Source organism: Trachypithecus francoisi, unplaced genomic scaffold (assembly GCF_009764315.1).
Source record: "Trachypithecus francoisi isolate TF-2019V2 unplaced genomic scaffold, Tfra_2.0 Lachesis_group11, whole genome shotgun sequence".
Lineage (NCBI taxonomy): Eukaryota > Metazoa > Chordata > Mammalia > Primates > Cercopithecidae > Trachypithecus > Trachypithecus francoisi.
In genome coordinates this window covers 45,137,135-45,281,313 of record NW_022681456.1, presented here as the reverse complement: position 1 = coordinate 45,281,313, position 144,179 = coordinate 45,137,135, and the positions used below count along the sequence as shown (strand labels likewise).

The window sequence follows — 144,179 nt, the reverse complement described above, 5'->3', positions numbered from 1 at the left end:
ATTGAGACATGACAGATGAAAAAGAAAAAAAGAAAATAAAAATCACTGGCAATTCCACCATCTAGACACGTCTCTTTTTATTTAGAATAGACTCTTATTGTTAAAAAGGATAACAATTGAAAAGTCAGTGTAACAATATTTGAAAATATTAACAACATATGAAGTGAAAAATAATCTGATTAAACAACAACAACAACAACAACAACAACAACAACAAAACAGTTCTGGCCAGGTATGGGGGCTTTGGGAAGCTGAGACAGGGCAGATGACTTGAGGTCAGGAAATCGAGATCAGCCTGGCCAACATGGTGAAATTCCATCTCTACTAAGAACACAAAAATTAGCCGGGTGTGGTGGTACACACCTGTAATCTCAGCTACTTGAGAGGCTGAGGCAGGAGAATTGCTTGAACGCAGGAGGCCGAGGTTGCAATGAGCCGAGATCGAGATCGTACCACTGCACTTCAGCATGGGTGAGAGAGCAAGACTCAGTCTCAGAAACAAAACAAAACAAAACAAAACAAAACAAAACAAAACAAAACAAACAAGCAAGCAAATAAAAACAGTTCTGGATCAAGTACACACACCTCTTTCTATTCCTCCGACTTAATACAACAATCTTCTGCTCTCTCTGGTCAAAGGACCAGGAAAAGGATAATCTAGCAAAATAGAAAACTTTTTGACAATTACCACCCTGTTCTAACCGAATGTCACAGAAAAAAGCACTGATCTGTCTTCATCCCAGTGAGAAAGGCCCATCAGGGAATTCAGATATCCACTCCTATCCATGTGTAATGAAGTGTCCCAACCTCTCCAGTAGGGTAGCGTTAGAGAAGGCTGAGTCAGGATTTGTGACTTTTAATTTCTCCCTGGTGATTATCAGACACTAATCCCCCATAGATTCAGTGGAGGCATGTGAGGATGCTGGACTACCATCGCTATCCAGTCATAAAAAATCACTCTCTCTTCCTACAGGTGTCAGAGAAGACTAAGTGGGAAGCCAGAACTTTTGCCACGATTTGGGAGCACGAGCCCTTCCCGACTGCAGTGTCAGTAGAAGTTATGTGGGAAGCATTAATGAAGTGCTGTTCCCACTCCAGGCAGGATGGTGTCACCAGATGGCTAGTGAGGAGCATGAAATACCATCTCTGCTCAGCAGTAACAAAGTACTCCTCCCAGTTGGGGTGCCAAAGAAGGACAAGTGGAGAACTGGGACTTTCACTCCCACATATCAAAGGTTTGCTAAAACAGAGATTTAAATAAGGTCCAGAGTCGCAAACACAATACACAAAATGTGCAAAGCACAATAAAAAAAAAATCACAGAAAAATCTTACCTTGAGTGAGAGAAAACAATAGATAGATGAAAATGCCAGGATGACACAAGTGTTGGGATTAACTGATAAAGATTTTAAAACAGCCATCCTAAAAATGCCTTTGTAGGCAATTAGAAATAGGTTTGAAACAAAAACCAAAAGTAGTCCTCAGCTAAGAAATATTAGACACTAAATGAAAAATTTAGAATTAAAAATACAATAACTGAAATAAGAAACTCAATGAAGAGGCTCAACAGCAGAATGGAGAGGACAGAGAAAAGAATCCATGAATCTCAAGATATAATAGTAGAAATTACCCAATCTGAACCGTAACAAATGTAGACTTAAAAAAGAAAATAACAGAAACCTAGAGACCTGTGGGACTCTAACAAAAGATCTAACATTTGTGCCATTGGAGTGTTAGAAGGAGAGGAGAAAGGGGATAGGACTGAAAAAGGTATTTGAAGAATTAATGGCTCAACATTTCCCAAATTTGGAAAAAGACATAAACCTACAGATTCAAGAAGCTTGAGTCAACCAAACAGGCTAAACCCAAAACATTGCACAGATGTGGCTCAGCCTTAATTATAAAAGCCCTTTTTCTTTTGTTGAATGACTTTAGCAGAGATTTCTAACTTTGACTAAATTGTGATACATATACAAGTAAACGTTATCTAGCTAGTCTGGTGGATTAAAGATGTGTCTAAATCTCTCATTTTCTTCATTAAAGAGTGGAGTCTACTTTGCCTCCATTTAATTAAGGCCTATGGCTGCTTTTTCTAGAAAATGCAACGGATGTGACACTGTGTCAATTCCATGTTAATTCCAGATCTAGCCTTTAAGAGTAGCAGCTTTCAGTTCCTCTCAACTGGAATACTAGCTATTGGAACACTCTCTGGGAACCCAGTCATCACACTATGAGAAGCTCAAGCCCCACGGAGAGGACAGAGCTCTTAGCCAATGACCTGCATATTCTGCCAGCCATAGGAGTGGCCCCCTTGGATTTTCTAACCGAGTTGAATTTCTGATGACTGAATCCCCAGTCAATGTGATGTGGTACAGCAGAACTGCCAAGCTGAGCCAGTCAACATACAATAATAAGACATAATAAAGGAATTATTCTAATGCAAAGCTTTGAGGTCCCCTACTATTAGAATAAAAAACTATTTCAAACAGATTTTGATGACCTGGGAAAATGTTGATTTTAATGTTAAAACAGATGACAAAAGTAACAACCTGTGACTGATATTGTTTAAAAATGTGGTAAATGCAGTATAATTTAGCACTTCATTTATACATGTAGGACCTCAAATAATTGTGTCATGTTTTCATAATTGTATGATTAGAAGAATATACAATATGTTACCAGTAGTTGAATAATTTATTTCCTCAAATTTCTTTATTTTTCACAAATAACAGGTAATGCCACTTGCAGAGAAAACATTTTAAATATTTGACCTATCATTAACAATACACAGAGGCCGGGCGCGGTGGCTCAAGCCTGTAATCCCAGCACTTTGGGAGGCCGAGACGGGCGGATCACGAGGTCAGGAGATCGAGACCATCCTGGCTAACACGGTGAAACCCCGTCTCTACTAAAAAAAATACAAAAACTAGCCGGCGAGATGGCGGGCGCCTGTAGTCCCAGCTACTCGGGAGGCTGAGGCAGGAGAATGGCGTAAACCCGGGAGGCGGAGCTTGCAGTGAGCTGAGATCCGGCCACTGCACTCCAGTCCGGGCAACAGAGCGAGACTCCGCCTCAAAAAAAAAAAAAAAAAAAAAAAAAAAAAAAAAAAAAAAAAAAAAAATACACAGAATAATCTGATAGTTTAAATATAAGCAGTAAATATAAAAATAATTAACTCTCAGTTTGGAAGATAAATTTAGAATATTGAATTATATAATGCGGTAATGTAATTTTTATTGATGAATAACAACTATTAGACAAGTCAATAACATGGGAAAATGTTGATTTTAATGTTAAGTTAAAACAGATGCCAAAAGTAAAAACATGTGATTGACATTGTTTAAAAACATGTGGTAAATGCAATATAATTTAGCACTTCATTTATACATGTAGGACCTCAAATAATTGTGTCATGTTTTCATAATTGTATGATTAGAAGAATATACAATATGTTACCAGTAGTTGAATAATTTATTTCCTCAAATTTCTTTATTTTTCACAAATAACAGGTAATGCCACTTGCAGAGAAAACATTTTAAATATTTGACCTATCATTAACAATACACAGAGGCCGGGCGCGGTGGCTCAAGCCTGTAATCCCAGCACTTTGGGAGGCCGAGACGGGCGGATCACGAGGTCAGGAGATCGAGACCATCCTGGCTAACACGGTGAAACCCCGTCTCTACTAAAAAAAATACAAAAACTAGCCGGGCGAGATGGCGGGCGCCTGTAGTCCCAGCTACTCGGGAGGCTGAGGCAGGAGAATGGCGTAAACCCGGGAGGCGGAGCTTGCAGTGAGCTGAGATCCGGCCACTGCACTCCAGTCCGGGCAACAGAGCGAGACTCCGCCTCAAAAAAAAAAAAAAAAAAAAAAAAAAAAAAAAAAAAAAATACACAGAATAAATCTGATAGTTTAAATATAAGCAGTAAATATAAAAATAATTAACTCTCAGTTTGGAAGATAAATTTAGAATATTGAATTATATAATGCGGTAATGTAATTTTTATTGATGAATAACAACTATTAGACAAGTCAATAACATGGGAAAATGTTGATTTTAATGTTAAGTTAAAACAGATGCCAAAAGTAAAAACATGTGATTGACATTGTTTAAAAACATGTGGTAAATGCAATATAATTTAGCACTTCATTTATACATGTAGGACCTCAAATAATCATCTCATGTTTTCATAATTATAAAGTTGTACACAACAATAATTCTAATTAAGTTTTGCTATATTATAATTCTAATTTAGTTTTGCTATAGTAACCAAGTAATTTTTAAATATTGGAAGTACCAATCAATATTTGTTCTTAGTGCCAAATCATATTTCTTGTTTTAATCCATGATTAAATGACTTCTGTTTTTAAGTTAAAATTGTTTTAGAAATTGATGTTTTAAATAAAATTGGTTTTTATTATCCCTGTTACGGACTCAGAATTTCCAAGAGATGTATTGGATGGAATAATAGATAGAGACTCAGAAGGGACTATAGTGTTTATCTAGTTAACTTCTTAACCATGGAGATAATAATTTAATCTACAAAATTAATCAAATCCAGATTCGATTAATTCCAGATAGCAGAAGAGATTAAATTTGATCATTGAAGTTGGATCATGGAACAGTATCTGGCCTTCTCAAAATCGTGAAGTGGTGGTAGGGAGTTGGTTGGGGGGACTTGAGATTAGAGGCAGATAATCCCACTACAGAGGAGTTTCAGTTCAGAGACAAAGTAAAACATTGAAAAAATAGCAAGATGGATAGTTTTCCTTACAAAGTAGGTTATCATTAGGAAAACCACTCTATCTACTTTTAGAGGAGATTTTTGAACATTACATCACTTTATACAACATAACCAAATTAAATGTATAGGTTTTAAGGGGTGAGAACTCTAAGTATTTTTCACATATACCACATTGTCTTCTTGAATACTCCAGGGATTTTTCTAGCATTAAAATAAAATTCATTAATTCTCTGTTATAAACCCATAATTTACAAGGCACAAGATTTTTATTGAATGGTGAGAATATTCTGGCTCTCAACAACTACTTCTTCTAGGAAAGACTAACAATTATTTACTCATTTATTCAACAAATATTTTTTACTGAGCACTTTCGTGTTATAGTCACTTTAATAGGTTCTGAGGATACACCAGTAAATAAAGCAGGCCAAGTCCCTACTCTCATAGAATTTATATTCTAGAAAGAAAAAAAGATAAAAATACAAATAAATACAGTTATTCACCACCTAACGATATTTTGGTCAATATACAATGATATAAAATGTGGTCCCACAAGATTACAATACCATATCTCTACTGTGCCATTTCTGTTTAGATATTTTATTTTTAGTTTCATTTTTATTTTATTATTATTATTATTATTTTTGAGACAGAGTCTTGCTCTGTCACCCAGGCTTGAGTGCAGTGGCACAATCTTGGCTCATGCAAGCTCTGCCTCCCGGATTCATGCCATTCTCCTGCCTCAGCCTCCCGAGGAGCTGGGACTACAGGCACCCATCACCTCGCCAGGCTAATTTTTTTTGGTATTTTTAGTAGAGACGGGGTTTCACCATGTTAACCAGGATGGTCTCGATCTCCTGACCTCGTGATCTGCCCGCCTTGGCCTCCCAAAGTGCTGGGATTACAGGCATGAGCCACCGTGCCCGACCCTTAGATATTTTAAATTACACAAATACGTACCACTGGGTTACAACTGCCTACAGTATTTAGTAAGTAACATGACATACATGTTTGTAGCCTAGGAGCAATAGGCTATACCATATAGCCTAGGTGTGTAGAAGGCTGTACCACATAGATTTGAGTAAGTACACTCTATGATGTTCACACAATGATGAAATTGCCTGACAACACATTTTTCAGAACGTATCCCCATCATTAAGTCATGCATGACTGTATATAAAAAAGTATCAGACAGAGATAAATGCTGAAAACAAAAATAAAGGGGCTATTTTAAATAGAATTATTTAAAATAATCTTTATAAGATTATTTACATTTGAGCAAAAGCCAAAATGAAAGGAAAAAACATATAATGAATAAATAACTAAGGGGCTATTACATTTTTTTGGAGAAGGAAAGTGATAAGACCTGTTGTTTATATTAGGGACATGCTTTTCATGTAAGGATAAATAAATATTGAAGAGTTATAAGTTAGGATGTTATTACAAGACATGAGTAAGTGCTGATATTGCTTACATCTAGGTCAATGGAAGAAGAAACAGATATAATGGGCTTTGCATAGGTAAAATTGGTTAACTTTTCATGCTAATGAGGTTAACTTTTCATGCTAATGAGTTAAATGTTAATTCATCATTCCCATTTTCATCATCATTAATATCATGAGCAGCATAATTTTAATAGGTAGTTATCATTATGCTAGGCACTGCACATGTGGTATTTCATCTAATCCAAAACTGATTACTGAAGAATAGCTATTTTTAAAATTATTTTTATTTTTAAAATAAGGAACCTGAGATTTAGAAAAATGTAGAAACTCTCTGTGAGTCACACAACCAACAAGTGATATGCTGCGATTCAATCTCCAGAGTCTACACCCCTAACATTTTGCATTGCTGCTCCCTCTACTATGCCAAATTCTTACCATTCTAAGTATTCCTCAGACTCATAAGGAACACTAAAATTCACTTTTTATCTGTGTCTTTCTGCCTTAAAAATATTTCATAGATAATATCTTGTTCTATGAATCAATTCTGTGAGCTTGGATATTTTTACTAAAATAATGTAAGTAATATATATTTCTTGTTATGATTATTATATGAAGCCTAATTTAATTTTTAATGTTTATAAAGTGTTCTATTTGGGAGAGTTCTATTTTTCTTCTTAATACTTATTTCATGTTCTCTAAGCTTCTACAATATCTTCTGCTTAGTTATTAACTTTTGTATTTTTCACTATCTTTCATATTTCTTCATATCATTCATATTTCTTCTTATATCTCTGTTATTTTCTTTTTCATTGTTTCCTTGAGTAGATCTTGCATTGCCTAACTTGAGTTTATGCGACATTAGTTATATTATTTACTTTATCTAAGGTCTATTTGTAATTTTCTCTGGTGGAATTAAGCCCATTTAACTTTTGTTTAACAACCACTAAGTCTTTCACTTTTATTTTATTTTTTATTTTTTTAAGACAGAATCTTGCTCTGTCACCCAGGCTGGAGTGCAGTGGTGCAATCTCGGCTACTGCAACCTCTGCCTCCTGGGTTCAAGCAATTCTCCTGCCTCAGCCTCCCAGGTAGCTGGGATTGCAAGTGCCCACCACTATACCCGGCTAATTTTCTGTATTTTTAGTAGAGACAGGGTTGGACCATATTGGCCAGACTGGTCTCCAACTCCTGACCTCAAGTAATCCACCTGCCTCGGCATCCCAAAGTTCTAGGATTACAGGCATGAGCCACTACACCCGGCCTCACTTTTAATTTTTTATAAATGGTTTATATTTTCTAAAATTGTCATCCATATGGTTGAGGGAATCTACTTTATTGATAATTTATCTTTATGATTTTGTATGATTAAGTTAAGCCTTAATTTGACCAAAATCTAATTATTATTATATAGCTCCCAGGCATGAATGAGTGTATTAATGCCTTTATAATCTCCTCTCTCTCCACCCTCTGCTTCTTCCTTTTTCTCTGTGTCTCATTGTTTCATTTGGAGCAAGGATACTTTCTTCAATGGAATATATATAATAATGTAAACTAAAAATAAAATCCTAAACCCCCAACAAATGAATGTATCCCCTATTGGCCAAGGAGAACCCAGAAAAATATTAAAAGCAGAGTTCCTGGCCATGACAGGACAGGATGTCAGTCATGGCTTATACCACCTCACTTTTGTAATTTAGATACAACAACTGACCAGCATTAATGTTAAAATAAAGATCATAAGACTGACAGAACAGACTCTCCCATAGTAAGATACTAAATCATTAATAACACCCAAGGCCATGCCAGGTAAGATTTAAGTCACACACCCCTACACTTAAAGAAGAAACTATGTTCTAACTGCTAAGAGGTTTTTCAATAAGCAATATTAAAAGAATTGTAGCTCGCCACCAGACACTGAACGAACTCTCCTGTTCCACATACCATAACTACAGCATTAATTGGACAAAAGACTGATTTCAGTTATTTTCTCCTGTTAAGACCACCAACGACGGACTGGTTCTAGCCAGTTTACAGAGGCCGTGCACAGTTTACAGAGGCTGTGCTTTTGTGTCTCTGCTTTACATTTTGATGTCTTGGGCCTAACTGTACTACCTTTAAATATTGAGTCTCCACCCCAAGGTGAACACGAGTCATATCTTACATGCGTGTTTGTTTAATATGCATGCATCAGGACTACCTTCATGAATATTCATAGCCTCTCCTGTACTACTATAACCCATTGAATATGTATATATAGCCAACCCATTCAGCATAAAGCTCCTACCTAAACCCTTCTCGTGCTAAGTGTCTGTCTCTGGTCTTTGCCAGAAGCTGTGCTTCTCAGCATGCAGGATGGTGACCTTGCAGGCTGTAACACTTTATAAGACATAAAGCTCTTCATTTCTAAATTTACATTGTGTAATTTTTTTTTTAAGTTAACAATAATAATAGCATTGAAGCAATTTCAAGAAGTCATGTAAGCTCACAGGAATACTTTTTGGATATACAAATCACATGATCATTTATTTTGACATTAACATTTCCAAAGATTTACATTCTGTAGCCAATCTCTGTAAGTTAGTTTAGTGCCAATTCTCTTTCAATAGATAAAAATCTTTGTAAGGTTTAGCAAATTTCTCACATGAGATGAATTAATTTTCTTGTACTTGCTAGTTGATATATACCTCACTTAATAAAATATTATGTTATTCCCAAGTTACTTACAAACAAATTCAATCAAAATTAAGATATTCTCACTGACAAAAAACAGACAATGAGAAATAAGTTACTACTAAGAAAAATTCACCCAACTCAGTAAAATATTATTTAAAGGTGTAGTATAATTTTATAAATCATAAACAAGTGTTTTGTGATAAAAATTATCATTTTTAATGCCCTATCCCATCACTCTTCTTCAACACAATATTAGAAGTCCTGGCCAGAGCAATTAGGCAAGGGAAAGAAAATACAGGGCATCTAAATAGGAAGAGAGGAAGTCAAACTATCACTGTTTGCAGATGATATGATTCTATATTTAGAAAACCCCACAGTCTTGGCCCAAAAGCTCCTTCAGATGATAAACAACTTCAGCAAAGGTTCAGGATACAAAATCAATGTACAAAAATCACTAAAATTTCTATACACCAAAAACAGTCAAGCCAAGAGCCAAATCAGGAACACAATCCCATTCACAATTGCCACAAACAGAATAAAATACCTAGGAATACAGATAACCAGCCATATGAAAGACCTCTACAATGAGCATTACAAAACACTGCTCAAAAAATCAGAGATGACACTAACAAATGGAAAAAAATTCCATGCTCATGAATAGGAAGTGTCAATATTGTTAAAATGGCTATACTGCTCAAAGCAATTTATAGATTCAATACTATTCCTATCAAACTGCCACCTATGTTTTTTACCGAAGGAGAAGAAAACTACTTCAAAATTGATATGGAACCCAAAAGAGCCCGAATAGCCAAGGCAATACTAAGCAAAAAGAACAAAGCAAGAGGCATTACACTATCCGACTTCAAACAATACTACAAGGCTACAGTAACCAAAACAGCATGGTACTGATATAAAAACAGGCACATAGACCAATGGAACAGAATACAGAACCCAGAAATAAGCTTGCACATCTAAAGCCATCTGATATTCAACAAAGCTAACAGCAAAGAAGCAATGGGGAAAGGACTCTCTGTTCAATAAATAGTGCTGGGGTAACTGGATTGCTACATGTAGAATATTGAAACTGGACTCCTTCCTTACACCATATACACAAACTCACTCAAGAGGGATCAAAGACATAAATGTAAAACCTGAAACTATAAAAACTCTGGAAGACAACTTAGGAAATACTATTCTGGACTGTGGGGGTTTTCTAGATATAGAATCATGTCATCTTCAAAGAGGGATAGTTTGATTTCCTCTCTTCCTATTCGGATGCCCTTTATTTCTTTCTCTTGCCTACTTGCTCTGGCCAGCACTTCTAATACCAATGCTATTCTTATATTTCCTAGGAACTGGAAAATATTTCATGACAAAAGATGCCAAAAGAAATTATAACAAAAGCAAAAATTGACAAATGGGACCTAATTAAGCTAAAGAGATTCTGCACAGTAAAAGAGACTATCAACCCAGTAAACAGGCAACCTACAGAATGGGAGAAAATATTTGCAAACTATGCATCTGACGAAAGGTATAATACCCTACATCTATAAGGAACTTAAACAAATGTACAGGCAAAAAACAAGCAATCCCATTAAAAAGTTGGCAAAGGACATGAACAGACACTTTTCAAAAGAAGACATACATGCCACCAACAAACATGAAAAAAAGCTCAATATCACTGATTATTAGAGAAATGGAAATCAAAACTACAATGAGATACCATCTCGCACAAGGCAGAATGGCCATTATTAAAGTAAAAAATAACAGATACTATCCAGGTGGCAGAGAAAAGGGAACACTTATACACCATTGTTAGGAGTGTAAATTAGTTCAGCCATTGTGAAAAGCAGTGGTGATTCCTCAAAGAACTAAAAACAGAACTATCATTCTATCCAGCAATCCCATTATTGGTTATACACACAAAGGAATATATATTGTTCTGTCGTAAAGACACATGCACATGTATGTTCACTGCAGCACTATTCACAATAGTACAGACAAGGAATCAACATAAATGCCCATCAATGGTAGACTGGATAAAGAAAAAGTGGTCTATACACACCATAGAATACTATGCAGCCATAAAAACTGTGATACTGTCCTTTGCAGGAACATGGATGGAGCTAGAAGCCATTATCCTGAACAAACTAAAGCAGGAACAGAAAACCAAATACTGCATGTTCTCATTTATAAGAGGGAGCTAGATGGTGAGAACACATGGACACAAAGAGGGGAACAACAGACACTGGGGCCTACCTGAGGGTGAAGGGAGGGAGTAGGGAGAGGAGTAGAAAAGGAACTAATGGGTACTATGCTTAATACCAGTGTGATAAAATAATCTGTACAACAAACCCCCATGACATGAGTTTACATGTGTAAGAAACCTGCACATGTACCCCTGAATCTAAAATAAAACTTTAAAGAAAATTAAAAATTTTTTTTCTAATTTTTCATGTTTCCATTTATTGTATGTTTATTTTTCTTTTCCTTTGAAAATAATCATAGTGGTAATAATTTTAAAGATTTCAAATAAAACAGCATTCTAGGGTACTTCACACTGGAAGAAGAAACCCTGTAAGATATGAATATTTCTTTGACTATTTTATAAGACATTAGATTATCTTTCCTCATAAATTTTATTCTACATCACAATGAAGTGTACATTTAAAAACCCAAAGCCATATCTCCCAATTTTTGTCTATTAGTTTTCAATTTGCATTTGGTTCATATTTTTAAAAGTTTTGATCTAGGTTAGTCTGAGGCAATGTTACATATTGTTTGTTTTCTTGTCATTTTCAAGTTGAATTTTTTTTCTTAAGATAGCGTATATATCTTCAAGTGTTTCTGAGAACAGAAATATCTGTTCAAATAATTTGGTGGTCCCTAATCTGTGAGTTATGGTACTTTCATTAAAACAGTAAAGATTTTAAGAGAAAGTTCTCCAAAAACAATTGTTTCTATCAAAGTTTACAAAAAATTACTCTAAAAATTCTCAGAGTAGGCCAAGAAAATGTCAAAACAAGTTTTAATTTTGACCATGCATCTAAACTACTAAAATCTGCATGAATCAACTCATGTGCCAAATAAAGTTCAAATATTTTCAGATATTATTTCCTGGTTCTCTTTTTTCAAACCTAATAGTTTACAGAAAGATATTTTTTCAAATCTACTTTATCTTTCAATTATGGAAGAAAGTAAAATTCTTGTCATCTGGCATAATTTTTTGCTTTAAAGACATAACTGGCTATTAATTTTATATGTGGTAAAACAGTATATTTGAAGCATAGCATATGAAAAAATTCAGTTCAAGTGACTGCGTTGATGCAACTCTGCTAGATAGAAAATGATATAAACTTGGAAAGCAATTTTCTTACTCCTAGGTTTGTTTTTTCTACTATATAATCAGGTGAATTAGAAAACTGTATACAGGAAATGAAATTATCATTCACCTTTTGTTGAGGGCATATTTTGTTGCAGACCTTGACCTCACAACAATATTTTCATTATATCATTTAATCATCACAAGGATTCCATAAGATAGGTTGCTGTCATTATCCCGGTCTTGAGAGGAGATAGCTGAGGCTTCAAAAGATTAAGTTCCCAGTGCCCAAGAGACAGAGCTGATAGCTAATTGCCTAGATATGTTGGAAGTCAGAGCTCTAATTAGAGTAGTTTATAGACAACACTTTTTTCTCCCTCTTGCTTTTCTTTTTAAATTCAAAATGGTTGGATTTATCATTTCAATCATACTTAGTTTTTTGCCTTTGCTTACCTTGTTTTGTCTTCTTTTTGATGCCAAAAGGGTGAGGGCTCAGTATTTAACTTTTCTCTGTTTGGTTGTTTTGGTCAATTTTTATTTTGAGATAAAAATTGGCTCATGCAGAAAATTCATCCAACACATTTAGAAAAAATTAAGCCATGTTTTACATGGTCGAAATGAGCTTTAATATTCTCTACCAACTCTATAAATTCCTCAAATCACACTTTTTTTCTCTTATTTATTTTTCTCTTCCAATTCAAACTTTTAGAGAGAATAGGCTATACCCATTCTTTCCAATGTTCGTGCATTCATTCATTCACTGCTACTAACCAACTACTATCCGGCTTCAGCTTCTAATACACTGAAACTTTTGTCACCACCAACAGTCTTAGAACAGCCAAATCCAGCTAGACCATCACTGTCATTCACTTTTTTTCTTTGTGACCTTTGACATGGTTAAACATTCTAATCTTTGAAACACCCAAATCCTGCTTATCTTCATTTTCCTTTACAACATTTTCCCCACATTGCTATTAGAAAGAGCTTTCTAAAATAGACATATAACTAACATTTTAAAATCATTCAGCTGCTCCTCATAGTTTTCAGAATAAAGATTTCATTCTTTTGAAGTCTGTGATATCATTCTTTCCTGGATTTTCTTCCACGAAGTTCTCCTGTGTTCATTGTGGTCTTCCCATTTGCTTATTCCGTGACTATTCATGTTTCACACAGTAGCATCCTAAGCTTTTATTCTTTGTTCTATTCTACACTCTCCTTGTGGTAACTCATCCCTATCCATACATTTTATTAAAGTGAATGAGTCAGTAACTACCATATCTGTGTCTTTAATGCAGATCTACCTGCTGACCTCAAAATGATTAGTGGATTTCTCCATTTCAAACTCATCTTAAGCTCAGTATTTTCAAACCAGAATTTAGCTCTTCTAAATCTTATCTTCCTCTGAATTAACTATCTTGATGAATGACTCTACATAAACATGGCTATTCAACTCACATATAGGAAATCCCTAGAGGATTTTCTTATCTTTATATATACCCTATGCATTCATGCTAGTTTTCATGTTTTAAAAAATCTCCAAATTTAATATATTTTACAGCTGCTTTAAACTGTCTATCACTACTAATACTATCCTAATTCAGAATTACCAGGGTTTATAAAATTCTTTAAAACCAGTAGAATATTTTTGAAAACAAAATGGCCCAAAGAAACCCATGTATAATCGATAAAAGCACATTTGTTCTGATCAAGCAGAAGTGAAAGAAAGTTCAAAGTTCTATTTATTTTACATTCCTCTTGCCTCCTATTGGGACTTCTGAGATACCCCTGAGGAGTTTTGGGATCCAGAAACAATATCTTTAAATTTTTCTAAATAAGAATATATTATTTTGTATAATAATAATAATTATTATTATTTTCCTAAGTGACAGAAGCCAGACCGCAAAGACTACAAAGTCTATGATTCCTTTATATGACACTCTAGGGAAGCAAAACTATAGGAATGAACACCAGATGATTAGTTTCCAGGCATTAGACAAGAAGAGACTACTTGACTACAAAAAAGCCACACAACAGAATTCTTAGGGTGATAGAATTGTTGTGTATGGTATTATGGCAGTGGATACCACTTTTCTTATTGTCAGAGAAAGAATTTACAAATAAGCAAGGGGAAGACTAGAATGAATCTTGTAGTACTAGAGTAGAGTTGGAGGTAATAGTATGAACTCATGTTAATGTTAATACACAGATAGATACAGAGTAAGTATATAGATATGTATGTATAAGCAGTTAGTATACAAATACTTACTTCCAAGTTCTGTCTGCTGAGAGAACCTAGGGAGCAGTGATATCCTGGTATCAATGAGCACATCTAATCTAGATCTTATTTTTAAATACCATTCTCCAAAAAATGGTACCTAGGCTCCTTGGAGAAATGGTTGATACCAGAGCTGAGCAGGAAAAATACAAGATGATCCTAGAGCACAGTGTAGAACCAGACAGTAAGGAAATGATAAAAGGAAAGAATGAAAAGAAAAAGACAAGAATATAGAGATAGAGGTGTATCAAAAGGACACAAGAACCTATCTGAAAGAGTTCCCAATGGCCAAAGCTGAAAACATTTGAACACAATAAATAACAACACTATTGGCTTATAACCCAAAGAGAAAATAAGTGTCTATTTCTTCTCTTGCCCTTATTAACGTATATATTCAATCATTCACTTTTATCAGTATGAATAAGACTAAGGGAAGAAATAAATTTTCCTAATAGAGGAATTCCAAATAGTGGATATGGAAGAAATGAGAGACAGAAAATTACCACTAAAACATCATATTAATACTTAATAAAAACAATATCCACTGATGAATGCTATACTTGGTGGGTAAAACTTTAAAGAGAAACAGGATATTTGCACAACCTCAAAGAATTTCTCCAAAAAAATAATAATTACTGTGGTAATTATTAACTACCTAAAAACTAATTGATATCTCTTCCTCTAGGAGGGGGAGCTTACTTGTCCTTCCCTTGGGTTTGGGCTGTCAAAGTGATCTACTTCTAATAAACAGAGTATAATAGCAGAATATAATAACGGAGATATTACTTTGACCAGGTGATCAAATTTAATATCATCAGTTATGTCATGTTGGTATCATGTATGTCCTGACATGATAAGAAGGGCACTTCACATATGTAGTATTTCCACAGTTTAACCATTTAAAAAAAATCTCAAGTCTAACAATAAACAGATATTAATGTAACCCAAATTGAGAGACATTGTATACAATTCCTGACGAATGCATGTAATCCCAGCATTTTGGGAGGATGAAGCAAGAGGAACACTTGAGTCCAGCAGTTTGAGACCAACCTGGACAACATAGTGAGATTCATCTCTACAAAAAAATAAAAATAAAAAATCAGCCGTGTGTGGTGGCATGCATCTATAGTGCCAGCTATTCTGAAGGCTGAGGTGAGAGGATCACTTGAGCTCCAGAAGGAGGTCGACACTGCAGTGAGCCATGATTATACCAATGTGCTCCAGTCTGGGTGACAGAGCAAGAGCCTGTCTCAAGAAAAAAAAAAAAAAGAAAAAAATTCCTGACCAGTATATTTTAAAAGTGTCAAGGCAATGAGAAATAAGAAAAACCTAAGAAGCTGTCACAGATTGAAGGGGACTAAGGAAACACGAGGACTAATGAAGTATCAGGGGTTGGATCCTAGACCAAAAGAGAAACATCGGTGGAAAAATTGATGAAATATACATAAAAGTCTGTGTTAGCCTGTCTTAGTTAACGGGTAGTGCACCAAAGTTAATCTCTTCATTTTGATAAATGTTTCACAGTTCTGTAGGATGTTAATATTAGGGGAAGCTGAGCAAAGGGTATATGGAAACTCTTTATTCTATCTTTGTAAGTCTTCATAATTTAAAGAACTGAAAAATAAAAAGTTAAAAAATACCCCAAAACATTGATTTAAATTATTGCTTCCTAGTTTACAGTAATAACCTCTTTATTATATCTGCTTATCTTCATTTTTCCTTACAATCCATTCTCCACTTTATCACCAGAAAGATTTTTCTAAAATGAACAAATGATCATCTTTTAAATAACATTCAGTTGCTCCTCATAGCTTTCAAAATAAAGGTCAAAATTTTTAGTTTATCCTTTTCTGTAGCATAACTCCTTTTCTTTAAAGTATCACTATTATTCCCAAGCACACACTTTGCTATAGTCTTTAGGAATTATTAGCAGTTCCCCAAATATATCAGGATGCTCCATAGCTTTGTATTACCTACCACACATGCTGTTTCTTTTAAGGAGAATGTCCATCTCCTTTTATTCTTTCATTGCTTGTTCTTGGAAACTGCACAGACTTGACTGCTTCTTGGAAGGGTTTTCTTATATCAGTCTAAATAGTTTGTTCCCTTATCTGTACTCCCTTTGCAGAGAGTTCAAAGTTGTATCATAAAATGTTTGCACTCTACTGTAATTATTCATTTACTTTTCTGTCTCTCTCCCTGAAGTCAAGGACCACGTATTTTTTAAAGCCAGTTTTATTGAGTTATAATTTATATACCGTAAAATTCACCATTTTGTGCATTCAGTTTTACGAATTTAGACAAAAGTATATTGTGCTGTAACCACCACTATAATCAAGATATAGAACAGCTCCACCATCCTCCAAAATGTTCTCATGCTGCTTTGTAGTCAACTCCTTTCCTCACTCCTTTAACTACTGATTTTTATTTGGTGTCTACAGTATTGACCTTTTAGGATGTCATACATAGGTAGCCTTTTGAGTGGAGCTTCTTTTGCTCAATATAATGCATTTGAGATTCATCCATGTTGATTGGCACATCAATAGTTTGTTATTTTGGGGTTTTTTTTGAGACAAAGTCTTGCTCTGTCACCCAGGCTGGATTGCAGTGGTACAATCTCAGCTCACTGCAACCTCCAACTCCTGGCCTCAAGTGATTCTCCTGCTTCAGCCTCCCAAGTAGCTGGGATTACAGGCACCCACCACCATGCCCGGCTAATTTTTTTTATTTTTAGTAGAGACGAGGTTTCATGATGTTGGACCAGGCTGGCGTCAGGTGATCCGCCTGCCTCGGCCTCCCAAAGTGCTGTGATTACAGGTGTGAACCACCACACCTGGCCACTTTGTTACTTTTATTGCTGAATAACATTTCATCATATTAATGTATAATAGTTGTTTATTCACTCATCAGTAGAAGAACATTTGGGTTGTTTTCAATTTTTGGCAATTATAAATATAACTGCTATAAACATTTATGTATTGACTATTGTGTGAATATAAGGTTTTACTTCTCTTGGGTAAATAGCTAACAGAAGGATTTCTGGGTCACATAGGAAGTTTGTTATTTTTATAAGAAATTGCCAAACTGTCAAAGTGCTTATAACTTTCTTTTTTTTGCATTCTGCTCAGCACTATATTGCTCTGCATCCTCCCCATCCCTTCATATTGCCAATCTTTTAAATTTGCATTTCCCTAATAACTAATATTAAACATATTTTCATGTGTTTATTTGGCATATGTACATCTTTTTGGTTGTCTATTCAAAGCTTTAGCTATTAAATATTGACTTATTTTCTTATGATTGAGTCTTGAGAGTTCTTTACATATTCTGCAAAAATTTACACTATCGGATGTGTACTTTAAAAATATTTTCTCAATATTGGATGTATTCACCTATATAGCAAACCTTCACATGTAACCTTGAACCCAAAATAAAAGTTAAAAATAAATAAAATCACATAAATTCTTAATAATAGAGCTATATCATATTTATATGTTGAAATGTGCAGCTGGCTATTTGAAAACATTTTTATCTAAGACTACTAAATTATACCAGAAAAAACTCTTGATAAAATAAAGATGCAAAAATAGAATACAAACTGTATATGCACTGTGAAAGCAATTTTGTTTTTAAAAATAGATATATAAATACATATATAGAAAAAAGGCTGGAAAGAAAGTTAATAGTGTTTATCTTGAGTGATATTTTATCTTGAATTGCAGGTGATTTTTCTTCTCTGTTATACTTATCTGTTTTGCCCAAATCTCCTTCAGCACAGGTGTGTTTGTTTTGTCGACATAAAAAAAAAAAGCAATAAAACAAAAATAGCTTCAGTGGTTCAAATGTCTAAATTCTTCCCCATCTGGGTCTGTGTTGGGCTACCCTGTGTACCCACCAAGCCTGGCACTGGAAATGAATCCAAAGGTCCAAAACCAAGGAATATCAATCTACAAGAGACAGTCTAGAATGGGAAGTGTCACGGGATTGAGTATCACTCAAATGTCAGAAAAAAAAACTTTGAGGAAAGTTGATAATTAAAAATCAGTGATGAATATAGATGTCCAAATCTGAACGGTTAAAAATGTAGCTTTAAATAGCAGACAGGGATAAGAGTCAGAACCAGTCAAATAAAGGATGAGAATAGGAGCAATTTAGGAAGAAATTGGTGGGAGCCTTGAGGATTGCCACGAATTCTCCAAGTGGGCCTGGGGCTAATTTTTACTTTGGTTGCTAGTTCTTGGGAGGTGAGGTTGACTTAAACACAGTGCTAAGTATCACGGAGAGAGAGAAAACAGTTTTCAAAATACCCAGTTTCACTTTACCAAGTTTAATGTACTTTGGCAAACACCTATATTACAAGTCCTTTCTATCACATCCTCATTTATCAAGATTCTTGAAGGTCTAGCTCAAGTTTGACCTTCCCTCTGAAACCTTCCCCAGGCCCAGTTGGATACGATTTCTCACCACCTCCATTAAAGTCCTGCAGATTTTATTTATGCTATTTGTAAGGAACACAAGTTTGTCAGCACTATGAAATATCAAACCGTCTTTTCAGGTTTGATGACTTACAGAAGCTTGACTTGACATATATTAGGCTGCTTTATGTGACACACTGTGTAACTTTTAGTGAACTAGCTAAATGACAAAGTGCTACAGATATACACACAATTATTAAGAGGAAAATGATAAGGATGGGTGTCACCAATTGCAAATATACTCCTCTTGGAAGCTATATTTTATCTTAGTAGCTAATCCTTTCACATATCAACTAGGTCCTCTCCTGCTTGCTTTTGATTCATAAATTATTTTGTAAAAACTGGCATGCTTCCCACTGTCAAAGTTTACACATTAAATTATAACCTAGAACATTTCCTTTACTTAGACAGGTAAAATTTAATTTAGGCCTCTAGGCCACTGACGTTTCCCAGTTAATCATGTAACAGTAATGCTGTTGAGGTGAGGGCAGAGGAGAGACAGGATAGGTTGTCATACTTTCATTTTAAAGAAATAGATATATCAACAAATTATGGTAATTGTTGCTTTTTTCTCACCCTGTATGTTTTTAAATTAATGGAATGACTCTAATATTTTTGATTCCTAGAATTTTTTTCTTCTGGCATTTGATGGCCTTTTGATGAAGTGGTACCACTTCTGATTATGTTGTGTTGTCTTGATTAACTTGCAAATTGACTTTTCATTCTTTTCTATTTCTAATCAACTGTGTACTCTGAAATGAAATTTTGAACACCTCCCATAACAAATGCTTTAATTATTTTAATATTTTTTTTACTTGACTTTCATTAGGAAGTCCTACAGACACCTTAAACTTAAATAAATTAGAATCATTAGATTTTCTTCATTCTGCTTCTTCTCCCATAAAATCTCTTTTCTAGAGTCTGGGATTTATTCCAGTTCTCTCTTTCTCACCTCCCACACACAATCAACCACCACATCTTCTCATGCCAAACCAAAAAATAATTACAAATAAAATACAAATTGCAGAGATTTTAGATAGTCAATATATAATACCTCCTTTTCCTTTTCAGTGTAGAATACATTGAGAAATAGAATGTCAGAAAGAGACTATAGTGTTATCTTAATTGCCACAGAACTCTTAAAGTAGTGTGAGGGCTAAATGGACCAATTAGAATGTCTTGGTAGCTCATGTCCCCTCTCAGACCTCCCATCTATGTCTGAGGAAAGTTCTCCTGTGAGTAAACTTGGTATTCAATAGTTAACCTAAGCTCTTTGCTTCCCTGTCTGTCTGGTGGAGAAAGGAGAAAAGATTAAAATCCTCAGTGATCATGGATGATTGACATAATATATGAACAAATGACTTTCACTCACCAATAGAATGTTACATATTCTTCATGGGGAAGAGTGAATAAGAGGTCAGGCAAGAGACCAGGAGTGCATGCTAGGGAAGTCTGTCAGCTAGAAACAGGAAAAAATGAAAATACCTTAACTTTTCTGTAATGAGAGATTGGAGGAAAACAGGGAGAGTATGGAGTGATGGTAAAAAAGAGTGGAGATTATGTCAAGAAGAAAATTATTAAACAGAGTGCTAACGCCACCCTTACACATGACACTCTGGCTAGAATTTTTGGAGATCATGATCTTTTTTTAAATTTTAATAGCTTTTGAGAAACACACTGTGTTTGGCTGCATGGATAAATTCTTTAGCCATGTTTTCTGAGATTTTGGCGCACCCATCACTTGAGGAGTGTACACCGCATTCAGTGTCTAGTCTTTCATCCCTCACCCCCCTCACCCTTTCCCCCAAGTCCCCAAAGTCCATTGTATCATTCTTATGCCTTTGTGTCCTCATACCTTAGCTCCCACATATAAATGAGAAAGTATGATGTTTGGTTTTCCATTTCTGAGTTACTTAACTAAGAATAATGGTCTCCAACTCCATCCAGGTTGCTGAAAATGACATTATTTTGTTCCTTTTTATGTTGAGTAGTATCCCATGGTGTGTGTGTGTGTGTGTGTGTGTGTATCACATTTCATTTATCTACTCATTGATTGATGGGCATTTGGGTTGGTTCCATATTTTTGCAATTGTGAATTATGCTGCTATAAACATACATGTGTAAGTGCCATTTTCATATAATTACTTTTTTTCCTGTGGTGCATACCCAATAGTGGGATTGCTGGATCAAATGGTAGATATTCTTTTAGTTCACTAAGGAGTCTCCAAACTGTTCTCTATAGTAGTTGTACTAGTCTACATTACCATCAACATTGTAAAAGTGTTCCATTTTCACTATGTTCCCATCCACATCTACACCTATTTTTTTTCAATTTTAATTATAGCCATTCTTTCAGGAGTAAAGTGGTATCTTATGGCTTTGATTTGCATTTCCGTGAAAATTAGTCATGTTGAGCATTTTTAAATGTTTGTTGGCCGTTTGTATATCTTCTTTTGAGAACTGTCTATCCATGTCCTTAGCTCATTTTCTGATGGGATTATGAATTAAAAACAAAAATTATATGATCATCTCAATAGATGCAGGAAAAGCACTTGAGAAAATCCAACATCTCTTATGATTAAAACCCTCAGCAAAATAGGCATAGAAGGGACATGCCTTGGCTGGGCACAGTGGCTCCTGCCTGTAATCCCAGCACTTTGGGAGGCCGAGGCGGGCAGATTACGAGGTCAAGAAATCGAGACCATCGGGTGAACATGGTGAAACCCCGTCTCTACTAAAAAAAAAAAAAAAAAAATTATCCAGGTGTGGTGGCAGGCACCTGTAGTCCCAATTATTCAGGAGGCTGAAGCAGGAGAATGGCATGAGGTGGAGCTTGCAGTGAGTGGAGATGCACCACTGCACTCCAGCCTGGGCAACAGAGTGAGACTCCATCTCAAAAAATAAAAAATAAAAAAAAAAAGAAGGGACATACCTTAAGGTAATAAAAGTCATGTATGACAAACCCACAGCCAACATTATACCAAAAGGGAAAAAGTTGAAAGCATTTCCCCTGAGAATGGGAACAACACGAAGATGCCCACTTTTACCACTTCTATTCAACACAGTACTGAAAGTCCTAGCCAGAGAAATCAGACAAGAGAAAGATATCAAAGGCATCCAAATCAGTAAAGAGGAAGTCAAACTGTTATTGTCCATCACTGGTATGATCATATACCTAGAAAACCCTAAAGACTCATCCAAAAAGTTCCTAGATTGGATAAATAAATTCAGTAAAGTTTCAGGATACAAAATCAATGTACACATATCAGTGGCACTGTTATATACCAACAACAACCAAGCTGAGAATTAAATCAAGAACTTACCCCCTTTTATAATAGCTGGAAAAAAAAAAGATATTTAGGAGCAAACCTAACCAAGGAGGTGAAAGACCTCTACAACAAAAACTACAAAACCCTGCTGAAAGAAATCATAGATGACACAAACAAATGGAAACACATGTCATGCTCATGTATTGAGTGGAATCAATATTGTGAAAATGACAATATTGCCAAAAGCAGTCTATAAATTCAATACAATTCTCATAAAAATACCACCATCATTCATCACAAAACTAGAAAAAAAAATCTTAAAACCCAGAGAATTATAAATCATGCTGCTATAAAGACGCATGTGCACGTATGTTTATTGCGGCACTATTCACAACAGCAAAGACTTGGAACCAACCCAAATGTCCATCAATGACAGTCTGGATTAAGAAAATGTGGCACATATACACCATGGAATACTATGCAGCCATAGTATGGCATGCCACCACACTCAGCTAATTTTTGTGTTTTTAGTAGAGATGGGGTTTCACCATGTTGATCAGGCTGGTCTCAAACTCCTGACCTCGTGATCCACCTGCCTTGGACTCCCAAAATGCTGAGATTACAGGTGTGAGCCACTGCACCTGGCAAATATCTGCCAATTCTTAAGTAAAACATATCATGTTGACTTTTACATATCCAAATGGGATGTTTTAAGTTGGTCTTCCAGTGTCTGTTCATTTTCATTTTCTATGTTTATTTTTCAGCTATACCACCCATCCCATACAGCTTTCATTTTGGGTATCCATATCAGAGTATAGATGCTCCTTGACTTATGATGCAGTTATATTCTGATAAACTCATTGTAAGTCAAAAATATATAAGATGAAAATGCATTGAATACACCTAACCTAGCAAACATCATAATTTAGCTTACCCTACCTTAAATGTATTCAGAACACTTATATTGGCCTACATTTGGGCAAAATCATATAACATCAAGCCTATTTTCTAATAAAGTGTTGAATATCTCCTGTAATTTATTGAATAGTTTACTGAAAGTGAAAAACACAATGGTTGTATAAGTATTAGAAGTCTAGGTTCTACTGAATATGTATTGCTTTTGAACCACCATAAAGTAAAAAAAAAAAAAAAAAAAAGAGATCATTTAATTCAGGGACTGTCTGTAGTTCATTAAGAAGGTTAATGTATCTAAATGCAATCTATCCACGCTTATCTTTATGGGACTTGGTTATCTTTGTTTTTCATATGACGAGGTATGATTGGCCAGTATCCTGTAAAGCTGAAAAAGCCCACTATCTCTTGAAATAAAATACTTGGCTTTTGTACAATGTAAATTGATTAAACTGTTGCATTTTTTTCTATGTATTTTCTTATAAACTTGCTTTGTTAAAAATGTTTAATTTTTTCACATTTTCCTTGTATTTTTCATTTTGATTTTTCTTTTACAAGGCTTCTTTTTATTGACAGTATATTTACTTAACTCTTTTTGTTGATCAGCACAAGTCATTTTGGGCAATTGCCTATTATAGAGGGCAGCTAAGCACACTCTTAACATTAATACAAAAATATGTGGCCATGAATATTTGATGTAAATTTGAAACTCTTCATGCTTGTCAATGAAAATCTGTCTTTTTAATCGAACTACTTTTCTTCTTGGTTAATAGAATCATAATAGTAAACTCCTTTCATTTTTTTTTCAGTCTCTCCTTGAATTGAATGTTGTTACCTTATTATTCTTTATCTCATGGTTTTTTTTTGTTCCTTAAATGTCAGAATATACCTTTAATTCAAATTCCCTGGTGTGTCTTGCCTGATTGCCCTAGTCAGAACTTCCAACACCATGTTGAATAGGAGTGGTGAGAGAGGGCATCCCTGTCTTGTGCCAGTTTTCAAAGGGAATTTTTCCAGTTTTTGCCCATTCAGTATGATATTAGCTGTGGGTTTGTCATAAATAGCTCTTATTATTTTGAGGTACGTTCCATCATTACCGAATTTATTGAGCGTTTTTAGCATGAAGGGCTGTTGAATTTTGTTAAAAGCCTTTTCTGCATCTATTGAGATAATCATGTGGTTCTTGTCTTTGGTTCTGTTTATATGCTGGATTATGTTTATTGATTTGCGAATGTTGAACCAGCCTTGCATCCCAGGGATGAAGCCCACTTGATCATTGTGGATAAGCTTTTTGATGTGCTGCTGAATCCGGTTTGTCAGTATTTTATTGAGGATTTTTTCAGTTAGGAAAAGAAGAAGTCAAATTGTCCCTGTTTGCAGATGACATGATTGTATATTTAGAAAACCCCATTGTCTCAGCCCAAAATCTCCTTAAGCTGATAAGCAACTTCAGCAAAGTCTCAGGATACAAAATTAATGTGCAAAAATCACAAGCATGCTTATACACCAGTAACAGACAAACAGAGAGCCAAATCATGAATGAACTTCCATTCACAATTGCTTCAAAGAGAATAAAATATCTAGGAATCCAACTTACAAGGGATGTCAAGGACCTCTTCAAGGAGAACTACAAACCACTGCTCAGTGAAATAAAAGAGGACACTAACAAATGGAAGAACATACCATGCTCATGGATAGGAAGAATCAATATTGTGAAAATGGCCATACTGCCCAAGGTTATTTATAGATTCAACGCCATCCCCATTAAGCTACCAATGAGTTTCTTCACAGAATTGGAAAAAACGGCTTTAAAGTTCATATGGAACCAAAAAAGAGCCCGCATTGCCAAGACAATCCTAAGTCAAAAGGACAAAGCTGGAGGTGTCACACTACCTGACTTCAAACTATACTACAAGGCTACAGTAACCAAAACAGCATGGTACTGGTACCAAAACAGAGATATAGACCAATGGAACAGAACAGAGTCTTCAGAAATAATACCACACATCTAGAGCCATCTGATCTTTGACAAACCTGAGAGAAACAAGAAATGGGGAAAGGATTCCCTATTTAATAAATGGTGCTGGGAAAATTAGCTAGCCATAAGTAGAAAGCTGAAACTGGATCCTTTCCTTGTTCCTTATACGAAAATTAATTCAAGATGGATTAGAGACTTAAATGTTAGACCTAATACCATAAAAACCCTAGAAGAAAACCTAGGTAGTACCATTCAGGACATAGGCATGGGCAAGGACTTCATGTCTAAAACACCAAAAGCAACGGCAGCAAAAGCCAAAATTGACAAATGGGATCTAATTAAACTAAAGAGCTTCTGCACAGCAAAAGAAACTACCATCAGAGTGAACAGGCAACCTACAGAATGGGAGAACATTTTTGCAATCTACACATCTGACAAAGGGCAAATATCCAGAATCTACAAAGAACTCAAACAAATATACAAGAAAAAAACAAACACCCCATCAAAAAGTGGGCAAAGGTTATCAACAGACATTTCTCAAAAGAAGACATTCATACAGCCAATAGACACATGAAAAAATGCTCATCATCACTCGCCATCAGAGAAATGCAAATCAAAACCACAATGAGATACCATCTCACACCAGCTAGAATGGCAATCATTAAAAAGTCAGGAAACAACAGGTGTTAGAGAGGATGTGGAGAAATGGGAACACTTTTACATTGTTGGTTGGATTGTAAACTAGTTCAACCATTATGGAAAACAGTATGGCGATTCCTCAAGGATCTAGAACTAGATGTACCATAAGACCCAGCCATCCCACTACTGGGTATATACCCAAAGGATTATAAATCATGCTGCTATAAAGACACATGCACACGTATGTTTATTGTGGCACTATTCACAATAGCAAAGACTTGGAATCAACCCAAATGTCCATCTGTGACAGACTGGATTAAGAAAATGTGGCACATATACACCATGGAATACTATGCAGCCATAAAAAAGGATGAGTTTGCGTCCTTTGTAGGGACATGGATGCAGCTGGAAACCATCATTCTTAGCAAACTATCACAAGAACAGAAAACCAAACACCGCATGTTCTCACTTATAGGTGGGAACTGAACAATGAGATCACTTGGACTCGGGAAGGGGAACATCACACACCGGGGCCTATCATGGGGTTGGGGGGATTGCATTGGGAGTTATACATGATATAAATGATGAATTGATGGGTGCTGACGAGTTGATGGGTGCAGCACACCAACATGGCACAAGTATACATATGTAACAAACCTGCGCATTATGCACATGTATCCTAGAACTTAAAGTATAATAAAAAAATAAATTATTTTAAAAAAAAATTCCCTGGTGTGGTTGGCAGCCTCTAACAGAACTCTCAATGATTTCTGCTTCCTGGAGTTCCCCTTCTTTTGAGTGTGGATTGAATTTAGTGACTCACTTCTAATTAACAGAATGTGGCAGAAGTGATGGGATGTCACTTACAAGATTAGGATACAAAGACATCATGGCTTCTGTTCTGGCACCCTCTCACTTTCTCACTTGCTCACTCTAAGAAAAGCCAACTAGCATGGAGATTTTTTTCATAGCTTCCCTAAGAAGATAATCATTTAACAAGGGACAGGGGGAGGTTTCCAGCCAACAGCCAGTAAAGAGCTGAGGTCAACAGTTCAATACCCCATGAAAAACTCAGTCCTATCCACAACCGTGTCAGGGAGCTAGGAAACATTTCCCCTCTCAGTTGAGCCTTCAAATGAGACCATTGTCTCAGCTGACGCCATAGCTACAACCTCATGTAAGTGTACTTGCATTCCTGATCCACAGAGTGAGATAATAAATGGAATGAGATAATAAATGTGTGAGTTTTTTGAGACAATTTTGAAATAAGATATTATGAATCAATAGACAACTAAAACACTTTGCCACATATATTTTCTGATATTCCTGTATAAGGGAAGTTTTACAAGTATATTTTTATGATTGTTTCACCTTACAAATGGGAAAGATTTGAAAATTACAAGATGTTAGAATATAAGTTCAGAAGATACCATGTTGAGTAAAAGATGTAGATATGATTGTGCATTGTCCAGCAAATAATTGCTGAAAATTTCTAATTCCTTATGAAAACATTGAACCAACAAGATGTAGACTTCCCACACCTAATGAGCTAAATATGGAAATGCATGAGTCCATAGGAAATCAGCTCTCATTTCTTATGAAGCAACCCTGAGAAATGTGAAGCAAAGAAAATATGATGGTTGTTTCTACCAACGTAAGCTTGAAGAGGGGAGAAGGTACTCTAATACTGAAACCTAGTCATAGGTCAAGGCTGCAGAATTTGCCCCATTTCCATTTTGCTGATTCATAACAGCTTATCAGATATGACTATGCCACTTGATATTGTCATAGACCAAACCCAACAGTGGTACAGCCACATTCCAAGAAGAATTTATCATCATCCCCTTCTACCCCCACAAACACATGTGCTGACCACGTGGTCATCCCACTGCAGCAATATGTACTGGGGCAATGGCTCAGCTCACAATTCTACCCTATAACTATGTCTGTGCCACTACCTTCTGCCTCAGAGAAACTCTTTCCAGGGTGATTAACCAAGGATAAAGATGTCTGATTTAAGTTGGACCAACCCAATTCTCTTTCTTGGAAATTTGAAAGTAGAAGAGAGCCACATAGAGAATGAAGGTTATTGAAGCTGGAATAGCTAATGTTGATACTTCAGAGACCATCTAAGAGCTTCTTTCTGATGTCAAAGACTCAGAACAGTCTTTGTCCCTAGCCTTTGTCAAAGCAGGATGATGGCTCTAAGCTTTTCACTTCTTAGTAATGTGTTGTCTTAGTAATCTAATCTTAGTAAGTGTTATCTTAGTAATCTAATTAATATAACTTGCTTACATTAGAGTAATTTTTGGTTGTTTAACAGGTAGGCCAGATCTTGTTATGGGAAGTCAGGGACCCCAATTGGAGGGACCAGATGAAGCCATGGCAGAAGAACACAAATTGTGAAGATTTCATGGACATATATTGATTCCCCAGATTAATACTTTTATAATTTCTTATGCCTGTCTTTACTGCAATCTCTGAACGTAAAGTGGGAAGATTTCATGGATACTTATCATTTCCCCAATCAATACCCTTGTGATTTCCTATGCCTGTCTTTACTTCAATCTCTTAATCCTATCATCTTCGTAAGCTGAGGAGGATATATGTCACCTCAGGACCCTATGATGATTGTGTTAACTGCACACATTGCTTGTAGAGCATGTGTCTTTGAACAATATGAAATCTGGGCACCTTGAAAAAAGAACAGGATGACAGCAATGTTCAGGGAACAAGGGAGATAACTTTAAACTCTGACTGCCTGTGAGCTGGGCAGAATAGAGCCATATTTCTCTTCTTTCAAAAGCAAATAGGAGAACTACCACTGAATTCTTTTTCTCAGCAAGGAACATCTCTGAGGAAGAGAATGAGTCCTTGAGGGGCAGCCTCTAAAATTGCCGCTTTGGGGACGACTGTCTTTTACAGCTGTAGACAAAGGGATGAAATAAGCCCTGGTCTCCTGTAGCACTCCCGAGCTTATTAGGATGAGGAAATTCCCACCTAATAAATTTTGGTCACACTGGTTGTCTACTCTCAAACCCTGTCTTCTGATAAGATGTTATCAATGACAATGCGTGCCCAAAACTTCATTAGCAATTTTAATTTTGCCCCATCCTGTGGTCCTGTGATCTTGCCCTGCCTCCACATGCTTTGTGATATTTTATTACCTTGTGAAGCATGTGATCTCTGTGACACACACCCTATTCATACACTCCCTCCCCTTTTGAAAATCACTAATAAAAACTTGCTGGTTTTGTGGCTCAGGGAACATCATGGAACCTGCCTACATGTGATGTCTCCCCCAGACATCCAGCTTTAAAATTTCTCTTTCTTTGTACTCTTTCCCTTATTTTTCAGACCAGCCAACACATAGGAAAATAGAAAAGAACCCATGTTAAATATCAGGGGTGGGGTTTCCCTGATAAGACCTACTATTATTTATCCACTACATCCCTATTCAATAGGCTTCTGCTTGAAGATCCTGGCTGACACAAGACTCCAATTTAGTTTTCCCACACAGACAAGGTAATATAATAAAGACAAGTGAATTGATTTTATTGTTAAATCAGTCATGAATTTTGATGAGCTTCAATCTTGACAGCAAATGTAGAATTTAAGATGTGGAAAAATATTCTTAGAAGGCAAGGTCGTCAGATCTGGTGTCCATTCTAAATCCCAGTGGAACTCTGTGACTGCTTAATGCATAAGACACAGTTGGGTTCAAATCTTCATAATGTTCCACACTGACTTCCTGACTGTCTCAGGTAGCTATTTTATGGTCTCTTAAGAGGTAAACTGTATCACCAATTGTTGTTTAAACCTGTGGACTTTGCATCAGAAAAGTTATCTTATCATTCTAATAAATTTGTGGCCATTTAGAAGAGCAAAACAGTATTTTAGTAAAGTGTTACCTTCAACAAGTATGTTATTGTAATTTAGTCATTGGGAAGATTAATTCATCATCTTTAGAAAATGTTGCAGCCTAACACAATGATTAAAATCATGAGATTTAGTAATTTCAAACCTTAACTCTCCCAGAGTTTGGCTGTTCCTTCATTCTAGAGGCATGTGTTCAGGTCATCATAGCAGGTTGCCATATCAGTGTTGTGCTCTTAGCCTCACAGGAGTTTTGTTTTATGGATGAATATTTACTTATGTCTGTTTGGCTAACTTTGCTTTGTGGCTAAGCAGTTCTTTCTTACTAGTTGTGAAACTAGGTTGGGTTACATTAAAATGACATGGCCACTTCATTTCTCCTTCCACTTTTGCCACTACGTGGAAGGGGAAACAACACTTATTCCCCATTTACTGTATACCAGAAACTGGGGATAAGTTGTTAACAGAAACATTATGGTTCCTGACTTCACAGAGCTCATGGTCTAAGGAATCTAAAATGGTGACCCACATTACTCCTGAAACTCTTTCAAATCGCAAAAGATCCTATCTCCAAGTAAAGAATTTTTAGGAGTACTCCTTACTTTCTTCCCAAACAGCATCTCACTCTTGATTAGGGGATCTATATGCCAAAGCTGAGCCCCTTCCTTCTATTTTGAAGAAGTATTATTGTAATTGGTAAATATGTTTTAGATTCTCTGGTAAGGGATATTGGTGATTTACTAATTCACTTATGAATGAAGATTCCTTTATTATTTTCTGTTGCTTTTATTACTTTGGTTAGTGTGCTATGAAAACACGCAGTCATGTCATCATCTTTCCTAGAAGTCTAATTTGATTCAAGTTTGCACATTTAAAAAGCCAATGACAAACTCTACCACCTAATCTTTGTCATCTATCCGGGACACTATTTCAATTGTTGTTCAGAAACGATCCATACAAATTCAGAAGCAGATTTAAAATGTTATAGGTAAGCTTATTTTTTTAATAAAATTTAAAAAAATGAAAAGGTACTCATGGGATTTACACCCAAATACATGATAAACATATGTTTATAAAATATTAGATAATGACAAAAATAAACAATTAAAAATACTATTGTTAATCCTGTCATACAAAAATAACCAATATTAACACTTTGATGTATATTTCTGAAATTTTTAATAGACATGCACACACATAAAGACATATACATTCTTGCTCTCTCTTTTTAATTTAAATAATTAAAAGTCTTTAATACTGTAAAACTACTTTACAACCTGCTTTAATCATAGAACTTTGTATCATAAACATATTTATATTTCTAAAAGTATAGATCTACAGCATCATTTTAATGGCTGCATCATACTCCATTTAATGTTGTAATGTATTTAGTCATTTCTGCTTACATTTAGTTTACCTTCAGTTTTTGGTTCTTAGGAGCTCTCAGGTAATCCCTAGTCCCTTGCAAGACTTGATCTCTGTTATGAATTTTTCATCTATTTATGCTTTTAAAATATTTAATAGAAACTCATTTTGCTCATGAGTATTTGATTAAGCATACAGACAATCAGAAATAATTACACAACAGTATTGTGTCATGAAGTAATATTGGTTTTGTACTTTTCTTTTTCTTGTCCTTGTGTAGCAAACACTGGTAATCTGGATTTTGCAGTTTTCTCTGGTGCTTTCCACTGGTTTCAAACTGCTCTCCTTCCAAATTTAGTAATGTTTATTCCAGAATGAATGTATTAAATCTGAACTGTTTAGCAAGAGTAGCCAACCCCCAAAGTTAGAATAAAGGGAAAGGCAAAACATGCCACCCATTAAGAAGCCAAGGCATTACCAGGGTAATTCTATCATCTATCTCTTTCTCACACAATGTGAGATTTGGCATTCTCATCTACTCCTTTCCCGGGCTGCAGGCAGGAGAAGAAAAGAAGATGGAGATTCTCCTCACCATCTCCCATACTCATGCAAACACACACAAAGGCAAAAGTATTGATAATTTATTATAGAACCACATCGAGTACTTGTTCCTACTGCCTCGTTACTTTCATTATGGTCTTCTCAATTTAGGAAAACAGAGGAGGTCTCATAAACTCTCTTTGATAAAGCAGATAATAATATATTTTTTTAAATTTTTACATAGTGCCAAAATTGATCTGTCTTTTGTATATGTTAACTGATTTAACAATTATATTGACTCTATGAGGAAGTTATTATAATTATTTGCAGTTTATAGAGGAGGAATTGAGGCACAGAGAAAATTAGCAACTAAGGTCATATGGCTAATGAATGGCAGAACAGTATTTAAATCTTGAAAATCTGAAATCTGATTTAGAGCTAGACCTTCCAGCCAATTTTTTTATGCCTTTGTCTAATTTTATCAAGTCAATTAAATGAAATGAATACTTGGCAGCCCCTGTGTCTAAATTTGTGACAGAATTTATCTACTTACCTTGTATTACGATTGTTAGACTTAGACAAAATAAGGAAAATCTGTTGCCGTTAGCCCACGTAGACACTATTCCAACTCCATACCCTCAAATTAAATTGTGAATGCTACAATGCATGGCAGGAACCAAGAGAATCCTTCTAGACCTTGATCTTTCTCTTTTATAATAAAACTCTTAGCTGGTGATCCTGTTGCTGCCAATTCCATTTCACACTGTGGTAGATCTTCCACAGCTGCTATTTTTATCTCACTGAAGTAAATGTTGTCATTACCTCCACCACATCTTGCCACAGATTCCATGCTCCAGGCACCAGGCGGGCGCGATGAATCTAGAATCTGACTTCCACACTTCCTGAGGCAAAGTTTTCTTTTTCTTTGGAGCTAGGGTTCTATGTTGGGCCCAATTATCTGCCCTTAAGTGTTCATGACACTCTTCCCTTGGAGAGAGTTTCACCTTCAGCCATGAGAAACTTCATCTTCATTTCTCTTAGTTTTAGTCCCTAAGAGTTAACCCCATTTCCTCTCTCAAATCCCACCATTAGCCTTTTCTCATTTACTTTGATATTTGCATTTACTAATGATCTATTATTGTAATCACACTACGTAACAAACTCAAATCTCAGTGGCTTATCATCATGTAGACAGTTGGCCCTCTGTATCTGTGGGTTCTACACCCAAAGATTAAATCATTAATCAAAAATATAGTGTTCACAGGATGCAGAACCTGTGAATTTTGAGGGTTGACAGAGGGCTGACTTTTATCTCTTGGTTCTGCAGGGCCAACTGTGGGACTTGAGCATCTGTGGCTTTTGGTATCCATGGAGGGTCCTGGAACCAATCCCTCATGGATATCAAGGGAGAAATATTCAAATATATATATATGTCACACTCATGGGTTTGTGGGTGAGCTGAACCTTGTCTCAGTTTATTTGGGCTTGGCTGGATGGTATAGTTTGATTTCAAGTATACACTACATGTCTCATATTTGGACCATGGTCATCTTGGGGACATTCTGTTGTTATGACAATAACAGGGTTGCAAGTATAGAAGCTGGCAGTAGTTAATTTTATCTGTCAACTAAACTAAACTAAGGGATGTCCATATAGCTGGTAAAATATTACTTTTTGGTATGCCTGTGAGAATGTTTCTGGAAGAGATTAGTATTTGGATCAATAGAATGGGTAAAGAAGGTCCACCCTAGCCAATATGAGTGAGCAGCATCCAATCAATTGAGAACCCTAATAGAAAAAAAAAAAAAAAAAAAAAAAAAGGAGGAGGAAGGGCAAATGTGCTCACCGTCTTTTTGAGCTGGGGTATTTGCCTCTTCTTCAGCTGGGGTATTTGCCTTTCCTAGTATGTGGACATCTGAGCTCCTGGTTCTCAGGTAATCTAGAACATACACAGGCATCTCTCTCTTGCCCCTCCCATTTCTCAGATCTTGGCCTCAGACTGGGGGTTACACCACCAGCTTTCCTGGTTCTCCAGCTTGTAGACAGCAGATGGCAAGAATTCTTGACTTTGAGATTATGTGAGGCAATTCCCATGAGAAATATCCTTTGATATATCTATATAAATCCTATTGGTTCTACTTCTCTAGATAACCCTGACCAAATGCAAAGCCAAACCACACAAGCTCATTTAAAATTTCTGCTCACATTATGTCCACTGGCCAAAGCAAGTTGCTTGCTTGACTCAGTTGTATATCAATAAAGCAAGAAAATATATTCTACTTGCTCTAATGGAGGTACTCCCATATCATGTGGCAAAGGTTACGGATGGTTCTATCACAGGGAAGAAATAAAGAACTGGGAAAAATAATTCAATGTATTACTAAAATAAATGGAATTAATGTGTTCTAAAATTCTAAGATTACCAGATAAGTTTAAAAGATGGTATTTTTGTACTAGATGAGTCCAAGATAGATGTAGTAACATCTAGAATAGTCAAGAAAAGAATAGTAAAAATATGCATAAGGCATTAAAGGTCAAAAACAAAGCTTCTCTAAAAATCTATGAATCTTTAAATCTTAAAACCTTTAACTTTAAACCTTAAACTCTATGTATAAATTTGAGGTAAGACAGAGCGTACAGTCAAGAGAGAGGTGATCTGGTATCCCGGTGACTGCAAGGATAGATTTATTAAGTTAAATCTAATATGGTATCTGTATTATGCAACTCCACTTTAGGCCTCCAGGTTTGAGCATAATTACCTAAAATCTTGTTGGCAGAACTTTTTTTTTTTTTTTTTTTACCTTTTAAAGGAGAGAATCCTCTTTCAAAAGAAAACTAAACATAATTTTTTAATGATGTAAGAAGATCCATGTGCTTAGACAAGCTTGAGCATGAATATTTTGCCCTAGTAATTCAAGCAATTCCTTTTGTGCCATTCAGAAAAAGGTCACACATAGCTAACAAGATAAGCCTGCACATATCAAACAGTGAATATTTGTGCTCTGCCACATTTATGTTGGCACTTCTCTCGGCCTTACGAGTCAAATGGCAAAGGAATAAAATAGCTGCCTATGTGTTCTGCTATTTATTACAGATTTTCCATCTGTATTTAATATTCACTGGAGTCAGGTCAGCAAAGAGGTCAAAGATCAGCAAGAACACATCATATTAGCTAAGACTCAGGATGCTGATTAAGAACCAAGAGTAACAAAATTTTGGCTACGTTCAATCAGAAGTCATAATCAGAAAGTATTTTTAAAAATAAATTTTATTGTGTATATTTGAGGTTTACAACTATTATGGGATACATATAGGTAGTAAAATGGCTACCACTGCAGTGAAGCAGATTAACATATCTATAATCTCACATAGCGAAGTTTCTTTTATGGCAAGAGCAACTAAAATCTAATTATTTAACAAAAATCCTTAATATTTAAGTTTAGTATCTTTGGTTCTTACGTTGTACATTAGATTTCTAAACATGTTCACCATAAAAATCTACTATGTGTTTTTGTTTAAAGAATGACTAAAAACAGAGCCCTCTTTAAGAATATCATTGCAGTTGAAAAGTAAAGAATGGTTTAAACATAATGAATATTAGACCATAAGCTGCTTTGTATCTTTAAAGAAATATACTAAGGTAACTTTGGACTGGCTAAAACAGCACAAGATGATCTAGTACAGCAGTTTGCTACCTGTTAGTAATGATATTTTAATGACACTATAGCTCATTTAATCCGTCTGGTTCCTTCCAGCCAAGAATGCACCTCAGTTATCTCTCATACATACGTGTTCGATCAAATCAAACACATTTCTGACTCTCAAACATATTAGGACATACATTATTGTATATTAGTAGCTTGTGCCAAAATTTCACAAACTCTTTTTCCAACTGTAGCTTTTTATCAAGGAACTGAATTCCACCTTTGAGAGTAAACTGTTTGCTTTCTCCTTTCTTGCTTTTAGATAGTAGAACATCATGGAATTATGAATTTAAGATTTCTAATCTTATCTTGACTTTATCTCCATGGAAAACCTATCACTCGTATTTTGTAAATTTTCCTTCTGATTTTCCATGTTCAATTATTCCCTCCAATCCAATCCAAACCTATTACTTTCCTTAACCTCAGCCTGACCTCATCCTAAACTCAGCAGATAACAATGCCTCTTCTTATCAGAGAAAGCAGTAACTCCTTCATCTTCCTCACTCTCCTACTCTAGGCTTACTCGTATACCACTTTCACTCTTAGAGCAAGAAAGACTTTCTTTCTGTTCACTGGATCATGCACTGGACAATCAACCATTTAAAATGTCCTCTTTCATTTATTTAAATGAAGAAATCTCTGACAATACCTGGAATTTAACTTTTCTTGCTCCTAAAACTACTCTGTCTTCTGAATTGTCCATGTCAATGATGTTGCCTAGGCTTCTAGCTGAAAATCTGGGCCTTCCTGACTTCTATGTTGCATAACTTGCCCCCTGTTATTCCATCCTCCTCCCATCCTAGAGGGATGATATAAACTCACTGATCTAGTAACTAAACACTATGAGTTCTAGCTAAGAAATGCTTTTCAATTTTATCCATTTCTTCATTTCCACTGTCACTGTTTTTTTCCAGATTGTTTATAGTTGCTCATTTGAGCTTCAGCGAGTATTTCCTAACTGGATATTCTTCATTAGTGTCTCTTTTTAGTCTATATGACTTTCTTCATGGCAATGTAAGTTCACTTTGAAGAAAGGAAGAAGAAGAGAGAGGGAAAGGGGAGAGAGAGCACACATGCATGAGAGAGAGAGAGAGAGAGAGAGAGAGAGAGAGAGAGAGAGAGAGAATCACATTCTTCTACTTAAAAAGTTTTTCTGGTATGTTGACTTCAGGAAAACACGTACTTGTTTTGGCTTACTCCTGATTGTCTCTCACACTCTCTAGTGAATTTCTCATTATGCTGTCATTATACTATTCCCTGATATGTACCCTAGTGCTCTTCTCAAGAAAAGTCTTAGCGTTTTTTGGCTAAGCCAGGCTGGTTGACAAATTTATAGCCTCTGATATGTTCCCTCTGCCGCTACAACCTGCACTTTTTCACCAGACATATCCTGCTCAGCTTTTCCATTTCCAGCTGTATTCATCCATTCTCACACTGCTGTAAAGACATAATTATGAGACTGGGTAATTTATAAGGAAAAGAAGTTTAATTGACTCACAGTTCCACATGGTTGGGGAGACCTCAGGAAACTTACAGTCATCGTGGAAGGAAAAGGTGAAAGCAAAGATCTTTTTCACATGGTGGCAGGAGACAGCGTGTGTGAGACTGCAAGAAAAATTGCCATATAAAAAACCATCAGATTTTGTGAGAATTCACTCAGTATCATTAAAACAGCATGGGGGAACCACCCCCATAATCCAATCACTTCCCACCAGGTCTCTCCCTCAACATGTGGGCATTACAATTCAAGATGAGATTTGAGTGGAAACACAAAGCCTAGCCACATCACCAGCTCAACTGCTGCATTCTTAGGGAAGCATTTTCTAACATCTTCAGGCAGCATTTTGAAACCCTTTATGCTCTCACACCACATATTCATATCTCTATGGTACTTAATTTTGAATTGCAATGTATCTGTTTCAATAATCAGGTGTTTTTTTATAGCATCCTGTTTACATCTGTGCCTTAAAGTTTGTTAAGCCATACTGTAATCACTTTTTTATATTCTAAATCTCCTCTAGAATGTGAGAAACTTTAGGTAGGATCTGTATCTGTCTTCTTTATTTCTTTATCCCCAGAAACTATCATAAATTTAGTACATAGCAAATATTCTTAAGTATTTGTGGAATAAAAGAATCCATTCATTTCTCTCCATTCTTTTCTACAGAGAGAACGGGTCTTTTCTCCCTAGTTTTTGCTTTTTCTTAGTATCAATGCCTGTCGCATAAGATGCATTCATACGTGTTTATTGAATGAATTATCTGTGGTTGCATTCCAAATTTATTTCTTTGAACTGATTTTTGAGGAAGAATAATAATTAAGATTAAAGACATGAAAAAATTTTCGTTGACGTGACTTGGTCAACTCTACATTCTTTGCACATCTGAATTTTTCTGAGTCTCTTCTTCAGGACAATCTTTGAATTTCAGAGTCATTGAGATGACTAAATCAGTAATTGTGAGATCATTACTCCCCATTAGATTTTTAAACTTATTTTAAGTACAATAACTTCTACAGGCACTTAATTTTGGAAGTAATGCGCGGCAAGAATTTAATAATCAGTGAAAAGAGAGGACAATGTTCTGATTCACTAATACCATCCCCTTTTAACAATTATTTTGGTTCCTAGAGGTCTCCTCTTTATAGTTTGACCTATGAGTTGTGTAAACTTGGCAGAATAACAAGGGACTGATGCACATACAACATCAAGTGAAATCATCTCATGGGAAAAACATGATATCTTGTTGTATAGCTTATGGAATTCTGTAAAAAGTACAATTTGTTCTTTGTCATAATTTCAATTTTTTTTTCTTCTTATGTAGGTTGATTTCTCCAAAATAAAATAAAAAGATTTTCTTTATACCTTGTAGATTGTCAGGTTAATTATTTCTAACAATCAACACATATTTATTGAATATTTACCATGCACCTATTACTGCAGAAGACTCAAAAGCAATGCCATATAAATCCAACTTTCTGACCTCCTTCAGGAGCTGATAGTTTTGTTAGAGACACAATATCTTGCTCCCTTCGTCCTTCCCACCCTCCCTTCCTTCCTTCCTTCCTTCCTTCCTTCCTTCCTTCCCTCCTTCCTCCCTTTCTTTCTTCCTTCCTTCCTTCTTTCCCTCCTCCTTCTCTTTCTCCTCTTCCTTTTTCCTAATTAGAGGATTCTGTTTGTGTTTTAGTATATATTTATATTTAGAAGATTGAGTATAATATTTACTTTAACTCCTTCAATCTTTATCTAACACTCAGTTATTTTTGAGTTCTGCAGAAGGAAATGAATCATCATCTGGAAAAACTGATTTCCTTCCCACGATCCTAGAGACAAGTCAAAATGACCAGTCCCAATAAAAAATTGACTATTTTTCCATCTATCATTAAATTATGATCTAAAATTGGGAGATAAAAGTATGATACATAAATATAAATTTAAAAAGTGTATATTCATTTTGCATGGAACTACTTAGATTTGCAACTCAATCTTTAGAATTAAAAATGGTTTAAGAAAAGTTTAGGCCTTCTCAGAAAGAGTGTCAGTAATTTTGGCCTTAGGGTGAATTGATCTAATCACAATTACTTCCTCTTATTTACCACTACTAACAGCACTGCATAACATACTGATGTACTACACCGGTTGAGAGGTATGTGGCAACTTTGTTACTGGTGATACTACTACTACTACTAGTAATAATTATACTTTAAAAATTAGAGATAATTCATTTTTTAGGCCAATATCCCTTTTCATCTTCTGCATCCTGAAGTAGTTTCTCGAGGGAAGAGGAAAGAGTTGTAGCTCTCATGCTTGGAATGCCCATGGGAATGTGAGGCAGATTCAAATTTCAGTTGTTACATGTGTCACAGCTAAAAATGGTGCAAGTCATAAGTGAATATCCTGAGACTTTGAAAAGAAAGTATGAGAGTAATTTTGGAGAATGGGATAGTTCCTAAATGAGGCAAACATGGGAGAAGAGAGCAAATAGAGAGTATAAGGGTTGATGCCTTGATAAAGAGATCAAAAGCAAAGAGAGGAGTATCAAAAGAAGAGTTAGAAAACCATTGAAACAAACAGTCTACTTAATAATTTTAATTGAAGCAGGACTTGCCATTTTTTGGAAGATGACTTTTGACTACTGCTTCATTTTCTTTCATGATATTAATTTTTTTTACTTGGATACATTTTGATCACTTTTTTTTTCAAAAAATTTTCTAGGTTTCAACATGCACGTACCAGGTTGTAGGTAGTAAGTAGAATGGGTAGAGAAATCTCTGGCATTTCCGGACAAGAGATTTGCAGAGCAGATCAGTAAGGTTCTGGAGCAAGGCTATGCCTTCTGTGGCATTGAAAGCAGAGCCTGCTGGACACTTAGAAAGCAACTCTTGGCATGCTGCTGGGCTCTAGTAGAGACTGCGCTGGACCGTGGGATATCAGGTCATGATGCAACTTGTTATGATCTGACCCACTGAGTCATGAGGTTGGGCAGGTGCAGTAGTGATCCATTAGACTATGGAAATAGTTCTTTTGAGGTCAGGCCTGGCCAAACAATTGACCAAGACCTGCATGTCACCTATGTCACAGCAAGGAGACCTTTGTGCTTTTCTGAATTTCATAACAATGTTTTTAGAATTTTAGCATTATGATGGCTTTTCATTTTGATACATAGATAAATATAAGGTCAAGAATATGTCCTGCAAGACCTATTATAATAAGATTAAAAAAACAGTAATGGTTGGCAGATTATCAAATGCCTTTTTGACCTGTGTGAAGATGACTCAAGTTTTTCCTTTTGACCCAATATTAAGGAAATTATATTAATAGATTTCTCAAAATTAAATCTTTCTATTATCCCTGAAATGAATTCCCCTTTATTATACAATATTATTCCTTTAATAGGCAGGTGAGTTCTATTTGCTCATATGTTTTTTAAAAGTTTTGGAGTGATATTGTGTTTGAACTGTAGTTTTCTTTTTTCATACTCTTTGTTATGCAGATTTTAGAATTTTCTTTCTTTCTCTATCATCTGAAATATTTTAAATAGTGTCAAACCTCTGTTCATTAAAGCTTTGATAGAATTTGCTGGAGATGAGTTGAAATATTTGCATTTTGACTATTTATAAACTTTCTGAATGCATTAAGCAGATCCTTTCACTGTAATGAATACTTTCATTAGAAACACAATTAGTTTTTTTAGGAATTTAAACAAAATTGAATAAAATCTTTACTTTCAGAAAAGACCTACATTTATAATAATGGCATAATAACGGACATTGAATAAAATACATCCTACTAAATTGGAAAAAAGTCTTAAAAATCAGAACTCCAACACTATGTATAATTCCTAGAACAAAACTATGAGACAGATGAGTCTAGAGCTTCAGAACTACATGTAGTTTTCAGCATGGTGGTTACATAGACTTGTCCAAGACTATAAATAAATTATCATCACTGAAATTTTCTAAATATTAGGAGGCAATAATATATACTTGCTGTATGCTGTAAGTATTTTGTTCTTTTCTCTGACAGAGATACTATGAATAAAGGAGTTCTGGTCAGGATCAGATAAACCTATCTTCAGATTTCTCTGTTAGCCTGTGTTTACCACTAAACTTTGAGAATTAGCTTTGAAATATAGAAAAGTATTATAACTAAAGTGGAAAGAGTAATTTAGTATAGAAATAAAAAGTTTAATACTTATGCCTCTACTTTGTAAATGTGTGTTCTTGAACATTCCATTCACTGGTTTTCTCATAAAAATGGGAAAGTACTAGCTAAACATACATTATAGTTTTTGTGAGGATTGTGTGAAATAGATATGAAAAAAATTCTATTATGATGCTTTTTTCACCTTCATCTATTTATTAATTTAAACAATAATATTTAGATTAATAAAACAATAATTCTTAGAGTAATTTAATTAAAACAATAGATAAAACAATAAAACATTTACTAAAATCTGTGACATTTTACTTAGCTATGATTAGAAGAGAAAAATGAAAAGCAAAAAGGGAAAAAACGAAGACTCAGAAAAGAAACAAGATATGCTATCTTTACCCCTCTCAGAAGAGACCGAGGCTGAAGTGGGCTCACCTGTTGTGTCTGGACACAAATTATATTTATATTGTATATTTTGTGTGCCTGAACCTTGCACACATCAGTATGTATACTGACGCATCTCTTGTATAACCTTAACTTCACTGGTTATAAAATTCTTTTTCTAAACATTTTTTTCCTTTAAACAAAGAATTCACAAGTGTATTCACCAGTGCTCTTCCCTCCCATTTCTTTTCTTCCTTTAAAAATTTGTTTTTATTTTTGAGATAAATTGTACATTAGACATATAAATCATTAAAGAATAATAATAATGTGAATATTAAGAAATAAGACACTGTTAATAGTATGGAAATTCTGATGTGCTCCTCCCAATCGTACTTTCCTCTCTCACTTGCCAGAGGTAACCAACAGAAGAATTCTGTTACTTCCTTGTTTGTTTTGTTGTTGTTTTTTTAAACAGGTTTATAGCAGTTAATGTAATCTCAAAACAATACGTTATTGAAATTGGGCTACTTTAAACTTTATATTAAAATTGTAATGCATACATTTATATTTTATCTTTTATCTTGCTCAATTCTATAGATTTTTAAAGTCATTCATGTGACAGCAACAAAAAAGCAAGCCAGGTAAAAAATAGGCAAAGAACTTAATGAGCTATTTCTTCAGGGAAGGTATACAAATGATCAACAAGCATAAGAAAAGATGTTCAACATCTCTAATCATCAGGGGAATGCAAAGCAAAGACACAATGAGATATCACCTCATGCCTATCAGGATGGCTACTATCAAAAAAAAAAGAAAGAAAATAACAAGTGTTGTCATACAAATTAAAGAAATCAGATGATTTGTGCACTGTTGGTGGGAATGTAAAAAATTAGGCAACTGCTATAGGAAACAGTATGGCAGTTCCTCAAAAAATTAAAAATATGATTATCATATGATCCAGCAATTCCACTTCTGGGAATATACCCAAAATAATTCAAACCGAGTTCTTGAAGAGATATTTGGACACCCATGTTCATAGCAGCATTATTCATAATAGCCAAAAGATGGAAGCAGCCCAAGTGCCCATCAATGGATAAACAGATTTGAAAAATGTGGCATATACATACAATGGAATATTATTCAGCTTTTTTTAAAGAAAGGAAATTCTGAAACATGCTTCATGAACCTTGAGTATATTATGCTGAGTGAAATAAGCCAGTCACCAAAACACAAATACTGTATGATTTTACTCATATGAGATACCTAAAGTAGTCAAATTCATACAAATAGAAAGTAGAAAGGTGATTGTCAGGCACTGGGGGGAAGGGGAAATGGAGAATTGTTTAATGGGTTATAGAGTTTCAGTTTTGCAAGATGAGAAGAATTCTAGAGATTGGTTACACAACACTATGAATGTATTTAATACTACTGAACTGGGATGATTAAAAATGGTTAAGATGAGAAACTTTATGTGATATATATTTTACCATAATTTAAAAAAGTCATACATATATATGTTATGTAATATCATCATTATATTTCTGCAAATGTATTTATTCTGGGGAATATTTTGCTTATTTTGAGATCTTGCTGTTGTCTTTTTACTCTCTATAATATTTTTGTTGAAATAAATTATTAATTTCAATATAGCCAAATTTATCAAACTTTTATTTTTATGATTGCCATTTAAAAATCTTTCCTCAATAAATATTTCCCTACCTTGAAGTCATAAAACACTTTCCTTATTATTAAGTATATTAAAGTTTTAAAAAAAATTCTATTTAAGTCTTTGATCTACCTAAAATTCATTTTTTGTGAAGCAGGATATTTATTTCTTTATTTTTCCTACATGAATAACTAAATGTGTCTGCAGCATTTATTGAACAGCCCCTCCTTTCCCACTGATTTACATTTCTAGCTCTGTCATGTATCCCATTTCTATGAGTATATTTTTGGATCTTTCATTTCTCTTCCATTGATCAAATTTCTATCTCGATATCTCAGCCATCTTCTTAATTCCTTTGATTTTTTAAATGTCAAAAGTTACATTTTCTAATGTGTGCTGCTGGTGTATGTAACCTTATTTGGATTTGTATATTGATTTAATATAAGACGCCATGACTAAACTCTTTAATTAATTTGGTAATTTTTTCATAGATTATTTGAGGTCTTATATTTAGAGAATGCGATTGTTTGGTAATAATGATAACTTGTTCTCCCTTCATAAAGCTTATATTATTTTCATATTTTTTCCTCTCTAATAGTGCAGGGGCTTCAATTTAATATTGAATAAATGATGGCATCTTGGTCTTGTTTCTATTTTCTTCTTTTCTTTAAAGAAAATGTTTTAGATTCAGGGGTACATGTATACGTTTCTTATATAGGTGAACTCATGACTCACGGGTTTGATGTACAGATTATTTCATCACCTGGGTACTAAGCATAGTACCTCACAGTTTTTTCTTTTTTTTCCCCCAAACCTCTCCCTCCTCCCACTCTTCTCCTTCAAGTAGGTCCCAGGGTCTGTTGTTCCCCTCTTTCTGTCCATATGTTTTCATCATTTAGCTGCCACTTACAAATAAGAACATGCAGTATTTTGTTTCTGTTCCTGTGTTAGTTTGTTAAGGATAATGGCTTTCAGTTGCATCCATGTTCCTAGAAAAGATGTAATCTCATTCTTTTTTATGGCTGCATAGTATTCTGTGGTATATATGTACTACATTTTCTTTATCCAGTCTACCGTTGATGGACATTTAGGTTGATTCCTCGTCTTCTCTATTGTGAATAGTGCTGCGATGCACATACACGTGCATGTGTCTTTATAACTGAACAATTTATATTCCTTTGGGTATATACCCAATAATGGGATTGCTGGGTCAAATGGTAATTCTGTTTTAAGTTCTTTGAAGAATCACTACACTGTTTTCCACAATGGCTGAACTAACTTACACTCCCACGAGCAGCGTATAAGCGTTCCCTTTTCTCTGCAACCTCATCAACATCTGTTATTTTTATGACTTTTTAACAAAAGCCATTCTGACTGGTGTGAAATGTTATCTCATTGTGGTTTTAATTTGTATTTCCTAATGATTAGTGAGATTGAGCACTCTTTCATATGCTTGTTGGCCCCACATATGTCTTCTTTTGAAAAGTGTGTGTTCATGTCCTTTGCCCATTTTTTAACTGGGTTCTCTGTTTTCTGTTTGTACATTTGTTTAAGTTCCTTGTAGATTCTGGATATTAGGCTTTTATCAGATGTTAATTTGCAAATATTTTCTCTCATTCTGAAGACGGCCTGTTTACTGTGTTGATAGTTTCTTTTGCTGTGCAGAAGCTCTTTAGTTTAATTAGGTCCCATTTGTCAATTTTTGCTTTTATTGCAATTGGTTTTGACATTTTCATCATGAAATCTTTGCTAGTTCCTGTGTCTAAAATGGTATTTCCTAGGTTGTCTTCCATTGTTTTATAGTTTTCGGTTTTATATTTAGGTCTTTAATCCATCTTGAGTTGATTTTTATATGTGGTGTAAAAAGGGGTGTAGCTTCAATCTTCTGTATATAGCTAGCCATTCATCCCAGCATCATTAATTAAATAAGCATTCCTTTCCCTATGGCTTTTTGTCAGCTTTGTCAAAGCTCAGATAGATTTAGGTGTGTGACTTTATTTCTGAGCTCCGTATTCTATTCCGTTGGTCTATTGGTCTGTTTTGTACCAGCAACATGCTGTTTTGGTTTCTGGAGCCTTATAGTACAGTTTGAAGTTGGGCAAAACGATTTCTTCAGCTTTGATCTTTTTGCTTAGGATTGCCTTGGGTATTCAGGCTCGTTTTTGGTTCCATATGAACTTACAGTTTCTTTTCTAGTTCTGTGAAGAATGCCATCGGTAGTTTGATAGGAATAGCATTGAGTCTGAAAATTACTTTGGACAGTATGACCATTTTAATGATTGTGACTTTTCCTATTCATGAACATGAAATATTCATCTATTTGTTTGTGTCATTTCTGATTTCTTTGAGCAGTGTTTTGTAATTCTCATTGTAGAGTTCTTTCCCTTCCCTAGTTAGCTGTATTCCCAGATGTTTTATTCTTTTAGTGGCAATAGTCAGTGTGATTGTATTTCTGATTTGGCTCTCAGCTTGGGTGCTGTTGATGTAGATGAATGCTACTGATTTTCCTACATTGATTTTGTGTCCTGAGACTTTGCTGAAGTTGTTCATCAGCTCAAAGAGCTTTTAGGCAGAAACTATGGGGGTTTTTAGTTATAGAATTATGTCTTCTACAAACAGTAATAGTTTGACTTCTTCTCTTCAAATTTAGGTGTCTTTTATTTCTTTCTCTTGTCTGATTGCTCTGGCCAGGACTTCCTCTTGTTCCTAAGAAAATGCTTTAACATTTGATTATTGTATATGATGTTTGCTGTAGCTATTTTTACATATACCTTCTATTAGATTAAAACATTTTTCTCTATTCATTGTTGGCTAAGAATTATTCTCAGCCAGGAGTGGTGGTTCATGCCTGTAATCCCAGCACTTTGGGAGGCCGAGGAGGGTGGATCACCTGAGGTCAGGAGCTCAAGGCCAGCCTGGTCAACATGGTGATACCCTGTCTCTACTAAAAATATAAAAATTAGCTGGGCATGGTGTCAGACACCTGAAATCTCAGCCACTCGGGAGGCTGAGGCCGGAGAATTGCTGGAACCTGGGAGGCGGAGGTTGCAGTGAGCTGAGATCAAGTCATAGCACTCCAGCCCGGGCTGACAACAGTGAGATTTTGTCTTAAAAAAAAAAAGAAAAAGGAATTATTCTCACCTGTATAAGCTGATTGATATCTGATGCTATTTTTTTAGTTGACAATTATATAATTTTTCTTGCTTAATCTGTTAAAGGAGATTATGGTGAATTATATTAATTCTCTAATATTAAGAAAACTTGGTAATTATATATCATCTTTTATATACATTTCTGGATTTGATTTTTATATTTTTCTTAGGACATTTCACTAATTACATTGGTCTTTTTTGTATTGTCTTTGTCTGGTTATTCTGTCAAAGTTCTAGTAGCCCTCTAAAATGAGTTGTGATGTTTTCTGTATCTATTCTCTGGAAAAATTTCCTTAAAACTCAGATCAATAATTCTGTATTTTCTATGAAGGAAAATTTTAAATAATGAATTCATTTTCTCTCTACAATTGTTTTTTCTAACTATTTGTGTAATGGCTTTGAAGTTCATTTTGACTGAAATTAGCATAGGCTTCTTTTGATTTATATTCACAGTTTTCATCCTTCATTCTTTCAAATGTTTCTCAAACTAAAGTTCCCTTTCATATACATTATTGTTTTTGCTTTTTTGAATTAATATTACCAGAACTTATTTATTTTATTAGTCTTAGTCTCTTTGTGTAATCTTTTGTTGAAATAAATGCTCAGCCATATTTCTGGTTTTTTGTTTTGTTTTGTTTTAGGTGCAAGAAAGGCTTATACCTATACCCTGGAAGTTAAGGATGGCTGTGTGATTCACATTGGCCAATGAAACATAAGAATATGTGACTGTATCACCCTCAGATGTGCACATCTCCCATGTTCTCTTTCTTTGCTATGGCAAATGCTGAACCTCTTGTTGAGACTGAAAGAGATAGTAGGGCCTCTGGCAGCCTGAGACCCTCAGTGACTTCAATGAGTAGAGCCTCCCCGATAACTCCTGGTGCTATGAAATATGAGTTAGAAATAAAGCTTTTATTACCTCTAGGCACTGATATCTTGGCGGTATTTGTGTCATAGCATAACTAGCCTATCCTGACTCTGGAATAACATATTAACATTTATTATGACTTACGGTGGGATATGGATTTTATTATATTATTTAATATATTTTTCCATATATTTGGACAATTTCAATATTTAAAATTACATTAAATTAAATTTAAAAAAATTTTAAAATTTTTTCATAGCTACATATATTTGCTCTATTCTAAAGCATAGGACATTTTAAGCTTCGGCCAAACAACTTGTTTCTGGGCCAAATGGCAAAGTAAATCCCTAAGTATTTAATTGAAAATTCCTACTATTGTGGCCCATTAAACAGATCTTTATTTTCTTTACTTGAATTCAAATTCTTTGCGTGCTTTAACACAGAAGTTTACTAATTAGTGGCTTTTCCTGGTTTCTGGTCTCAGGATCCTGGCCCTGGATCACATACTGAGAGAGACACTGTTAACTTGCTATAATCCCTGCAATAAAACATGTGGGAAAGGATCAGGGATCATTGCTCTGAACTACATTTCATACTATATTCATCCAGTAGTTGATTCTCAAAGCCATCAGAAAGCTTAGAGATTATCACAGTAAGGACCTTCAGCAGTATTATCTGTGCATTTCACAGCCTCATTCACTCTAGACTGGTTTTTATGATATTCTCTAAGCTTTGAGAATTTCCATGGTAAGTAGGTGCTAGAAATGTGGACTGACAGAAGTTTCTCACAGAAAGCTTTCCCAAAGTCCAACCAGAAACAAGCTTATCAGAAACAACCAGAAATTCTTGTGTCTTTTCAGAACTAGTAGGTCGAGTTTTAGAGGTCATTTCTTTTTTTGACCTATTTGCTAAGAATCATTCTTTGTAGAGCACAGACTTTATGTAGTACTTTATGTTATTTGTGAAGTAGGAAAACACCAATGTCTAGGTCCCAGGTCACCAACTCCCAAACCACAGACTGGTACCAGTCCATGGCCTGGTAGGAACTGGGCCACACAGCAGGAGGTGAGTGGCAGGTGAGATAGCAAAGCTTCAGCTGTATTTACAGCCCCTCCCAATTGCTCACATTACAGCCCAGGCTCCACCTTCTGTCAGATCAGTGGCAGCGTTAGATTCCCGTAGGAGCACAAAACCTATTGTGAACTGTGCATGAAAGGGGTCTAGGTTCCATACTCTGTGTGTGAGTCTAATACCTGACGATCTGTCACTGTCATTCATCACCTCCAGATGGGACTGTTTAGTTGAAGGAAAACAAGCTCAGGGCTCCCACTGATTCTATATTATGTTGAGTTGTGTAATCATTTTATTATACAATGTAATACTACTAGAAATAAAGCGCAAAATGAATGTAATGCACTTGAATCATCCCAAATCTTTCCCTCCCCAACCCCTCCACCAGTCTGTGAAAAAATTGTCTTCCATGAGACCGGTCCCTGGTGCCAAAATCGTTAAGGACTGCTGCTCTAGATCATTTATTTTATGTACCAAGTGTTCCAAGAAATCTATGACAAAAAACATCAAAAGCTCAGAAGAAAATAGGCAAAGGGCATAAGAAAACTCATCAGAGTAAAAAAATATATATATGAAGGGTTCTTAGTTGCATGAAAAGATATTCATCTTGAAAGTCCAAAAGTTTGATCTGCCCTTTGTGTGCCAGTCTTCAGAGGAAGAGACATTTCCTTACAATGCTGGTCAGACTGTAAAATGATATTAAATACGACCTCTGTGGAAGGCAATCTGACAATAACTCTTAAAATAAAACATGAATCTCATTTCTAGGAATTCATCCTACAGGTAGATATACACATGCACATGATGTTTGTAATTACAAGTTTTTATACCACAGAATCTTGTGTCCATCAATAAACAATTGGTTTTTACATAAAGCAATACTATGCAGTCTTTAAAAAGAACAAAGAGGTCTCCATGTACTTATTTGGAAATAATCAAGATATAGTATTTACTGAAAAAGAAACAAGTCTCATAATATTGCATACACGAGGTAGGTCACCTTTTGTGTATGAAAACAGGAACAAATTTACATTGACATGTGCTTATTGTTGCCTAGGAAACAGCGGATGGATACATAATAAACTAATAAAATACATTATTTATAGGGAGAAGGAGAACTATTGGATGGGGACAAAAGTAAAACTTATTATATAGTTTTTATTTTTGAATCATGTGGATGCATTATCCATTCAAAAGTAAAATAAGCCATTGTGGTGGCTCATGCTCGTAACTCCCAACATTTCGAGAGGTGGAGGCCAGGAGTTTGAATTCAGCCTGGGAAACATAGAGCAACCTTGTCTCTACTAAAAACAAACAAAAAATTAGCTGGGCATGGTGATATGTGACTGTAGTCCTAGCTATTTGGGAGATAGGTAGGAAGATGGTTTAAGTCCAGGAGGTTGAGGCTACAGCAAGCCATAATCACACCACTGCACTCCAGTCTGAGCAACAGAGCAAGACCTTGTCTCAAAAAACAAAAAATAAAATAAAAATAAAACATAAAACCCATAGCAACAAACTCCCAGCCCCTAGCTGTCAAAATCTCTGTAGGGTCAGACATTTCTCTGGGCCACTCAGAAACTTATTACTTTAACTCTAAATTTTCTCTTGATTTCTGACACCTCAGTTTCCTCTCTTTTTTCTTGTGAATTCGGCTATGTATTTAAAACTTTAAAAAATGATCTAATATTACTATGAATTTTCAGTAGGAGAGGTGTTTCGGTTGGTTTTGTTTTTGAAATTGCTGGAGCCCCAGTATTAAGCAGCCAAAATGATTTCTCAAAGTTAAAGAGTGGAAGGATTTTAATGCAGCAAACTCACTGTAATGGTTAATACTGAGTGTCAACTTGATTGGATTGAGGGATGCCAAGTACTGATCCTGGGTGGGTCTATGATGGTGTTGCCAAAGGAGGTTAAGATTTGAGTCAGTGGGCTGGGAAAGGCAGACCTGCCCTTAATCTGGGTGGCCACAATGTAATCAGTTGCCAGCACAGCCAGAATAAAAGCAGGTGGAAGAATGTGAAAAGACTAGACTGACTTGGCCTCCCAGCCTACATCTTTCTCCTGTGCTGGGTACTTTCTGCCTTCAAACATTGGACTCCAAGTTCTTGGACTTTGTGACTCGGGCTGGCTACCTGGCTCCTCAGCTTGCAGACGGCTTATTGTGGGACTTTGTGATCATGTGAGTTAATATTCCTTAATAAACTCATACATAAATATATATATATTTATATAATTTATATAAATATAAAGCTTGTCTCTTATGTGAGTATATTAGTCAGGGTTCTCCAGAGAGACAGAACTAATAGAATATATATATCTATATATAGAACTATATAGAACTAATAGAATATATATATAATAGAATATATATATATATATATATATATTCTATTAGTGCTGTCTCTCTGGAGAACCCTGACTAATATACTCACATAAGAGACAAGCTTTATAAGGCTCACTTACGTGGTGTGTACTTAAATGGCCCTTTGTGATCATCCCTTCTTGAAGGAGATATACCTAATGTAAATGACGAGTTAACGGGTGCAGTACACCAACATGGCACATGTATACATATGTAACAAACCTGCACGTTGTGCACATTTGTACCCTAGAACTTAAAGTATAATTTAAAAAATAAAAAAATAAAAATGAAAATCAATATTGGCTTGTATATATCATGAAATTTCTAAGCTATGATGCTATGACTGTTTGTTCTTGTTAACAGAGAAGAGTTCTGATCTGTGTGTTTAGTTTCATATATGAGTATATTTAACACTATACCAGAGATCACCTGTTCTCTTTAGCATGTTTTAGATTTTAAAATGTTTTAGTCTCTGAGTATTACTAAATACTATTGTCCTAAATTATATAAAGTAATTGAGCCAGACTAATCAACTCTTTCATTCTTCTGAATGGGCAGAAACATTAGGCCTTATAAAAAAATAAGCCTTTGTTTTTTAGATATTAATAAATACATTGTGAGATAAACGTCCATGAGGAGGATGGAGAGTACATTTGTAAGAGGCTTTGAGCCCTGTATTAGTCTGTTCTCACGTTGCAATAAAGGAATACCTGGGACTGGGTAATTTATAAAGAAAAGAGGTTTAATTGGCTCATGGTTTGACAAGCTGTACGGGAAGCATGGTGAAGAGGCCTCAGGAAACTTAAAATCATGGTGGAAAGCAAAGGGGGAGCAGGCATGTCTTTTTTTTTTTTTTTTTTTTTTTTTTTTTTTGAGACGGAGTCTCGCTCTGTCGCCCAGGCTGCAGTGCAGTGGCCGGATCTCAGCTCACTGCAAGCTCCGCCTCCCGGGTTCACGCCATTCTCCTGCCTCAGCCTCCCGAGTAGCTGGGACTACAGGCGCCCGCCACCTCGCCCGGCTAGTTTTTTGTATTTTTTACTAGAGACGGGGTTTCACCGTGTTAGCCAGGATGTTCTCGATCTCCTGACCTCGCGATCCACCCGTCTGGGCCTCCCAAAGTGCTGGGATTACAGGCTTGAGCCACTGCACCCGGCCAAAGGCATGTCTTATATGGACAGAGCAGGAGGAAAAGAGAGAGCAGTGAGGTGCTACACACTTTTAAACAGTCAGATTGCGTGAGAACTTGCTCACTATCTCAATAGCAGTAAGGGAGAAATGTGCTCCCATGATCCAGTCACCTCCCATTAGGTCCTCATCCAACATTGGAGATTACAATCTGACATGTGATTTGGGGGAGGACACAGATGCAAACCATATCAAGCCCCATCAGAAATTGAGATAGTTGTGGAAACAACACTGCTAATTCAGCTGCTACACTTACTCCTATACAATCCCTTATAATTCATTCCATGGAATAAACAACTTAAAATGGAGAATCTAAAACAATTAAGTTGTAGAAGGTTGAATGGTGTCCCCCAAATATATATATAGCCTAATATATATATATTATATTATATATGTATGTGTATGTGTGTATATATATATGTATGTGTATGTATATATATGGCCTAAACCTGTGGTGAATGTGACCTTATTTAGTCACAGGGTTTTACATCATGGGATTACATCAAGCTGAAATGTGGTCATATTCGGTTAGCATGGGCCTTAATTTAATCTGACTGTTATTCTAATGAGAAGAAAAGAGACACAGTGACAGACATGGGTGAGAGAAGGCCATGTGAAGATAGAGGCACAGATTGTAATAATGCAGCTGCAAGCCAAGGAATGCTAAGGATTACCAGTAATCACCAGAGGCTTGGAAGAGGCAAGACAAGACTCTCACCTAGAACCTTCAGAGAGAGCATGGTCTTGCCAACACCTGAATTATGGACTGTCAGTGTCCAGAACTGGGAGGGAATAAATTTCTGTTGTAAGCCATTTGGTGTGTAGCAATTTGTTATGGCAGCCCTAGGAAACAAAGGCACAAGTTAAGATCAAAAAGTGTAATTGACATAATCTACATTTTCAGTCATAGCCATCTCTTGAAGGATGTTTAAACCTTGAGAAGATCATTCATGAATTCAAAACTGGGAGAAGGTGGGATGGGAAATTCGTGCCACTATTTCCATCTTGGATCACTTCAACCATAAAAAGTCTTCTTTTTCTCTTTTTAGGGGTTTTGGTATTAGGAGTGCTTACTTTCATCAATTTCTTTGATCAATAGGATGGAAAATATATACTAAACTTTTTATAAAAATAATATATAATTAACAGTGTCAAACAATAAAGATGTTTATACACAAAAATCATCCTTTCCTCCTTTCACCTTTAAGATATACTCCAGAGATAAGCACTATAAACCATCTTCTATATCCTTTTAGAAATGTTTTATGTATATACAAGCATTTTCATAGACAAATATGTTTAAACATAATTGTGATTGTAGTTTACACGGGAATTTATGCTTTATTTTCTTTGTTTAATATATTTTGGTTATCTTTTTATATTGACTCTTACAGAATCTACCTTATTCTTTTAAAAATTGCATAATATTTTATTGCATGGTTCTTGCAATTAATATGCCAAATCTCTACTATAGGCATTTAGATGGATTTCAACTTATCAATTATACTGCAATACATGTGCTTATATGTAATCTTTAAGAATTTGTATATACAGCCATATAGTGTGGGAAATTTTAAAAAATAAAAACAAAGAATTTGTGTGTATATATTTGAAGACAAATTTTATGAAAACAGAAATGTCAGGGCATGTACACTTAAAAATTTGATAGCTATTATCAAATAACTCTGAAGGGGAAATATTAATACATTTCCATGTCAACTAATTCCTGCAGCTAATTCAGTTTGCATAGAACTATTAAACAGCAAAATCACAAGATTGATTTAGGATAACTTTTACTCTCAAGGATATACTCAATTTTTAATTAAATAACCATGGAGCAAAGTGTTTTAGGGATGAAGAAGAGAGAGTCTGTTCTAAAGATCTTGGCCTTAATGGTTTCTTTTCATCAACAGTCAGAAACATCTGCAGACAACATTCTAAGGAAGCATTAAGAAGTTGTTTTATTACAGGTACTTTCTAGGAAGCAACTCAAAAGAAGTGAACCTTGTATTTGCAGGAATTTGTAGCCAATAGAAAGGCAAGGCTAAATCAGGAGAACTACCACTGGTGACGTTGGTTCTTATGCTTTTGATTTTTTGACCCTTATGTTTAACTTAAAGACATAGAAACAGCTGTGACTTGTATATCACCTCTAGTAATAGTCCAGAATGAATTGTCACAGAGGCAACTAATGTGAGAAGTAAAAGAGGAGTAATGGATGGGTAATAAGTTTTACCAATTATCTTTATCAGGAGGGACTGAAAGTTAACATCAGAATCACATTATTACATAATTCTAAGTTACCAGTATTTTGAAATTTACTTATGCCAAAGTTTTAGCTGTCTATTAGAGGACATATCTTATTTATATCTAATTGCATGACCACCCTTCATATAATAGACCACCAATACATATCAGTATCTCTCTTATTTTTCTAAAATTAATTATGTTAATTATGGGTTGTACTTTTAAGTCAAAAAACTTTCTGTATCTTTTTAAAGCCTATAGACAAAGGTCCCCTTTTTCCTATTGTTTAGGGTAAACACTCAAATAAGAAGATCCAGTGAGTACTGACTATCAGCATCCAAACTGCTGCAAGAAACTTGATTTTTTTATTAAAAAATGCCTGAACAAGATGAATAGTAGCAAGATTTGTCCTATCGTGTCCTTCTCCTAACACTGTAAAAGAACAAGCATGTTTCTGCAAAATCTGTTTGCCTGTACTCTCTCTCTCTCTCTCTCTCTGTCTGTGTGTGTGTGTGTGTGTGTGTGTGGTGTGTGTGTGTGTGTGTGTATGATGATAATAGTGAGATTGGGGATGGAGAGAGTGATATAAGTTCCCTTGCTTTCAGGCCTTACTACCCAAAGCTTCTTTGCTTTTCCAATCTTGAGCACTTGTGGTGGGAAAATATGACTCTGACTGACTCGGCCAACTGGGTTCAGTCTGTGTCTACTGATACTTGTCCTATTTTTATTTCCCTGGAACTGAACCCTATCCTTGTTCTCTCCTGTCTCATTTTCAGACAGAATTCCTAGAATGATCCAGCTCTGCAGCTCACTTAATTCCCATGAGTTTTCTCTACGTGGCCCATAACTAGCCTGCATTTGCTTGGGTTTCTTTGGTGACTGTTTCTCATTGTTGCTTCCTATCCACCATTAGGGCTACAGCTTTAATCCATGTTTTGCTCATATACTCCTGTTAATTCTACTCCAGTTTCCCTGAAAAAAAGAGCTTGAGCCCAATTCCTTGTAGGCTTCATGACCAACAGAGCACAGTGGTGTATCACCCTGCTGGAAGCTATAGTTGATGATTTTATGGCCTGTGTAATAAGGAGGTAGATTCCTTAGCATTTCTAGAGGGTAGGGATAGGCCCATAAACTTACATTCCTTCAAATTCCTTCTACTCAGAAACCTCTATCTTCTCAAAATGATTAGTAATAGATTCCAGCTATCAAAACAATTATTTTCAAATAGTAGATTATTACACAACAAGCAGGAAGTTATGACTCAAATGTTTTAATTTTATAAACAGCTTATGATGTATTATGAGAGAGCAGAGAGATTTTCAAAAGTATTTTATTATAACTATTTGCTTTACTGAACTTTCAGCAAAAGGCAGAATAACAAAAATCTTAAAATGCTGGTATCAGTGTAACCCATTTGTTGTTTGTGTGTGGTTAAGAATTTGTTTAAAGACAGTATACAAAATATAAATGTGTCAGTTGTTTTCACTCTGATACTAAGTGTTCATCGTGGTGTGCTGGAGCCAGGGACTCAGCAGCCACTCAGATTTGAGCTAGGCTTCAAATTTTGCTGGACACTGACCAACTCCGCAACATTGAACAGCTCACTTGACTTCTCTGAGGCTCATTTTATCTCATCTATAATAATGATAGTGAGATATCCTCTCTTTTAAAGACTTAAATAGGGAATGATACATGAAGGCACTTATCATAATGCTGATCAGACGAGTTGTCTAAAATGCATTCATGACTTTTCCAATCTTCTTTCAAAAATAAAAAAAACGATTAATCCAACTGGAAAACTATACAAAAGTGAGCCTATCAGATACTGTCAAATTTCTGATGTATTTTTCTTCATTGTTATTTCTGCAATATGATTCTTGACAGTAACATGTGATAAGAAAACCAGAATCACATCAAAGAAATTTAGGAACTCCAAGACCACCAAATATCAAAGATGCTCTTAAATAACATAATTTGAATAAATTGAATGCATTTAATAAGTTGTCTAACGAGAGATTGAACTAATCGTTAATACATTTAACAAGAAATTTTAAAAAAGAATCAATCAAAAAATGATCTCATCTGGAATTTTTAGTTACATGGCATTTGTCTGATAGTCTCCAATGTCTTTTCCCTTACTTCCCACTAAAACGTTTATGAAGATAATGGGAGAAAATGTTACAAAGCAATATTAAACACTGAGGTCCATAGACCACCAAGAGTAGATTTGGGGAGGAATCTTTGTCAAATATATGAAAGTTGAAGTGATTAGAAAAAAAATTTTACTTCAGTAAATACAATGGGGGTACAGGCATTGGCTAACTACTCCCATTCCAAAAGGGATAAATTGGCCAAAACAAAGGGGCTACAAGACCTGTGCAAGTTTGAAACCCAGCAAGGCAGTCATTAAATCTTAAAGCCCCCAAATAATCTCCTTTGACTCCATGTGTCACATCCAGGAAACAATGATGCAAAGGGTGGGCTCTATCCATTATCCAGTTCCAAAGCTGCTTCCACATTTTCAGGTATCTTTACAGCAATGCCCCACTTTCTGGTACCAGTTTTCTGTGTTAGTCCATTCTCTCATTGCTATAAAGAACTACCAAAGACTGGGTAGTTTTTAAAGAAAAGGGGTTTAATTGACTCAGTTCCACAGACTGTGCAGGAAGCACATCTGGGGAGGCCTCAGAAAACTTAAAATCATGGAGGAGGGTGAATGGGAAGTAGGCACAACTTATGTGTCTGGAGAAGGAGGAAGAGAGAGAAGAAGTTGCTACACACTTTTAAACAACCAGATCTTGTGAGAACTCACTCACTATAACAAGAATAGTAAGGGAAAATCCTCCCTGATGATCCAATCACCTCCCACCAGGCCTCTCCTCCAACACTGAGGACTACAATTTGACATGAGATATGGGCAGGGACACAAATCCAAACCATATCAAGGATAAGTAGCAGTCCCAATGGTACATAGCTGAACAAGGAATATCCTTGCAAAAAACTGAGAATTTATCCAAGAGCTTTTCATATTAACTTTCTCTCCAGCTATAGATTTGAGAAATAGATTTAATCATTATCCAAGAATGTATGAATTGAACCAGAGGCAATCCACATAACCTGTCTGTTGACAAATACAAATCTGAAAAGATTTGCTTTGAAAAAACAGTACTCAAAACCATGGGCAAGGAGTATTTCAAACACAACCTAACATACAGTCTATTGTATGAGTTAGAAAATGAGTGTACATTCTCAATAGAATGCAAGAAGTATTGGTCTTTTTGAAATAGTAGCAGAAAATCACAAAGGGAAAATATGATGCATTAAAAGGACGTCACCAAGAGATAAAAAAGAGATAAAGAGAGAAGACTAAGTAAGGATTTCTAAAAAGTAAGAAAAAATAGCATAAATAAAATCCACTGCAGAGTCAAAGAAGCAGTAAAAGATATTGTATAAAATTAAATCAATGTATAAACTTCCAAAGCTCTCACAGAATATACATAGAGAGAACAAAGATAAGAAAATTGTGATAATGAAAATAAAAGACATGGTGTACAAAGAATATAGAGTCAATATACAGATAGTACATTTAGCTGCAAAAAATCTCAAAAACAATAAAGCCAGTTGTACCAGTCTGTTTTTGCACTGCTATAAAGAACTACTGAAGACTGGTTAATTTATAAAGGAAAAAAGTTTAATTGATTCACAGTTCCACATGGCTGGTGAAGCCTCAGGAAAGTTGCAATCATAGGTGAAGGGGAAGCAAGTCACAACTTACATGGCAGCAGGAGAGACAGAGAGCAAAACGGGGGAATGGTATACTTTTAAACCACCAGATCTCATGAGAATTCCATCACAAGACAACACGAGGGGGATGGTGCTAAACTGTTAGAAACCACCTCCATGATCCAATCACCTCCCACCAGGTCCCTCCCTTGACAAGTGGGGATCATGTTTTGAGATGAGTTTGGTTGGAGACACAGAGCCAAACCATATTACCAGTTAAATCAGAACCAGCAATTTAAAAAAGCATAAATAAAAACATTTTTCTGTGCTGAAAAAGGATCTGTGTATCTGTTCAAAGAGCTCACTACATTCTAGAAAAAATCCATTAAAATATATACATTTAGATACATTATTTTTTGAGTTGCTGTCATAAATTAAAAGTCCTCTTTTAATCCAGCATACAAACAATGAATAAACGAACAAGCAACCCAAATCTTACCCTCAGAACAGGAATTAAACTTAGAGTATACTCAGACTGCTTGTATAGCCCTAAGTACCAGAATAACAAGCAATATCTAATAATAAAAATATTTATCATTTAGTTGAATGCCTGTTGCACTTAACACACTTACATAATTTATCTCTTTATTTCAAACAACAACCCTATGAGGTAGGTAATATATCCTCATTTGCAGAATGTATCCTCATTTGTAGAAACTGAGATTCAGTTTCATAGAGCATGACCAAAACTTCATAGCCATAAAGTTATAGAAATGAAATCTAACCTAAGTTTACTTGATTCCAAAACATGTGCTTTTAAAATCGTGGTATGCAGCCCTGTGATACTTGGGAGGAAATGTCTTTGATCTAGACTTTAGTACCCTGCTAAGTTGTTTTTAACAACGGTATTATTCTGTTCTCACGCTGCTAATAAAGACATACCTGAGACTGGACAATTTGTAAAGAAAACAAATTTCATTTATTCACAGTTCCACATGACTTGGGGGCCCTTGCAATTATGGTGGGAGGCAATGAGGGACAAAGTCATGTCTTACATGGTGGCAAGGAAAAAGAGAGCATGTGCAGGGGAACTCCTCTTTACAGAACCATCAGATCTCATGAGACTTATTCACTATCATGAGAACAGCATGTGAAAGACTTGCCCCCATGATTCAATTACCTCCCACTGGGTCCCTCCTATAACACATGAGAATTATGGGAGCTATAATTCAAGATGAAATTCGGCTGGGGACACAGACAACCATATCAACAACAAACAAAAGAAAAGCATGGTCAGATAAGCAAAGTCTCAGAAAATACACTTTTAAAAAAACAAATATGATTTTTGAAAGCCGCTTATATGCTTTTTTAAAAAAATAGTACCAGACTGACTTTGATTATGCAAGAAAATAAAACAAATTAAGACTTATAAAAGTCAATTCTATTGGAAAGGGATTGGGAATAAGCTTTGGAACCTTTTATGAAGTTACAGAAAATAATTATAACGAATCAAATTAGGGTTATGGTGTCAGAGATGAATATGAGAAAATGGGTTTGCAAGATTTAATGAGGCACTGACCACAGATGGGGAGTGATGAAATAGAGACTCTCTTGGACGACTTCAAAATATATAGACTTTAGTGGCTAGATGAATTTTAGTAGTGACTGGCATACAGTAGGAAGAACAGAATTTCATTTAAAAAATCATTAATCTTTGAATATGCAGAGTTTGTTTCTTCTGTAATATACCTACAGACAAGCAGTTAAACAGGACTAATATTTATGAGAAGCATTTTGGGTAGAGCTACAGACTTGGAAAGTGATATTAAAGACTGAGAAGTGAGTGAGATCACTTAAGGAGAGCATGACAGATGTGAATAAGACAGGTATTAGGGAATGTTGCATGCAGGAGTTAAGAAGTAGAAACATGCAATAACAAAGAGACAATGAAAGAAAGTTTTAAAAAGAAAGTAATTATAAACAATGCCAAGGGCTATGCAGAAAGCTCAGCAAAATGAAGATACAAAGCATGCCCAATGAATAGAGCACTGGAAGAAGCACTGGAAGATACAAAGCATATCCATTGAATTGAGAGCTCTGAAAGAAGCACTTTGCATAAAATTGTGATACTGAGAGTCTAACTAATGAGTTGAGGTAGTGGGGAAGTGAAGATAGTGAATGAGAGAAGGAATAATTGAAGGAACAGTTTGGTTTTGAAAGACTACAGATATCTGAGCATATTTACAGTCTGGATGGAAGGATCTCAAAGAGAAAGGGGATGGAGGAGGGAGAGAGATTACATCATTGGTAGAGCTTGTAACAAAGTCCTGAATGAGGTATGAAAGAGCAGAGCTGGAAGAATTGTCTTAGAAAAGGAGAATGAACATGCTGTACCTGAATGGCGGCAAATATGAATGATTTTGTAATGAGAAGTTCAGGCGTTTTCCTTCTGACACCTCTGTTTTCTCTGAGATGTTAGAGATAAGGTCATGTGTTAAAATTGCAAGAAGCAGGGACTATGCAGAGGATTTGAGGAGAGTTTCTTTTTAAAATGGATACACAATTTTATAAACAAAGTCATATGTGTAATATGTATGTGAGTTATAATGTAGAACAAGAAGGTGAACACCAGGAATCCGCCATCCAGCTTATACTCTAGAAGACTATATATTTACTCCCCATCTTATCACCCAGCCTCTATTACAGTCAAAATAAAGGTTTGCAATGCCAGTGGAAAGGAATGGAAAAGAAAGATAAACAAGCACAGTAGGATAATTGTCAAGCAACCCTGTGGGTCTACCTATGACTTGCTGCAATAAATTTGTAGTGGCACAGATCTTCCTGGTTGTTAGATTTTGTTAAGTTACGTTGGTAATTCTAGTAAGAAAGAACCCAGCTTGCAGGATTGCAGCAGAATAAGGAGACTAGGAAGTTGATGGTACATGGAGAGAATACTTTAAATAATTTTCCATGGATCTGCATTCAATTAAAAAAAAAAAAAGTTTGGTGAGAAGTTGGTCAAGAAACTCTAGGATAGTGGAGATTTAATAGACTATTTCAGTTCAGCAATAAAATGAAAGGACAGGTTTAGTGAAAAGGAGGAGGTAAGACAGGAGAATGGTAGGAGCATTTGGTTGAGGACAGGATATTGAAGACTAACACCATATAGGTAGAATAGTACTGAATGTCGACCAACATCTTAGGTGTGGTCATCTATTTGTGTTCCTGACATAACATGCAGGTACAGTTTATTCATTTTAAAGGCAAATAATTGTGAAAGTACTATGTTGGATGCATTTTTCATATGCATGCTGAAATCATCCAGTATGATTCCAAAGTCGTGTTTGAGAGACAGACTCTGAACCAAATGTCTGAATTCTCAGTGACTGGGAGTGTCTAAGAGACTGAAATTGCTATCAATTTTAGAAGCTTACCATGCCCTTACTGGGTGTCAAGAGCTTTGGAAAAAGAGAGTTTAAAATGAGTGTGACTCCTTTGGAATTTTTAATAGAGGTCAAGAGGGCTTTGTTCCATTGCATGGTTGAGGAAAGATAGAGAGATAGAAAACAGTCTTGTTTAGGAAGACTTACAGAGAAGTAAGTGTAGAACAATAGAAAGATGAGAATAGTGGGGAGAGGTGATCAAAAGAAACTGATGCAGGACAGGCAAGCCCTAAAATTGGGTCTTAGCCTGTGAAAGTTTTTTGTTTCACTCAGAAAAATTCAAGGGTGAACTGGTGGTATTAAACAGCAAGTTTTTTGTTTTTTGTTTTTTGGTTTTTTTTTGAAATGGCAGTGTACAGCAGTAACAGAAGCACTGCTTTTTGCAGAGCAGTGCTACCCCATAGGCAGTGTGCCCAGAATAGCACCTCAGAGGCAGTGCTGTACTTACATTTGTGCCTACTTTTAGTTATATGCAAACTAAGGTGAGGTTTATGCAGAAATTTATAGGATGATGTTGGTAACTTCCAGGTCACTGGGTTACTGCCATGGAAAGGGGTGGTAATTTCCAAGTGTTGCTGTGGCAATGGTAAACTGACATGGCACAATGGTGGGCGTCTTATGGAAAGCCACTTCTGCCCTGACCTGTTTTAGTTAGTCCTCAATTTTGTCTGCTGTCTGAGCCCTGCCTCTGAAGATTCCTGCCTCCTACCTCAAAACTACACTTTGAAAAGGGTCTTAATATTTCAGGAGCAAGAGTCATGGATATGGTTAACACAATAATGTGATTGCAAATTAGCTTTAGGGCCAGAATTAAATGAGAATCTGCAGTGATACTGTTGTGACCTTCCTGCAGAATTTGTCTCTCTTGTACTGGTTTGGATGGTTATCTTCCCAATGGAAACTGAAAGAGCAGAAATTCTTATTGCATAAATGAAAGTAGTCTTAAATGTGTTCACACCATAGTGTAGATTAGATGGTGGATGAAGTGGTCAAGAAGTGATAATTTCCAGAAACAGACTATAATGACAGACACTCAGGAACCAGTGATATACAAAGCAACCGTGCTGGAGGCAGCATCTGAAATATCTGGAACCTCAGGCAGGCTCTCCTTCTCCATAATATATTTGTAAGAGAAAGGAGTCTATTTAACCTCATGGGAGAAAACCTAAACTGGATAAATCTTTTCAAAAAAATCTCACTATGGCTTTTGTATTGCTAAGCCCAGGACTCCTTTTTAGGTGCAAAAAGATCCTTAGGATTTCCTGTCTCTGAGATAGACTAGGAATAGAATCAGGTCATACCCTTTTTACCTCTTGTTCACTTCCCCACAAGTCAGTCTGCAGAGCAGGAACTGCTTTCCACCCTTTGTTACTCCTGAAAAAGAGCATAGAATCACTTCTTTCCTTGAATATATAGAGCTTTGTATATATAAATGCAAGTAAGCATTATTAAATATTTGTGAAATAGATATAAAGATTCATCAGATCACCATATATTCACATTTTGATGACCTGAGAAAGAAAGAATCTGGTGACAGATCAGTGGAATCTGCCATGAGCAAGTTTCTGAGATTGAATGAAATGCTTCAAGTGAACACATCTATGTTCTGTGACATTGAACAAAAGATTCAAAATATTCTTCAATATTAAAAAATAATTAAACAAAAAATGGTTTTGTAAGATTGCTTTCGAAGAGGCATTTGCTTGCGTTTGTAGTTTTCTTGGCTATTTATTCCTTCATTTCTGGTAAACAATACTTTTATAGATTCACTTTAATGAAGTCAGTTGCTACAAACTTCACATTTCTCTCCTCTGAGATAATTTAATTGACAAATTATTTTCCCTGTATTATATATTTCAGCCAGACAAAGAATAGAAAAGCAACATATGTTAATGTCATAACAAGTGAGACTCTGCAGCTGAGTAGAACCTCATTCCTTGGCTCTCAAGGTGGAAGAGATAGGGTAGGGAGGCTACAGTTGAACACAAGAAATGAAGTAAGTAAAAGCATAGCTGAGAAAACACTGCAGCTCTCTCAGAGAATAGGTCTCTGGTTATCAAGAATATGACTTAAAAAATGAAAAATAATCAAAATGCTGTTAAAATTGGGGTTAAAGACAAGGATTGGAGAAAAGTGATAAAGGATAGAGGGTAAATCAAAGAATATTGAGAGGAATATACTGAGTATACTGATTTAAAAACAGAACCATTATAATTGGGTTCTAATCAGTTTTTCAGCTCATTTCCAAGACATAGCTTAGAACATTTGGGGATGGAAGAGGCAGACGGAAATATCCATGCAAATAATAGCACTATACAGGAAATACGTTCTTAGCATCTAGACATTTACACATATAATTGATTGGAGGGGAATGATTTGCAGAAACTTCAAGTTTCTGGTATAGTTCTCATTTTTAGTATCTTGTTTTACTGATAAATTGTTTAATTGGTCAATGTGTTAAGATCTTTCAGAAAGATTATATTAATTGTGAGAGCTATACATTACTGTAATGGCAGAAAAGGAAAATGTTAGACAACTGAGGAAACAAAGGCCAGATCATTTAAAGCTCACTCGGATTTCTGTGTATTTCCTAACACATAGCCATTCACAAAAGACCATATCTTTAGAGAAAAAAGGGAGAGTTTTATTTTCTATTAAACTCAGACTGCAGATTGGGGAGATGCAGCATTCAGTGCACAAGGAGGTGGGGCTGGAGAGTTGGCGTTTATAGAGGCAAAAATCGCAGGGCAGGGAGAGGAGTCTGAGGAACAGTCCTTAAGCCCCAAATCACTAATCTCTCTTACATGGCTGGTTCCAGGTGGTCAGTACAACAGTGCCAGGTGTTCTGTTGGGGTCAACTGGGGAATTTCCAGCTGCAGTTGTTTCCAGGAACTGTTCTTTTACTTGCTTGTAGAAAAACAGGTTTTGTAATACTTTCTAAGGACATAGAGAGTGCGACCACTCCCTCACAGTGCCATGGTGTCTTGGGTCTGCTTTTACTCCCGAGTCAGGGAGTTCATCTTGTCTGTTAACTGGGGGCATCGTTTGATATAGCATAATTCTGTTTTCCTTTTACCATCACCATTTAAAAACGTTTTAAAAAGTTTGTATGAAAGTTTTCTAAGGACTTGAAATATATGTAGATGATTCAGTTGAGTAAATGGCTACTTTTCACAAAATTGACTGGCTGTCATTAATTCACTGAGTGTTATCAGTCACAACAGGATATTTGCACTAAAAATATTGACATAATTGTTTAAACGATTGACACCACTAAATATGATAACTCTAGACATTTGATGATAGAAGAATTGATTGGAAAACACTGAGTTGGTTCCATTTTCTTTGTTCAGCAAAGCCAACATTTAATGTGCAAAATTAACACCTTTGCTAGGGGCCTATTTTTCCTTGTGAAAGAAATTCACAGTGACAGTATGTGTTGCAAAGCTCATAAAAATCAGCTAGCTGATTTAATAAGACCATATTAATAAATAATAGAAGATCAGAGTGGAATCTTTCCATCAAATTTTTCTATATTCTTTTGACATAGATTATTGACTATTAAGAAGTTATTAATATTTTATATTATAAAGTCCATCAATGTTTTGATAATAGTGATGTATCCTCTACTGAGGAAAAATAAATGTGTCTGTGGAACATTTTTTACATTTCTTTGAGCTCATTCCTGGACTTCCTGGGGGTTCTTGAATGACAGGTTAAGAATTTTTATTGTAGAGTAACATCTGAAATACTACCTTTTTGTGCTTATAAATAAACTTCACTGTTAATTGTCTCTTCCTACCCTCATTAACTCCTCTTTCTTGCTCTTCTCAGCAACAGATCTATCATTTTTGTTTATTAAACTTTAAAGCAGTCAATAAATGTGTTCAGGCATGTGAAAGATTCTAATGTCTAAGAATCTTCAAATAATAAGCACATGGATCTGGGCACTTCTTTAAGTGTCACTAAGTTAAACTTGTTTCAGATTTGTTTCAGATTTATCTTTCAAAAATACCATGAATTTATGTTTTGTGGAATCTAATCCATGGTTAACATCTGGTAGCATGATCTTTGAGGTCAAAATAATCCTGGATATAAATCTAAATTCTCATGTACAAGACAAACAAGTACAATTACTATTTATTTTAGCATGACTTTTAGCTTTTGGAATAAGAGAGGTTAAAAAAAAAAAAACTCTTAAAAGGGTTTAGTTTATTCAGTTTAAAATAGCTTTACTGAGGTATAATTCACGTACAATGAACTCATGTATTTAAGTGTACAATTTAATATTTCCTCATATGTGTATACCCATGAAACCACAACCACAGTCACAATAATAAACATATTTATTGCTTCTGAAAGTATTGTCATGCCCTTTTGTAATATATCCTTCTACCTCTACCTGCATCATCCCCAGGCAATTGCAGATTTGATTTCTATTATTAAAGATTAGTTGATAGTTTGTAGAATTTTTAGTAAATGAAATAATAATGTGTGCATTTTATTTTTTTGTCTCTCTGCAAAATTATTTTAGAATTCACCCACGATTTTATTTGTATAAATTGTTCATCTGTTTTTTATTATTATGTGGCAATCCATTGTCTGGATACATCAGAACATATTTATCCACTCACCTGTTGATGGGTAATCAAGCACAGGCTCAGCTGCTTGCAGCTTGAAAAGCTAATGATAAGGATTAAGTGAAAATGACTTTGTTTTCCAAAGCTAGCAGTGAGAAGGAAGCTGGATTACACCTCTAGAAACTGCTTCGAAAGGTTGGACTGAGAGCAGGTGTTTAAAAAAAGTCTTGATATGAGAGGCATGCAAGAGTTGTGCAGGATTCAGGGGCCATGTGTCTTGTTCCAACAAGTTGTGGTCACCCCAGAGCAACAGGCTGATAGCATCTCGACAGCATCTGGATTGTAGATTATACATCTTGGGGCAATCTTTAAGAGGGGGAGAGTTCCACAGCTGGGCCTTTATGCTTGGTTCATTTTAAATTGGCCCCTGGAACTTAACAAGCATATAATAAGTGTGCATGGTGTGAATTTAACAAGCATACAATTAGATAATGTGTGTAAGACAAGATAAGACAGCATAATGTAGAAAAGGAAGGGAGTCGAATTTTGAAGTACATTTCAAGGCTATAGTTTAAGGAAAAGGCTTCTGCAGGTTCCTTCAAGGTTACATACTGAGATTGGGGAAAAAGGAGAAAAATGAGAAAGGAAAAATTTAAAAAAATGTTTGAAGTTAAATTACTTGGTTACAATTGGACATTTGGGCTGTTTCCCATTTGGACTATTACACATAAGCTACTATGAACATTCATTTACAAGTCTGTTTGTGTATATATGGTTTCATTGATCATGAAGTAAGTACCTCAGAGTACAATGTCTGGATAATATAATAAGTGTATGATAAACTTAAAAGAAAAAACTGCCAAACTGCTTTCCAAAGTGCCAGTACCATTTTACAGTTCCAGTATCAGTGTGTGTTCGGGTTGTTCCAGAAGTTTATTAACATTTGGTATGGTCTTTTCCATTTCATATATTCTAATAGGTGTTTCATAGTATATCAACATTGTTTTAAGTTGTACATTCGTAATGAGTGTTGATGAATATTTTTTCATGTATTTGCTATGTTTGTCATCTGTATATCTTTTTGGTGAGTTTCTTTTCAAGGCTTTGTCTAGTTTTGATAATATATTTGTTTATTTTCATTTTATTGAGTTTTAAGAGTTATTTATATATTCTGGACATAAACAGATTTTCACATTTGTGATTAACAAATATTGTCTCCCATTCTGTGCTTCTATTTTCATTCTTTAACATTGTTTTTGAAGAAAAAATTTTTGAGAAAGTCAAATTTGTCAATTTTTACTTTAGTGAGTCATGTTTTTGCTGATATATTTATAAAATTTTTACTTCACCAAATGTCACAAAGATTTTCCTCTATGGTTACTTCCAAAATGTTTATAGTTTTAGGTTTTACTTTCAGTTTGTGGTCCATTTTAAGTTACCTTTTGTATATGATGAAGGTCATGGAATAAAATTTATTTTTCATATTTATTCCAGCACCACTTGTTGAAAATGCTTTCCTTTATCCATTGCATTGCTGTTGAAACTTTGTGAAAAATCAGTTGATTGTACGGATGTGGGTCTATTCATGAACTCTATTGTATTCCTTTAATCTATTTCTCTATCTAGATGCCAATAACACACTCTTTTGATTACTGTAATTTTATTATAAATCTTGAAATCAAGTAGTGTTAGCCTCTTAGCTTTACTTCCTCATCAGAGTTGTTTTGGCTACTCTAGGTGCTTGGATTTCCAGATAAACGTTAGAATCAGTTTATAAAGTTTTACCAAAATATCCTGCTGGGATTTTCACTTGAACTGTGTTGAATCTACGCTTTGTTTTTAGAAAAGCTAACATCCTAATAATAGGGAGCCTTCCAATTTGTGAACACTGTGTTTCTTCTTGTTTTTCTAGGTCTTCTTTAATTCCTCTCAACAGTGTTTTGTAGTTTTTAGTATGTAGGTCTTCCACATCTTTTGTTAGTTTTATTCCTGTGAACTTTATAGTTTTGATTCTATTTTCCAAAAATATTATTTTTTTTTTGTATTTTATGTTCTAGGGTACATGTGCACAACGTTCAGGTTCGTTACACATGTATACATGTGCCATGTTGGTGTGCTGCACCCATTCACTTGTCATTTACATTAGGTATATCTCCTAATGCTATCCCTCCCCTTCCCCCTACCCCACAACAGGCCCCAGTGTGTGATGTTCCCCTTCCTGTGTCCAAGTGTTCTCATTGTTCAATTCCCACCTACGAGTGAGAACATGCGGTATTTGGTTTTCTGTTCTTGCGATAGTTTGCTCAGAATGATGGTTTCCAGCTGCATCCATGACCCTACAAAGGACATGAACTCATCCTTTTTTATGACTGCATAGTATTCCATGGTGTATGTGTGCCATATTTTCTTAATCCAGTCTGTCATTGATGGACATTTGGGTTGGTTCCAAGTCTTTGCTATTGTGAACAGTACCGCGATAAACATATGTGTGCATGTGTCTTTATAGCAGCAGGATTCATAATCCTTTGGGTATATACCCAGTAATGGGATGGCTGGGTCAAATGGTATTTCTACTTCTAGATCCTTGAGGACTCACCACACTGTCTTCCACAATGGTTGAACTAGTTTACACTCCCACCAACAGTGTAAAAGTGTTCCTATTTCTCCACATCCTCTCCAGCACGTGTTGTTTCCTGACTTTTTAATGATTGCCTTTCTAGGTGGTGTGAGATGGTATCTCATTGTGGCTTTGATTTGCACCTCTCTGATGGCTAGCGATGATGAACATTTTTTTCATGTGTCTGTTGGCTGCATAAATGTCTTCTTTTGAGAAGTGTCTGTTCCTATCCTTTGCCCACTTTTTGATGGGGTTGTTTTTTTCTTATAAATTTGTTTGAGTTCTTTGTAGATTCTGGATATTAACCCTTTGTCAGATGAGTAGATTGTAAACATTTTCTCTGATTCTGTACGTTACCTGTTCATGCTGATGGTAGTTTCTTTTGCTGTGAAGAAGCCCTTTAGTTTAATTAGATCCCATTTGTCAATTTTGGCTTTTGTTGTCATTGCTTTTGGTGTTTTAGACATGAAGTCCTTGCCCATGCCTATGTCCTGAATGGTATTGCCTAGGTTTTCTTCTAGGGTTTTTATGGCTTTAGGTCTAACATTTAAGTCTCTAATCCATCTTGAATTAACTTTTGTATAAGGTGTAAGGAAGGGATGCAGTTTCAGCTTTCTACTTATGGCTAGCCAATTTTCCCAGCACCATTTATTAAATAGGGAATCCTTTCCCCATTTCTTGTTTTTGTCAGGTTTGTCAAAGATCAGATGGTTGTAGATGTGTGATATTATTTCTGAGGCCTCTGTTCTGATCCATTGGACAATATCTCTGTTTTGGTACCAGTACCATGCTGTTTTGGTTACTATAGCCTTGTAGTATAGTTTGAAGTCAGGTAGCGTGATGTCTCCAGCTTTGTTCTTTTGGCTTAGGATTGTCTTGGCATGTAGGCACTTTTTTAGTTCCATATGAACTTTAAAGTAGTTTTTATTCCAATTCTGTGAAGAAAGTCATTGGTAGCTTAATGGGGATGGCATTGAATCTATAAATTACCTTGGGCAATATGGCCATTTTCACAATATTGATTCTTCTTATCCATGAACATGGTATGTTCTTCTATATGTTTGTGTCCTCTTTTATTTCATTGAGCAGTGGTTCATAGTTCTCCTTGAAGAGGTCCTTCACATCCCTTGTAAGTTGGATTCTTAGCTATTTTATTCTATTTGAAGCAATTGTGAATGGGAGTTCACTCATGATTTGGCTCCCTGTTTGTTATTGGTGTATAAGAATGCTTGTGATTTTTGCACATTAATTTTGTATCCTGAGACTTTGCTGAAGTTGCTTATCAGCTTAAGGAGATTTTGGGCTGAGACAATGGGGTTTTCTAAATATACAATCATGTCATCTGCAAACAGGGACAATTTGACTTCCTCTTTTCCTATTTGAATACCTTTATTTCTTTCTTCTGCCTGATTGCCCTGGTGAGAACTTCCAACACTATGTTGAATTGGAGTGGTGAGAGAGGGCATCCCTGTCTCGTGCCAGTTTTCAAAGGGAATGCTTCCAGTTTTTGCCCATTCAGTATGATATTGACTGTGGATTTGTCATAAATAGCTCTTATTATTTTGAGATACGTTCCATCAATACCGAATTTATTGATAGTTTTTAGCATGAAGGGCTGTTGAATTTTGTCAAAGGCCTTTTCTGCATCTATTGAGATAATAATGTGGTTTTTGTCTTTGGTTCTATGCATATGCTGGCTTACGTTGATTAATTTGCGTATATTGAACCAGCCTTGCATCCCAGGGATGTAGCCCACTTGATTATGGTGGATAAACTTTTTGATGTACTGCTGGATTTGGTTTGCTAGTATTTTATTGAGGATTTTTGTATCAATGTTCATCAGGGATATTGGTCTAAAATTCTCTTTTTTTGTTGTGTCTCTGCCAGGCTTTGGTATCAGGATGATGTTGGCCTCATAAAATGAGTTAGGGAGGATTCCCTCTTTTTCTATTGATTGGGATAGTTTCAGGAGGAATGGTACTAGCTCCTCCTTGTACTTCTGGTAGAATTCGGCTGTGACTCCATCTGGTCCTGGACTTTTTTTGGTTGGTAGGTGTTTGGATGAACGGAGGCAAGATGGTGCACTTCCGGGTTCTTCATCCCCCCAACTTTTCCCGCACGCGCAAAAATGCAGCCGGCGACTCGGGAAGGTGCAGACCAACTAGGCATGCGCCAGGTGATGTCAATCTGAAGAGACCAAGATTTACCTGGTCGCACCTGTGGAACGCCCCCTGACATGCCCGTGCCCCGCCTATTGCCCTCCCACTCCTAGAAAAGCCGCTCCGGAGGGACGCCACGCGTGGCCTTCTCACAGCCCCACTCCTGTCGGGATGTCGGGACTGTGGGAACTCCGTCCGAGAGCCCCACCGGGGCACTCTGTCGGCCTTCTTTGCCGGAGGCCGACAGACCTCTTCCCCACACCTTAGGTCACCAAAATAAACTTGCAGTTTTGCTCCTACACTTGCCTAGTCGCTGGTTCTTTTGTGCCCGCTCTGGTGGTCTTAGAAAAACAAATCAGTTGGTGCCGAAGACCCGGGAGGAGACCCCTCCTCAGGCCTCTAAGGGTTGAGGAACCTCCTCCTGCTCCCACGCGGCAGACGGACCAGGACCTGAGACCCGCTTCCCTCACTCTCACGGCCTCTCTGGGGTAAGTGCCCTTGTGTCCTCTTTACCTCCCTCGGCCAAAATCCTGCGCAGGTCCGAGGTCCATTTGGAGCCACCACGTGGCTCGGGAGACCCGTTCAGAACGGAGACGTCCGCCTGAAGGTAATCTCCACTTTGGCTCCATGAGCCTCCAGTCTGCCTCTGCTGGTTCCAAAGGACGCTTTCAAGCCAGGCAGGGATCCATTTCCATTTCCATTGTGTCCATTGTGTCGGTAAAGAGGAAACAAACGGGAAACCCCCCAGTCCAAATTTCCAAAGAGCACCCCCTTAGGGTGCCTCCTAGCCAATTTAAAAAACCTTACAGCTCGAACAAGACCTTAGGAGGAAGCGGTTAATTTTCCTTTCCACTGTGGCGTGATCGAACTCAGCAATTTCTGCCAGTGGCTAGGCAAGTGGTCTGAAATTAATTACATACAAGGCTTTTGGGCCTTAAGCTCTCGTCCCTACACTCCTCCTTCTCTCCCCGCTCTCTCCACCCCCTCCCTTCCTGCCCAGACTCCTCCTCCTCCCCCATCCAGACTCCTCCTTCCTCTTCCTTACCTACTAGTAATCCACTCGGTCCCGTGCCTCCTTCGGGGCCCCCAACTGGCTGTCTTGAGTCTCCTATCCCTGCCCCACACCCTCCTACAGTGTTAGCGCCTTTGCGAGAGGTGGCTGGGGCGGAGGGGGTAGTCAGAGTACATGTCCCTTTTTCATTGGCCGATCTTTCCAAAATTGAGAAGCGTTTAGGTGATTTCTCAGCTAATCCTACCATATACATAAAGGAATTTAGATACTTTTGTCAGGCCTATGACTTAACTTGGCATAACCTCCAGGTTATCCTAACCTCTACCCTAAACTGACTGAGGTTCTAACCCAGTATACCTGGTTAGATCCGGCCTCCCCAACAGGGGCCACCATTTTGCCGTCTTATTTCATTTCTCAATCAGCTCCTGACATTCGTAAAAACTTCAAAAGGTAGAGGATGGTCCTCAGACACCAATACAAGACCTGGTTAAATTAGCCTTTAAGGTCTATAACTCCAGAAAGGAGACGGCAAGCTCGCCTTGAACAGAAGTTACAGCTCCTAGCAGCGGCTTTACAGCCCAGTCATAAACCCAGGCCAGAGAGTACACACTCCGCAGACTCCAAGGCTACGAAAGGAGCCTGCTATAAGTGCGGCAAGGCAGGACACTATGCCAACAGGTGTCCGCAAGGTCCCCGAGCCCCAATGCAGCCTTGCTATAAGTGCAAGGCGTCAGGACATTGGGCCAGTGAATGTCCTAACCCTCGTCCACCAGCAGCCCCCTGCCCTGCTTGCCAGCAGGGAGGACCCTGGAGGTCTGATTGCCCCACCCTGAGAACAGGTGCTGCGTCTCCACGTGACCCCCTTTCCCAGGATCCTGGGAGCTCCTTCCAGCTCCTACATCTGGACGACAACTACAACTGAAGGTGCCGAGACTCGGGGACCCCCATCACCCTCGCCGAGCCACGGGTAACTCTCCTGGTAGCAGGTAAGACAATCAATTTTTTAATCAACAGCGAGGATACCTATTCTGTTTTGCCGTCTTTCTCTGGACCTAGCCTTCCACCCAATATCTCTGTAGTAGGAGTAAGCAGAAAGCCATCCACTCCACAAAAACTCCACTCCTTAATTGCTGCCTGGCCAACAACTACTCTGCACACTCGTTCCTCATTCCCAGCTAAAAAGGGCCCCTACCGAAAGCAATCAGTGGAAATCAGTTTGGCTTTCCCCCACTCGCCTCAAACTTACTAAATTTTCTTAACTATCACATAGTCCTCAACCTTGCTGGGACCTTCCTTCTGGGTTTTGCCCCTATTCGAACAAATGCTTCCATTCCTCGTTCCTATACTAATACTGTGCCTTATTTTATTTTTCATCCGTGCATCCAAATGCCAACCATGGGCCCCGACCTTAACAACGCCCCTTAACAGCAGGAAGTAGCCAGACAGACCACGGCGCCCCTTATCACTATTACCAATAAAAGGTTGGACTGTTTGGATGAACGGAGGCAAGATGGTGCACTTCTGGGTTCTTCATCCCCCCAACTTTTCCCGCGCGCGCGAAAATGCAGCCAGTGACTCGGGAAGGTGCAGACCAACTAGGCATACGCCAGGTGATGTCAATCTGAAGAGACCAAGATTTACCTGGTCGCACCTGTGGAACGCCCCCTGACACACCCGTGCCCCGCCTATTGCCCTCCCACTCCTAGAAAAGCCGCTCCGGAGGGACGCCACACGCGGCCTTCTCACAGCCCCACTCCTGTCGGGATGTCGGGACTGTGGGAACTCCGTCCGAGAGCCCCACCGGGGGACTCTGTCGGCCTTCTTTGCCGGAGGCCGACAGACCTCTTCCCCACACCTTAGGTGACCAAAATAAACTTGCAGTTTTGCTCCTACACTTGCCTAGTCGCTGGTTCTTTTGTGCCCGCTCTGGTGGTCTTAGAAAAACAAATCAGTAGGCTATTAATTATTGCCTCAGTTTTAGAGCCTGTTATTGGTCTATTCAGGCATTTGACTTCTTCCTGGTTTAGTCTTGGGAGAATGTATGTGTCCAGGAATTTGTCCATTTCTTCTAGGTTTTCTAGTTTATTTGCGTAGAGGTGTTTATAGTATTCCCTGATGGTAGTTAGTATTTCTGTGGGGTCGGTGGTGAAATCCTCTTTATCATTTTTTATTGTGTCTACTTGATTCTTCTCTCTTTTCTTCTTTATTAGTCTTCCTAGCGATCTATCAATTTTTTTGACATTGTCAAAAAAATCAGCTCCTGGATTCATTAATTTTTAGAAGGGTTTTTTGTGTCTCTACCTCCTTCAGTTCTGCTCTGATCTTAGTTATTTCCTGCCTTCTGCTAGCTTTTGAATGTGTTTGCTCTTGCTTCTCTAGTTCTTTTAATTGTGATGTTAGGGTGTCAATTTTAGATCTTTCCTGCTTTCTCTTGTGGGCATTTAATGCTTTAAATTTCCCTCTACACACTGCTTTAAATGTGCCCCAGAGATTCTGGTATGTTGTGTCTTTGTTCTCATTGGTTTCAAAGAACACCTTTATTTCTGCCTTCATTTTGTTATGTACCCAGTAGTCATTCAGGAGCAGGTTGTTAAGTTTCCATTTAGTTGAGCAGTTTTGATTGAGTTTCTTAATCCCGAGTTCTAGTTTGATTGCACTGTGGTCTGAGAGACAGTTTGTTGTAATTTCTGTTCCTTTATATTTGCTGAGGAGTGCTTTACTTTCAACTATGTGGTCAATTTTGGAATAAGTGTGATGTGGTGCTGAGAAGAACGTATATTCTGTTGATTCGCGGTGGAGAGTTCTGTAGATGTCTATTAGGTTCACTTGGTGCAGAGCTGATTTTAATTCTTGGATATCCTTGTTAACTTTCTGTCTCGTTGGTCTGTCTAATGTTGACAGTGGGGTGCTAAAGTCTCCCATTATTATTGTGTGGAAGTCTAAGTCTCTTTGTAAGTCTCTAAGGACTTGCTTTATGAATCTGGGTGCTCCTGTATTGGTGCATATATATTTAGGATAATTAGTTCTTCTTGTTGAATTTATTCCTTTATCATTATGTAGTAGCCTTCTTTGTCTCTTTCGATCTTTGTTGGTTTAAAGTCTATTTTATCAGAGACTAGGATTGCAACCCCTGCCTTTTATTGTTATCCATTTGCTTGGTAGATCTTCCTCCATCCCTTTATTTTGAGCCTGTGTGTGTCTCTGTATGTGACATGTGTCTCCTGAATACAGCAAACTGATGGGTCTTGACTCTTTATCCAATTTGCCAGTCTATGTCTTTTATTTGGAGCATTTAGCCCATTTACATTTAACGTTAATATTGTTGTGTGTGAACTTGATCCTGTCATTATGATGTTAGCTGTTTATTTTGCTCATTAGTTGATGCAGTTTCTTCCTAGCATTGATGGTCTTTACATTTTGGCATGTTTTTGCAGTGGCTGGTACTGGTTGTTCCTTTCCATGTTTAGTGCTTCCTTTAGGAGCTCTTATAGGGCAGGCCTGGTGGTGACACAATCTCTAAGCATTTGCTTGTCTGTAAAGGATTTTATTTCTCCTTCACTTATGAAACTTAGTTTGGCTGGATATGAAATTCTAGGTTGAAAATTCTTTTCTTTAAGAATGTTGAATATTGGCCTCCACTCTCTTCCGGCTTGGAGAGTTTCTGGCGAGAGATTCACTGTTAGTCTGATTGGCTTCCCTTTTGTGGGGAACCCGAGCTTTCTCTCTGGCTGCCCTTAACATTTTTCCTTCATTTCAACTTTGGTGAATCTGACAATTATGTGTCTTGGAGTTGCTCTTCTCGAGGAGTATCTTTGTGGTGTTCTCTGTATTTCCTGAGTTTGAATGTTGGCCTGCCTTGCTAGGTTGGAGAAGTTCTCCTTGATAATATCCTGCAGAGTGTTTTCTAACTTGGTTCCATTCCCCCCGTTACTTTCAGGTATACCAATCAGACATAGATTTGGTGTTTTCACATAGTCTCATATTTCTTGGAGGTTTTTTCATTTCTTTTTACTCTTTTTTCTCTAAACTTCTCTTCTTGCTTCATTTCATTCATTTAATCTTCAATCACTGACACCCTTTCTTCCAGTTGATTGAATCAGTTACTGAAGCTTGTGCATATGTTTTTATCTACCTTTGGTCTTTGATGATGGTGATGTATAGATGGGGTTTTGGTGTGGATGTCCTTTCTGTTTGTTAGTTTTCCTTCTAACAGTCAGGACCCTCAGCTGCAGGTCTGTTGGATTTTGTGGGAGGTTCACTCCAGACCCTGTTTGCCTGGGTATCAGCAGCGGAGGCTGCAGAAGAGTGAATATTGCTGAACAGCAAATTTTGCTGCCTGATCGGTACTCTGGAAGCTTCGTCTCAGAGGGGTACCCAGCCATATGAGGTGTGAAGTGTCAGTCTGCCCCTAGTTGGGGGTGTCTCCCAGTTAGGCTACTCAGCAGTCATGGACCCACTTGAGCAGGCAATCTGTCCATTCTCAGATCTCAATCTCTGTGCTGGGAGAACAACTACTCTCTTCAAAGCTGTCAGACAGGGACATTTAAATCTGCAGAGTTTTCTGCTGCCTTTTGTTTGGCTATGCCCTGTTAGGTGGAGTCTATAGAGGCAGGCAGGCCTCCTTGAGCTGTGGTGGGCTCCACCCTGTTTGAGCTTCCCGGCAGCTTTGCTCACCTACTCAAGCCTCAGCAATGGCGGGTGCCCCTCCTCCAGCCTCTCTGCCACCCTCAGTTAGATCTCAGACTGCTGTGCTAGCAATGAGGGAGGCTCCACAGGCATGGGAACATCCGAGCCAGGCACAGGATATAATCTGGTGTGCTGTTTGCTAAGACCCTTGGTAAAGCACAGTATTAGGTGGAAGTGACCCGATTTTCCAGATGTTGTGTGTCACGGTTTCCCTAGGTTAGGAAAGGGAATTCCCTTCCCGCTCACGCTTCTGGGGTGAGGCAATGCCTCACCCTGCTTCGGCTGTAGCTTGGTGGGCTGCACCCACTGTCCTGCACCCACTGTCTGACATGCCCCAGTGAGATGAACAAGGTAGCTCAGTTGGAAATGCAGTAATCTGTGTCACTCACGCTGGGAGCTGGAGACTGGAGCTGTTCCTATTCGGCCATCTTGTAACCTTGCCTATTTCTTTTTTATTTTAGTTTTCAATTGTTTGTTGCTAGTATATGTAAATACAATTTTTTATATTGTTCTTATGTTCTCCAAACCTGCTAAACTCACTCATAATTGTGGCAGCATTTTTGTGGGCTCCATTAAATTTTCTACATAGACAATTATGTTAACTGCAAAGAGAGCTTAACTTACCTCTTTCCAATCTGGATGCCTTTTGTTTCCATTTCATGTAATATTGCAATGGCTAGAAACTCTGCTACAATTTGAATGTAAGTGATAAAAGCAGATATCTTCACCTTCTCCTGATCTTAGGGGAAAATCACACAGTATGTCAGCATAAAAATGGTATTAGTTTTAGGCTTTTCATAGATGCCTGTGGTAGGTTGAATAATGCTCTTCCACTTCCCCACAAGTGTCCATGTCCTAATTCTTGGCACCTATGACTATGTTACCTTACATGACAAAAGGGACTTTACAGATGTGACTAACTTAAGGATTTTGAGTTGGGAAGATTGTAATGCATTATCAAGTTAGACCTAATGTAATCACAGGCCCTTTTAAATAGAAAGGAGTAGTGGTGTAGTTAGAGAAGGAGATGTGATGATGGAAGGAGTACTAAGAGATCATAAGCCAAGGAGTGAGGGAACCCTCTAAAGCCTGGAAAAGGTAAGACAATGAACTTTCCCCTGGAATCTCTAGAAGGAACACAGCCCTGCCCACCTCTTCTAAACTTTGGGCCTCCAGAACTATGAATTTTTGTTATTCTAAGCCACTAAATTTTGGTATGTTACTACAGTAGCAGAAGAAATGAATACCGTGCCTTTGATCAGGTTGAGGAAGTTCTCTTGTATCTCTAGTTTGCTGATAGTTTTTATAGAAATTGCTATGAGATTTTGTCAAATGCTTTGTCTGCATCTATTGAGATAATTATATAATTTTCATTTTTTTTAAATATGGTGAAGTATGTTGATTAATGTCCAATGTTAAGTCAAACATGCATTTATAAGATTGATCTTGTTTGGTCATGGGTTATTTAGAGTTCTGTTGTTTAGTTTATACTATTTTGAGCTTTTCTAAGTAACTTTCTGTAATTTCTAATGTAATACAATTGTGGTCAGAGAACACACTTTGACTTGAGTCATTTTAAACTTGTTGAGACTTCCATTATGACTCAGAATAAGAGATAGCTTACATATGCACTTAAAAAGAATACGTATTATGCTCTTGTTGGCTGTAGTGTTCTATAAATTTTTTCATAATTTATAATTCTATACATTTCTTGATAATTTCTTGATAATTACTTGATAATGTTATTCAAGTCTTCTACATCATTGACAATTCTCTCTCTACTTGTTTGATTATTGAGAATGAGGTCTTAAAATTATAGAAATTTATTGTCTTACAGTCCTGGAGGCCAGAAGTCTTAAATTAAGATGTCAGAAATGCTACATTCTCTTGTAATGTGCTAGAGAAGAAACTGTTCCATGCTTTCTTGCTAGCTTCTGGCAACCTCAGGCACTCCTTGGTGTGTAGATGTATCACTCTGACCTCCTTTTCAGATTACATTCTCCCTGTATCTTCACGTCATCTTTCATCTGTGTCTGTGTCTTCATCCAAATTTCCTTCTTTAAGAAGGCCACCCATCATATTGGATGAAGGTTTACCAAAATGGCTTCATTTTCACTTGAGTACCTCTCAAAGAACCTATTTCCAAATAAGATCACATTTTGAGGTACTGAGAGTTAGGACTTCAATATGCAGTCATCTTCTCTTATTCATGGCTTTGCTTTCCATGGTTTCAGCTATCCACAGTCAACCATGGTTCCAAAATAGTACATGGAAAATTCCAGAAAGAATTCATACATTTTAAATTGTGCTGTGCTCTGAGTAGCATGATGAAATGCCATGCTGTCCAAACCTGTCCAACCCAGCTAATGAATCATCCACACCTTCTAAGCTACCGAAGTCACTTAGTAGCCCTCCTGGTTATCAGATTGACTGTCCTGGATCACAGTGTTTGTATTCAAGTAACCCCTTATTTGACTTAATAATGGCTCCAAACTCAAGTAGTGATGCTGGCAATTTGAATATGATAAAAAGAAGCTGTAAACTGCTTTAAGTGAAAAGGTAAAAGTTCTTGACTTAAAGAAAGAAAAATATTTATGCTGAAGTTGCTAAGATCTGTGAAAAGGACCAATCTTCTATCCATGAAATTGTGAGGAGGAGAAAAGAAATTTGTGATAGTTTTGCGGTTGTACTGCTAACTGCACAAGTTATAACCACAGTGCATGGTAAGCGCTTATATAGGCCTTGGTACTATCACTGGCTACAGGAAACTATGGCAGGTCTTGGAGTACATCCCCTGAGGATAACGGGAACTGTTGTATCTTTTTGGAAGGACACAGTTCAACTTATAAGGAGTGTCTTGCTTTTTTTTTTTTTTTTAATTCCAATCTGACAATTTGCCTTTTATTTACTTATGATTTGACCATTTACAATGTGATTATTGGTATGATTGAGTTTAAATCTATAATCTTGCTATGTGTTTTCTATTTATTCCATGTGTTTTTCCCCCAAGTATCTGCATTCCTTTGGATTAATTTACTATTAACCGATTATTTTTATCTTCTTTGTTGTCTTGTTATTTACAACTCTTTGTTGTGTTATTTAATGAGTGCTCTATGGCTAATCTTTCATTTAGTATAGCTTACTTCCAAGTAGTAAAAGCCTTATAATATATTTCCATTTCCCTCCTCTGGGTCTTTGTGTAATTGCTATCATACACTTTAATCTTCATTTATTAGAAACCCAACACTATGTTGTTACTATTTTAGATTTAAACAGTTGATTATCTTTTAAAGTAATTTACATAATAAAAAGTATCTTACATTTGTTCATATATTTATTCTTTATTCCTTTCTGTAGATCAATATTTTATTTATAAGATATTAATTTGATAAGGTATCTCTAGCCAACTAGTAATAAGAATTATGAAATAGAATACATCTCTCAAGCTTATGTGTAGCATTATTATATTTTAATATCAATACTTATTGAGTTATATAAAATCTTTTGGAATTTATGTATACCAGCAGCACACTTACTTCAAAAATAATTATAATAGTCTGCCGGGTGCAGTGGCTTATGCCTGTAATCCCAGCACTTTGGGAGGCCAAGGCAATTGGATCACCTGAGGTCAGGAGTTTGAGACCAGCCTGGCCAACAGGGCGAAACCTCATCTCTACTATAAATACAAATATTAGCTGGGCGTGGTGGTGCACACCTGCAATCCCAGCTACTTGGGAGGCTGAGGCAGGAGAATCACATGAACCAGGGAGGTGGAGGTTGCTGTGAGCCGAGGTCACGCCATTGTACTCCAGCCTGGGTGACAGAGTGAGACTCCTTTTCAGAAAAAAAAAGTATTATTATTATAGTTAATTAATAACAATGAAAGCAAATAAAAACTCAAGAATGTAAATTTAATTTTTTAAGAAAGGTTTTTGGATTAATTCTCTTACATTAGGCCAGGGCTTTACAATCATTTTCACATAATGACACATACAGAATACGGTTATATCAGTGTGACTGAAGTAAATTTGATGAAGTTGCTTGATGTCTAAGGTCTGACTACCTCAGCTCTTCAAAATCCCCCAGCAGGAATAAATGTCAATGTCTTAGACCCACTGAGAAACTCCACATTAAGTGACAATACCTTATTGCGGTTATTCCGATGACCACCAGTCTTATTTCAGCCCTATATAACATGTCCTTACCATTTCTTGTCATGTTCTATGGTAACGAACTACAACAGGGTAATCTGTGACACATTTTTATTTAACTTTGGCAGGTTTGATCCTCTAACCATCAATACCATGAAAAGTAGTAAGCAAACATAAATAAGGACCAAAGGAAGAAAATATACTATTTGTCATAGGCTCACTACCTGATAGTTTCTGGGACTCACATGTATTTTTATGTCCATGATTATACCTGGCAAAAAATACATGTATAGCTGAAAAAGAATAAGCATTCCAAGCCTAATACTGTCTTTTCCTGCCCCTCAATTCATTGAAAGCAAAAATTTTTTCTTTCTAAAAGAAGCAGAACAAAATAATATGGTATCACTGGATAACCACATCTGAAAAGAAGACTGGAAATATTTAACAGATAAACGTGTCTACCTTTTATTTTCAGGTTGAACAAATTTTTCTGAGACTTTAAAACTCTTAGTAATATTGGGCAATGATTCCAATATTGCTGGATTTAAATTGTAGCTCATTATTTCTCCTCTGAACTTTTTATAAGACTTTATCTAAAGACTCAATAGCCATTGTTGGCAAAGACTTGTGCTCTTTACAGAGAAGTGCTTTCATCAACAATAATGTCAGAGAGGATATTAGTCTTTCTTTCTAAATTCATTCCATTGCAGTTTCCTGAAAGCGAAAAAAATAAAGTATGATGCTTGGGTTTGCACAATGAAGCTGTTGTGTTTGAATGCTGAGACTAACCAGAATGCTGTTGAGAGAAAACTTAAACTAGTAAATCATTGGTCTCTATTCCAAGTGTAAACTCTTCTTAAATGAAAAAGAGAAATGTTTGAGCTTGGGTAGCATTCTTTTCTTTTTTCTTTTGAAGACTAATCTTTCTTGCATCAGATTTGACTTCTCAGCATTGATTTTAGTGCCGGCCATCTGTCAGTTTTCAATTAAGTATAAAATTATTTATTTATTTAAGTGATATGTAATTTCTGTTATTTTTTGGACTGGATATAAAAATCAGCATTTGAATGTTATGTAATTGAATCCTAAAAATCAGAAGATTATTCTTTGAGTAAATACTTATTTTAATGCTACACATTATAGTTTTGAAGTGGAAGACACTGAGTTCAACAAGTGAAGGGCCCATGCACAATTTCATGTAGTACGGGAATCTCTAATCTCTTCCTTGTAATAGTTATTCTAACAATTAGTCTTAAAATCTTAGTAATAAATCAGTTCTTTTTTTTTTTTCTGAAGCCCAAATTGTTTTATTCATACAAACATTTTTCAGTTCATTTTTTTAGTTGTTCATTAAATGTTCAGTTATTAAATATCTACTATGTATCTTGCCTTTAGCTAGGTGAGAAAACTGATGAAGAATCATGGTCTCTGCTCTCTAGAAGTTTTTGATTTAGTTAATCCTGGATATTGAAATCTCTAATTATGATTCTATATTAAGCACTCTCATAAAGGTTTATTTTATGAAATAAATGAACTATGTGAATGAAGTTTAGAATCATAATGTTGAGTGAAAAAACAATTTTCACAAGATTACTTAAGCTATCAAAATATTTTTATTTATTTATTTATTTTTTAATTTGTGAGACAGGGTCTCATTGTGTTGCCTGCACCAAGTGCAGTGGTGCAGTCATGGCTCACTGCAGCCTTAACCTTCTGGGCTCAAGCAATCCTTCCACCTCAGCCTCTCGAGTAGCCAGGACTTCAGACATGCACCACCTTTCCCAGCTAATTTTGTATTTTTTATACAGACAGGGTCTTGCCATGTTGCTCAGACTGGTCTCGAACTCCTGGCCTGAAGCGAACCTCCCACCTTGACCTCCAAATGTGCTGGAATTACAGATGTGAGTCATTGTGCCTGCTGAAAATATTTTTATGAAGCTCAATAATAGCAATAAAATAATGATGATGATGATGCTGAAAACTTCAGGTAATCACAAAAAACTCAGGATAATAGTTATCATTTGGGATGGAGCTAAAGGGAAAGAGATCAAGGAGAAACACCAGCTGGGTGTAACAGTATTGGTTTGATAAAATGGGTAGCAGAATCAAGTGTGTTTATTTTATTATTATAAGTTATAGCTTAAGTATGTATTGTATGTGTGTGTATTTTTGTTTAATGGTTTCACTTTTTATTGGCGGAAAATTTCAATCCTACAAAAGTAGACAACTGTAACATACATCATGTTTCTATCACCCAAGTTCAAAGAGCCTCAGTTTATGGGCAATTTCATTTAATCTAATACCCCATCCATTTTATTCCCCTGATAATTTGTTTTTTTATTCAGGATTCAAATAAGGAGTGATCTTTATTTAATTTATAGATTCCTTTTTATATTTTTAACAGACTGTTTTTTATAGGAGTTTTATGTTCATGGCAAAATTGAGCAGAAGGCACTGAGATTTCCCATATACTCCCCACCCAACATTTGCATGTCTTCTCCCAGGATAATATATTATTTCTTTTTTGCACTGCATAATATTTCATCATTTGGATGTGCCATTGCTCATTTATCGAATCACTTACTGAAGGACATCTTGGTTGCTTATGAGTTTTGGCAATTATGAATAAAACTCATATAAACATCTGTGTGCAGGCTTTGTGTGAACATAAGTTGTTAACTCCTAACTGCAAATAGCAAGGAGCGTAATTATTGGATCACATAGAGTATGTTTTGTAAGAAGCCACCAAACTGACTTTCAAAGTGGCTGCATCATTTTGCATTCCCACCAGCAACGAATGAGAGTTCCTGTTGTTCCACATCATTGCTAGCATCTGGTATTGTCAGTATTCCGGATTTATGCCATTCTAATAGATGTGCAATGTATCTCACTGTTCTAATTTGCATTTCCCTGATGATATATGATAGGGAGTACCTTTTCATATGCTTATGTGCCTGCTGTAAATCTCTCCTGTTGAGGTATCTCTTAAGGTCTCTGGTACATTTTTTAATCAAATTGTTTTCTTATTGTTGAATTTTAATAATTCTTTGTATATTTTCATAACAATCCTTTATCAGCTATATATGTTGCAAATATCTTCTTTCAGTCTGTTGTTTACCTTTCATTCTTTTGACAGTGTCTTTTCCAGAGCAGAAATTTTTGATTTTAACGAAGTCCAATGTATTAATTATTTGTTTCATGGATTGTGCCTGTGTTGTTGTATTTTAGAAAATCATCTCCAAACCCAAGGTCATCTTGATTTTTTTCTTATATTATCTTCTAGGAGTTTTCTGGTTTTGCATTTTACACTTAGATCTGTTATTCATTTTGAGTTAAATTTTGTGAAGGGTGTAAGGTCCAAGTGCAGATTCATTTTCTTTTTTCTTTTTTCTTTTTTTTTTTTTTTGCAGGTGGGTGTCCAGTCATTCAAGTACCATTTGTTGAATAGATTATCTTTTCTCCATTGTACTGCCTTTGCTCCTATGTCAAAGATCAGTTGACTGTATCTAATTTCTCAGGTCAGTTAGGCTGTGATAAAGCCTCCGCATGTTAGGCTCTGGTTAAATAGTCCCCCCGCCTGATATTCACTGTGAGCATCTTGTAACGCTCCTGGAGGTAAAATTCACGAAGGGTAGGGTCACACCTATGACTAGGTCCTCCTGGAGTTTTATCTCTCAGATCTAAGCACACTAAGCCTCCAGCAATTCATCGATTACAGCTCAGGTTTCCCCACCTTTGCTTGGTTTCTGAGGAGGTCTGTGCTCATGGGTTTCGGCTTTGATGTGTTGTAATTCTCTCTATTTCCCTGTTGGTCTTTCAATGTTTTGGGGAAGCAGTTTGCCTTATGACATCACTTCTCTGAATATTCTCAGAAAGTTTCTTGATTTTTCAATTTGCTCAGCTTTTCACTTGTTGTGAGACAGAGTATTGACTTCCAGCTTCTTACACTTCAAGGCCAAAAAATGGAGGTTCTTTTTTTTTTTTTTTTTAACGTAACCATACTTTCTGTAAGAAACCTCATGCATGTTGTGTAACGTCTTTTGCTCTCTGCCCAAATTTTGATGATCCATCCATATAATAGTTTCATTTAATATATTTCTCTGTACTTCGCAAATTGGTAATTAGATATAGAAGCTTGATCTGATTGCTTTATGTTTTTGACAAGATTGTATACAGATGGTGTAATACACTTCTCTAAGGAGGTATACAATATCTGGGTAGCTCTCTTTTCATGATATTAGCAGTTACTGGTAACTGCATGGATCTATTACTTGACTTGTTGTTGCAAATGGTGATATTCTGATAAGTTCTGCATTGGTTATCTGATTCACTTATCTAAAAAGAAATTTCCTTTCATCACTTATTTGTTTACTATATGTAACAAAGGAAAGACACCATTGATATGACAAACTATTGATACCATACTATTGATATAACAAAGGAAAGACACCATTGATATGACAAACTATTGATACCATACTGTTGATATAACAAAGGAAAGACAGACTACCAGCTCTATTGTTTCACTTTATTTATCAGTTTTCAAGAAAATGAACTGACTCTCAATCAACCTTCAAGGATTCACAATGTTTTACCTGTTATTATTAACATAAGGGTTAAGCACATTTGATGTATTTTATTTTATTTTATTTTATTTTATTTATCATTTTGGAGACAGGGTCTCTCTCTGTCACCCAGGCTGGAGTGTGGTTGCATGATCTTGGCTCACTGCAACCTCTGCCTCCTGGGTTCCGGTGATCCTCTCACCTCAGCCTCCTGAGTAGCTGGGACTACAGGCTCATGACACCACGACTGGCTAATTTTTTTGGTGTGTGTGTCTGTATTTTTGATAGAGTCAGGATTTCACCATGTTGCCTGGGCTGGACTCGACCTCCTGAGATCAAGCCCTCCACCTGCCTCGGCCTCCCAAAGTGCTAAGAATACAGGCATGAGTAATATATATATGTGCCCAGACACTTGATATATTTTAATCTATTGCAATTATTATCCTCCTTGAAGCTCAATTTTCCCATCTTTGACTGAGGGGTTTGGGCTTTCTTTTGACATGGTGTAGAGCCTTTGAGAATATCCTCACTATCTGGTAGGTCAAGTTATTTCATATTCACTGTACATGTTTTTTGACACAAACCTGGAATTGAGAGTCACTGATTTTTCTAAGCCCAGTTTCTTTCATGAGAAATGGTATTTTTCATTTATTATTATTATACTTTAAGTTCCAGGGTACATGTTCACAACGTGCAGGTTTGTTACATAGGTATATATGTGCCATGTTGGTTTGCTGAACCCATTAATTCGTCATTTACATTACGTATATCTCCTAATGCTATCCCTACCCCTGCCCCCTACCCCACGGCAGGGCCCCATGTGTGATGTTCCCTTCCCTGTGTCCAAGTGATCTCATTGTTCAATTTCTGCCTATGAGTGAGAACATGCAGTGTTTGGTTTTCCTTGTGATAGTTTGCTGAGAATGATGGTTTCCAGCTGCATCCATGTCCCTACAAAGGACACAAACTCATCCTTTTTTATTGCTGTGTAGTATTCCATGGTGTATCTGTGCCACATTTCTTAATCCAGTCTATCATTGATGGACATTTGTGTTGGTTCCAAGTCTTTGCTATTGTGAATAGTGCCGCAATAAACATACGTGTGCATGTGTCTTCATAGCAGCATGACTTATAATCCTTTGGGTATATCCCCAGTAATGGGAAGGCTGGGTCAAATGGTATTTCTAGTTCTAGATCCTTGAGAAATTGCCACACTGTCTTCCACAATGGTTGAACTAGTTTACCTCCCACCAACAGTGTAAAAGTGTTCCTATTTCTCCACATCCTCTCCAGCATCTATTGTTTCCTGACTTTTTAATGATCGCCATTCTAACTGTGAGATGGTATCTCACTGTAGTTTTGATTTGCATTTCTCTGATGACCAGTGATGATGAGCACTTTTTCATGTGTCTGTTGGCTGCATAAATGTCTTCTTTTGGGAAGTGTCTGTTCATATCTTTTGCCCACTTTTTGATGAGGTTGTTTTTTCCTTGTAAATTTGTTTAAATTCTTTGTAGATTCTGGGTATTAGCCCTTTCTCAGATGGATAGATTGCAAAAATTTTCTCCCATTCTGTAGGTTGCCTGTTCACTCTGATGGCAGTTTCTTTTACTATGCAGAAGCTCTGTAGTTTAATTAGATCCCATTTGTCAATTTTGGCTTTTGTTGCCATTGGTTTTGGTGTTTTAGTCACGAAGTCCTTGCCCATACCTATGTCCTGAATGGTATTGCCTAGGTTTTCTTCTAGGGTTTTTATGGTTTTAGTTCTAACCCTGAAGTCTTTAATCTATCTTGAATTAACTTTTATATAAGGTGTAAGGAAGGGATCCAGTTTCAGCTTTCTACATATGGCTAGACAGTTTTCCCAACACCATTTGTTAAATAAGGAATCCTTTCCCCATTTCTTGTTTTTGTCATGTTTGTCAAAGATCAGATGGTTGTAGACATGTGGTGTTATTTCTGAGGCCTCGGTTTTGTTCTATTGGTCTATCTCTCTGTTTTGGTACCAGTGCCATGCTGTTTCGGTTACTGTAGCCTTGTAGTACAGTTTGAAGTCAGGTAGCATGATGCCTCCAGCTTTGATCTTTTGCTTAGGATTGTCTTGGCAATGTGGACTCTTTTTCAGTTGGGCAAACAGAATCCATCAGCACATCAAAAAGCTTATCCACCATAATCAAGTCGGCTTCATGCCTGGGATGCAAGGCTGGTTCAACATATGCAAATCAATAAATGTAGTCCATCACATAAATTAGAACCAATGACAAAAACCACATGATTATCTCAATAGATGCAGAAAAGTCCTTCGACAAAATTCAACAGCCCTTCATGTTAAAACTCTCAATAAACTAGGTATTGATGGAACGTATCTGAAAATAATAAGAGCTATTTATGACAAACCCACAGCCAATATCATACTGAATGGGCAAAAACTGGAAGCATTCCCTTTGAAAACTGGCACAAGTCAAGGATGCCCTCTCTCACCACTCCTATTCAACATAGTGTTAGAAGTTCTTGCCGGGGCAATCAGGCAAGAGAAAGAAATAAAGTGTATTCAATTAGGAAAAGAAGAAGTCAAATTGTCCCTGTTTGCAGATGACATGATTGTATATTTAGAAAACCCCATCGTCTCAGCCCAAAATCTCCTTAAACTGATAAACAACTTAAGCAAAGTCTCAGGATACAAAATCAACATGCAAAAATCACAAGCATTCCTATACACCAATAACAGACAAACAGAGAGTCAAGTCATGAGCGAACTCCCATTCACAATTGCTACAAAGAGAATAAAATACCTAGGAATCCAACTTACAAGGGATGTGAAAGATCTCTTCAAGGAGAACTACAAACCACTGCTCAAGGAAATAAAACGACACAAACAAATGGAAGAATATTCTATGCTCATGGATAAGAAGAATCAATATTGTGAAAATGGCCATATTGCCCAAGGTAATTTATAGATTCAATGCCATCCCCATCAAGCTACCAATGACCTTCACAGAATTGGAAAAACTACTTTATGGTATATATGGAGAAATGATATTTTAAGATCACAATCTGAGTACTACAAATATTAATAACTCTTAAGCAGATTAGTTGATAATTCTTTCTGGTCTTTTTTTGCTGGAAAATCTATACTATCTGTTTTTCTATTTATCTACATACCGATAAACAGTATAATTACTTTGGTTTCTTGCCCTCTTTTACTCCCATTACTTCCTATCTAAAGGCGGCAACTATCCAGAGGTTGAGCTACATCCCATACACATTTTCAAATTGGGTTTAAATCCCAGCTTTGTCATTTAACCATGTGCTCTTGGGCGAGTACTCGACCTTTATTTGTATCAAGTTTATAATTCATATCAAAAAGGATTATTGTACTAGTGTACTAAACCCAGAAGTTTCAGTAATTATATAGTATATAAAATGTGCTTAGAAGAGTGATGACATAAAGCAGCTATATGTGTTAGTTATTATTAATTGTGCAAAAGCAATGTGTAGATTTAATATATTTAAAATGTATGGGCTGGGTGTGCTGGCTTGCACCTGTAAGCAGTGGCACTTTGGGAGGCCAAGGCAGGTGGATTGCTTGAGTTCGAGACCAGTCTGGGCAACGTGGCAAAACCCCATCTCTATAGAAAATACAAAAATTAGTCAGCCCTGGTGGTGGATGCCTGTAGTCCCAGCTACTTGGGAGGCTGAGGTGGGAGGTTGAAGCTGCGGTGAGCCATCATCATGCCACTTCAGCAAGGGTGACAGAGTGAGACTGTGTCTCAAAAAAGAAATTATATATATTATCTCATATTTGTATAAAATTCTGGCTTTTTCACTCAATATTATGCTTTCATAATCTATTTCTGTTGATATTTAATGAAGTTTTTCCATCATGAAATATGTGAGAATAAATATATTTTATATATGTTACATATATATAGAGAGAGAGAGAGATACATGGAGATAAATAAATATTTGTGTGTGTATTTAGTTTTTCCAAGAAATCTTATTCTTTCTCATAATTTTAGTTATAATACACATACTGATAGCTATTAATACATAATATATATTTTTTACTTCAGCTTTCTTCTAAACTCCAAATTTCTATGCCTCCCTATGGCAGATGGAAAATATGGCCACAATATTTTTCAGCTCCCACCATCAAGAAGCTGAATCTGTTTCCCCTATCATTTTAAGCTGGGCCAACCTTGTGCCTCATGTTGACCAATAAAACACGGCAGAAATTAGGTTGTGCAACTATGACAGCAGTCTTTAGGAGGCCTAGTAGTTAACATTTTTACTCTCTTGAAACATTACCTTGTAAGAAAACTAATCTAGCCTATTGAAGGATGGGAAAACACATAGAGGAATACCAGGTGCTGAAGACAAAAGCCAGCATAACTCCTAGTTTTATAAATGAGGCCATTTTATAACTCTCCTCCCAGGTGAGCTGAAAGAATGACTGTAGCGACATGGGATGACAACGTACCACCCCTGGGTAAATGCAGCCCACTGCCTATTCTTGCAGTGCTCTTGGGTGTTTTTGTGCTATAGAAGCAGAATAGAATAGTTGTGGTGAGGACTGTATGGCTCACAGAGCCTAAAATAGTTTCTATCCGATCCTTTCCAGAAAAAGTGTGCTGATCCCTGTTTTAAGCCATTAGTTTTGTTTGTTTATAAAGCAATATATAACCTATGTACTCCACTATTCCCCAGGCCCAGATCTGTCCCTTTTCCTGGGTTTTCTAACTCTAACAATATTACCTCTACCTATTCATTTACCTAAACAAAAACATTAGAAAGCATGTAAGCATTTCTGCATGTATTATCTTCCATACCTCCCTAATTTATCATTAAATTTTATTAAACTTGTATTTTACATCTCTATTGGATACATCTCTTGCACAATATTCTTCTTCAAGATTCCATAAATATTTCCTGGATAATTACAGTTGTCTCATTTATTTTATGTTTTTATGAAATAAAATCATGTTTTTGTTAGATAGTGGACATAGGCAGATTAATAATCACAGTCCTTGTAAACAATAATAAAATAGTATAGTTAAAACATACAAGGTGACAAGTGTTGATAGAGATGAACAGATAATACTGTGGAAGCACAGAGGAGGGACATTTAGTTACATTCAGTTAAGTAAGGCCGGGAAAAACTTTCTAGGTAAGGTGATTCCTAAAATGAGATATTAAGGGTTGAGCAATAGCTAACCATATGATACGGAGTGTGCATTAGGCGCTTCTTGACTGCTATAAAGAAATACCAGAGACTGTGTAATTTGTAAAGAAAAGCAGTTTAATTGGCTGCCGGTTCTGCAATCTGTACAAGCGTGGCACCAGCATCTGCTTATCTTCTGAAGAGGCCTTTGGGAATTTTTACTTGTGGTGGAAGGGTGCAAGCATTTCACAGGGCAAGAGCAGGAGCAAGAGAGAGAATTTCCATAATCACTCTTTCTATAGAGTTGATCAGCCTGAGAACATAGCTGGGGTCAAACCATTCCTGCTGGCTCAATTTTCTACCTCCTTTCATAATTCCACTGAGGGTGGCGGAAGAGCAAAAGAAGGAAAGAAAAATGGCATGGTTCATTTACATGATTGCTTCTTAACTCCAAATTTACCCTTCATTGCCCTGATGGTGATATTGGAGCTGAATCTTACAAACCTTTGTCCTTTGCCAATAGAGTGAGGTGGAATAACAGTGCAGAAGGGTTTCTTCTCCAGATTAGGTGTGCCTATTCTCAGTTTGCTATTGCAACCAGCAGCTTGCAGACACACGGTGGTGATAATATTTGAGCACACCAGTCCCAGACTGTATTTTCCCCTCTGTTAGCCTTGGCCCAGTGATTGTGGACCGGCTCTGACTCAGGACAGCCCTGCTAACTTTCCCCCCATCCAGTATGTTGCAACCACAACTTCTCCAGTGAGGTCTAAATCCTAGCTTGCGGAAGGGATCACTTTTCAAGTTTATTGCTTTCTTTGGTATTCTCCCTCAGTCCTATGGTATTCTTTAACATTCATTGTCATTTCTTTTTAATAGCTGATTCCTTGTAAATGGTTAATATTTGTTTTCTCATACAATACCTATTCAAATTACTTCATTTCTCTTGAGTGGACCCTGAGTAATACAAAATATTACTTACACATCCAAATATTTATATGGTACATCTTATCAAAAATAAAACTTTCAGGAGGCCAAAATATAGAAAGTTTAAGGTATTGGAATATAGAAAACCTTGTTCAGCTAATAATATCAAACCACGGTAGTGATTCATATCTTTGACTGTCTTATATAAATTTTTGCTAAGAATACACGAGATTAGAAGCAGGGTGTTTTGGCCAGTGTTGAGATTTTCTGAACTGAGATGCATTCAAGAGTAGGAGGTGATACTTCCATGTCCAGCCATGATAGAATTGCAGGAAGCAGAATGTCCTCCCATCACTGCCCTGTAATTTAAACCAACTTAAGAAAATATGAAATGTATGGAACAATTGTTTTCACACATTGGGAAACAGGCAATACAGAAGAGTAAATTCCTTAGAAGAGGAAGCAAATGAGTTGAATCATAGAATTGCTCCATCTTATTGCCTTGCATGTTTCCAGGCCACAGGACAAGTACAACCACAATCACTAGGCCCAAACAGAGCCTTTTACCATATGGGGTATTGAATGATGTCCTCAGAAGGGCATTGTCTAGGTAACGAGGCCAAGTCAGCCCAAGACTGACTTGTTCAGTCACTGTTGGGGAACACCTAGCAAAGCTTAAAAGCAAGTCTTGAAAGAATCAAACCATTTTTAGGTAACTTGTGCCCACCAAACCAGAAAAAGGCTCCATAATATTTAAAGAATTACTAAAACAAAACAGTCCAACACTAACAGCATAATATTCACAATGACTAGAATCTTGTGAAAAAAATTGAAAAGCATGCAGAAGCAAGAAATTATAGACCATAACAAGGTGAATACAAAGTCAATATAGACATGAAATGACAGAGATAATAGAGCTACTAGACAGGCGGATGTTGTAAGATGGCATATTACATTATTTATTGTAGTAAAAAATGAAGTTAGACATTTTCTAGGAAATATAGGTCTGAATTGATTTGTTGGCTTGACCATTAGGATTGGTTTTGCCTATTCATTTATATGGTGATCATTTTTCAAAAAATGAATGAAATCTATAGTTCCAATGTTTTGACAAAAATGGAATTTTAAAATGTGACATGATAAACTTATGTAGTGTTGGCAAATATTTATATTAATAATATTTAGATTTCTCCTGCCTTTGAATGTATTAGGTTAAGTAAGGTGCCTCTTGATGAAAGCATAATGGATATAATTAAGTTATTTGAAAAGTTTTGGTAAAGTCTTTTTTATAGAATTCCTCAAAACTCAGAAATTGACTGACTCTAACAACTGGGTAAAAAATAATTTTGATGTCAAATGGTTTGAAAATTTTGACTTTCAATTAAATTAAGAAAGAAATAATTTAGTTGTCAATTGTTAGATGATTATAAATTATTTTTGATGATAGATTGGCATGTGATTTCTTTTGCATGTTACTTGGAAGTTTTAAAGCATTAAGTGAAATTGCTTTAACAAAGTTTTTTTCATTTCTATTTGTTCATACAACTGATGTTTCTTAGGATTTATATTCATAAAAATGAAAAATAGAATATAGCTGGATTTGAATCCTAGCTCAGTCTAACAAGATAAATAATATTATCAAATATATAAGCAAATTGAGAAGAGACAGCCTTGTCTATCTCATCAATATATGCATTCCAATAACATTTACTTTTTGTTTTGAAATTATCAAAACTTACAGATAAAAATTTGGCCAATTGTTTACTAATAATTGTAATAATAATTAAACCAGAAGACATATTTGACAGAGGTCTTTTGACCACAAGAATTAAAAAATTAACTCATATAACTTTTTTTGTTACAGAGAAGAGCCTCGAGATAATCAAAAAGTCCTTGATACTTAAAAATATATTTTACCTAAAATCTCATATTGAAAGAGATAAAAATACAAATTTAAGAAGCAAAAGGAATTCTATAAAATTTCTGACTCAAATAAAAGTCTGTCTATATATTTTTAGTGTATGAATTTTGGTGTCAAATCACCATGCTATTTAACTCTATTGATATTTTTAAATGAGTGATATATCAGTTTTCAATATTTTAGGAATTATATCTTTACAGCCATAAAGATAAAAAATGTAGATGTCAGCTTTGAAATGTGAAAGGGTTACAATACTTTTCAAAATTCTTCTAGGAAATAAACCAAGCAAACACATTTCAAAACTAATTCCATAGGTGACAAAACTGTTTGGAATTTTAATTAGATAAAGGGCACGGTCATATTATATTTTAGATGAAAATCTGCAGATGTGTTAATACTGTGTTAATGCCCTCCTCCAAAGATGGATTTGAGGGAGGTCAAGAATATAGGCAGAAAAAATCCTATAGAAGATGCTTGAGATCTTTTAGGTAATTGATGAGGAAATTGCACAGAGATAGTGGCAAAAGCATTTACAAATTCTGACATATTTAGGAGATATAATCATCAAGGGTTGGCCTTCTATCTGGTTCCCTGCTTTGGTTTTTCCTCCTTCTAAGCCATCCTCCATGTGGCTACCCAAATAAGTCTTCTAAAACATCCGGTTATGTCCTTGTCTTTGCTGAAGTTCTTTGATAGAGTTCCATTATATTAGTCAAGATAATAGCTAAGATGTTGTAATAAGGATATCCTCAAATTAAAAGGCTTAATGAGAGAGATTATTCTTTCCTGTAACAACCCAACAGGCATAAGCAGGCAGGGCAGCTCCTTTTTTTTACAACGTTATTCACACACCCAGGTTTCTCTTTCATTTGGTTAACTCTCATCCTCTAGGGTGTGTCCTCAGCTAGATGGTCAAGGCTGACTTGCCACCATGATATCCACATTATTTGAGGCCATTGGAAGGAGAAAATTAGTGTATTAGGTCCTCCAGAGAAACAGAAGCAGGTGTGTGTGTGTGTGTGTGTGTAAAATAAGGAATTGGCTCAGCTATTATGGAGGCTGACAAAGCCCAAGATTGTAAGTCAGCAGGCTGGAGATCCAGAAGAAGCTTTCTATAGGTCCAGTCTGAGTCCAAAGGTCTGAGTTCCCACATGTTCACGATAGGGCTGACCTTTTTGTTCCATTTATGCTTTCAATGGATTGCAATGGGCTTACTCACATTGGGAAAGGTAATCTGCTTTATTCAGTGTGCTGATTCATTATTAATCTCATCTAAAACACCCCCACAGACACATCCAGAATAATGTTTGACCTAATATCTTGGCACCCAAAGAGGTAAAATTCCAGTAAATGTTTTAGATTTCTACTTCCTCGCTTTATATAAACTTTCTATACTAGTTGACATCACTTTTATGGCATTCATCTCTTATTTACTGGCAACATGATTTTCAAAGTATATTATTTAAAAAACCTTTCTCAGTTGAGAATCCATTTTCAATGAGCATTCTGTAAGATAATTAAATGCGACACCAATGTTTGAGCAACTATCTTCAATTCTCCCAGAGGTGGCACATAGTTTGGACCTTTCTAGATGCATAGAAGATAAGTTAATTCATGATACGTGATGAAAAATCTTAAGGCACTATGGCTTAATTCTCCTGGAAATACAGTCCTAGAGACTGGCCAAGTGATTCCAAACTCTTTCTTAAAAAAAAAGACCTGTCCTTCTGAAATAGAAATGTGAGATTTCTAACTTATTTTTATAGTGATAGAAGTAGGCATATGTGAGGTGTAAAGTGAAAAGTGTAATTTTATGATTTAAAATGCATGAGGTTTACTATTTTCTATTTATATCATAAGTAATAGTGTTACATTAGGAAGTGTTTAATATCAATAAAGAGAACTGTTTTTATAAAACTGATACTATGAGAAAGTTAAAAATAATAAACCCTTGGGACTAAGAATACAAATATATTTTAAAATATTTGGAGTTAAAAGAGTTTGTAACTAAACAATTAGATATTATTATAAGCGTTTGGGACTTCCCTATCTTTTCTTTTAACTTCTAAGAGCAGATGCATACTGATATCATAGATTTCATATAAATTTGAATTGGATGTAATCATAACATTTTGAAATGTTTTTATCAAGTACTAGCACAGTTTTCTGTTGCATAGAAGACAATAAATATTACCTGCTATCTTCTTTTTCTCCCTCCTTCTTGTCTTCCTCCTTTTGACCCGCTTATTTCTTTTCCTCTCCTCCTTCACCTTTCCTTCTCTTCCTCCTTTTTTTCTTTCTTTTGCTTTCCTTCTCTCTCTTCTTTACTCAGGAAAAAAGTTATCAAGATATCACGTTATGTATGAAAACTTTTTAAGGCAGGAGACAAGAGAATATGCCTTTTTTAGAATCACTGAGAAAATATCATACAGAATCAAAATATTTGAATCTATATATTTTTTCCAGCAACTGGAACATATTACTTCATTTCAAGGTTATACCTGTCATAATTGTATTGGGCTTTGTGTGATATATTTGAGTTGTTTGATTTAGGTTTGTTCTAATAGTCCCAGTGCTATTATACTTCAGTTAATGCTTGATAGCTGGAGGAAGACACTAAAAGAGGTGTGACATTTTCCCTGAATTATAGAGAATGAAGAAAATATTAAGAATACACAGAATCGTCTACTTAATTTACCTCTAAAAATAGAAAAAGAAGGGATTATATTTACCAGGTCCTTAATTTATGTAATTGTTTTGCTTATATCAGTTGTCTCATGGGACTCTCATGATATTTTGAAGTGAATCCCACTATCTACTGTTATATAGAGTCCTGGAAGAACTACATAACATCCTTCAAGTCTACCAATCAGTCATTAGCAGTGTTAGAATTCAAGCCTTGATTTGCCTAATTTCAGTGTCTCTTTTCTACAAAGTTCCCTTACAAACAACAAAGAAAGAAGAAGACAGAACAAAATATTTATTGAGTATCTATAATAGACTAGATCTGTGAAAGATGCTTTATACACACATTTTCTCAATACTTCCCAATATGGTTTGGTTCTGTGTCCCCACCCAAATCTCATCTTGAATTGTCATTCCCATAATCCCCACAGGTCATGGGAGGGACTCAGTGGGAGGTAATTGAATCATGGGGGCATTTCCCCCATGCTAGTCTTGTGGATAGTGAGTAAGTTCTCACCAGATCTGATGGTTTTTTCAAGGGGTTTCCCCCTTCACTCAGCTCTCATACTTCTCCCTCCTGCTATCATATGAAGAAGGATGTGTTTTCTTCCCCTTCATCCATTATTGTAAATTTCCTGAGGCCTCCCCATCCATGTAGAACTGGGGGTCAATTAAACCTCTTTCTTTTATAAATTACCCAGTCTTGGGCAGTTCTTTATAGCAGCATGAGAATGGACTAATACAATTCCCAAACCCCAGTCTTTCATCTACTATCATGAACATTTTTGTCATTGAAACTAATGTATTTTTTAGATTGCCTTAAAAAAAAGGAAAAACAAAACCTAAAGGAAATTCAAACAATGTAAATGGAAATTGAGTACATGAAAATCTTCACCAGTGACAAAATCATATCCATTATCAACACTTCTGAATCATTATTCTAAAAGTTCAGTTTTTAAAGGCTTGAAATATTTACAGGCATGCCCAAACACTGTGCCTATTATTCATGCTGGTGTCTAAATTGGATACACAGGGGCCTACTCACTTTGCCCCTAATTTACATAATAATGACTGGCACGTTTCATGTGTAAAACCCTATTTTAAAATAAATACATTCATAATCATACATAATTATTAAAATTTAAAAGATTCCTATAAAATTTATCTCATATGTAAATAAGATAACCAGCCATTCCAATTTGTCTCAGGCAGTGGGACTTTCTGTGCTAAAAGTGGGAAAATTCCACAGACAAGCCAGGAGGTATGTACTACACTGGCAAAACATGGCATTATCTCATGTAGTATTTATCCAGCCATTCAGTTAGATATAATTATCCCTCTTATATAGATGAGAATACAGGCACAAAATATCTTCTAAAACAGCTACTATATTTTGTTTCTGAGGTAGAGTCTCAGTCTGTCACCCAGGCAGTGGCATGATCACAGCTCACTGCCACCTTGACCTCCTGGGCTCAAGTGATCCTACTAACTCACTACCACCTTGACCTCCTGGGCTCAAGTGATCCTACTACCTCAGTCTCCCGAGCAGCTGGGATCACAAGTGTGCACTGCCACACCTGGTTAATTTTTTTTCAATCTATTTTTTTGTAGAGATGGGGGTCTCACTATATTGCCCAGTCTTAAAACAGAGACTATCAAATCACATACTCAAATCTAGGTCTTAAAATAGATAGATTGATAGAGGGCACGCCCAAGATGGCTGAATAGGAACAGCTCCAGCCTCCAGCTCCCAGCATGAGCAAGACAGAAGATGGGTGATTTCTGCATTTTCAACCGAGGTACTGGGTTCATCTCACTGGGGCATGTTGGACAGTTGGCGCTGGTCCGCAGGTACAGATCGACTAGTGAGAGCTGAAGCAGGATGAGGCATTGCCTCACCTGGGAAACACAAGGGGGAAGGGAATTCCTTTTCCTAGCCAAACAAAATTGAGACACACAACACCTGGAAAGTCGGGTAACTCCCACCCTAATACTGCACTTTACCAAGGGTCTTAGCAAATAGCACACCAGGAGATTATATCCCACACCTGGCCCAGAGGGTCCCATGCTCATGGAACCTCCCTCATTGCTAGCACAGCAGTCTGAGATCTAACTGCAAGGCAGCAGTGAGACTGGGGAAGAGGCACCTGCCATTGCTGAGGCTTAAGTAGATAAACAAAGTCGCCAGGAAGCTCGAATTGGGTGGAGCCCACCACAGCTCAAGGAGGCCGGCCTGCCTCTGTAGACTCCTTCTCTGGGGACAGGGCATAGGTAAACAAAAAGCAGCAGAAACCTCGGCAGAGGTAAATGCCCCTGTCTGATAGCTTTGAAGAGAGCAGTGGATCTCCCAGCATGGAGGCTGAGATCTGAGAACAGACAGACTGCCTGCTTAAGTGGGTCCCTGACCCCTGAGTAGCCTAACTGGGAGACATCCCCCACTAGGTGCAGACCGAAACCTCACACCTCACATGGCAGGGTACACCCCGGAGATGAAGTTTCCAGAGCGAGAATCAGACAGCAACACTCACTGTTCAGCAATATTCTATCTTCTGCAGCCTCTGCTGCTGATACCCAGACAAACAGGGTCTGGAGTAGACCTCAAGCAAACTCCAACAAACCTACAGCTGAGGGTCCTGACTGTTAGAAGGAAAACTAACAAACAGAAAGGACACCCACACCAAAACCCCATCAGTATGTCACCATCATCAAAGAACAAAGGTAGATAAAAACCACAAAGATGGGGAAAAAGCAGTGCAGAAAAGCTGGAAATTCAAAAAATCAGAGCACATCTCCCCCTCCAAAGGAACGCAGCTCATCACCAGCAATGGAACAAAGCTGGATGGAGAATGACTTTGACGAGTTGAGAGAAGAAGGCTTCAGCCGATCAGACTTCTCAGAGCTAAAGGAGGAACTACATAACCAGTGCAAAGAAACAAAAAACCTTGAAAAAAGAATGGATAAATGGATAACTAGAATAATCAATGCAGAGAAGACCTTAAAAGAACTGATAGAGATAAAAACCATAACACGAGAACTGCGTGACAAATGCACAAGCTTCAGTAACCAATTCGATCAACTGGAAGAAAGAGTATCAGAGATTTAAGATCAAACGAATGAAATGAAGCGAGAAGAGAAGTGTAGAGGAAAAAGAGTAAAAAGAAATGAGCAAAGCCTCCAAGAAATATGGGATTATGTGAAAAGATCAAATCTATGTCTGATTCGTGTGCCTGAAAGTGATGGTGAAAATGGAACTAAGTTGGAAAACACTCTGCAGGATATCATCCAGGAGAACTTCCCCAACCTAGTAGGGCAGGCCAACATTCAAATTCAGGAAATACAGAGAACACCACAAAGATACTCCTCGAGAAGAGAAACTCCAAGACACATAACTGTCAGATTCACCAAAGTTGAAATGAGGAAAAAATGTTAAGGGCAGCCAGAGAAAAACGTTAGGTTACACACAAAGGGAAGCCCATCAGACTAATAGCAGACCTCTCGGCAGAAACTCTCCAAGCCAGAAGAGAGTGGGGGCCAATATTCAACATTCTTAAAGAAAAGAATTTTCAACTGAGAATTTCATATCCAGCCAAACTAAGTTTCATAAGTGAAGGAGAAATGAAATCCTTTACAGACAAGCAAATGCTTAGAGATTTTGTCACCACCAGGCCTGCCCTACAAGAGATCCTGAAGGAAGCACTAAACATGGAAACGAACAACAGGCACCAGCCATTGCAAAAACATGTCAAAATATAAAGTCCATCGATGCTAGGAAGAAACTGCATCAATTAGCGAGCAAAATAACCAGCTAATATTGTAATGACAGGATCAGGTTCACACATAACAATATTAACCTTAAATGTAAATGAACTAAATGGTCCAATTAAAAGACACAGACTGGCAAATTGGATAAAGAGTCAAGACCCATCAGTCTGCTGTATTCAGGAGACCCATCTCACACACAGAGACACACATAAGCTCAAAATAAAGGGTTGGAGGAAGATCTACCAAGCAAATGGAGAACAAAAAAAAGCAAGGGTTGCAATCCTAGTCTCTGATAAAACAGACTTTAAACCATCAAGGATCAAAAGAGACAAAGAAGGCCACTACATAATAGTAAAGGGATCAATTCATTAGGAAGAGCTAACTCTCCTAAATATATATGCCCCCATTACAGGAGCACCCAGATTCATAAAGCAAGTCCTTAGAGACTTACAAAGAGACTTAGACTCCCATACAATAAAAATGGGAGACTTTAACACCCCACTGTCAACAATAGACAGATCAACGAGACAGAAAGTTAACAAGGATATCCAAGAATTGAACTCAACTCTGCACCAAGGGAACCTAATAGACATCTACAGAACTCTCCACCCCAAATCAACAGAATATACATTCTTCTCAGCACCACATTGCACTAACTCCAAAATTGACTACATAGTTGAAAGTAAAGCACTCCACAGCAAATGTGAAATAACAGAAATTATAACAAACTGTCTCTCAGACCACAGTGCAATCAAACTAGAACTCAGGATTAAGAAACTCAATCAAAACCACTCAACTACATGGAAACTGAACAACCTGCTCCTGAATGACTACTGGGTACATAACAAAATGAAGGCAGTAATAAAGATGCTCTTTGAAACCAATGAGAACAAAGATACAACATATCAGAATCTCTGGGACACATTTAAACCAGTGTGTAGAGGGAAATTTATAGCACTAAATGCCCACAAGAAAAAGCAGGAAAGATCTAAAATTGACACCCTAACATCACAATTAAAAGAACTAGAGAAGCAAGAGCAAACACATTCAAAAGCTAGCAGAAGGCAAGAAATAACTAAGATCAGAGCAGAACTGAAGGAGATACAGACACAAAAAACCCTCCGAAAAATCAATAAATCCAGGAACTGGTTTTTTGAAAAGTTCAACAAAATTCATAGACCACTAGCAAGACTAATAAAGAAGAAAAGAGAGAAAAATCAAATAGACACAATAAAAAATGATAAAGGGGATATTACCACCGACCCCACAGAAATGCAAACTACCATCAGAGAATACTATAAACACCTCTACGCAAATAAACTAGAAAACCTAGAAGGAATGGATAATTTCTTGGACACTTACACTCTCCCAAGTCTAAACTAAGAAGAAGTTGAATCTCTGAATAGACCAATAGCAGGTTCTGAAATGAGGTGATAATTAATAGCCTACCCATCAAAAAAAGTCCAGGACCAGACGGATTCACAGCCGAATTCTACCAGAGGTATAAGGAGTTGGCACCATTCCTTCTGAAACTATTCCAATCAACAGAAAAAGAGGGAATCCTCCCTAACTCATTTTAGGAGGCCAACATCATCCTGATACCAAAGCCTGGCAGAGACACAACAAAAAAAGAGAATTTTAGACCAATAACCCTGATGAACATCGATGCAAAAATCCTCAATAAAATACTGGCAAACAATCCAGCAGCACATCAAAAAGCTTATCCACCATAATCAAGTGGGCTTCATCCCTGGGATGCAAGGCTGGTTCAACATATGCAAATCAGTAAACGTAATCCAGCATAGAAACAGAACCAAAGACAAAAACCACATGATTATCTCAATAGATGCAGAAAAGGCCTTTGACAAAAGTCAACAGCCCTTCATGCTAAAAGCTCTCAATAAATTCAGTATTTACTGAACATATCTCAAAATAATAAGAGCTATTTATGACAAACTCACAGCCAGTATCATACTGAATGGGCAAAAACTGGAAGCATTCCCTTTGAAAACTGGCATGAGACAGGGATGCCTTCTCTCACCACTCCAATTCAACATAGTGTTGGAAGTTCTGGTCAGGGCAATCCGGCCAGAGAAAGAAATAAAGGATATTCAGTTAGGAAAAGAATAAGTCAAATTGTCCCTGTATGCAGATGACATGATTGTATATTTAGGAAACCCCATTGTCTCAGCCCAAAATCTCCTTAAGCTGATAAGCAACTTCAGCAAAGTCTCAGGATTCAAAATCAATGTGCAAAAATCACATGCATTCTTATACACCAGTAACAGACAAACAGAGAGCCAAATCATGAATGAACTCCCATTCACAACAGCTTCAAAGAAAATAAAATACCTAGGAATCCAGCTTGTAAGGGATGTAAAGGACCTCTTCAAGGAGAACTACAAACCACTGCTCAGTGAAATCAAAGAGGACACCAACAAATGGAAGAACATACCATGTTCATGGATAGGAAGAAGCAATATAGTGAAAATGGCCATACTGTCCAAGGTTATTTATAGATTCAATGCCATCCCCATCAAGCTACCAATGACTTTCTTCACAGAATTGGAAAAAACTGCTTTAAAGTTCATATGGAACCAAAAAAGAGCCCACATTGCCAAGACAATCCTAAGCCAAAGAACAAAGCTGGAGGCATCATTATACCTGACTTCAAACTATACTACAAGGCTACAGTAACCAAAACAGCATGGTACTGGTACCAAAAGAGATACAGACCAATGGAACAGAACAGAGTCCTCAGAAATAATACCACACATCTGCAACCATCTGATCTTTGACAAACCTGAGAGGAACAAGAAATGGGGAAAGGATTCCCTATTTAATAAATGGTGCTGGAAAAATTGGCTAGCCGTAAGTAGAAAGCTGAAACTGGATCCTTTCCTTACTCCTTATATAAAAACTAATTCAAGATGGATTAGAGACTTAAATGTTAAACCTAAAACTTTAAGAAGAAAACCTAGGTAATACCATTCAGGACATAGGCATGGGCAAGGTCGTCATGTCTAAAACACCAAAAGCAATGGCAACAAAAGTCAAAATTGACAAATGGGATCTAATTAAACTAAAGAGCTTCTGCACAGCAAAAGAAACTACCACCAGAGTGAACAGGCAACCTACAGAATGGGAGAACATTTTTTGCAATCTACTCATCTGACAAAGACCTAATATCCAGAACCTATAAAGAACTCAATCAAATTTACAAGAAAAAAACAAACAATCCCATCAAAAAGTGGGCAAAGGATATGAACAGACATTTCTCAAAAGAAGACATTCATACACCCAACAGACACATGAAAAAATGCTCATCATCACTCGCCATCAGAGAAATGCAAATCAAAAGCACAATGAGATACCATCTCACACCAGTTAGAATGGCAATCATTAAAAAATCAGGAAACAACAGGTGCTGGAGAGGATGTGGAGAAATAGGGACACTTTTACACTGTTGGTGGAACTGTAAACTAGTTCAACCATTGTGGAAACAGTGTGGTGATTCCTCAAGGATCTAGAACTAGAAATACCATTTGACCCAGCCTTCCCATTACTGGGGATATACCCAAAGGATTATAAGTCATGCTGCTATAAAGACACATGCACACGTATGTTCATTGCGGCACTATTCACAATAGCAAGGACTTGGAATCAACCCAAATGTCCATCAGTGACAGACTGGATTAAGAAAATGTGGCACATATACACCATGGAATACTATGCAGCAATAAAAAAGGATGAGTTTGTGTCCTTTGTAGGGACATGGATGCAACTGGAAACCATCATTCTGAGCAAACTATCACAAGAACAGAAAACCAAATACCGCATGTTCTCACTCATAGGTGGGAGTTGCACAATGAGATCACTGGGATACAGGAAGGGAATCATCACACACCATGTCCTATTGTGGGGAGGGGTGGGGAAGGGTGGGGAGGGACAGCATTAGGAGATACACCTAATGTAAATGACGAGTTAATGGGTGCAGCACACCAACATGGAACATGTATACATATGTACCAAACCTACACGTTATGCACATGTACCCTAGAACTCAAAGTATAATAAAAAATATTAGATAGATTTTAAAAATAGATGGATTTCAAAACCACTATACTTTTTTTTTTGTCCAACACATTCTCTTAGGGAAAAATAGCATTAACAAATAATATGTTAAATTCTGACTCAGTTAAGAAACTTTTGAGCTTTCTAACCATCCCTCAGATCCCTCTCAGTCTGTTCGGGATGTTCAGGAAACTACCCTGTCTTCCCCTATTTATTCTGCTCTTTGTCAGAGCTGTTGCTGTCGCCTCTCCATTTTAGCCCTCTCCCCATCACCCTCTTCTACTTTATCTCTTCTCATGTGGCACTCTCAACTTCCAGGAAAAGAACGTTCATTTATTTATTTTTAAAACCTCCTCCCCTTTCACTCAAACCAATTTTGAATCAGTGTTTTCAACTCTCCCTTACAATGAATTCTGCCTTATTCACTAGGATCTTTCTTTATGCACATAAACTTCTTGCAGTTCTGCTTCACTGGACTTTGCCAGGTCATGTGGCTATTGAGAATTTGGAATGCAGCCAGTCCAAATTGAGCAGGCCAGGAACTATAGAATATACATAGGATTCTTAAGATTTAATATTTTACAAAGTAAAATAGCTCATTAAAATATTTTATATTGATTACACAATGAAATTATAATCTTTTGAATCTGTTAAGTTAATGAAAATATAATATTGAAATCAATTTTACCTGTTTCTTCTTGTTTTGTTTTTTGTTGTTTTTTTTTTTAAATGTGGCTACTAGAAAGTTTAAAATGACATGTGTGGCTCATGTTTCTATTGGACAATGTTGTCCTACAGTATCATGATACTTTCACATAGCTGAGACTAGAGAATATATCTACCAGGGGAGTTTCCATCCATTCTTATTTTATTTATCCATACATCCATTCATTTATGTAACATATACTAATTAGGTTTTATGAGTATAGTGATGGAAAAATAAACACAGTCATTCTCTTCAGTTATCTTAAAGCTTAGTGAAGGAAAAAAAATCATTAACCAAATATTTCACCAGTAAATGTATAATTAGAAGCTGTGTTAAATACCAAGTTGGAAAGACATACAGTAGTCCCCCTTATCTGCAGGAGATAAGTTGTAAGATCCCCAGTGGATGCCTGAAACCAAGGATAATCCTGAACCTGACTGCTGTCAATCAGAACATGTTTCTGTTATGTCTCCCACCCACAAATTTAATGCCTTTTCCATCTTAACTAAACACTTACTGTGCACTGTGGCTGTAAGTCTTGTAATTGAAGTTCCACAACAAAACTAGCATATATTTCTTTTTCCTTTCTCAATTTCATGGACATAAGATTTGTTCTTACTGTAGATCTTAGCAGTCTCAGTATACAGTTTTTTGTTTGCTTGTTTGTTTCCTTAAGTCAAGAACTTTCACCTTTTTAATTAAAAGGAAGCACTTTGCAGCTTCTCTTTGACATATCCAAATTGCCAGCATCACTACCCCTGCACTTTGGGGTCACTACTAAGTAAAATAAGGGTTACTTAACACAAGCATTGTGATACTGTGACAGTTGATCTAATAACCAAGAGGGTTACTGAGTGACTAAGGAAAAGGTAGCATGGACAGTGTGGATATGCTGGACGATTCATGTCCCAGGCAGGGTAGAGTCGGACACTGCAAGATTTCATCACATAACTCAGACAGGCATGCAATCTAAAACTTATGAATTGTTGATTTCTTGAATTTGCCATTGAATTTTTTTAAATGGCAGTTGACTGTGGATAATTGAAATTTTAGAAATCTAAATTGTGGATTGGGAGCAGGGTGTGGGGGGACCTACTTCTATAAAGGAATACCCGAGACTGGGTAAGTTATAAAGAAAATACCTTCTTCAGCTCATAGTTTTGCAGATTGTACAAGAAGCATGGTACCAGAATTTGGTTCTGATGAGGGACATAGGAAGCTTGCTCTCATGTTGGAATGTGAAGGGGAGGGAGCAGGCATCTCATGGAGAGAGGAAGGAAGCAAGAGTGGGAGACAGGAGTAATGTGCCAGGCTCTTTTCAGCAATCAGTTCTTATGGGAACTAACAGAGTGAGAACTCATTCATTACTGCAAGAATGGCACCAAGCTATTCATGAGGAATCTGTTCCCATGACCCAAACACCTCCCATCAGTCCCCACCTTCAACACTGGGGATCACAATTCAACATGATGTGTGAAGGGGACAGATATCCAAGCTATGTTAATGACTATATGGATTATAAGAGCCAGACAGAAGGGAACCTAGTGTAGACAATGTTCATGGAGTATAAAAAAATGCATCTCTGAGGGACTGGGCATTTGGCCTCATAGCTAAAGGATGAGCAGGGGTTAAACTAGGACAGAGTGGGATAAAAAGAGAGAAAGTATCATCTCAGTTGAGCCTTTTCAGGGCGTTGGAGCAAGAGGGATTATGGCACCAAAACAGAACAAGATAAAAGCCGTTGTCCAAATGAAGTTAGAGAGGTAAATGCCAAATCACAAAATCTTGAGGAGGTAAGTGGCTGGAGGGAGACAACATCAGCAATGGCTTTTGCAAAGTTGTGTTGACATGGTTGAAGCTGGTGGGAAATTTTTGTTAGGGTAAGGGGCTCTATAAAGGTTATTTGTTGTTGTTTGTTGTTTGCTTTTCTTTCTTTGGCACAGCTTTGCAAATGTGCCATGAAAATGTGGAAATGCCAGATTTTTTTTTTCTTTAGAGTTTAACTGCAGAGCTCTTTTTTGGCAAGGTTATTTGGACTTCACCATGCCAAAGTAAACATTCCATAAGGATAGATAAGAAGAGGACTTTCTGGAATTTATATGTAACCTTCACACCTCCCACCCTGAGAGCCCGGCAGGAATCCAACTGAAAGAACCAAAAGGAAAAAAAAAAAGAGAGAGAAAAGAAAAAGAAAGAAGTTTCTTAAGGGGAAAGAAGGGATCTTTTATGTTATTCATTCCCATCAGAAGATTTTTTTCTTTATGAGCCCTTCTCTATGCAAATCTTGGTGGATTTGTTTTGTTGTTATTTTTATTTCTTATTTTGTTTTTGTTTTTTATAAGACAGATTCTTTACTTGATTATTACTAAACATTGGCATCAGTTCTGAGAATGATTGTGGTAATATGTGCAAAAGCATAGTTTGTTATAAAGTGCTGAATAAAAATTATTTCTGTGATGCTTAATCAGTGAACATCACAGCCTCCCGCTCATATGCTCTCTGCATTACATATACATATCCTCTTTTATTCAAATGAGTGAGGAAAGAAAAGGAAAAGACTTCATAGTGAAAGATACAGCAAGTCATTTCCCATAGCTATAAACTTCATCCACTTAAACTACAAATTATTCTGGGAAAAGATCTAAAAATAACCATAAATCTGTAGGAATGCATGGGAAATTATTGTTAATGCAGAATTGCTGTTTGTATTTTTGTCTCTGAAATAAACTACTTTCTGCTTTATTTTTTGGACAACACGTGGTTAACTGGTTTAGGACATTATATAACATTAGGGAGACTGACATATTTCCTGACTTGCTATGCAGATCATGTTCAAAATATGCTTTATCATACTTGCAGCAAAAACAAGTATGCACTGGAAACTTGTCACTGCAGCTTTTTTTGTTTGTTTGTTTGAGAAAACCAAATATATTTACTTATTTATAAGACTTTTCAGAAAAACTCTTCCAAATAACATAGAAAGAAAACTTGGAAACAGATTAAAATTTTCCAAGTGGAATCAAAGTTTAAAACCAATTAGATTATGAATAAGAATACATACCTGAAAAACTATTTAATGATGTTGATTTTTAGATTGGAATGGATTATCCAATTTATGGGTATGCAATGTTCACTATCCCTTGCACTTTTGTCTCTTCTGATACCAGCAGCTTTGTTTCTCATAATCACTCAGTCATCTTTAGCTTGTTTTCTTTCCTTTTCTTTCTGGAAGAAAAGCAGAGGAGTTACCAAAGTTAGTGAAAAGCAGAACACATCAATTTCTTTTAAAGAACAAGTTAAAATCTGGGCCCAGTGACCTCCCCACTCTTTTCACTGCATACAAAAACAAGTTACTATCTTCAAGAATGACAAATTAGCTATACTAAAGTATCAGCTCTGGCCAGAATCATTTATCCATGCTCATCCAAGCATTTCCATGAGTAGGTAAATGCCCGGGATGCTCTATATGAGAAATTTAACTTGAACGTTTAACAAGAACATCTTTTGCCAGATTATTTTCTTTAACAATCTCCTTATTCATATTGGATACTAAAGAATCTCTCCACTACTTTAAGAATTAGGTCAAAGTCTAAAATCTTCATAACTCCAGGTTGTGTGATAAATTTTAAATTCTTGTGATGAAGATGTTGGGAGACAGAGAGTCTGAGCTTTCTTTCTGAGTGTCTCCTTCCTAATGACTTCAGAAACCTGGAATAATCTCAATAGGACCAGAGTCAGGCACCTGCCTTTCTATGCTGTGTTGTAAAAATACTGCATTTAAGATTGTTGAACAAGCACAGTTTTGATTTTTTAAAAAATTGTTTTTTAAATTTTGGTTGGTATATAGTAGGTATATATATCTATGGGGTACATGAGATTTTTTAATAAATGCAAACAATGTATAATAATCACATCAAGGTAAATAAGATATCCATCACCTCAAGCATTTATCCTTTGTGTTACAAGCAATCCAATTGTAGTCTGTTATTTTAAAATGAATGAAAATTTATTGTTGACTGTAGTCACTCTGTTGTGCTATAAAAGACTAGATGTTATTTATTCTATCTAACTATATTTTTATACCTATTAACCATTCCTGCTTCCCCTATCACCCTCCACTACTTACTTCTCAACCTCTGGTAACAATCATTCTACTCTCTACCTTCACGAGTTCAGTTGTTTTAATTCTTAGCTCCCACAAATGAATGAGAACATGTAAAATTTGTCTTTCAATGCCTGACTTATTTCACTTAACATGAATTCCGGTTCCTTCCACATTGATACAAACGACAGAATCTTATTCTTTTGGAAGGCTGAATAGTACTCCATTGTATATATGTACCACATTTCCTTTATCCATGTATATGTTGATGGACACTTCAGTTTCTTCCAGATCTTGTCTATTGTGAATAGTGCTGCAATAAACATGGGAGTATATTATCTCTTCGATTTACTGATTTCTTTCTTTTGAATATATGTACCTAGCAGTGGGACTGCTGAATCATATGATTTAGTTTTCCGAGGAGCCTCCAACTGTTTCCATAGTGGTTGTACTAATTTACATTACCACCAACAGTGTACAAGGGTTCTCTTTTCTCCACATCCTTGCCAACATTTGTTATTGCCTGTCTTTTAGATAAAAGCCATTGTAACTGGGATGAGATGATTTATGGTTGTAGTTTTGATTTGTGTTTCTCTGATGATCAATGATTCTGAGCACTTTTACAAATGACTGTTCACCATTTGGATGTCTTTTTTTGAGAAATGCCTATTCAGATCTTTTGACCATTTTTTAAATGGGATGATTAGATTTTTTTTCCTGTAGGGTTGTTTGAAGTCTTTACATATTCCGGTTATTATTCCCTTGTCAAATGCGTAGTTTGTAAATATTTTCTCTCCTTCTGTAAGTTGTCTCTTCACTTTGTTTATGGAATCCTCTGTTATGCAGAAGCTTTTTAACTTGATGTGATCCCATTAAGCACAGTTATGATTTATAAAAGTAGATATTTATTACCAAATAGAGTGCCGATTACAGTACTAGGCTGAGAAACAGCATGACCAAACCCCTGAGATAAGAGAGAGGTTAGCTTATTCAGAGCAATGCAAATGCTATTGTTTATTATCATTGGAGTTTAGAACACAGAAAGGTGGGCACGATGACCTAGGGAGGTAAACAGGGGACCAATCATTATAGGCCCTAAATGCCATATTAAGGAGTTTTCAAGTCACTGTTTCTTGCCATTGAGGCTCCTTCTCCCTCCAGGGAAGGCAAATACGTTATTTCCCATGCTTCCACCATTCAGACCTACTCTGGTGGATGAGTGCTGCTAACTGTCACAATCTCAACTTTAGTTAGACCAAAATCCAAGCTCCAAGTCACCTGTTGCGTCATTCTCTGCATCAACAGAAGGAACTCAATGAGCTCTTAACTATAGCTAACCAACCCACGTGTAATTCTCCAAAGATTTCAAATATCCAGACACAAACAAATAAACTGCTATGAAAATGTTTTTTGGTGTACTACATTGTCCATTCTAGAGAGTACTTGATAGTTTATAATGTCAATTAGGAGAAACAAGATGAAAAGAGGGTTCCACATTCAATCACTATTTACTGACACTCCATTTTGTGCAAGGCTAGGGGTTCTACTATACGCTAAATGATAAAAAGATAAATAAAGTTCAGCTTCTGCTTGGAGAGAACTTATAATCTTGCCGAGTGACAACTCAGGCTTACTATGGAGGGAAATAGTTGGGATTTGGAGGCAACTAGAAAAAGAATTTAACACTTCTAGCTTGCACAATGCCTGGCTCAAAGTAGGTGCCTGAAAAATGCTGTTGCTGTTGATGAAGATGTTATACATGAAAGTGCCAGGAAAATTATTTCTAACAGTGAGGAATATGGGGCATTTATTCTTTATGCAGAACTCTGAAAGCTGAATAAGATTTCAATAAGTAAAGATTTAGGACATGATCATTCCCAGCTGAGCCAACTTGATTAAATGAAATAGCAGGATTAGAAAGTTCAAGACAAGGTTTGTCCAGAAGGAAGCTCTCAAAGCAGCACAGTTCTCAGAGAAAGTGAAAAGCTCCTTAAGAAGCAGTTGCAACAGGCTAGGTGAGAGACAAGGAGAACCTGACCCAGAACTTTGGCACATTCACCTTTTGTGCTTAGATGTCTGACTATCCCTTTATTTAAATCTAGGTATGAAGTCTCAGGTTGCGCTTTTCTAGGACATGACCCCAGCTGTATGTCTTTGATGTTTACTTCATTTTAAAAACAAAATTGGCGTTTTTCAAATGAAAATCCCTTGTCTCTTTCCCTAGTCACAGTATACCTTCAAATGTAGGGTCTCGTTGTCTACAAATTGAGATGTCTTAATTTTGTCAGTTTAGCTAAAGCTTCTCTTGTTTTAAAAGATAAGCCAATTCAAGAAAAAGATCTACAAAGATGATCCACCCAAATGTACTACTTTTAAAAGAACTTTGTTTTCACTCGTACATTCTGATTTGTTCTTTTTTTGAACTTTCACAGCTTGAAGAAGTTTACAACACATACAAGTCCTTCATAGTTCTAGTCTTGTGTTAAATATAAGAGGTCTTGATCCAGACAACTTATTAGTTGAGATGATGCTCCGTTTTGTATTTTCATGAATTCAAATCCTTTTGTAAAACTCTAAGTTTTGTTTTATTTACCTTTTACTGCATGCCTTTCTTCAGATTTCCATGAAAAAGTACTTGGAAGCTTTAACTAATCTATGATATTTAACCCTGTTGGTAATATATGTGTGCTATGCTGAACATACATGGTTCTCCAATTTACTGTGTTTCTTTGTCTTTTCTCTGTGCATAATTAGATTTTTTTTTATTATACTTTAAACTCTAGGGTACATGTGCATAACGTGCAGGTTTGTTACATATGTATACTTGTGCCATGTTGGTGTGCTGCACCCATCAACTCGTCAGCACCCATCAATTTGTCATTATATCAGGTATAGCTCCCAGTGCAATCCCTTACCCCTCCCCCTCCCGATGATGGGCCCCGATGTGTGATGTTCCCCTTCCTGAGTCCAAGTGATGTCATTGTTCAGTTCCCACCTATGAGTGAGAACATGCGGTGTTTGGTTTTCTGTTCTTGTGATAGTTTGCTAAGAATGATGGTTTCCAGCTGCATCCATGTCCCTACAAAGGACACAAACTCATCCTTTTTGATGGCTGCATAGTATTCCATGGTGTATATGTGCCACATTTTCTTAATCCAGTCTGTCACAGATGGACATTTGGGTTGATTCCAAGTCTTTGCTATTGTGAATAGTGCCGCAATGAACATACGTGTGCATGTGTCTTTATAGCAGCATGATTTATAATCCTTTGGGTATATATCCAGTAGTGGGATGGCTGGGTCATATGGTACATCTAGTTCTAGATCCTTGAGGAATTGCCATACTGTTTTCCATAATGATTGAACTAGTTTACAATCCTACCAACAGTGTAAAAGTGTTCCTATTTCTCCACATCCTCTCCAGCACCTGTTGTTTCCTGACTTTTTAATGATTGCCCTTCTAACTGGTGTGAGATGGTATCTCATTGTGGTTTTGATTCGCACTTCTCTGATGGCCAGTGATGATGAGCATTTTTTCATGTGTCTGTTGGGTGTATGAATGTCTTCTTTTGAGAAATGTCTGTTCATATCCTTTGCCCACTTTTTGATGGGGTTGTTTGTTTTTTTCTTGTAAATTTGTTTGAGTTCTTTGTAGGTTCTGGATATTAGCCCTTTGTCAGATGAGTAGACTGCAAAAATGTTCTCCCATTCTGTAGGTTGCCTGTTCACTCTGATGGTAGTTTCTTTTGCTGTGCAGAAGCTCTTTAGTTTAATTAGATCCCATTTGTCAATTTTGGCTTTTGCTGCCGTTGCTTTTGGTGTTTTAGACATGAAGTCCTTGCCCATGCCTATGTCCTGAATGGTACTACCTAGGTTTTCTTCTAGGGTTTTTATGGTATTAGGTCTAACATTTAAGTCTCTAATCCATCTTGAATTAATTTTCGTATAAGGAGTAAGGAAAGGATCCAGTTTCAGCTTTCTACTTATGGCTAGCCAATTTTCCCAGCACCATTTATTAAATAGGGAATCCTTTCCCCATTTCTTGTTTCTCTCAGGTTTGTCAAAGATCAGATGGCTCTAGATGTGTGGTATTACTTCTGAGGACTCTGTTCTGTTCCATTGGTCTATATCTCTGTTTTGGTACCAGTACCGTGCTGTTTTGGTTACTGTAGCCTTGTAGTATAGTTTGAAGTCAGGTAGCGTGATGCCTCCAGCTTTGTTCTTATGACTTAGGATTGTCTTGGCAATGTGGGCTCTTTTTTGGTTCCATACGAATTTTAAAATCATTTTTTCCAATTCTGTGAAGAAAGTCATTGGTAGCTTGATGGGGATGGCATTGAATCTATAAATAACCTTGGACAGTATGGCCATTTTCACGATATTGATTCTTCCTATCCATGAGCATGGTATGTCCTTCCATTTGTTTGTGTCCTCTTTGATTTCACTGAGCAGTGGTTTGTAGTTCTCCTTGAAGAGGTCCTTTACATCCCTTGTAAGCTGGATTCCTAGGTATTTTATTCTCTTTGAAGCAATTGTGAATGGAAGTTCATTCCTGACTTGGCTCTCTGCTTGTCTGTTACTGGTGTATAAGAATGCTTGTGATTTTTGCACATTAATTTTGTATCCTGAGACTTGCTGAAGTTGCTCATCAGCTTAAGGAGATTTTGGGCTGAGACAATGGGATTTTCTAAATATACAATCATGTCATCTGCAAACAGGGACAATTTGACTTCTTCTTTTCCTAACTGGATACCCTTGATTTCTTTCTCTTGCCTGATTGCCCTAGCCAGAACTTCCAACACTATGTTGAATAGGAGTGGTGAGAGAGGGCATCCCTGTCTTGTGCCAGTTTTCAAAGGGAATTTTTCCAGTTTTTGCCCATTCAGTATGATATTGGCTGTGGGTTTGTCATAAATAGCTCTTATTATTTTGAGGTACGTTCCATCAATACTGAATTTATTGAGCGTTTTTAGCATGAAGGGCTGTTGAATTTTGTCAAAAGCCTTTTCTGCATCTATTGAGATAATCATGTGGTTCTTGTCTTTACTTCTGTTTATATGCTGGATTACGTTTATTGATTTGCGAATGTTGAACCAGCCTTGCATCCCAGGGATGAAGCCCACTTGATCAAGGTGGATAAGCTTTTTGATGTGCTGCTGAATCTGGTTTGCCAGTATTTTATTGAGGATTTTTCCATCGATGTTCATCAGGGATATTGGTCTAAAATTTTCTTGTTTTGTTGTGTCTCTGCCAGGCTTTGGTATCAGGATGATGTTGGCCTCCTAAAATGAGTTAGGGAGGATTCCCTCTTTTTCCATTGATCTGAATAGTTTCAGAAGGAATGGTACCAGCGCCTCCTTGTACCTCTGGTAGAATTCAGCTGTGGATCCATCTGGTCCTGGACTTTTTTTGGTTGGTAGGCTATTAATTATTGCCTCAATTTCAGAGCCTGCTATTGGTCTATTCAGGGATTCATCTTCTTCCTGGTTTAGTCTTGGAAGAGTGTAAGTGTCCAGGAAATTATCCATTTCTTCTAGATTTTCTAGTTTATTTGCGTAGAGGTATTTATAGTATTCTCTGATGGTAGTTTGTATTTTTGTGGGGTCTGTGGTGATATCCCCTTTATCATTTTTTATTGTGTCTATTGATTCTTCTCTCTTTTCTTCTTTATTAGTCTTGCTAGCAGTCTGTCAATTTTGTTGATTTTTTCAAAAAACCAACTCCTGAATTCATTGATTTTTTTGGAGGGTTTTTTGTGTCTCTATCTCCTTCAGTTCTGCTCTGATCTTAGTTATTTCTTGCCTTCTGCTAGCTTTTGAATGTGTTTGCTTTTGCTTCTCCAGTTCTTTTAATTGTGATGTTAGTGTGTCAATTTTAGATCTTTCCAGCTTTCTCTTGTGGGCATTTAGTGCTATAAATTTCCCTCTACACACTGGTTTAAATGTGTCCCAGAGATTCTGGTATGTTGTATCTTTGTTCTCATTGGTTTCAAAGAACATCTTTATTTCTGCCTTCATTTCGTTATATACCCGGTAGTCATTCAGGAGCAGGTTGTTCAGTTTCCATGTAGTTGAGCGGTTTTGATTGAGTTTCTTAGTCCTGAGTTCTAGTTTGATTGCACTGTGGTCTGAGAGACAGTTTGCTATAATTTCTGTTATTTCACATTTGCTGTGGAGTGCTTTACTTTCAACTATGTAGTCAATTTTGGAGTTAGTGCAATGTGGTGCTGAGAAGAATGTATATTCTGTTGATTTGGGGTGGAGAGTTCTATAGATGTCTATTAGGTCCGCTTGGTGCCGAGATGAGTTCAATTCCTGGATATCCTTGTTAACTTTCTGTCTCGTTGATCTGTCTAATGTTGACAGTGGAGTGTTGAAGTCTCCCATTATTATTGTATGGGAGTCTAAGTCTCTTTGTAAGTCTTAAGGACTTGCTTTATGAATCTGGGTGCTCCTGTATTGGGTGCATATATATTTAGGAGAGTTAGCTCTTCCTGTTGAATTGATCCCTTTACCATTATGTAATGGCCTTCTTTGTCTCTTTTGATCTTTGACGGTTTAAAGTCTGTTTTATCAGAGACTAGGATTGCAACCCCTGCTTTTTTTTTGTTCTCCATTTGCTTGGTAGATCTTCCTCCATCCCTTTATTTTGAGCCTATATATGTCTCTGCATGTGAGATGGGTCTCCTGAATACAGCAGACTGATGGGTCTTGACTCTTTATCCAGTTTGCCAGTCTGTGTCTTTTCATTGGAGCATTTAGTCCATTAACATTTAAGGTTAATATTGTTATGTGTGAACTTGATCCTGCCATTATGATATTAACTGGTTATTTTGCTCATTAGTTGATGCAGTTTCTTCCTAGCCTCGATGGTCTTTACATTTTGGCATGTTTTTGCAATGGCTGGTACCGGTTGTTCCTTTCCATGTTTAGGGCTTCCTTCAGGGTCTCTTGTAAGGCAGGCCTGGTGGTGACAAAATCTCTCAGCATTTGCTTGTCTGTAAAGGATTTTATTTCTCCTCCACTTATGAAACTTAGTTTGGCTGGATATGAAATTCTGGGTTGAAGATTCTTTTCTTTAAGAATGTTGAATATTGGCCCCCACTCTCTTCTGGCTTGTAGAGTTTCTGCCGAGAGGTCTGCTGTTAGTCTGATGGGCTTCCCTTTGTGGGTAACCCGACCTTTCTCTCTGGCTGCCCTTAAGATTTTTTCCTTCATTTCAACTTTGGTGAATCTGGCAATTATGTGTCTTGGAGTTTCTCTTCTCGAGGAGTATCTTTGTGGTGTTCTCTGTATTTCCTGAATTTGAATGTTGGCCTGCCCTACTAGGTCGGGGAAGTTCTCCTGGATGATATCCTGAAGAGTGTTTTCCAACTTGGTTCCATTTTCCCCCTCACTTTCAGGCACCCCAATCAGATGTAGATTTGGTCTTTTAACATAATCCCATACTTCTTGCAGGCTTTGTTCATTTCTTTTTCTTCTTTTTTCTTTTGGTTTCTCTTCTCGCTTCGTTTCATTTATTTGATCCTCAATGGCTGATACTCTTTCTTCCAGTTGATCGAGTCAGTTACTGAAGCTTGTGGATTTGTCACGTATTTCTCGTGTCATGGTTTTCATCTCTGTCATTTCGTTTATGACCTTCTCTGCATTAATTAGTCTAGCTGTCAATTCTTCCACTCTTTTTTCAAGATTTTTAGTTTCTTTGCGCTGGGTACGTAATTCCTCCTTTAGCTCTGAGAAGTTTGATGGACTGAAGACTTCTTCTCTCAACTCGTCAAAGTCATTCTCCGACCAGCTTTGATCCGTTGCTGGTGATGAGCTGTGCTCTTTTGCAGGGGGAGATGCGCTCTTATTTTTTGAATTTCCAGCTTTTCTGCCCTGCTTCTTCCCCATCTTTGTGGTTTTATCTGCCTCTGGTCTTTGATGATGGTGATGTACTGATGGGGTTTTGGTATGGGTGTTCTTCCTGTTTGATAGCTTTCCTTCTAATAGTCAGGACCCTCAGCTGTAGTTCTGTTGGAGATTGCTTGAGGTCCACTCCAGACCCTGTTTGCCTGAGTATCAGCAGCAGAGATTGCAGAAGATGGAATATTGCTGAACAGTGGGTGTACCTGTCTCATTCTTACTTTGGAAACTTCCTCTCAGGGGTGTACTCCACCCTGTGTGTTGTGGGGTGTCAGACTGCCCCTAGTGGGAGATGTCTCCCAGTTAGGCTACTCAGGGGTCAGGGACCCACTTGAGTAGGCAGTCTGTCTGTTCTCAGATCTCAACTTCCGTGTTGGGAGATCCACTGCTCTCTTCAAAGCTGTCAGACAGAGTTGTTCGCGTCTGCACAGGCCTCTGCTGCTTCCCCTGTTGTTGTTTAGCTTTGCCCTGTCCCCAGAGGTGGAATCTATAGAGACAGGCAGGTTTCCTTGAGCTGCTGTGAGCTCCACCCATTTCGAGCTTCCCAGCGGCTTTGTTTACCTACTTAAGCCTCAGCAATGGCGGGCGCCCCTCCTCCAGCCTCGCTGCTGCCGTTTTGGTTAGATCACAGACTGCTGTGCTAGCAATGAGGGAGGCTCCGTGGCTGTGGGACCCTCCCGGCCAGGTGTGGGTATAATCTCCTGGTGTGCCCGTTTGCTTAAAGCGCAGTAGTGGGGTGGGAATTACCCGATTTTCCAGGTGTTGTGTGTCTCAGTTCCCCTGGCTAGGAAAAGGGATTCCCTTCCCCCTTGCACTTCCCAGGTGAGGCAATGCCTCACCCTGCTTCAGCTCTCGCTGGTCGGGCTGCAGCAGCTGACCAGCACCGATTGTCCGGCACTCCCCAGTGAGATGACCCCAGTACCTCAGATGAAAATGCAGAAATCACTGGTCTTCTGTGTCGCTAGTGCTGGGAGTTGGAGACTGGAGCTATTCCTATTCGGCCATCTTGCTCTGCCCCCCATAATTAGATTTTAACATTACAAATGCAGTAGGAAGTTTTCTACCTGATGAGATTTCCTGGTTGGAAATGTTTGGAAGCATCTAAAATTTTCTACCTAAGAGTTCATGAAAATTACATGTAGGGCTCTGTCTGGAAGTACTCTTGAGAAACATGGAAAGGTTTTTATTGATGTTAAACAGTTGAAGATAGTAATTAACATAATAGTCTTTATATTTAGCAATAATACTTTAACTTTCTAAATAAACTCTTTTAACCTAAGGAATTCTCTTACAATACCTTATTTTCTTATGCTCTAAAAGTGAAGTCCCTCCTGTAGCTTAATAGTCCTACAGTGCCAGAAAACAAAGCCACTGCTCTTCATCTGAAAAAGGAAAATTTAACATCTTACTTATGCATGATAAATAATTAATTTGAGTTGGTTATCATGATAAATTATCATTTACTCGCCAGTGTGTCAACTAATCAAGTTACTCCTTAAATGCACTAATTTCTAGAAAATCTTTTGGAATTTCCTAAGTGACATTGACATGGAAAAGGAACCATTTGTGCGGAAATAAACTTTCTTGTCAAGGTCAAAACAGATTATACTCTTCTGCTTCATTCTAATTTTTTGGTTTCACTTATCAGAATTATATTAGAATGCATTGTAAATTGTATTCTCTCCCTTGGAAATTTAGAAAGGTTTGTATACAGTTTGTTGACGTTCTAAACACACTCCTCTTTCTCCTCCTTATATACCTCCTTTTAAGTCATCTCATCAACACTTGTAACTGTAAATAACACATTTATGTCGAGGCTTTCAGATTTATATCTCCAGCTAGAATCTTATTTGTTCTCTGGGCCAGTATATCTTAATGCCATCCTGAAATTTGAATGTAAAGTCTCAAAAAGGTCTCAAACTTCACACTTCCCAAGCCAAACCCAGGCCAAACCCCTTTTTTTCCACCCTTGAATACTTCAATTTCTATCCCAATCTAACTTTCTCAGTGAATGCCTCTGTCATGGAACTCATAGCAGTGAATGCAGTATCATTGGCCAAATAAAAATATGGAAATCATTTTTCTCCTAAACAACTCACCCAACCCTGGTGCTAGGTCAATTTTATCTCCAGAGCATATGTTTCTATGTCCTTGATCACTACTATTGTCCAAGTCATTATCACCTCTTGATTATACCACCACAGGAGTGTCCAAATTTGCCTTCTGAGAGAAGGCCAACTCACTTGCCCTCTTAAACTTCTTCCTTTTTATTCTTCTCACAGCAATCAGAATAATCATTTTAAATCATTTCTCTAATCACGTTACTTCTCTGCTTACAATTCCTTAAAAATCTTCTTGTTGTACAGAGAATAAAGACCAAAATGTTTAGCATGATTTGTAAGTCCCTGCAAAATTCAGACTTTGTCTACTCTTCACCTACCCCCCATGCCACTATGCCCCTTGCTCACTGTTCCCTAGTTACAACGACCTCTGTTAAGATCTTCAGTGTGCCCAGCTCCTTCCTGCCACAGCTCTTGCCCCTACTGGCACATCTTTCCCCCTCACTCTACATCACTGGTGCCATCACATCACTTAGATATCCATCGGTGCCACCTCCTGTTCTGAAGCACGTCCTCCTCCTTAATCTCTCCCATGATCTCCTCTTCTTTTCTTTCAAAGCACTAATATAAGCTAGTTACTTGTTACTTATATTTTTTCTGTTAACCTTAAGCACCATGAAAGTAGGAGACATGGCTGGTTTGTTATGACTATCCCCTAACAACGAGGATACATTTTGAGAAATGTGCCTTTAGGTGATTTCATCATAGTGTGACATCATAGAATGAACAATACTTACACAAACCTAGATGATATAGCCTATTACACAGCTAGGGTATGTGGTATAGCCTATTGCTTCTAGGCTATAAATCTATACAGCATATTACTGTACTATATACTGTAGGGAATTGTAATTGGTATTGTAATTGAAATTGGTATTTGTTAGTGTGTATGTGTATATATATGTATACATATGTGTATATATGTGTGTGTGTGTATATATGAAACAAAAGGGGCCAAACTCCTTTTATAAGGAATTCACTCCTGTGATTAAAAAATTCATATATATATACACATGCACAAACATATATGTACACACATGAAACACATACACACAAATACATGGTATTATAATCTTATAGAACCACCATTATATATGTGGTCCATTGTTGACTGAAATGTTGTTCTGTGGTGCATGATTGTATATAGCCAGCACCAAACAGCATGCCTAATACATATTAAGTACTCAATAAGTATTTTTGAATGAGTAAATAGATGAATATGTCAATAAATAAATCACATAAAATCTTACTTGATGATAGTAAGTGTACAAGGAATATCACATTTCCATGTATTGGGTAAAATCTGTTGCTGAGGTCTCAATTCATTCTGTGGAGTGAGGAAATTCAAACTCATATTTTTTGGAGGAGCACTCTTCTCTAGAGGAATATCAGGACTGTGGAGGCTCATGCAGTGCCCATAAAATAAGGAAATGGCTCTCATCTTCATCTCTTAATTTAATTAACCCATTTATGGCTAGTGTTCCATTATTGCAATGTTAAGCTTGTGAGAGCTATTTATATCCACTGCTCAAGGTCATTGCCAAGGCCTGATTTTTCACATGCACATACAAAAATTACAACCTCTGATATAAATGGGTTAAAGAGGTTTTTACTGTCATACTGCATAGCCCTTAAAGAGAGGCTGCTCTGCTGCTCTCAGGTGATGCTTGAGCAAATACATCTTTGCTAATTGCGATGAGCCTCAATGTCTAAGATCCACCCTTTTCTTGGATTCACAGCCACTTCTTTCTAAAGCTTGCCATTTCCCAGGACACTGACAAGAGGCAAGGCTCAGATCTCTCTCTTTGTCCTTGTTGTCATATTCTGAGCAGTAAGTTTTGGCTATAAGTGTACATTTGAGTTCAACTGATGCAAAGTATAACAGGTAACAACACCTGAAAGAGATTTGTTAATTTATGCTTCTGCCAAACACAACAAATTATTGTAAATGATGAAGCCAACTTTGTGGAATTAGAATTATTGACATTTTGCTATACTGTTAATGGAAACATAAATGTTTGCAGACTACTATAATTAACAAGTAACAGAGGTCTGATATAACATCTAATCCCACTTCACTAAGGGATTTTGTGAAAATTCTTGTTTGTGTAGAGAAATTCTTCCTCTGTATCTCTACAGACTCTTCTCTTTTTGCCTTTCTTAGTCCGTTTTGTGCTGACATAACAGAATATCACAGACTGTAAATTTATAATAAACATAAATTTATTCACTCGTAGTTCTGGAGGCTAGGAAACCTCCAGATCAGGGGCTGATGTCTGGTGAGGGTCTTCTTGCTGCATCATCTCATGGAAGAATGGCAAAGAGAGGGCAAAAAGGAGAGACAAAAGGGGGCCAAACTCATCCTTTTATAAAGAATTCACCCCTATGATTAAAAAAACTCACTCCCATAATAATGGCATTAATTTATTCATGAGGCAGAGCCCTCATTGTCTACTCACCTTTTAAAGTCCTCACCTCTCAACACTGCCACATTGGGGAATCAAGTTTCCAACACATGAACATTGGAAGACACACTCAAACAGTCAAACCAGAGCATACTTTCCCTGGTGCCCCAAATTTATGTCCTTCTCACATGCAAAATACACTCAATTCATTCTAATAGCTCCCAAAATCTTAACTCATTCGAACATCAGCTCAACAGTTCAAAATCTAAAATCTCATCTAAATCAGATATAAGACTCAAGAAACAATTCATCTTGAGGCAAATGTCCCTCATACTGTAAACCTGTGAAATCAAAACAAGTTATCTACATCTAAAATACAGTGACCCCGGCCCCCTTATTCTTGGAGGATACTTCCCAAGACCTCCAGTTGATGCCTATACGTATTATGTTTTTTCCTATAAAAAATATATATGATAAAGTTTAATTTATAAATTAGACATAGTGAAAGGTTAATAATTATAACAACAAAATAGAATAACAATATACTGTAATAAAAGTGATGTCAATATTGTGTCTCTCTGTCTCATAATATCTTATTGCATTGTACTTACCTATTTTTGTACCATGAGTAACTGAAACAGCATGAAGGATAAACAGGGATTAGGGGAGACTCTATTCTGCAGTGGTGGGACAGGCATAAAATAGACATTCTCATTCCAAAAGAAACAAAGAAACAAGAACAAAGAGGTAACTGATCCCAGTAAGTCTAAAATCCAACAGGATGAACAACATTAAATCTTGTCTCAGGAATAATCTTCCTTGACTCCATGTACAACTTTCTGGACACATTGTTGTAGGAACTGGGTCCTAAAGGCCTTGGGAAGCCCTGTCTCTGTGGTTTTGCTGAGTGTAGCAGCAGTTCTCATCAGTTGCAGGTGGGTGCCTGCAGCTCTCTCCGACTGGTGTTGCATGCTGATAGCTCTATAGCTTATGAGTATCGTGGGTGACCCCACTCCCATGGCTCCACTAGGAACTGCCCTGGTGGGGACTCTCTCTGGTGGCTACAACTTTTGCAACAAGTTTCTGCCTGGGGACCCAGTTGTTCACAACATCCTTTGAAATCTTGGTGAAGAAACCCACACTTACCCAGCTTCCGCATTCTGCATTTCTGCAGAATTAGCACCATGTGGACATCACTGATTTATACCTTATGTCTTCCAGGAAAGCAGAACAAGCCACACCTGGGGCCAATTGAGCCATAGCTGCAGCAGTCAAGGAACTTGTACCAGAATATAGGGAGCAGAGTCCTGAGGTGACTCTGGGCAGTGAGCTCATGGTGGGCAACCAGGACACAAGCCTCGAAAACATCTTGCTCTTCTAGAGCTCTGGGCCTGTGATAGGAGGGACAGCCTTAAAGTTCATTTTAGAGAAATGATTTTAGAGAAATGATTCCAAACGGCTTTGGAATCTTCCGCCCACTGTCTTAATAAATAGCACCTGGCTTTCTTCTGGCCCTGCTAATCCTTTTAATCACAGGATTGCTTGGTTGCACCCTTGTTTGTGTTCCTGTTCTCTACATGGCCAGGCTGAGAATTTTCCAGATTTTTACATTTTGCTTTCTTTCTCTTCTTTCTTTCTTTCTTTCTTTCTTTCTTTCTTTCTTTCTTTCTTTCTTTTCTTTCTTTCTTTCTTTCTTTCTTCTTTCTTCTTTCTTTCTTCTCTTTCTTTCTTTCTTTCTTTCTTTCTTTCTTTTCTTTCTTTCTTTCTTTCTTTCCTTCCTTCCTTCCTTCCTTCCTTCCTTCCTTCTTTCTTTCTTTCTTTTCTTTCTTTCTTCTTTCTTCTTCTTTTTTTTTTTTGACAGAGTCTTGCTCTGTCACCCAGGCTGGAGTGCGGTGGCGTGATCTCGGCTTACTCTAAACTCTGACTCCCAGGTTCACGCCATTCTCCTGCCTCAGCCTCCTGAGTAGCTGGACTACAGGTGCCTTGCTTTCCTTTTAATTATTAATTATGTGTTTAAATAATTTCTCTCCACTCTTATTTTACTATATGCAGCTAAAATAAGCCACATAGCTCCTTCAATATTTTGCTTAGAAATTTCTTCTGCCAGATGTTCTAGTTCATTTCTCTTAAATTCTGTCTTCCATAAAACCCTAGGAAACAACTCAGCCAAGTCCTTTCTAACTTTGTAATAAGGATGTCCTTGATTCCAGTGTCCAATAAAATATTCCTCATTCCCATCTGAGACATCATTGGAATGACATTTACTGCTCATATTTCTAATAGCATTCTGATCATGACCATTTCAATAATTTCTAAGAAGTTCTATACTTCCCCTATAATTATCTTCTTCTGACTTTTCACTAGGATTGTGCTTAAAGCTCTGTTCACAGCAATACAGGCTTTTCCCAGCCTGCTCCTCCAAACTCTTCCAGCCTCTGTTCATTATCCAGTTCCAAAGCCGTGTCTACATTTTCAGGTATTTGTTTAGAAATACCCTACTTCTCTGGTATAAATTTTCTGTCTTACTCTGTTTTATACTGCTATACTAAATACCACAGATTGGGTAATTTATAATAAACATAAATTTATTGGCTAACAATTGTATAGACTTGGAAGTCCAAGATTAGGGGCTGGCAGCTGGTGAGGATCTTCTTGCTGCATCATCCCATGACAGAAAGTGGAAAGGGCAAAGAGAGGGCAGCAGAGAGACAGAGAGAAAGGCCAAACCTTTTTTTTTTTTTTTTTTTTTAAATAAGGAATCCACTCCTACAATAATGAACCCATTCCCACAATATCAGCATACATTCATGCAAAGCCCTCATGGCCTAAACACCTCTCAACACGGCTGTATTGAGGATCAAGTTTCTGACATGTGAACTTTGGGGGATACATTCAAACCATAGAAATGCCTCAACTCATTTTGCATTTAAATTGTCATTTCTTTATATCAAGACCCTTAAAAGGCATTAAAAATTTTAAACAAGAGGGCCTATCAATTGGTTATTTCATTTTTTCCAGGAAAATACATTTTAATTTTATAATGCTTGAAAAATATCAAAAGATATGAAGAAGAAATGAACAATCACCCACAATCCTACCCTCAGCAATAACCAATGCCATCAAATCTTTATTATGACAGCTTAATCTCACCTGCTGTGTGAAATGCTTTCAGTCAGTTACCCACTAAGGAGGAATGATTTTGTCATCTGAAAATGTAGAATTTTGCTACTTTATGACCCTTTCTGAGCACCTTCTAATCACTACCTCTAATTTCTATTTGACCTTAGGTAGTGGATTGGATTCTATCTCAAGTCGTTTTGGAGAGGAGATCAGCTTCTAGTTTAATTTCCACCAACAAAATGACTTTCTTTTGGAGAACATCAAATATGTCTTCATACTTCATCATCAATATTATTAAATACCGCTTCTGACTATAATAGTTACATGACTATTCAACCATTTTATCTCTACTGTCATGTAGGCCAACACTTTAAATATAGAATTATAGTCATAATAAAGCAATTCTGCACATCAACATGTATAGTAAGTGACTCAAAGTCCTGGTTATATAACTCTAAGTGATTCTGATGTTGCCGCCTACTTCAATTGCCACAGTCACAGAGCTCAAATAAGTAATTTACTAATTCTCTGAAAGAATGATTGCAGTAGTTGTCAGATGTATTCATGAAATATTTGAAACTTTTCATCTTCTGGGTACATGATAAGAGGGCACTTTCTCCCTATTTTTGAATCTAGGAACAGGTATGTGACTTGTTTTGGCCAGTGAAACGTAAACCAGCTTTTAAAACTTAATGTATGAATTATCACATTCTTTTCTATGATTACAGAGCATGTATTCAGACAGTGGCAGCTCCGTCAGTCTGTGTTGCAGAATTAGAGAAACAAACAGAGCCTCCAAATGACCTGCAGTGGACATGTAGCATGAGTGAGAAACACATATTTGTTGTTTAGGCGACTGAAACTAGGATTATTTTTACCACTATGTTGTAACGAAGCCTTTCCTGAGAAAACCACCCTGCCATTAAAAGTCAGATGTGCACAAATGGAGAGCATATGTCGAATCTAGGAGAAAGCTGTCCCTAAGGTTATCTTATTTTATCTCATGAGATCATCTGAAAGTTTCATGTCTGCATGCTGAAATTTAGCTTGCTAACATTTAACTTGACAGCTCCCTAGACACAGGAAAAACTAAAATACTCTAAAATCTGATCTATCATAGTGACACTCTTCCTCACAGGGATTTTACGAAGGGACAGGAAGGGAAGGGGTAGAATAAAGCTGTAATTCCCTCCTGCACATCCAGCAGAGCTTATATGCTTAATAAAAAAAGCACAAAATGTATATTTGATGACACCAAGTACCAACCATCAAAGGATAGAAATATGCTAGTACTGTTACATCAAAGTTTGGTTGTCATGCTTTATCTGAAAAGGACTAAATCAAACTATAAATTGGAAGGAAATGATAAAAGGTGTTTTTTTAAAATGTAAGAAATCTTAGGAAAACAAAAATACATGCCAATTTTTCAAACACTAGGATTGCAGAAACTCTATGAAATATTGTGATTTTCTGGATATTCAAGATTGCTTTGTACAGCCTGATGCGGAATTTAAAATTATATTACACATCCCCCCTAGATAAACCATTAGGAAAAAATTCTCATGACTTATAAATCACTGAAGGCTTTTTTTTCACATTAAATAGTCTTGTTGACATATTAAAATCTACAAGATACTCAGATTTTACCAATCATCTTCAAAATATAAAATTATATACTGTCAATACATTTAAGATTATCTGAATATTTTGGTAAAATATGACAATATTTATTTAAAGCAGTGCAAGAATGGACTAATACAAATTGAATCTTGGTGCACCAAATACATTTGTAATGTTCAGATTACTTTAGAGCCTTGGTTGAAAGTGCATAATATGGAAGCATATATTTGGAAGTTATTTTACAACTATGCATTAAAATGAATTTTCAATCTCATTTAATGTTTTATGGTGTGATTTTAATGGCTGTTCTCCTAAATACCACCACTATTCAAATTTACTTTTGAAGACAAATGTAGTGTTTTTAACTTTGTATCAGCCTTTCAGATGCAGAAATTTTAATTCTGGTTTGTGTGGCTCTTGCTTGGAGATAGAGTCTATAAAATATTTTCATAGGTTGGCAATCATTAAACGCATGTTTATTCATTGGGTTGCTGTGGTTATATTTTTGCAAAATTTCTATTGAATTTCTTAAATTATTCTTCATTAGGAATTTGTTAAACCTGCCAAAGTGATGAAGTGGGTATGTTCATTTATTCTTTGGGATGGTTTTCTTTCCTTGAGCTTTTAATAAAGTCAACTTCAGGAATAAACTGTCAGTAAACCTGAGTTTCTTATTTCCTTTGTTACCAAAATGCCAGGGGTTTGGTCTAGGACCTGTTCCTTGCTATACAGAAAACCAGTCATGAGACAATGAATATTACCATGAAAGAAAGGCTTAATCAGGTGATATCAGTTGCGGAGATGAGAGATAAGTCTCAAATCCTCTCCAACCAATTAAAATTGGGAGTTTATATAAAAGGGAAGGAATTGTGCTACATGTGGGAAAACAGGAATAAGGGAGGGGGAGGGAAGTAATCATGATGAATAAAGGGTCTGTTGTCTCATTGTCTGGATGTGGTGACCTGGTGAGTTTCAGTTCCTTGATACTCAGAGCCCTGAGTTTTTGTTTTCTGAGGAAGGAACTCAGGCAATGTACGTTTCAAGCTTTAAGACCACCAGGGTCAATTTCTATGTTTATTCAAAAAGGTCGTAAACATCAGTTCTACGGGACAATTGGGGTGGTTTCAGTCCCCTCTTTCCACTTATCAGTTCCTCAATCCTGGGGAAGCTGGTCATTGATCTTTCTGACTGCTTTATGCTGAAGAGGAGGCATCCTGGGATAATGATGAGCAATGAAAATTTCACACCTATAATTGGCAGTACTCATGAGTACCTGGGTGCCATTCATCTTGTTGGAGCACCATGATATTTGTACTTTATTTGGTTTCAGAAGAACATTTTAAGCCACATTGAGATTGGATGACTAATAAGATAGATAAATCAAATTTTAAAATACCAGATAATATGGAACAGATCCCCTGGAGAATCTAAGAAAACAATCCTAAGCCTATTAAAAAGTCTTCCTAATTCATTACATCTTGCATGCAAAGAACCAGCATTTGGGAGAGAAGAATAACCTGAAAAGTGCATGTTCCCTTTCTGAAGTATTATCCAGGGTCTTCAACTGAACTTTGAATGTTAACTTAACCCTGTCCGAGGATTTACAAGAAAATCACTGTTTAACTTGGAGGTATTCCAAAGGGACTGGTTTTCTCTAAGTATGAAGAATCCATGGCTTAACACCATCTAACTAGACAGATTAGCAGATGGTCAGCAGCACCTCAAAAGGGCTAACTCATTGTGATTGCAGCTGGTCTTCAGACTGGTGGGATTTCTAGGTCTTCAGCATGAGTTTATCCTCAGCTTCAAAGAGTGTAGGGGCACATCTGTAGGAAATGGGTGCCTATTGGAAGCACACTCAGAGAGACTAGTTAATGTATTTCCCAATCATTTTATATATGATTTAGCTTCTGTTTCAGGGAAGGAAAAAATCTTCAGAGGTCAGGAAGTTCAGGGGTCAGAGAAATGGTCTTCCATACAACATTTCAAAGGAGCTAAAACCCAACCTACTTCTGGCAGCTATTCATATCATCGGCAGGGCAGGGGGCAAGAATTTTTCCCAGGTATGATTTGTCTCTTGGAAACTGGGGTCCCCTTAGCCACAAGTAGGTCTGTTCAGTTGATAGGGGGCTTAGAACTTTGTTTTTAGGTTAGCCCCTTTTGGTCAAGATAAGCCAGAGGCAGCAATGATGGCCAGTCTCTTATTTTGCTCCATTTCTTTGCTGGGTTGGTGTGGCTACCTGCCTGGGGTCTATTCTGTCCCTTGTGGGACCCCTATGGCCAAAAGACTTAGAGTCAAAAGACTTATAGCCAATTCAATGTTCTAGGCAAGACAGGAAGGGAGGTGGTCAGGCACTCATTACCCCTTAAAACGCTTTAAAAAATTTAAGAACAAAAGTCCAAAAGCCAAAAAGAAAGATTAATACTCCTGTCACCATAAAACCGATTTCCCATGGCTTGCATATGAAACATATCAACTGCTTCACCTGGGGTGCTCCCCTTGTCATTGGTAGGTGGAGTTGGACAGTTTCTATTCTCAGGGTAAATAGACCTTATAGTGCCTTTCTATCCAGTCCACCAGGCTGGCTGTTCTCTTGAGAATAGCATCCTCTGTGTCTGGATTATATACACCCATCTGCAATTGTTCAATTGTGAGCTGTAGGTCCTGTATCAACCAAAATATATTCCTTCACTCGGTAGCCCAAACACATCGTTCTTGAATTAGTAACTTTCACAATACTTTTCAGTAAAGGTTCATCAGAATGTCAATGATAGTAATCTACAAAATGGAGCAATTCCTTTGTGTTATACCCTCTGGTTTCAATAGTTACTTGGCTTTGCCCTTCAAGCCCCACACTAGCTTGTTAGAAACCACAAGTCTCAGAGTTACTTTCTGGCATACTTTTCCCTTTTGTGGGTAATTTTGAGGCTAGTTAGCTGAGCTCAGACAGGCTCATATCTGAGCGTGGTCCAGCCTCAAGGCCCATCCCAACACTCTCTTACTTTTATTTTAGTTATCATAGATAACAATAAACAAGGGAATAATATTTTACTTTTTCCTTATTGGTTTGAATTTTCTTATGTGTCCATGGGACCAACTCCCTAGGAGTTGAATCCATCTCTAAATCCCACTGGTAACTTTTATCTTTAATAACTGAATGCAGAACATTTGCAGCTCCATACAATGGGTGACCATATGGCCATCCATGAATCAAAGGTTAATCTAATACTTTTCTTCTGAAACATAATTGTTCTCTCTCCAGTCCCTCATTTTTAGCAAAGACAAATCATAGTAGGACCAATTTATTTGCAAAAATATGGTTTAGTAGTGGGCGTGGTGGCTCACGCCTGTAATCCCAGCACTTTGGGAGGCTGAGTCGGGCGGATCACTTGAGGTCAGGAGTTCGAGACCAGCCTGGTGAGCATAGTGAAACCCTGTTTCTACTAAAAATACAAAAATTAACCAGGCGCAGTGGCATGCACCTATAATCCTAGCTACTTGGGAGGCTGACACAGGAGAATTGCTTAAACCCGGGAGGCAGAGGTTGCAGTGAGCCAAGATTGTGCCACTGCACTCTAGCCTGGCCGACAGAGTGAAACTCTGTCTCAAAAATATATATGTTTTAGTCTTATTGTATTTGTCCTGATTATTTGCATAACATTCAGCAAGAATTATTGTTTACGTAGGTTCTTATCAATCAACTTTGCAGGAACTTTTTCATAAGGAATCTCAGAATTGACTTTTAAAGTCTTCTTGAGCCCAGCCCAGCCAAGGATTTATCTATGCCTGAAAATACCTGTATGAATTCTTTTCTTCTCTAGGTCCCAAAATAACTTGAGAATCTTGGGCCTGTCAGAACGTGACATCCTTTACATACCACAGGTCAGGAACCCTGCGAGGAACTACATAGACAAGGTACAAGGTCAGTCTTTGCAGGGGACATTTATGACTTTATAAAGTCAAACTTGATTTCTCAAAGCAGTCTGCCTATATGTGAAAATACGTCATTTCAGTAAAAGCCTTGGTAAAAAATAACTAGTGCCTCCAATTTTGTTCTGTTATTAAGAAAAGATTTTCACTTAACTTATGCAAATAACTATGTTGCCATAAATTAGGAATATTCATAAATAGTTTCTGAATTCTGTAGAAATCAAGTATAGAGATAAACATGCTTCAAATTTTGTTTACAAGAGTATACTCTACCAAATTGTTAAAGGCTATAAATACCTTAAAAGAAAAAAGTTTTCTTGACTCTGATAAACAAAACAGAAATAATCAGCAAAGTTTCCTATAAAAAAGTCATAAAAATTTCGGTTCCCTATTAGTTCAGTCCGTGTAATTAACTCCTATTTTACTTAATATTGGACCAGTAATTCTCCTGAATACATCACCTCTCCAATGAGAGTCCTGGAAGTTTTCTCTCTAGTCCAATGGCACAATCTTCAGAAGTTGTCAGAAACGTTCATTCAAGAGTCATTTTTATGAACTCCCCTAAAGAAGGAAGTTTTGGACTTCAGCTGATTATAAACTGCTTTTTAAGAGGAATCAGAGTAAAACAATAATTTTGGATGACAGAAGTCTTAGGACAGCCATGGTTAAAGATACAATTGACAAGAAAATTTGAGTATTTCTATGGCATATAACAATTTAATATAATATTCATAATTACTACTGATGACATATACTATGATATATCAAAATTTTAGGAGTCTCATAGAATTTCAGAATACATACTAGTAAACATATGGAAATTTATATATTTACATCAATATAACCCAAAGAAAATTAAGCAATTTTGGACCTTGAGGGACCCCAGCATCCAAAAAGTTAGTCTGAGATTTAAAAGACTGAATTCAGAATTTGGAATTTTGATATTGGAAAGTTTGGCAAATGTCAAAGATTTCAAACACTTAATATCATAAAGCAGCATTACATGTCACTATAAAATAGTAATCCACTTAGCCAAAATGATAATGCAAAGATTTCAAAGAAACAAAAACCATTACTCTTTGATAGAGAGTAGACTGAGTTTCCCCACCAAAAAAAACCCAATAAAGACAGCACAAGACCAATTAAATCTCTTTCTCTCTCTGCTCTTTTATTTTTCAGCAGTTTATTCAAAAGTTAATCAAAAATATTTTATTATCTCTTATTAATATTACACAAAAACATTATTCATAAGAGAAAAATTTTACCTCTCTATTATGTATTAATAATGCTAAAGCTAATTTTAATGAGGACTTGTAAACCAATCTTTCTAATTTTAACCAGGTTGATCATAAGATAAGATCTCCATAAACCTCTTATAATCTTTTACAATTTTCTTTCTTTTTTTTTCGAGACTGAGTTTTGCCCTGTCACTCAGGTTGGAGTGCAGTTGTGTGATTTCAGCTCACTGCAGCCTCTGCCTCCCAGGTTCAAGCGATTTTCCTGCCTCAGCCTCCAAAGTAGCTGGGATTACAGGTGGGCACCACCATTCCCAGCTAATTTTTTGTATTTTTAGTAGAGCTGGGGTTTCATTTATATATATATATAAAAAAAAACTGTACTAATTTCATCCCTCAAAATTGACCCTTAGTACCTACTACTTCTATGATAGCCCCTGGGCTTACAGGGATTGGATTGTTTTAATTTATGACCCTATGTCTCATGAAAGCAGTTCATTGTGATGGTCACTTTCTCCATGTTTGAAGACAAGGCTTTGACTGATGTTAATTTCAAGACTTAGCAGGTGGCAGTGCCCTTTTCAGACCCAGGAGTCAAAGCTCTGTAACATATTAATAACAGCACAAGGACTTTAAAAGCAATACAGAAAGTTACATTAATATTAAAAAAAAAAAAAAAAACCTTAAATCTTTTAAATCTCAGTTTTCCTAAGCATTCAAAAACCTAATAACAATGACATAGACATTCTTTCCATAAAATGTAATATCTGTTGGTTAGGCCAGCAGCCAGAAGGGAAAGAAGGAACTGCTACAGTGGGATTGCTTCTCCTCATGGGAAGTCCATTTAGATAACCTGGAAGTCAAATCTGATGAAAGAGTACTTGAATTAATGAGACACAGGAAGAATGTGTTCAGGGCCATGAGTGAACATAATATCAATATTATAGAGGAAATAAGAAACTAGAAAAATAGTACCTTGAGCAGGGGAATCAAGTTATGCTAGAGGAAATCACTGCTTTTCTAGACTTTTCAGGTAAACATTTTAACATCAGGCCACAAGAGCAGTTAGAACTTGAGGGAAAAAATACAAGAACTGATGCAAAAGTTGGAAGAGAGAGTTACTTCAGGCATTTTCAAGAGAAGGAAAAAAGGCTGAAAGCAGCAAGACACAATCAACTTGCACTTCTGAGATATGAATATGAGAAGTTTTCAAAAAGAAAGATTATAGAATCAAAATACAAGTCTCTTTTAATTTTATTTATATCAAACCAATATTTTAAGAAAATAATGTTTTGACATAGGGGACCAATCTTTAGAAAACTATTGTTAATAATTCCCCTTTAATTATAGCCAAGTTAATCACATATGAAATTCCTTTCATAAATTCTCTTTTCATGAACCCTATCATGATTTACACAGATCATCTATGACATGCTCGGACTTTCTGATTTGACACACTTTATATGTAGAATTCTTACTTTTAGTAACCTTAAATTTTAGTATCTTAAATTTTAGTGAAACTGCAGTAACCAAGAAAACCTGAACTTTTAGATTTATTAGCATTTTATAAATAAAATCACAATTTTTATAAATATGTATTCCCATATTATAACCCTTTCATATTTAGAAATAACCCAGACATCCAACAAGCATCTATTATTTAATCAAAATAACTTTAAGATTTTAAATTCCACAAAAAGTTTACCTATAAGCATTTATCTCATTTACATGTATTCAATTCTTAAACAGTTTACCTGAATTATTTCTGAAAATGGAGATATTAGACAAAACTACTCATCATTTCAAGTTAGCTCCCCATTAATAATTTTTTATAGTCTGTGAATATCAGATGTTCACCTAAATAAGAATGTTAACACACAGGTGTTTTTCTGATAACTCAGAAGATTCAGCTGTTGTTTTCATTGAACCAACAATATTAAATTAGTCTTACTTGTCAAAAAAACATACAAAGATAATTCTGTTTTTGTTTGTGTTTATAATTTTATAAAACCAGTGACATCTTAAAGTATCTAGCAGAGATAAATATAAAATCTGGACAAAAATGTATACTGACAATTCTGAAGACTTTTTTATTTTTATCTTACCAATAATTTTAAAGTCAGCTTATTTAACAAAAGTGTACTTAAAGCACATGAACTGGAAAAATGCTTGAACTTATTTACTTAATTTATGAGTGCTCTATTATTTATAAGCCTTTTTGGTGCTCTGTAAAAACAACACATAACATCCAGACATGTATACTCACATAAAAACAAAGATCCAATAGCTTTCACCTTAGAAGTATAGCCATGAGAGAGCAATATAATCTCATAGGTTTATAAACATGCTCACATGGCTGAATTTGGTTTGGCCTAATAGGTAATCCAATAGAGGCTGTGAATACAAATTTAGGGTAAATCAGTTTCCAAAGCAGTTTGATTTTTAAAGGCCAAATCTCCCTTTCCTTCAAAGAACATCGAGACTAATCAGCACCATATTAGAACAAGGTACTAATCAATTGGGCTCGATCCTGTGTAGAACAGCAGCATAAAAGCCTAGATATACAGACCTCTACCCCACTTTCCCATTCAACACCAAAATTAATCCAATTGTAAGCTCTGCAATTCGAAGACCTTGTGAGATGAGATCAGGCATGTTCAGAGTAGCATGGCTGAAGACTTTTCCCTTACTCCATCAACACTCAAATACATTCTGGCCAACTCTGAAGAATGCACCCTGGGGTGCTGCTCTCTGGGACCAAACCCCAACCTCCCATGATTATGATGACACACACACACACACACACACACACACGAACTGTCACAAAAAAACACAATCCAATCTGCAGCAATGAAAAAACCACAAGAGTGTCAAAACTGAAATAGTCAGGGTGCTTCCTCTTTCCTTTGGTCAGGCTTGTTCAACCTGCAAATCGTAACTCCTTTGGAATGTCCCAGACTGAGAGGAGGCAATCACATTGTCTGGTACCCACAAAAGACACCTATCCAAATACAAATGTCAAATTTCAATGGCTGTTCTTCCTAGGCAGTCAGGAGTGTGGTTGGGGCTGGCAGTGGTAGATCCAAAGAGAAATAAACCAAAACCCACTTCTGACCAAAAATGGGCAGGCAGCTGCTTAGGAGAACTTCTGAAACTCTTCCAGCACATGGCAGCTGAACCATAAGCAATGCATTTACAGTCAAGGAACAACAAAATTTGTTATCAAAATGCCAGGGGCTCAGTCTAGGTCCCATTGCTTGCTGTGCACAAAGCCAATGGCTGAGACAATGAGTATTGTCAGCAAAGAAAAGCTGTAATTGGGTGATGTCAGCTGAGGAGATGGGATATAAGTCTCAAAGGCTCCTCAACCAACTAAATTTGGGGGTTTATATAACAGAGAAGGAATGTAGCTACACATGGGAAAACAGAAATTAGAGAGGGGTAAGGAAGCAATCCTGATGAATAAAGGGGTTGATGTCTCATCTGGATGTGGTGATCTGGTGAGTTTTAGTTCCTTAATACAGTTTCAGAGGCCTAAGTTTCAATTTCTTGAGGAAGAAACTTGGACAATGTAAGTTTCAGGTTTTAAGACCAGGATAATCCATTTCTGTGTTTATTGAAAAAGACTGTGAACTTCATTCTATGGGACAATTGGGTCAATTTTCCTTTCTCACACAGGAGAATATTTAAATACAAAATGGTCTAGTTTCTGTTGGGTAGGACTATTAAGCATTGACTTTAAAATTAAGCTGAACATTATTATATTCCTAATAGAAGTTCTTTGCAAGAGTCAAAAAATTGGGGATATAGCTTGACTTCTGTCACAAGCAATTTTATAAATTGGAGCATCTCGCCTAGTCTATCTGAAGCTGTTTGAACATGTGCAGAAGAAATGGGCTTAATTAGGGGTTGTGAAGTTTGCTCCAGCTTTACATTCTGTAATACATAATAAAGCTTCCTTTGTTAAAGTTACTCATAGGGGTTCTTAGCATTCTTAAACATAAGATTTGTTATATTTGAAGATAAGTTGATTTCTTAGAGTTACCAGATAGTTTTAATCCTAAACTCCATGCTCCCGAATCTGAGCATGGTAAAATATTATATATTACAATTATTGAATATAATCATGCAACTGATACTTTCTTTACTTGTAAGCCAATCATTAGCCTGTTTGCACTTAAATCTCTTCCCTTTCTCCTCCTGCTTTGCTGAGTGTTGCAGATGCTGACCATAGTGATCTGTGTTTTTTAGGTTTCCCTGCTGTGGCAGCCACGGGGCGTGAGATACTCTAAGTGCCTATACTCACTTCAAGAGTGACTCTGCCACAGGAAGGTCAGGACACGAAGAGTACCCAGCTGTGGTGCCTTCAGAATCTGCCTTAGCTTTGGAGCAGAGGTCCTTTGCTACTTAGGCTGCCCCCAGCCTCAGTGACTGGGCATGGAGGAACATGATACCCCTCAATTGTAATCTATGTGCCAGAGCAAACTATCGGGCTCATCAAGTCTTTCTCAGTACTCTATCACAGCTGGGGGCTCTTACTACCCAGTCCTTTGATCTGCCCCTGTTCCTTTCATAAGCCTCATTTCACTATCAGCTCTCAAGTCCTTTCCTACATACTCCTTTTCCTTCTCCACTTTATCTTTCATAGGCATTACCTCTAGTAAACCTCTTGTACATCTAAATTCATCTTGGCATCTACTTCCCAGAGGACATGAACTTACACATATGTCAGTTGCTTCTGACTACCTTCAGCCAATGAGATATACTGTATGGGGCTTTCAGGGAGGAACCAAGAGTGACACCGGGGAACAATTTCTCTCTTTGCTACAGGAGGCATACTAGTTGTGACTGTACCTTCACCATGATGCCAGCTGCTGCCCCATAGCCACTCTCTCTGTGAATCTTTGTTTCCATCAAACTAATTAGCTTCTAGCATCCAATAATATTACCTTCTCCCAATGTATTCATGGGTATAACTGGCTTCTTGTTATTGTTATCTTGTTTACCTCACTATTTTCACTGTCCTTTATCTGGAAGATAAACATCCAGTAAAATAGGGTTGTTAAAAAGCACTATGTTTTACAGAATACTTTGGCATCCTCCTGTTGCCGACCTTAGAGCTGAGTCACTTGAAGGAAAGTCTGTTCTCTAGCTTTCTAGTAATTTTCTTTCAAATTGTCGCTTGGAATTGACTTTTCTAAGCCCAGCATTCTTGCTCTTCTGATAACAAATTCTTTCCCTTTTTTCTTTTACAAGATGTTCCTTCTCTCCCTAGTGGCGACCCACATTGAAGGTATGGCATGAAACCTAACCTTGACTAACCAGAATCCTTTTCCAGGAACTGCTAGGGATGCAGAGGAGAGAGCAATCACCATTCGCTTCTGCAATCCTGTACCTACCGGGGGCTATTTTGTAAAAAGAATCTGTGAATGGGGCCAACACCGATGGAGGCTGACCTAAAAAATGCCTGATAATATTTTTATATTAAACTCCTGGATAAATTTGGAAGAGAATACTATTAATACAAAGTATAACCCAACTCATAAAACTCTCAAGTTGTAAAAGTCTTTTCTAACTGTCTGAAAGGAAGTTTTGAATAGAGTGGGAGGAAGGGATGAGTAGGGGGTTGTTGGAGATAAAGTTAATTTGGGTAACAGATATAAAGAAGGAGAACACATCTGGATGTCTGGATGGTTGCTGAAGATGGAGGGAACTTGGAAAACTGAAACCCAGCATATGTTGATTTATCTCCACATTTTCATTTCAGAGTTTCTGGCTCTTTCTGACACTTATGATGTCTGTGGCATCTATTCTTTTTATTACACTGTTACAAATCTTCCCTAACCCTTTGAAGTCAGAACCTTTGCTTTCACTACCACTTCATGCTGACATCTATGACTCAGCTCCCTGGCTTCTTGGAGATTTGTTATTAAACAGATATCATAAATTAGAGAAACAGAGGTTACCAAAGATTAAACTGTTTATCAAACAAATAATGAAATACATTCTTTGGTTAGGATGAATTATTTGTGTTAAAATATATTTTAAATGTCTATGAAAGAATTATTATTGAAAATGGCATCTAAACAATCATCCCTGTTTTTCTTAATTTTTGAATGAGTTGCCTTAGGAGATGTTTTCTTTAACAACAGAGTCATATGGTTTAATGTCATTGAACATTTTACTCCACACCATGAATAGATAAATTTCTGACAGAATTTCAGCATCAACTAGAAATTCAGATCAGTAATTTTTTTTCTAGGTTGCATAAACGTAAGTTAGGCTAGAAACGTTTTTATTCAGGCACTCTCAGCATTCAGAGCTGGGCTGGCCACCTATTATGCTTTAATTTTCTGTATGAATCCCTTATAAATTGTCATCTTTGTGCTAGACATAGTCAGAAAACTAGCGTTTGTGCCACCAAGTAGAGTTCTATTTGAATCAACTAGAACTTTTAAAAGATTCAGCCACTATTCTGCCTGGAGAATATCAGCTGTTATGTCTTCCCATTCGAGAACTCTTGCAAACATTCCCTAGAGCTCACTCTGACTGTGGCAACCACAGGACACTGGCAAGACTGGGAAGCTGATGTATCCCCAAAGATCTAGCCCTTAGCATGAGCTACCCATAAGGCAAGGGGCAATGCAGCCTGCCAAAGTGCCCCTTAGGACAAAGGAAACCTGATTGTGTGTTCTCCCCATCTGATAGCCCTCTCGTTCTTGTGAGCTGAAGGTGACTGTGTCCATCCCAGTGAAGTTGAGGGCATAGTGCTTGTCTCCGAAAGGGAGGAATGTTGTTCTACTTTAGTGGACAGGCAGCACCAGTGGCCAGGAACAGACAAGAAAATGGGGGATCTTCTCTTGTCCCGCCATCCACTGCTGTGGATGCAGCCACAGGTTTTCCTACTAGATATTGGAGTGGGTGTACCTGGAGATAGCTTCTCCAGGACTATCTGGGGTTACTACACCCCTACTGACAGTGTGCCCATGAGCCCAGACTTGCACAAAGGTCAGAATTCATCATCCTTTCCCTGTGTGGAGTGATGGCATCCCTGCAGCCGAATGCTGGCCAGCCACAGAGTTGTTTGGGGCTGAGGGAAGAGGTTCCACTCCAGGCCAATTCAGGGTAGCCACAGGATGGGCATTTTCTGCAGAATTCAGTTCCATTTTAGCCTGGAGATAAAGGGCAGGGCCTATCTGAACTGAAGGCTGTAAGCTCTGGGACAGGGGTGTGATAGGGAATTGGATGGGGAACTGGTACAGCTCCCTCCTTTCCACCTCTGAGGAGACCTCAGCGCATTGCACCATGCACTCTCTCAACCACCCCAGTCAGGGTAGGTGTGTCCACTGATCATTGGGGTATCTGGGGATGAGCCAGCTCTTGCTTGTAAGTGCCACCTACAGGACTGAAAGTTGAACTGCACAACCAAACAATAATAATAATAATAATAATATAAAAAAACCCACTTACAGAGGGGCATAGTGCTAGGGAATGAGATAAGCTTCCTGAGATCTCAGGTCTCAGCCCCACAGAACATAGTGAGCCAGTTCATATACCCAATGCATTGTTACAACAATCAGCACTTGAGAAAACCACCACACATAGAAAAGCTATCTATAACCAAGGAATTTATACTAGACCCTTGGCCCCCCGAAAGCATTCAGAATTGAAATCAAGTGATCATATACAACATACATTACAGTCACATCCTCAAGGAGGAAACATAAATAAAAATTCCCATCCAAACAAAAGCAAATTCAAAAATAAGAAGAGCAAGCTTCTCCAGATGAGAAATAATCATCATAAGAACTCCTGCAGTACAAAAAAAAAAAAAAGTTTCAACATCCCTAAAGGATCACATTAGATCTCTAGCAATGGGTCCTAGTCAAAAGTGAATTTGGATCCTAATCAAAATAAAAACTCTGAAATAAGAGAAAAAATTCAAAATATGGATTGTAAGAAAGTTCAATGAGGTCGAAGAGAAAGTTGAAAATCAACACAAAAAACCAGGAAAACAATTCAGGATATGAATGAAACTAAAGACATGGATAGTTAAAAAAAAAAACAAAACCCTGAACATTGGGAGATAAAAAATTTGTCGATGATATTATAAAAAATAGTTGGAAACTTTTATCAGTAGACCAAACTGAGCAGAAGAGTTTCAGAGCTTGAAGACTGGTCATTTAAATTAGCCCAGTCAGACAAAAATAAAGATAAAGAAATGTTTAATAATGAAAAAAACCTTCAAGAAATATGGAATTATGTAAAACGACCAAACTTATGAGTAATAGGCATTTCTGAGGGAGAAAAAGGAGAAGTAAAAATTTTGGAAAACATATTTGACAGAATAATTCAAGAAAGCTTTCCTGGCCTAGCTAGAGAATTAGACATTAAGATACAAGAAGCTCAAAGAACACTTGGAAGATTCTCTGCAAGAAGAACTTCATGAAGGCATATAGCCATCAGACTATCCAAAGTCAAGGTGAAAGAAAAAAAAGTCCTAAAAGCTGTTAGAGGGGAGCCTCTAATAGTTTATAAAGGAAATTTCATTAGACTAACAGTGGACTTCTCACAGAAGCTTTATAAGGCAGAAGAGATTGAGGGCCTATTTTCAGCCTTCTCAAAGAAAAAAAAAATGCCAGTCAAGAATGTACATAGTGCCAAACTAAGCTTCATAAATGAAGGAGAAATAAAGTCTTTCTCAGACAAGCAAATGCTAAGGTAATTCAGCACCACTAGACCATCCCTACAAGAAATGCTCAAAAGAGCTCTAAACGTGGAAATGAAAGGGCGTTACTTGCCATAATAAAAGCACATGTAAGTACAAAGCTCATAGATCCTATAAAGGAATTATACAATTGAGATTACAAAGACAACTAGGTAACAACATTATGACAGGAAGAAAACCTTACGTGTTAATATGAACCTTAAACATAAATGACTTAAGTTTTCCACTTAAAGATATAGATAGGTCAACCATATTTAAAAAACATGATTCAACTGCTTGCTGTCCACAGGAGCCTGCAAAATAAGTGAAGGCCCATAAACTCAAAATGAAGGGGTGGACAAAGATATACCATGTAAACTGAACACAAACAAACAGAAAAAAAGCAGGAGTAGCTATAGTTATAACAGTTAAAACAGACTTTAAATAATCAATAGTGAAATAAGACAAAGAAAGTTGTTACATAATGATAAAGGGTTCAATTCAAATAGAAGATATAATTACTCTCAACATGTATGTGCCAACCACCAGAGCACTCAGATTTATGAAACAAACACTACTAGATCTGAGAAAAGAGATAGAGAGCAATAAAATAGTAGTAGGGGACTTGAATACCTCCATGGCAGCACTAGACAGATGACTGAGGCAGAAAATCAACAAACTCTGGACTTCAACAGGACTGTAGATCAAATGGACCTAATAGACAGTTACAGAACATTGTGCCCAGCAACCACAGAATATACATTTTTCTATCACTTCTCAACCTTTTGGCTAAGATCAAGTGTAGTATCTGTTCTTATCAGAATATACATTTTTCTTATCCATGCATAAAATATTCTCCAAAATAATCTATATACTTAGTCATAATTTCTTAATACAAGCCTCAATAAATTAAAAAAATAAAAATTATGTGAAACATTTTGGATGACAGCAGAATAAAATTAAATCTATGTATACATATACATGGAAATTAAGCAACTTGCTCTTGAATAAGCTTTGGGTAAATGATGACATTAAGGTAGAAATAAAAATAAATTTGACGTGAGTGAAAATAGAGACACAACATACCAAAACCTCTAGGATACAGCAAAAGCAGTGCTATGAGAAAAGTTTATAGCATTGAATGCCTACATTAAAAAAGATATAAAGATCTCAAATTTACAACCTAATGTCATACCTCAGGGAACTAGAGAAATAAGAGCAAACAAAACCTAAAGCTAGCAGAAGGAATGAGAAAACAAGGATATAATGAATCATTAATTCAAAAAATTGGTTCTTTGAAAATGTAAACAAAATTTATAGACGTCTAGTTAGATTAAAAAGTAAAAGAGAAGATTTATATAAGCGCAATCAGGAGGATAAAGGTGACATTACAACTGATATACAGAAATACAAAAGATCATTAGAGACTCCTATGAACATCTCTACATGCACAAACTAGAAAACTGACAGGAAATGTATACTTTTCTGGAAACATACAACCTCTCAAGATTTAACTGAAGAAATAAAAATCTAGAACAAACCAATAACATGTAAAGAAAAACAATCAGTAATCTTAAAAAATCTTCCAACAACAAAAAGTCCAGAAGCAGAGAGATTCACAAACTTCACCAGACAGACAAAGATGAGCTGATACTAATCTTTCTAAAACTATTCTAAAAACAAAACAAAAAAATTGAGGAGAAAGAATTGCTCCCTAACTCATCTACAAAACCACTATCACCCTGGCACCAAAATCAGGAAAGAACACAACAAAAAAGAAAAACTACAGACCAATATCCTTTATGAGCACAGGTGCAAAAATCCTTAACAAAATACTAGCAAACTGAATCCAACAGCACATAAAATACCATGATCAAGTGAGTATTATTATAGGGATGCAAAGGTGGCTCAATATACAAAAATCAATAAATGTGAGTCACCACGTAAACAGAATTAAAAACAGAAAACATGATCACCTTGTGGAGGCAGAGAAATCATTCAATAAAATACTTCCTTTATGATAAAAACCTGCAACCAACTAGGCATCAACAGAACATACCTCAAAGTAATCAGAGCCATCTATGGCAAACCTATAGCCAACATCTTACTGAAAGTGGAAAGGTTGCATGCATTCTCCCTAAGAACTGGAACAAGACAAGGACGTCCACTCTTACCACTCTTATTCAGCATGGTACCAGAAATTCTTGCCAGAGCAATCAGACATGAGAAAGAAATAAAAAGCACCCAAATAGGAAAAGGGGAAATCAAAGTATCTCTGTTGACTGATGGCATGATCCTATACTTACAAACTCAAAAGACTCTTGTATTTGTTAACTGACTCCAGTAAAGTTTCAAGATACAAAATTAACACACAAAAATCAGGACATTTTTATACCCCAATAACGTTCAAGCTGAGAAACAAATCCAGACTCAATCCCATTTACATTACATTGTGTGTGTTTGTAACAGCAAACACACAAAATACCTAGGAATACATTTAGCCAAGGAGATGAAAGGTCTTTTCAAGAAATTCAGAACACTACAGAACACTGATGAAGTAAGTCATAGATGATACAAACAGAAAAAATATCCCATACTCATGGTTTAGAAAAATCAGTATCCTTAAAATGACTGTATGGCTCGAAGCAATCTACAAACTCAACACAATTCCTACTAAATCATTAATGTCACTTTTAACAAAATTAGGAAAAAAATTCCTAAAATTCATATGGAACCGAAGTGGAGCCTGAATAGCCAAAGCAATACTAAGCAAAAAAAAAAAAAAAAAAAAAAAAAAGTTGCAGGCCTCCTATTACCTGATTTAAATTATACTGTTAGACTATAGTAACCAAGGTAGTGGTTTAAAATGGTACTGGTTTAAACATAGACACATACTTCAATGGAAGAGAATAAAGAACCCAGAAATAAAGTCACAAACAGCTAATTGATCTGCAACAAAATTGACACAAATATACCATGGTTAAAGGACACCCAATTCAATAAATGGTGCTAGAAAAATTGGATAGCCATATGCAGAAAAATGAAGCTGAACCCATATCTCTCACCATATACAAAAATTATCTCCAGATGGATTGAGACTTAAACATAAGATCTGAAACTACAAAATCCCCATAAAAACCTAGTAAAAAGAAGAAAGAGGAAAACCTAGTGACAACTCTTCTGGACATTGGCTTAGGAAAAGCATTTATGACTAAGATCTCAAAAGCAAATGCAACCAAACAAAAATAGACAAATGGAACTTAATTAAACTAAAATGCTTCTGCACAGTGAAATAAATAATCAACAGTGAAACAAGCAGTCTACCGAATGGGAAAAAATATTTGCAAACTACTCATCCAGCGAACGTCTAATATACAGAATCTGCAAGGAACTCAAACAACTCAACATGAAAAAAAAAAAAACTTGGCCGGGCGCGGTGGCTCAAGCCTGTAATCCCAGCACTTTGGGAGGCCGAGACGGGCGGATCACGAGGTCAGGAGATCGAGACCATCCTGGCTAACCCGGTGAAACCCCGTCTCTACTAAAAAATACAAAAAAAACTAGCCGGGTGAGGTGGCGGACGCCTGTGGTCCCAGCTACTTGGGAGGCTGAGGCAGGAGAATGGCAGGAACCCGGGAGGCGGAGCTTGCAGTGAGCTGAGATCCGGCCACTGTACTCCAGCCTGGGCGACAGAACCAGACTCTGTCTCAAAAAAAAAAAAAGAAAAAAGAAAAAAAAAACTCATTAAAAATTAAGCAAAGGACACATACAGACATTTCTCAAAAGAGTATATTCAAGTAGCCAATGAACATATGAAAAAATGCTCAACATTACTAATCATCAAAGAAATGCAAATTAAAATCACGTTGAAGTATCATCTCACACCAGTCAGACGGGATATTATTAAGAAGTTAACAAATAACAGATGTTGGCAAAGATGTAGAGTAAAGGGAATGCTTCTACACTGCTGGTGGGAATATAAATTAGTACAACCTATATAGAAAACAGTATGGAGATTTCTTAAAGAACTAAAATTAGAACTACCATTAGACACAGAATTCTACTACTGAGTATCTACCTAAAGGAAAACAAATAATTATATCAAAAAGACACCTGCACTCTTAATGTTTATGATAGCATTATTCACAATAGCAAAGTCATGATATAAACCTAAGTGTCCATCAATGGATAATTGGATAAAGAAAATGTTATATAGATACACAATGGAATACTACTCAACCATAAAAAAGGATGAAATCCTCTCTTATGCAGCAACACGGATGGAGTTGGAAACCATATCCAAGTAACATAACTCAGAAACAGAAAATCAAACACCGCGTGTACTCACTTATTAGTGAGAGCTAAACAATGAGTACACACTAATATACAGAAGCAAATCATGGGGACTTCAAAAGCAGGGAGGGAAGAAGGCGAGTTAGAGTTGAAAAATTACCTATTGGGTACAACACTATTATGTTTTTTTGTTTTTGTTTGTTTGTTTGTTTGTTTGTTTTTTGGTCGTTGTTGTTTGTTTGTTTTGAGACAGAGTCTCACTCTGTTGCCCAGGCTGGAGTGCAGTGGCACAATTTCAGCTCACCACAACCTCCACCTTTCCTGCCTCAGCCTCTTGAGTAAGTGGGACTACAGGGGTGTGCCACCACCCCCACCTAATTTGTATGTTTTTTAGTAGAGATGGGGTTTTGCCATGTTCGCCACGAGAGTCTCGAGCTCTTGACATTAGGTGATCTGCCCACCTCAGCCTCCCAAAGCTCTGGGATTACAGGCATGAGCCACCATGCCTGGCCTCTATTATGTATTATATCCATGCAACGAACCTGAACATGTGCTCCCTGAATCTACAAAAATTAAAAATATATATATTTGAAGAAATATTTGAAAAATAATTTAAGATAATAGAAACAAGAAACAGTAACTTTAGTATGTGCCACATAACAATGTAAAGACATTTAACATCTAGTTCACATGGGATAACCAATAGAGAAAATTCTTTTTTTCTAGTAAAATACATACACATACACATACACATACACAGAAAGA

General features: G+C 36.8%; 1 pseudogene; it reads left to right on the top strand.

Annotated features, from left to right (window-relative positions):
• The first annotated feature begins 139,890 nt into the window (after window positions 1-139,890).
• On the top strand, window positions 139,891-139,980 carry LOC117091281 (annotated as a pseudogene).
• Window positions 139,981-144,179: the final 4,199 nt, after the last annotated feature.